This window comes from Mauremys reevesii, linkage group 2 (genome assembly GCF_016161935.1).
Source record: "Mauremys reevesii isolate NIE-2019 linkage group 2, ASM1616193v1, whole genome shotgun sequence".
NCBI classification, from domain to species: Eukaryota; Metazoa; Chordata; order Testudines; family Geoemydidae; genus Mauremys; species Mauremys reevesii.
Window position 1 is genome coordinate 268,016,834 of NC_052624.1, and position 144,179 is coordinate 268,161,012.

General features: G+C 44.6%; 2 long non-coding RNA genes across 4 annotated transcripts; both read left to right on the forward strand.

Annotated features, from left to right (window-relative positions):
* Window positions 1-24,020: 24,020 nt before the first annotated feature.
* LOC120398918 lies at window positions 24,021-87,893 on the forward strand. 3 transcript variants are annotated; one of them, XR_005594810.1, is made up of 4 exons: window positions 24,021-24,220; window positions 29,539-29,687; window positions 85,260-85,565; window positions 87,669-87,893. It is a non-coding gene; the product is annotated as an uncharacterized LOC120398918 (long non-coding RNA). The 3 variants fall into 3 exon arrangements; XR_005594811.1 differs by lacking the exon at window positions 24,021-24,220 and adding an exon at window positions 24,227-24,437 and having other exon boundaries at window positions 29,524-29,687; XR_005594809.1 differs by lacking the exon at window positions 24,021-24,220 and adding an exon at window positions 24,227-24,437.
* Window positions 87,894-118,245: 30,352 nt separating this feature from the next.
* On the forward strand, window positions 118,246-119,570 carry LOC120396664. Its single transcript, XR_005593287.1, has 2 exons — window positions 118,246-118,600; window positions 119,125-119,570. It is a non-coding gene; the product is annotated as an uncharacterized LOC120396664 (long non-coding RNA).
* Window positions 119,571-144,179: the final 24,609 nt, after the last annotated feature.

The window sequence follows — 144,179 nt, forward strand, 5'->3', positions numbered from 1 at the left end:
TGTGAGTCACCAGGATTGCAGGGCAAGAGGTGACACAACCCCTTACTTGTCTGGGTTGGAGCCAGAACACGACAGTCCCACCTAAGCCTCATTGGCAGATTAACACACAGGCCCACAGGAGCCCTGGAACCTGTGTAGAAGTGGGGGGGCCTAGTGCTGGAACTGTGGCCCAGCTCCTCCCCTTCCCCCTGGGGCCTGCCCCCGGCCATGCCAGAAGCTGGAGTAGGGTTGCCAACTTTCTAATCACACAAAACGGAACACCCTTACCCCACCCCCTGCCTTGCCCCTTCTCCGAGATCCCACTCCTGCCCTGACCCTTCTCTGAGGCCCCGCCATGGCTCACTCCATCCCCCCTCCCTCTGTCACTCACTCTCCCCCACCCTCACTTACTTTCATCCCGCGGGAGCAGGAGTTGGGGTGTGTGAGGGGATGAGGGCTCCGGCTGGGGGTGAGAGCTCTGGGGTGGGGCTGTGGATGAAGGGTTTGCGATGCAGGAGGGGGTGCAGCGCGTGGGCTCCGGGAGGGATTTTGGGGGGGGTCTCAAGGCTGGGACAGAAGGTTGGGGCATGGGAGGGGCTGTAGGGTGTAGGCTCCGGGTGGGAGTTTAGGTGCAGGAAGGGGTTCAGATCTGGAGCAGAGGGTTGGGGTGTGGGGTGGGGTTGAGGCTGGAGCAGGGGGTTGGGGTGTGGGCTCAGGGCTGGAGCAGAGGGTTGGGGCACAAGAGGGGGTGAGGGGTGCGGGCTCTGGGAGGGAGTTAGGGTGCAGGAGGGGGCAAGGGGTGTGGGCTCCATCCAGGCGGTGCTTATGCAGGCATTGCCAGAAGCAGCTGGCATGTCCAGCTCCTAGGCTCAGGGGTGGCCAGGTGGCTCTGCTGGCTCTGCTCACTGCCCCCGCCTGCAGACATCACCCTTGCAGCTCCCATTGGCCGGGTATCCTGGCCAATGGGAGCTGCGGAGCTGGCAGTCGGGGCAGAGGCAGCACGTGCTGAAGAGCCAGCCATGCCAGCCATTTCTGGGAGCCACATGGAGCCTTAGTCCCGCTGCGCCACTGACCGGACTTTTAACAGCCTGGTCAGTGGTGCTGACCGGTGCCACCGGGGTCTCTTTTCGACTGGTCGTTCTGGTCAAAAACCGGATGCCTGGCGACCCTAAGCTGGAGCTGGGCTCTGGTAAGAACTGCCCAAAGAGCCCGGGGTGCTGTGGGGAGTCTCAAATCTTCCAACTGCCTTGGGAGGGGTGCCTGGTACCCAAGAGCAGCCCCTGGCCTGTTTCCCCGCTCCCCAGGGCATGTCGCCCAGGACAGGGGGACGGTCCAGGGCTCCCCAAGGTGGCCCAGGCTCCTTGAGTGGCTCTTGTCACTGCCAGGCTCCGGCCAAAGGGTGGGGCCTCAGTGGGAATAGGAGGAGCAGGAGGCAGGGCCTGTGGCACAGGGGGTGGCTAAGGCCCATCTCAGCCCCACACCGGTGATCATCAGCTCCCCTGCCACAAAGTGCAGCCCCTGTCGCAGCCACTGCTCACCTGCCTCACACTATTATGCCCATGTTAAAAAGTGGGTGGGCATGGCCCCTCTACCCCTCCGAGGCGTGGGGGGGGGCAAATGTTCTTTGTGACCAGGGCCCCAATAAATTTTAATCCAACTCTGTGAAGCCTTAAAAAAAATGTAGCTGATGCACAGGCCCCAGTGTTGCCGGCACAGAGGCCCGAGGCGACAGCAACAGTGGTTCGTTGCCCGGTGTGCTTCGCTTCCAATAAACACACCAAGGTGGAGAAGCAAAACCAAGGTTTATTTGAGCCCAAATCAGGTGCAAGGGAGACATAGCAATCTCAAATCCTGCACACAGATACAAACAGCTCTCTCTCTTTATACATGATTTTAGCTAAGCATCTCTATTACCCCCCACTACCTACCCCTCCCTCTACTCACCCCCCGCCTCCCCCTCGCGTTCCCATACAGCAAGCACATTATAAAGACTTGGCAGCAAACATATTATCTCGTTAGTAACTTTTCTTGACCGGTCATTCTGTTTCACTCCCTTCAGCCAGGTGCAAGCAGGCTGTATAATTGCCTCCTGGTACTGATAACTAGTTGCCACACATTCCATTCTTTCCATCTGGCCTGTGGGGTTAATTAAAGTCTAAACATGGAAGTGGTTCGGGCAAGCAGAGGCCTGATACAGGGAGCCTTCATTGGCACTGTTGTTTTCCACCCCTCTGTCAACACTGGGCCATGCCTGGTGACACCAACACCGAGTTACCTAGATTTATGCCTAGTGACACCAACAACTCTCCCCTTTGAGAATACTCAACAAACTTTTGGCTGAGTTTTCTCAAACTTTAAAGACAAAAAGCAATGAAGCTTTGCAGAAATATGTACAACTGCTTTTTTGAGCTTAGTCACCCCCAACCCAAGAATGAACGCATGGACAAAAGAGTGGAATGTTCATTTAACAACTAAGGGATTGGGGCACTGACTATAAATCAGGTAGGTATACCAAGTGGTTTAATTTCCCAGATGTCTCAGTGAATAATTCAGTCCCATATGCATGCTCCCCATGGACCCAGCAGGATTCGGTATGTGGGAGCCCACACCCACCCTGACCGGTCCAAATGCTTGGAAGGAGCACTGTAAATGTACACACTTCCACCCAGAAAGTGTCCAAGTATGTCTTCATGACCACAGATCAGATGGTACTCCTGATATGTCTGTAAGGGCAGTGGGTCAAGTCTGGTGCTCAAGATCACTCTGAATGGCCATCAGCTGGTCATTCAGGAAATCCTGAATTTCTAAACATACTAGATCCCACTGCAATACCTTCCCAGCCTCAGTGATATTCAATACCATCTCTTTCAGTAACTTCTGGGTCATAGGACTAATGGTGGAAATGACATGTAACTCAACAACTCCAGCCTATACTTGGGTTAGCTGAACTTCAGAAATAAGGCTAGTGGCCCTTTCTGGTTGGCCCAATTTCTTATCATGTTCTTGGCCTTTAAGAATATTCCAAATGGCTGTTACACTGTTAGCCCCAGCCCACAGGGATCTGCCCAATTTCCTCTTTTTCCAGAGGAAATAACCCAGGCTCTTTGTTGTGCTAATCTAATGGCAGCCCCTTGTGAGCAATCTGGGTATGTAAAAGTGATCTGAAAACTGGATAAAGGCAATGTCATTTAAAATCCAATTAGGGAGGGCAATACATACTGAAGGATTTATCCAAAACACAGGGCGCAGCCTGTAGAATAAACCCCAAAATCCAATTAATACCACATTCCCAAACATGGGTCCCACAAGTTTCTTCCTGCCAGTATATAATTCCTTGGGTTTCTTCACCAGGGCCAGTTCTCAATGTCCTTTCTGGTCAGGAATTCCTGGACTTTGGCAATGTCAGTGGAGTGAGTGTTTCTTCTCCTTTCCCGAAACAGTTGTAGTTCAGCATTTTACAAGGGAGGGATTACGAGTACATCACCCTGTAATGGTTTTGCTTCTTATAGAAAAATTCAAAGGCACAGCAGATGTGTTCGTGGACAAGGGAGAGGTTTAACCAGCACATCACCTTGTCCTTTTTCCCCGCTGTCCAGAAGGCACAGTAAAACTAGAAAAAAGAATAGGAGGAGAATTCTTCTGAGGTGGAGGGGTCTTTTTGCAGTGAGAATCCTGGGTCCAGGCAGTCAGTCTTTGGCACATCACAGCGGTGTTGGTAGTCAGCAGGACTTAATAAGGGCCGTTCCAGCATGGAGCCAAAGCAGTCTTTCGCTGGTGGACTTTTACATTGATCCGGTCTTCTGGTTCCAAGGAGTAGCGGGGCTGCTAGGGTCTTCGGATAGTGCTTCTTTACCTGTGAGAAAAGAAACCTAACACATTGCATTAGTGTCTTTGCAGATTTTACATCTGCTTGGGTATATTCAAGCCCCCCCCTTTTCTTGGTTGTTTGCTCACAGCTAAAACTTGGCTGTGTCCTTGAACGGAGTCAGTGTCTTATCTTGAAACTGAGTATGTTAACTATTTACTTTCTCAGTTAACTCATTCTTTTTCCTTTTCCCCTTTTTGGCTTCTTTTAACCTACAAAGGAAACTTTTACTTTTTATTTATACACCTTTTGTTAACAATGAACACATACACTTATTATTTAATGTATGCCACATATACCCTTTTACTAAATTAACCTTATTACAGAGCTTTGGAACAACAAGTCAGGACAAGCACACCCACTTTGAGGAGTTCATTCAATACAAACTCTAGTCCAATAGCTTCCCACCATCCCCAGCCCGCTGGCTAGAAGTCTGAGGTAGCCAGAAGGATCCCATGCACAATATGGGGAGTGGGTTAACTCTTCATGTCCTTGCTTCCAAAGACTGTTAATATGCAAATTTTAATAACTTCAATTAAACAATCAATTTAAAAACTTTCAATTAAAAGATTTGGCCAATGAAGTTTCTCTTTCTCTTAAGGAAATGTACTAGACTTTAGTATATCACATTTTTTCCTGATGTATCCAAACACTTTGTATTCTAAGTTGAACAAAACAAGTATCTGCATTTCAATCCAACCCTTTCACTTGATTTTAAACCAGACCATCCCATGAAAATATTAAACACAACAATTCTGGCCACAAGACAGACACCACAAGACAGAACATAGAACACAAAACTTAATTCTTTACTCCATTAGTAAATGCATGTTATATTGAATGCTGTTCAGCTGGCATTAATTTTCTTTGATTATCTAAAAGACAAAAACAGAGCTCTGCCCCTTCTGGGCAGTCAATTATTACTTAAAATACACAAATACCTTTATTGATTTCAGACAACACAGGGGAATTACCCCATATTTTCTTGTATGTGTTTTTACAAAGTTCAACTGCTGTTCCCTCTAGCAACTACAGAGTTAACTTTGCACTTTGCCTTAAATCACTTACTTGTTCCAACCTGTTTTTCAATCTCTCTGTCTGTTGCCTGCCCGCCTGGGCCCGATCCTGCTTTTCTCGCTGAACCGTCGCTTCCATGGGTACCAACTTATTTTACTACCAGTTTAGCTAGGAGGCTTCTTTTTTTTTTTTTAACTAGCCCCCACCCTTTTGGTCTTTTCCCTAAAACTTTTCTACTCACAAGACTACCCGGGTCCTCCCTTTTCTCCAACCACTTTATTGCCCAGTCCGGCTACAACTGGGGGTAGATCCACCTGCCACCCTTCCCGGTCAACCAGGGTCGATAGAGGAATGCTAAACCCCTCTCCAGTTCTCAGACTTACTGCGGCTGAGAGTGAACACACCTTTAATCATACAATCCTCAACATATAACACCAACAATACCAAACAAAGCAAACATAAAATAACAAGGGTAAAACAGATAGATGGTGTAAATTCTGCAGGGCTCCCCCATTCTCTATTGCTCACCAAACTGTGACAAATTTCTGTTACCAATCAATTCCTCATGTCAGGTGATCAAACTGACACTGCAGAACAGTGCGGGGGGGTGGATAGAGAAAGCACACCATATAACCAAATTTTAAAGCTTCATTAAAAATAATAAAACAACAATGGAGAGTGTTGGGAACACTCCACATCACTCAGGAAAAATATGAATGTCCCAAGCCTTAAGCCACTTTAATACATATCCAGACTGGCCACGTCTGTGTATAATGTTCAGAGAAGGGGAATAGGTGGACGGAAGATTATCCTGTATACAGCTTTGCCCAGAATTTCCAACATGCTTCCGCTCTTGGGAGGGCTGTTCTTTTACACCCTGGACTTTCCTGCGGCATCTCTTTCAGAGATTCCAGTTCAGGTCAGCTGCCTGTCCGGCTTCAGGGTTGCAAAAACTGTTGGATCTCACTGAACCGTTAAGCTTTGCAAATGCAATCTCAGTTCTGTAACTTGTATTGTCTTTGGTTTGCCTCTGTCTCTATTTTCCACAACCAGCTGGGGCTGAAAGCAGTTTTTCTTTGTACTTAACATAGTCTGTACTGATTCTTGACCTTGTACGCAGAGCAGCTTTCTCTTTATCTCTGGAGTTAGCCGAGTTTCAAATTAACCCGTTCCTAGACAAATTGCTCACACTGTGTCAGAGGCTTTTCTTTGTGATTAAAAGCTCCTCTGAGATGTATGATCTTATTTAGATTGAAGGTACCTTCTAATGGGCATTGTTTAAATATAAAAATTCCAATTCTCTAAATACCTGCAGGTTTTAGGACCATAATGGACGTACATGTAACATACTGGGGTACCCTTAGGGGGTGAGGTAAAATGTTTAGACTGTCCCTCCCCCATTTTCCACTTACACACACAGAGAGGGTGCCCTGTCCCCGCTAGCAGCACATAAACTAAGGATCTCTCCCTACAGGGCACTTACACAGGAGAGACACTCACACTGGTATACACACACACACACACACACCAAGACCATTATTTCCTATTACCACGATGCATCTTATCTTGCTGCACAGTCAATAAGTTCAGATTGCGTGAGCCCAACAGAGACAGACGTCCCCAAGGACAGTTCTCCTCCCAGTGCAGCTCTGGGGCATATGATGAGGGATTTTTTATAAGAGCTCTACATACAAACAGCTTCAGAAGCTACCTGTTCGCTGACAAAACAGAAGTAATTGAAGGATCATGTTGTAATTAAGTGATCCTTCCGGTGGCCACCTTTCCTGGCTCTCTAGCTGATACTGAGGCCAGTCTACTGTACAAAACCTTTTCAGTTTGCTTTTAGTCAATGGATCTGATTCAAACACTCTCCAATTCATCAGAATGCATTCTAAGGGTGTACACCATACCCTGCCTGTACTCTGTTCCTGCCCCATACCTATGGGAAGACACGGGGCGTCCCCAGGTCTTAACAGGCAAACAAAAGGTTAACAGCACTGGACTGTTCCTACCTTATCCGCAGGACCGGTTCCTCACCGTCGCCCGCAGCTGCTTCTCCACTATCTGAGGGCGTTGCACCGTTGTGTCCTCCAAGGTCAGCCTGACGCGTCTCTGCCGAGGCCCCCGATAAAGGCACTGGTGCGCGCCGGGCGTCGGCTGTGACCATCGTCTGCCGCCAGTGGAGGAGTCCGGGCAAGGCACAATTTTGCCTCGAGCCCACCCAGGGACGCCAAAACTGTTGCCGGCACAGAGGCCCGAGGCGACAGCAACAGTGGTTCGTTGCCCGGTGTGCTTCGCTTCCACACCAATGTGGAGAAGCAAAACCAAGGTTTATTTGAGCCCAAATCAGGTGCAAGGGAGACATAGCAATCTCAAATCCTGAACACAGATACAAACAGCTCTCTCTCTTTATACATGATTTTAGCTAAGCATCTCTATTACCCCCCACTACCTACCCCTCCCTCTATTCACCCCCCTCCTCCCCCTCGCGTTCCCATACAGCAAGCACATTATAAAGACTTGGCAGCAAACATATTATCTCGTTAGTAACTTTTCTTGACCTGTCATTCTGTTTCACTCCCTAAACATGGAAGCGGTTTACCTATATTTATGCCTAGTGACACCAACACCAGGGGGTCTTTTGCCCATGGATGAATTTCACGTAAGTGAACATAATATTACAATAGCAGCAAAGAATCCTGTGGCACCTTATAGACTAACAGACGTTTTGCAGCATGAGCTTTCGTGGGTGAATACCGACTTCTTCAGATGCAAGTGGTGGAAATTTCCAGGGGCAGGTTTATATATGCAAGCAAGAAGCAAGCTAGAGATAACGAGGTTAGTTCAATCAGGGAGGATGAGGCCCTGTTCTAGCAGTTGAGTGAAAACCAAGAGAGGAGAAACTGGTTCTGTAGTTGGCAAGCCATTCACAGTCTTTGTTTAATCCTGAGCTGATGGTGTCAAATTTGCAGATGAACTGGAGCTCAGCAGTTTCTCTTTGAAGTCTGGTCCTGAAGTTTTTTTGCTGCAGGACGGCCACCTTAAGATCTGCTATTGTGTGGCCAGGGAGGTTGAAGTGTTCTCCTACAGGTTTTTGTATATTGCCATTCCTGATATCTGATTTGTGTCCATTTATCCTTTTCCTTAGAGACTGTCCAGTTTGGCCGATGTACATAGCAGAGGGGCATTGCTGGCATATGATGGCATATATTACATTGGTGGACGTGCAGGTGAATGAACCGGTGATGGTGTGGCTGATCTGGTTAGGTCCTGTGATGGTGTCGCTGGTGTAGATATGTGGGCAGAGTTGGCATCGAGGTTTGTTGCATGGATTGGTTCCTGAGCTAGAATTACTATGGTGCAGGGTGCAGTTACTGGAGAGAATATGCTTCAGGTTGGCAGGTTGTCTGTGGGCGAGGACTGGCCTGCCACCCAAGGCCTGTGAAAGTGTGGGATCATTCTCCAAGATGGGTTGTAGATCCCTGATGATGCGCTGGAGGGGTTTTAGCTGGGGACCGTATGTGATGGCCAGTGGAGTCCTGTTGGTTTCTTTCTTGGGTTTGTCTTGCAGTAGGAGGCTTCTGGGTACACTTCTGGCTCTGTTGATCTGTCTCCTTATTTACTCGTGCGGGTACTGTAGTTTTGAGAATGCTTGGTGGAGATTTTGTAGGTGTTGGTCTCTGTCTGTGGGGTTAGAGCAGATGCGGTTATACCTCAGTGCTTGGCTGTAGACAATGGATCTTGTGGTGTGCTCGGGATGGAAGCTGGAGGCATGAAGGTAGGCATAGTGGTCGGTAGGTTTTCGGTATAGGGTGGTGTTAATGTGACCATCAATTATTTGCACCGTAGTGTCTAGGAAGTGGACCTCCCGTGTAGATTGGTCCAGGCTGAGGTTGATGGTGGGGTGGAAGCTGTTGAAATCGTGGTGGAATTTTTCCAGAGTCTCTTTCCCATGGGTCCAGATGATGAAGATATCATCAATGTAGCGTAGGTAGAGAAGGGGCGTGAGTGGACGGGAGCTGAGGAAGCGTTGTTCCAGGTCAGCCATAAAAATATTGGCATATTGTGGGGCCATGTGGGTGCCCATAGCGGTGCCACTGATCTGGAGATATATATTGTCATCAAATTTGAAATAGTTGTGTCTGAGGATAAAGGCACAGAGCTCAGCAACCAGTTGTGCTGTGGCATCATCAGGGATACTGTTCCTGACAGCTTGTATTCCATCAGCGTGTGGGATGTTGGTGTAGAGAGCCTTTACATCCATGGTGGCCAGGATGGTGTTTTCTGGAAGGTCACCAATGCATTGTAGTTTCCTCAGGAAATCAGTGGTGTCACGGAGATAGCTGGGAGTGCTGGTGGCATAGGGTCTGAGTAGAGAGTCCACATATCCAGAAAGTCCTTCAGTGAGAGTTCCAATGCCCGAGATGATGGAGCGTCCAGGATTTCCAGGTTTGTGGATTTTGGGCAGTAGATAGAATAACCCTGGTCTGGGCTCTAAGGGTACGTTGATTTGTTCCGGTGTTAGTGTAGGGAGTGTCCTGAGTAGATGGTTCAGTTTCTTAGTGTATTCCTCAGTGGGATCTGAAGGGAAGTGGCCTGTAGAATTTAGTGTTGGAGAGTTGTCTGGCGGCCTCCTTTTGGTAATCAGACCTGTTCATGATGACAACAGCACCTCCTTTATCAGCCTCTTTGATTATAATGTCAGGATGGTTTCTGAGGCTGTGGATGGCATTGCGTTCTGCACGACTTAGGTTATGAGGCAAGCGATGTTGTTTTTCCACAATTTCTGCCTGTGCAAACATTCAATGTATAGGTCCAGACTGTCATTTCGACCCTCAGGAGGAGTCCATGTGGAGTTCTTCTTTTTGTGCTGTTGGTGGGAGGGTAACTGTGTATCAGTGCGCTGTTCAGTGTTGTCCTGAAAGTATTCTTTGAGTTGGAGATGGCGAAAGTAGGCTTCCAGATCGCCGCAGAACTGTATCATGTTGGTGGGGGTGGCAGGGCAGAAAGAGAGTCCCCGAGATAGGACAGATGTTTCTTCTGGGCTGAGTGTGTTGTTGGATAGATTGACGATATTGCTGGGTGGGTTGGGGTACCACGGTTGTGGCCCCATGTGGTAGGTAGGAGTTTAGACAGCTTACAGTCCTTTTTCCTTTGTAGAGAGGTGAAGTGAGTGATGTAGATCTCCTGTCTTATTTTAGTGAAGTCCGTTTGTATGGAAGTTTGGTTATTAATGAGCGTCTCCAGGTTGGAGAGCTCTTTTTTGATGTTTTCCTGTTTGCTGTATAGGAGGCTGATCAGGTGGTTCCTCAGTTTCTTTGACAGAGTATGGCAAAATCTCTCACTGTGGTCTGTGTAGTATGTAGATAGCAGTGGATTTTTTACCTTTAGTCCATTTGGTATGATGTCCATCCATTTTCATTTGGAAAGGAAGATGATGTCTGTCTGTATTTGTGCAAGTTTCTTCATGAGGTTGATGGATTTCCACTCCATACGGCTAAATGCAGTGCCTTGCATGGTGTCAAGTATCAGAGGGATAGCCGTGTTAGTCTGGATCTGTAAAAGCAGCAAAGAATCCTGTGGCACCTTATAGACTAACAGACGTTTTGCAGCATGAGCTTTCGTGGGTGAATACCCACTTCTTCAGATGCAAGTGGTGGAAATTTCCAGGGGCAGGTTAATATATGCAAGCAAGAAGCAAGCTAGAGATAACGAGGTTAGTTCAATCAGGGAGGATGAGGCCCTGTTCTAGCAGTTGAGTGAAAACCAAGAGCGGAGAAACTGGTTCTGTAGTTGGCAAGCCATTCACAGTCTGTGTTTAATCCTGAGCTGATGGTGTCAAATTTGCAGATGAACTGGAGCTCAGCAGTTTCTCTTTGAAGTCTGGTCCTGAAGTTTTTTTGCTGCAGGACGGCCACCTTAAGATCTGCTATTCTGTGGCCATCACTCACTTCACCTCTCTACAAAGGAAAAAGGACTGTAAGCTGTCTAAACTCCTACCTGCCACATGGGGCCACAACCGTGGTACCCCTAACCCACCCAGCAATATCGTCAATCTATCCAACCACACACTCAGCCCAGAAGAAACATCTGTCCTATCTCGGGGACTCTCTTTCTGCCCTGCCACCCTCACCAACATGATACAGTTCTGCGGCGATCTGGAAGCCTACTTTCGCCGTCTCCAACTCAAAGAATACTTTCAGGACAACACTGAACAGCGCACTGATACACAGTTACCCTCCCACCAACAGCACAAAAAGAAGAACTCCACATGGACTCCTCCTGAGGGTCGAAATGACAGTCTGGACCTATACATTGAACGCACAGGCAGAAATTGTGGAAAAACAACATCGCTTGCCTCATAACCTAAGTCGTGCAGAACGCAATGCCATCCACAGCCTCAGAAACCATCCTGACATTATAATCAAAGAGGCTGATAAAGGAGGTGCTGTTGTCATCATGAACAGGTCTGACTACCAAAAGGAGGCCGCCAGACAACTCTCCAACACCAAATTCTACAGGCCACTTCCCTCAGATCCCACTGAGGAATACACTAAGAAACTGAACCATCTACTCAGGACACTCCCTACACTAACACCGGAACAAATCAACGTACCCTTAGAGCCCCAACCAGGGCTATTCTATCTACTGCCCCAAATCCACAAACCTGGAAATCCTGGACGCCCCATCATCTCGGGCATTGGAACTCTCACTGAAGGACTGTCTGGATATGTGGACTCTCTACTCAGACCCTATGCTACCAGCACTCCCAGCTATCTCCGTGACACCACTGATTTCCTGAGGAAACTACAATGCATTGGTGACCTTCCAGAAAACACCATCCTGGCCACCATGGATGTAGAGGCTCTCTACACCAACATCCCACATGCTGATGGAATACAAGCTGTCAGGAACAGTATCCCTGATGATGCCACAGCACAACTGGTTGCTGAGCTCTGTGCCTTTATCCTCAGACACAACTATTTCAAATTTGATGACAATATATATCTCCAGATCAGTGGCACTGCTATGGGCACCCACATGGCCCCACAATATGCCAATATTTTTATGGCTGACCTGGAACAACGCTTCCTCAGCTCCCGTCCACTCACACCCCTTCTCTACCTACGCTACATTGTTGATATCTTCATCATCTGGACCCATGGGAAAGAGACTCAGGAAAAATTCCACCACGATTTCAACAGCTTCCACCCCACCATCAACCTCAGCCTGGACCAATCTACATGGGAGGTCCACTTTGCAAATAATTGATGGTCACATTAACACCACCCTATACCGAAAACCTACCGACCGCTATGCCTACCTTCATGCCTCCAGCTTCCATCCCAGGCACACCACAAGATCCATTGTCTACAGCCAAGCACTGAGGTACAACCGCATCTGCTCTAACCCCACAGACAGAGACCAAGACCTACAAAATCTCCACCAAGCATTCTCAAAACTACAGTACCCGCACGAGTAAATAAGGAGACAGATCAACAGAGCCAGACATGTACCCAGAAGCCTCCTACTGCAAGACAAACCCAAGAAAGAAACCAACAGGACTCCACTGGCCATCACATACAGTCCCCAGCTAAAACCCCTCCAGCGCATCATCAGGGATCTACAACCCATCTTGGAGAATGATCCCACACTTTCACAGGCCTTGGGTGGCAGGCCAGTCCTCGCCCACAGACAACCTGCCAACCTGAAGCATATTCTCACCAGTAACTGCACCCTGCACCATAGTAACTCTAGCTCAGGAACCAATCCATGCAACAAACCTCGATGCCAACTCTGCCCACATATCTACACCAGCGACACCATCACAGGACCTAACCAGATCAGCCACACCATCACCGGTTCATTCACCTGCACGTCCACCAATGTAATATATGCCATCATATGCCAGCAATGCCCCTCTGCTATGTACATCGGCCAAACTGGACAGTCTCTAAGGAAAAGGATAAATGGACACAAATCAGATATCAGGAATGGCAATATACAAAAACCTGTAGGAGAACACTTCAACCTCTCTGGCCACACAATAGCAGATCTTAAGGTGGCCGTCCTGCAGCAAAAAAACTTCAAGACCAGACTTCAAAGAGAAACTGCTGAGCTCCAGTTCATCTGCAAATTTGACACCATCAGCTCAGGATTAAACAAAGACTGTGAATGGCTTGCCAACTACAGAACCAGTTTCTCCTCTCTTGGTTTTCACTCAACTGCTAGAACAGGGCCTCATCCTCCCTGATTGAACTAACCTCGTTATCTCTAGCTTGCTTCTTGCTTGCATATATAAACCTGCCCCTGGAAATTTCCACCACTTGCATCTGAAGAAGTCGGTATTCACCCACGAAAGCTCATGCTGCAAAACGTCTGTTAGTCTATAAGGTGCCACAGGATTCTTTGCTGCTTTTACAGATCCAGACTAACACGGCTATCCCTCTGATACTTGAATATTACAATAGGAGCCCTAGACACAGAGCAAGACCCCGTGCTAGCACCTGAGTGATTCCACTGCATTTTGATCTAAAAGGTCTTCTTTAAATCGTATTTTAGAGCTCCTCTCAACTGTTTGTCCTGTCTACATGTATTTATTTCCTCTTTTGCAGGATTTACCTCTGGTGCTTCCAAACTAAAAACATCATAGTCCTGCCCCTGGCTGGTTGTCAAGCTGTAGTTAAAAACAAAAATAGAAATACAAGGTATATTTCTTCTCTACTGTAATTTCCCTGTTTTGATAACAGGGTATCAGATTGAAGACATAACCTTTATGTTCGGGTATTTTTGCAGCTGTGTTTAAACCAAATATTGTCCTTCTTTCCTCAACACAATGCCCATGTTTTTACAACAGGACAGTACGTTATGGGTGTTTCCTGACAGAGTGAGATGTTTAGTATCCAATGCTTGCTTAAATGAAAATATTGCCTTTGCTGGGTCTTTTTGAGCAAGATGGGACCTCTCCACCTGTCAGACAAATACTGTAACCGGGACCCTGTATATTCTGTGGCCCAGCTGACCTCAGTTCTGCTGCAAAGCCCCTTCAGATAAAAAACCCGTTGTTGTCTTGAGTCAGCTGATTCGGGCTCACAGGGCTTGGATTCAGGGGCTGAAAAACTGCTATGTAGACATTTGGGCTTGGGCTGGAGCCTGAGTTCTGAGACATAAGAACATAAGAATGTCCATACTGGGTCAGACCAAAGGTCCATCTAGCCCAGTATCCTGTCTTCTGACAGTGTCTAGTGCCAGGTGCCCCAGAGGGAATGAACAGAACAAGTAATCATCATGTGATCCATGACCTGTCGCCCATTCCCAGCTTCTGGCAAACAGAGGCTAGGGACACCATCCCTGCCCATCCTGGCTAATAGCCTCCATGAAATTATCTAGTTCTTTTTTTAACTCTATTATAGTTCCGTTATAGACCCTGCGAGGGTGGAGGATCACAAAGTTCGGGCTTCAGCCTGAGTCCAAACATCTACATGGTAATTTTTAGTCCCATAGCCTGAACCTCACAAGCCCGAGTCAGTTGATCCAGGCTAGCCACTGCTGTGTCATGGAGCTTTTACCCCTGTGTAGACGCGTACCCTCAATGTCTGCAACACAGAAACACTAAGGTAGGAGCTGTCATGGTGCTGGACAGAGCAGAGAAGCAGTTTTCTTTGTGCTCTTGAGTTAAAGGCAAAATCCCACAATCCCAGGTGCTTGGAAAAAGTAGGGCCCTACGAATGTGACTGAAGTGTTAATAGCAGACAAGCAGAGACTATGCATTAGTCAGTGTAGTCTATGCCAAACAAAGGCTGAATACAGTATCACTCAGCTAGTAGTCTGTTAGATCCCAGGAGATATTTATCTGGAGAACTAGGTGTCTGAGTCTGTTGTTTTCTTTCTAGCCGTGCTATTACAAATACATTCAATTGTACATGAAATCAGAGGTTTCAAATGAAGCTTTTTTGCTATTCTCCATCTAGCTGGCTGCAGTTGTATCTACATTAAATCAGCTCTGATCATCTAAGGACCGTAACCCAGGCAAGTAAAATACCGTATCACTAGAAATCAGTGAGGGCTGATGCTCAAGTTAAATGGGGGCTTATGGCACAGGGCAACCATACTCATTGCAAGGGTGATGAGGGTCTGCTGCATGAGGGTTTTAGTCAGGGAGCTTAGGGAAGTAGAGGGGAGACCCAGAGGGAAAAGAGTGCCCACTCTTCCCACCACCTATATGCTAGACCCCAGCTCCATCCAACAAGCCATCTCCTGTCTGCAACCAGACCAGATCTCCTTTCAGTGTCCTCCTGCCCCCCACCACCCGCCACACTGCCACCACATTGTGGCAACCCACTTCACCCCCACTCAGCAACAGAACCTTGTCTGATTCCCCTTACTTCCTTCAGAGTAGACTACCCTGACTGAGGCTCAGCACTCCCTTCCTCCCCAATACTGAAAACTGCCCCATAGCTCCAACTTGACCCCCTCATCTCAGGATTCCCCCTCCATCCATCTCATTCCTTGTCCTAAGCTCAGCAACCACCCTCCCTCTCACCTGAGCCTTCCCACTCCAGGCTTAGAAGCCCCCTGACCTGCTTTGTCAGATGTGGAGGAGCGGGAGAAGAGGTGGCAGGGACTCCAGATGGGGATGATGTTTCCCCAGGCTCACTGAGTCCCAGATGTGTCAGATGCAGGTATCGGGCATGGGGGACTCACCACTGGAGCACCTCCTCATGGCCAAGTGTGATGCAGTGGCTCTCTCCCTACCTGGAATCCCTTTCTGATAGCTGGTCTGGCCTCTGGGGTTCGAACTTCCTGTTTAAGTCCACACCTCTTTTGGGGTATGACAGTCCAAAGTCTACATAAAATAATATCCGAACTTCACTTTCCTCAGCCACACTTCCTTGGGAGTACTAGGACCCCTGGGTCCTTACCCAGGGTCTTCATCACACAGCACTCAAAGAAAACACAACTCAGATAGTTCTAGTGCCACTTCACTCCCCAACATTATATCAAAACCTCTGTCGGGATTGCCACAGCAAAATCCTTCATCTCCTGCTGTCTTGGTACTCTCCATCTCAGCTCTATAATGAACCCTCCATCAGGCCTGCTGCAGGGAGAGCCTTTGCCTATTGACAGTCCAGACCAAGGTTTTTCCCTGCCTCTATCTGCCTTCCCTGACACCCTCAGTTTCCCAGGCTTCCTTTCCAGGTCCCATGCCCTCCTTCTTCAGTCTTCTCGCTCAGACTGAACTGAATGCCTGCAAAACTTTCTTGCTCTTATTTCAGAGCTCAGATTTCCACCCGCCTCGGGCCCCTCTAGTTCTGATTCCAGGCTTCTTGAGACTTTCACCTAAGAGAAGAAACTCCCTTTGTCTTGGGTTTCCTTCCTGGCCTTTCTGCCCACTTTATGAAGCTCCAGCTCCTCTCCATCTGGGTGCAAACATCAGTTATGCCTGACACCCCTCCAGGTGCCACCCAGTGACCTACTGGGCACAGGATCCTGCTAACTCAGGTTTCAGTGGTAGCCGTGTTAGTCTGTATCAGCAAAAAAAATGAGGAGTCCTTGTGGCACCTTAGAGACTAACAAATTTATTTGGGCATAAGCTTTCGTGGGCTAGAACCCACTTCATCAGATGTATGAAGTAAAAGATACAGGAGCAGGTATAAATACATGAAAGGATGTGGGTTTCTTTACCAAGTGTTAAGTCGATCTAACGAGATAGATAAATCAATTAACAGCAGGATACCAAGGGAGGAGAAATAACTTTTGAAGTGGTAAGAGAGTGGTCCATTACAGCTACTGTGGGGTTTATGTGGGGACAAAACACAAGGACACAGTCTGCTCTGAGGGACTAACATGAATTAGCTGTGCACAGATCTAGGAATACCAGCTGGGCATCTGCTCTGAGCCTATATGCTTCAGGGACTCCTGGTGAGAGCAGGCAGCACTGCACTCTGCAAGAAAACAGCAACACTATCTTAGCATTGTGGGGTTTTTTCAAAAAGGGACTTTTTTGGTGAAACCTTTTGTAACTTTTTTTTCATTTTTCTTAGATTATCATCAGTATTTGAAATTTCAAAAAGTTTTGATGAGGCTCTATAGCTGCTTGAAGAAACAGGGGAAAAGCTTCAAAAATGTTTGAGAAATGTTATCTATTTATGCTTTTGAAATAAACTTTGAAACATTTCAACCAGCTTTATGATTCGTCAAAACACTCCAAGTATAATGGATTTTAAAGCCCGAATTCTCCCCCTGCTACAAATGAAAAAAACGGACGATAGCAATATCTCTGAACTGGGTGGTATCTTCTGCCTGTACCACTCCTGGGCTAACTAACTATTGCCAACATGTCAGATTCTTTGGAGGGATGACTAACATATTCCTGACTGTATAGCACATAGAGCCTGGATAATGCCTTTCTTGATATCAGAAACAGTTATGTATATTCCCATGATCTCTGTCACTCCACCTACAAGCAATCATTTCAGGAGGCCTCTGCTTCTTGCAAGCCTTATAGCATGGGGAAGGATGCTCTTCATGACTTTGAAACCTGGCTTGGGAGTGGAAACAACTCTGAGCTCAGCCTTCAAAATGCTCAGTTAAAACAGTGTTAAACCACAAGGTAGAACTTGGCTTGAAGCTACACCTGGTCTGAAACTATGGAGAGACGATAAACATGAAGCCCCAGACACCCAGGCGGGTTTATATTATAGATAGATTTCATACACCCCATCACCCACGTATGGAGGTCACCACCAAGTTAATGGATGTTTTGTGACAAGGGTATTAACATTTATAACCTTCACCCAAGCCCTAACTAAGACCAGGGAATAAAGTTGATTCTCTTACTAGTATTCCTGTGTATATCAATCCATGCCTATATGTTTGTATGAGAGAGAACGAAGTGAAATTGAAGCCAGTGGCAACTTTAGTATAGGAACTCTGGGAAAACTTCTGTCTGCAGTTCCGCCCATGCAGGTCCATTGCTTTTGGGTGCAAATAAGGACAAAATATGTTGTTTATCGTCTACTGTCCCTGTTCCTCAAACTTTAGAATCAATATAATATTTGAAAGGGAAGAAAGTAATTCTGGCAACAGTATAAAATTTATCCTTGAGTCAAAGACAGAAATCACTCCCATGCCAGCCTCATAAACACCTTTGGGAGTCTGGTTTCATGAATAATATACTGAAGACCATGTCATCATCCATTTGAGTGGCTGTCACATTATAATCTCTAGTACGGTGCAATCTAAAACAGTAGCTGCCTCATCCTAGGGTTGGCAATGTTTCTCAGCCCTGCTCTTGGGAAGTGTGGGTTTACGCTGGCTTTCTGCCCGATACACGCCTAATGCAACTAAATGTGGCTTGTGTATAACGGAGGGTTGTTCTGTTTGGGAAGTAATCCTGCACCGTTGGACTGGAGGTTAGACCCATCAGCATATGAAGAACAGGCCAAAGCTTGGCTAGAATTACATAGATTGCACTTGTTTAGTAATTATCCATGTCAGCCTGAGCCTTTGACCGGGTTGTGATGAACACTGAACATTGTAATAGGACTGTGGTACAGTGGCCTTACTCCAACTTTCTTCTGATAGGAGAATTTCTACCACTTTGAGAGAGGTTCCCTTGTACTTATCATTCAGGAATACCAATAGAACCAGCAAAGAGTCCTGTGGCACCTTATAGACTAACAGACATATTGGAGCATGAGTTTCTGTGGGTGAATACCCACTTCGTCGGATGCATGCATGCAGCTGATGAAGTGGGTATTCACCCATGAAAGCTCATGCTCCGATATGTCTGTTAGTCTATAAGGTGCCACAGGACTCTTTGCTGCTTTTACAGATTCAGACTAACACAGCTACCCCTCTGATACAATAGAACCAGTAATCTCTCATAAACTGTTAGAAACTCTGTGTGCACTCACCATACCATCCCTGAAATAAATACTGAATTGCAGTAATCAAATAGTGGTCTTAATGTTATTGTCACTTAGAAGGGAATATTATGCAACTGATAGCCACAGAAGGATGCTAATAGACATATACAGGTGCACATTGGTGAAAAAATCATTTTAAGGGGCATTAAACATTTTCTTTTTAAGGGGAGATTTTCAAAGACACAGTTTTTCATGCCCCCAGCTTGCACATGCATCAGGAGTTCTATGTGTAATTCTGGGGCACATAAACGTACACCTTTGACATTCTGGCCCATTACACTGTCTATCATGTGAAGGTTACAGACTAAAGTTAATGGGGCAACTTCTGCTCTCAGTTACACCAATGTGTGGCCAGAGGAACTTAACTGAAGTCAATAGAGTCACTCCAGACTTGCATTCAAAACACCAGTGTGATTGGCCCCTTTGCTTTAATGTAACTTTTTGCAGTCTTCATTTATTATATATGACCGCAATTTATGGACACTCCACATGCACATGCAAGTTAAGATAATTTGGGTCTTTGATTAAACGATGAGTCTGTTTTATTATCAAATAATTCATGCTCACTTGCACACCAAAATCTTTGTAGCGATTTCTGTCTGTGGGAGTGGAGAAGAGGCGTCTTGCTTGCTGACTGTAGCCAAGCTATTCATTTTAGCTTACACAGTCAATTTTAGTTATGACTCAGTCATTGCAATTAATTTGCTATGGTAAGCTATGCAAACACTAATTACTGAGGGCCACACTGTGATCTCATTTATACCACTGTAAATTCGCAATAACTCATAGACTCATAGGCTCATAGACTTTAAGGTCAGAAGCAACCATTATGATCATCTAGTCTGACCTCCTGCATAACACAGACCACAGAATCTCACCCACCCTCTCCTGTAATGAACTCCTAACTTATGTCTGAGCTATTGAAGTCCTCAAATCATGGTTTAAAGACCTGAAGGTGCAGAGAATCCCCCAGCAAGTGACCTGTGCCCCACGCTGCAGAGGAAGGTGAAAAACCCCCAAGGCCTCTGCCAATCTGCCCTGGAGGAAAATTCCTTTCCGACCCCAAGTATGGCAATCAGCTAAACCCTGAGCATGTGGGCAAGACTCACCAGCCAGACACCCAGGAAAGAATTTTCTGTAGTAACTCAGATTCCACCCCATCTAACATCCCATCACTGGCCATTGGGTATATTTACCGCTAATAGCCAAAGATCAGTTAATTGTCAAAATTAGGCTATCCCATCATACCGTCCTTTAATTTATGTCTGTAAAGCACTCTTAGCATGCACCACTGATTTCAGTGAAGTTACACTGGATTTACTCTGGTGTAACTCGGATCAGAATGTTGGTTTAAACAAGGGTGAGAACAAGCCACACAAACTTGGTGGTAACGATGCTGTGCAGCAAGTTTGGTCCTGTTCCAGCCTTTGACTAGTTGTTAACTTACACTTCATAGCACCCACAGCAGAAGTGCCCAGGAGAGGCTATCTGACTCAGTGCTGTTTGGCCACACCTGATGATGAGAATGTTCAGCGAGAGATGCAAAAAGAACGAGGAGTACTTGTGGCACCTTAGAGACTAACAAATTAGAGATGATCACCAGTGTCTGAGCACAGGCATGGGTGACAGGAAGTTCTTTAAGTAAGTGACCCCCTCTTACATTATGTTTGTACAGTGATTAACATAATGGGACCCCAATCTCAGCTGAGTCCTCCAGGCACTACTGTTCCTAGTACATGAAATGAACGTGTTGTAGAACGGACCAAACGTAAGTGTTTCTGGTGAGGTTCTGGGTGCCCTCAAGTCCCTTCTGCTTTCTGGGATTAGTCCCTGAATATAAGATATTATTAAATGGCATGACTATGTTGGCTTTAGAGGAATCCCGCCTTTGGCACTGTTTTTAGCCAAAGTAGAGCTTCCAAGAAGATTAAATGTCTTAAAATGTCTGACCATTAAGACTAATCCACCTCTCGCCCCCTTTGTGAAAAAGAGATGTCACACAAGATCCTCCTCAGTGATGACATCTGTACAAAACAAATGGATTACTCTTGTGATGCTGTGCATGAGAAAGATGACCATTTGTATCATGGTTGCTACCACTGTTATACAATTGCAACTTGTGACAATGGGCAAGTTATAATTTGCGACGTATGATTGTCCTGTGTATGTGTATCATCTTTGTATCTGAAATTATGAATATTGGCCATGGACTTGCATCTTAAAGATGTGTTGTGTTCCAGGGTTACACCCCTCACATAAAATTTACATTAGGGCTAGACAGCTAGGTTTTGATGACTCATGAAGGACACTACACTCTCACAGTGGACCATTGAAGAAACTCATCCTGTCCAGATAGCTCTTCCTGAGGATGCCTCTGACAGCGAGGAGCCAGTGGTCACCTCCTGTGATTCAGCAAAACATGTAAGAGCATGTGATATGCTCATGTGACCCAGGACTCCATCTGGGCCAGTAACCTTCCACAAACAGGGCTATGGGCTTTGATTGGGAGAGTAAATTTCCATGAACATAGCAAAGGATATAAAAGACCCCTGAGTCAATTCCATTTTGCCTCCTTCCTGCTCTACTTCTCTGGGCTGTGGATTTACACCTAAGAGGAGCGTCTTGAACTATGGACTTAGGACTTTCCAATCTTTTGGAAGTTACCAGAGAGACTTTACAAGCCAGCACTATATTTCATCATTGCTACAAGCCTGATCTAAGGACTTTGCAATCATTTGTATGTATATGATCTATTAACCATTTATTATGCTCTTCTTGTCTTTTATTAATAAATCTTTAGTTAGTTTACTAAGGATTGGCTGACAGAGTGATATTTGGGTAAGATCTGAGTCATATTGACCTGGGGATATGTGTCTGATCCTTTGCGATTAGACAGAACCTCACATATGGTGAAATGGGTTTTCAATAACCTCTCACTATATTAGCTTGGGTTGCCTGGATGAGAGCCAAGGGCTGAAATGCCTAAAGGAGACTGTGTTTGGCATCTGATTAACCAGTGTGATACTGGCAGAAGTTCCTTGTTTTCTATATCTAATTATGGAGTAAACCACCAGCTTTGGGGATTGTCTGCCCTATTTCTTGCTGTCTGCCCTGATTGTGGCATTCTCAGCATGGTCCATCCCAGGCACCTGGTCACAGCTCTGTTGACTCAAAAGACCTAAAGTAAATGTGAAAAAGAGAAATCAAACCAGCTGGAGTGTATTGTGTAATCAAGGCAAGTATTAATAAATCTTTGGGCCATTCTACTTTTCTTTTCTACTCAGGAAAAAAGCGTGACTAAGTCTTACCTTGCATGCTAATTGTATACATGCGGAAGTGCCCTGCTAGGCCAAAGAAACGTAGATATGAATCAGATGAAAAAATGTTGAAATTGTTCCACCAATTAATTGGGCTTCTCCTACACAAGAGAAAGGCAGGACAGGACTAGTCTGAGCTTCAATTTACTCAAGTCATTCAACACTGAAAGCAGGTTTGAGAGGAAAATAAGTTACTTTGAGGGCAATGTCAGGATATATTCAAATAATGGGCCAAATCCTTGGTCCTACTTAAATGGCCTGAAGCAGTGTAAAAACCCCTGAAGGCTGGGAGTGAGGCACTCATGCAAATTCCCTCCATGGGTCACTAATTTCCCTCTCTTGTCTATAGAAGCTATTGAATTTACTGCAATCCCATTTTCCCATGCTGATTGTTGATCATATGCCATGTGCTGATGTGGCGAACTATGGCTCATAAAAGGGGCCTTCAAGACATTGTCCCCATGTGCCTGAGTGTGGCAGAGGACTAGACTGTGCTATTAGAACAGACTTATGTGGCCACTGTGAGGTGGCTCTCTGAGTTTGGAAGTTGGCCAGGTCATTCAGTTTTGCTGGATTTTGCATTAATAAGACACTTGGGATGAAGATTTGGCCAAATTTGGAGGCCCTTAGGCAGGCACAATTCCATCCAATAGGATTTGTCTTTCTAAGGACCTCAAGGTGTGGCCCATTATAATTAATAAAACTCAGATCTGTGCTAAACTTACATGCACCTTTTCTGTTCCATTACAAACTCATCTCATCCCAGGTTTCTCAGAAGGGTAGCAAAGGATTCAAGTGAATCTGGCCAGTACTGAGTAAGTCTCAACCTGGGTTTTGTGCTGAAACCGTGCAACTGCTGTGTTATTTCATTCTTTGGACACATAGTGTGAAACACAGTGGTTATGGGCAAGTTTGTATTTTCCAGAGGTCATTCAAACCCTAAACTCAGCGGAAAGCCTCAAGGGGCCCAATTCTGAATTGATTTACATAGGCTTTTGTACTGGTATAATCCCATTGATTTAAATGCAGTTTTGCCTAATTTACACCAATGTGGGATTAAAATCAGATCCAAACAGCGTGAAGCCAGCTGAATCAAAATCAAAATAAAGGTTCATAAGACCCCATGTGATTAGTCTCACAATTAGCCTAACAATACATTGTATATATAATGCAGCAGGCTGATCTTTAGTACGTCCCACATCTCTTTGTATATAAATTCAAATGCTACCTATTTTTCTTGGTGCCCTGATATTGGTCTCTCTCTACAAGTCATTGAAGTAAGAATAATAAGCTAAGAAGCAATATTTAACACACTGTATCCATAAAATGGTGAGCTAATATTCTAGTACCCTGAAGATAATCTCTTTTCACTTTCGGAATGGATTAAAATCTCATATCTCTGTTACAACTCAGTCCTGCTCTTTCAGTTACATGGATATCTTATATCTGCACATACATACTTTATAAAAATAGCTGATTTTACAAGACACATGACAATGTACACCCATGTGTCTGTGCAGGAGTACTTAAGTGAGATGGCAGAAGAAAGAACAATATATCTGCTTGTGAAAGCATCGCACATGGCTAAAATCTTTATTTCTATTGATTTGCCATTGTATGATTACGGTTTTGCCTACATTGTACAAAAGTCATATTAAGTTACCGATCGCATTGTATTTTGACACTATACATTCACAAAAGCTGAGTGCAAGAGACAAACAGGCTAGGGTGTATTTGTGCATTGGACCTTGGATGTTATGCACGATTTTAAACCAATATAGACCTAGAATATTTCACTGTTAGTGTTTTAATCCATAATGAAGGTTTCTTTAAGTTCTGGAATGATTACCACCTATTGTTAGGTGTTATGAATGGAACAATTCATTGTCAACAAATTGAAGGTAGGGTAAATCTGCCAGGCTGCATCCTTAGACTTTCTGAATTAAGTTTCGTTGGAACCAGGGCCGGCTCCAGGCACCAGCGAAGGAAGCAGGTGCCTGGGGCGGCCGATAGAAAGGGGTGGGACGTCCAGGTCTTCGGCGGCAATTCGGCGGCAGGTCCTTTATTCCCTCTTGTCCTCTTCAGCGGCACTTTGGCAGCAGCTCAATCAGGTTTTTGCTTTTTGCTTTTTCTTCTTCGCTGCTTGGGGCGGCAAAAAAGGCTGGAGCCGGCCCTGGTTGGAACCTCTGTTTGGTGTCAACTAATGAAAAATATGTTAAAACACAGAGGGGTTTGGGGGGGTCAGCACTTACATGCTGCCTTTTAACAGTTTTAACACAGAGATAATTCTTTGAAAATTCTGCCCCGCGAGCCTCTGCAAGTTTAAAGGTAACTTTTACATGTCATTTTAATGCTTTACTTTAATTTTTCATTTTAATTTGAGTGAATTTAGGAATCATTATAGCGAAGGGCAAGTCTCCACTACAAAATTAAGTTGACCTAAGTCAGTGGTTCTCAACCAGGAGTCCCTGGAGGGCCACAATCAGGTTTCAGGGCTCCCCCAAAATAAACCAGAGAGCAGAGCGAGCCTTAGAGTCGCTGGGGCCCAGGGCAGAAAGCCCAAGCCAAGCCCTGCTACCCAGGAGCTGAACCCGAAGCCTGAAAAACTTGGCTTTGTGGGCCCCCCCTGTAGCATGGTGCCTCAGGCAATTGCCCTGCTTTCTACACCCTAATGGCGGCCCTGACTTTTAATCAACTGGATATGCAGAAAACCAGTTGTTGTGGCACAGGTGGGCCATGGAGTTTTTATAGCATGTTGGGCGGGGCCTCAGAAAGTAAAAGGTTGAGAACTCCTGACCTAACCTATGTTGACGTACAGCCACTGTGGTAATTAAATTGCTTTTGCATGTCCACACTATGTTCCTTGTGTCGGCGGTGCACGTCCTCACCAGGAGCGCTTGCACCAATTTAACTGTCAGTGTGGGGCTTCTGAAAGGCAGCAACAGTCAACGTAAGCAATGAAGCGTCTACAATGGCCCTGCGTCGACCTAACTACATCGACCTAAGTGCTATGCCTCTCGCCGAAGTGGAATTATTAAGTCCATGTAGTGGGCGAGTTACAGGGGTGGGAGCTACATTTTAGTGTAGATGTTTACAGAGTTAGGTCGATCTAAGATGCCTTATGTCAACCTACCTCTGTAGTGTAGACCAGGCCTAAGGCTGGGATTGGCTTGAGACAGTTGTACTACAGGCCAATGCTAGGTAATTTTTACCCAGCGCTCAGACAAAGCACCTCAGTCCTGACTTGCAGTCCCTCTGCTGTCTTAGTTCTGGGTGTCTCGTGAACATTGATACTGAACTGTGCTGAAACATGTGCATGAATTTTAAGCGTGGACAGATGCCCATTTGGAACTGATCAGATCACAAAACTCATTCTCACTTTTGACCGGAGATGAGCAAAGAGTTCAAATCCAAGTTTGGTTTCAGGCTAGCATTGCATTATGGATTCTTGTTTAAAGCCAAATTAGCACTAGAATGCTGGTTTGATTTCATGGTGCCGGTTCTGAGAATTTTTCTAGTGAGGTTTCCACTAGATTGGAACCCGTGAGTGAAATCTGTTTTAGTTTAAGGCCCAATCCAGATCTGATCAGCAGAGCTAAGAATTCAGATCTGACCCACCCCCATCTGAAGCGTGAAAAAGTTGAAATGCATTTTTCCAGTTTTAACCCATTTCTACTTGTGACCTGAGTTTCATTTGATCTTGGATCTTTAGAGGTGTTCAAAATTATTTTAAAAGGCAGAAATTATCCAGACAAGCCTGCTGTTGTCTTTCTGGCAATCTGCCAAAGACCTGATTTATTCATGCCTGTAAAAGGAGCGGTTCGCTGTTTTACTACGTGATACCTAGAAATGTTTTGTCCAGGGATACTTCCTTCAGTGAAATCTGATGGTGCTGTAGTATGTAGCCAGTGTATCTAAGCTGTAAAGGATGAAAAAGCCTGCTAGCTCAATAGTCCATGTCTCTTGGGTACAATACAAGATAGTTCCTACCGTACATTTATTACTACTTAGTCTAGTCTTCTTAAACATCTCAAACAATGAGGCTTCCTCCCTTGGAAGACAGTTCTGCTATCTAATAGATCGCCCTGTCAAGAAGCTCTCCCTGATATTCATCTTAAATGTTCTCTTTCTTAATTTCATCCTATTCTGACTAATAATATAGTCCCTTGTTCCCACTTAAAAAATTCCTGTCCAGTCTTGTCATTTAGACTGCTCGGTTAGGCATCTGTTCTGATTTCTGTGATTTGGAACTGACTTGGGTACTTGCGATCTAGATGACAAAATCCATATAGAAGACAGAGGGTTGGGGCTCGAATAAAGAAGATACTCACAGCTGGATTTACAGAAAACAGAAATCCAACAACGTTTTGGACAAAAGCAATCTTTTGAGATTGAGTTTCATGGTTGGGTAACCAGTCTTGTGACATCTAGTCTAACTATAGGCCTTCTAGACTGAGAGGTCCTCTGCAAAACCTTCTAAACCCAGATGCAGTGCCCAGAATATGACAAAACGTGATGGTTTCCTTTTGATTTTTGCCTTTGCCATATTGAAGGAACTTGAACTGGGAAGCAAAACTCAAGGAACGACAAACTATACAAACTGAACCGACGGCCTATTTTTTCTGAAATCCGTGCAATCCAAAGGCTGTGGGTAGGACTGCCCTCTGCTAACCCTGCTCCCATTAAATGCAAAAGGAGTTTTACCATTGACTTCAATGGGAGCATATTTAGCCCAGTGCTGAACACTTTTGAAAGTAGCACCTTGATATGTTACACAATTCTGTTACAAACACCAAAAGAAGACACATTAAACAGTTAAATCACAAGTGTTTAATGTAGTGCAGTATAGTTATAACTCCATATATGTATCATAAATAGTGGTTCTCAACTAGGGGGTCTGCGAGCTGTTTCAGTGGGGGGCACGGATCCCCATGGCTGAAACCCAGTGCCCCAAGCCCCAGCGCTGAAGCTGGGAGCAGTGCGGGGCTGTAGCAAGCGGCTCCATCTACCCCCTGAGCTACCCGCACTGCCCGCAAACAGCCCCTAGCTACCCCCTCCCTGCACCCTGAGCTACCCCACTGCCCGCACACAGCCCATAGCTACCCCCTCCCTGCACCCTGAGCTACTTCCCTCACTTCACACAGCCCCTAGCTACCCCCTCCCTGCACCCTGAGCTACCCCACTGCCCGCACACAGCCCCTAGCTACCCCCTCCCTGCATCCTGAGCTACCCCACTGCCCGCACACAGCCCCCAGCTACCCCCTCCCTATACCCTGAGCTACCCCACTGCCTGCACACAGCCCCCAGCTACCCCCTCGCTGCACCCTGAGCTACCCCCCAGCCCGCACCCAGCCCCCAGCTACCCCTCCTGCATCCTGAGCTACCCCACTGCCCGCACACAGCCCCCAGCTACCCTCCCTATACCCTGAGCTACCCCACTGCCTGCACACAGCCCCCAGCTACCCCTCCCTGCACCCTGACCTACCCCACTGCCCGCACACAGCCCCAGCTACCCCTCTCTGCATCCTGAGCTACCCCACTGCCCACACACAGCCCCCAGCTACCCTCCCTATACCCTGAGCTACCCCACTGCCTGCACACAGCCCCCAGCTACCCCTCCCTGCACCCTGAGCTACCCCACTGCCAGCCACACAGCCCCCAGCTACCCCCTCCCTGCACCCGGAGCTACCCCACTGCCAGCACACAGCCCCCAGCAACCTCCGCCCTGTACCCGGAGCTACCCCACTGCCCGCAAACAGCCCCCAGCTACCTCCTCCTGTACCCTGAGCTACCCCACTGCCCGCACACAGCCCCCAGCTACCCTCCCTGTACCCTGAGCTACCCCCTGCCTGCACACAGCCCCCAGCTACCCCCTCCCTGCACCCTGAGCTACCCCACTGCCCGCACACAGCCCCCAGCTACCCCCTCCCTGCACCCTGAGCTACCCCACTGCCCGCACACAGCCCCCAGCTACCCCCTCCCTGTACCCTGAGCTACCCCACTGCCCGCACACAGCCCCTAGCTACCCCCTCTCTGCACCCTGAGCTACCCCACTGCCCGCACACAGCCCCTAGTTACCCCTCCTGTACCCTGAGCTACCCCACTGCCCGCACACAGCCCCAGCTACCCCTCCCTGCACCCTGAACGACCAGCCTGCCTGCACACAGCCCCCAGCTACCCCCTCACTGCAACCTGAGCTACCCCACTGCCCCCACACAGCCCCCAGCTACCACCTCCCTGTACCCTGAGCTACCCCACTGCCCGCACACAGCCCATAGCTACCCCCTCCCTTCACCCTGAGCTACCCCACTGCCCGCACACAGCCCCCAGCTACCCCCTCCCTGCACCCTGAGCTACCCCACTGCCTGCACACAGCCCCAGCTACCCTCCCTGCACCCTGAGCTACCCCACTGCCCGCACACAGCCCCAGCTACCCCCTCCCTGTACCCTGAGCTACCCCACTGCCCGCACACAGCCCCTAGCTACCCCCTCTCTGCACCCTGAGCTACCCCACTGCCCGCACACAGCCCCCAGCAACCCCCTCCCAGCGCCCTGAGCTACCCCACTGCCTGCACACAGCCCCTAGCTCCCCCCTCCCTATACCCTGAGCTACCCCACTGCCCGCACACAGCCCCCAGCTACCCCCTCCCTGTACCCTGAGCTACCCCACTGCCCGCACACAGCCCCCAGCTACCCTCCTGCACCTTGAGCTACCCCGCTGCCCACACAGCCCCTAGTACCCCTCTCCCGACACCCTGTGCTACCCCTCTGCCCGCACACAGCCCCCTAGTACCCCTCTACCGACACCCGGTGCTACCCCGCTGGCCACACACAGCCCCCAGCTCCCCCCTCCCTGTACCGTGAGCTACCCCACTGCCCGCACACAGCCCCTAGCTACCCCCTCTCTGCACCCTGAGCTACCCCACTGCCCGCACACAGCCCCTAGCTACCCCCTCCCTGTACCCTGAGCTACCCCACTGCCCGCACACAGCCCCCAGCTACCCCCTCCCTGCACCCTGAGCTACCCCACTGCCTGCACACAGCCCCAAGCTAACCCCACCCACCACCCAGACCTACCCCACTGCCTGCACACAGCACCTAGCTACCCCCTCCCTGCACCCTGACCTACCCCACTGCCTGCACACAGCCCCTAGCTACCCCCTCCCTGCACCCTGAGCTACCCCACTGCCCGCACACAGCCCCTAGCTACCCCCTCCCTGCACCCTGAGCTACCCCACAGCCTGCACACAGCCCCCAGCTACCCCCTCCCTGCACCCTGGGCTACCCCACTGCCCGCACACAGCCCCCAGCTACCCCCTCCCTGCACCCTGTAATTGTCATGTAATTTTGGGGGGCAGGAAAAGGTTCATATTTTCTAAACTCTTGTGTATTTTCACATTCCACTTCTTGACAGGATTTCTCTTTGCAGGGTAGTTAACAACACTACCTATTAGCAAATGGAAAATTAAAGACAGCACCAACAAAGGAGCAGGAAGATATTCTCCAAGTGTTATCTCTCAGCCAATCCAAATACTTCCTCTTGCTCCATTTACTCAGAGGAATTAAGAGCAGGTGAAGGTAGGACTGTATGCTTGCTGATAATATCAGGAACACACTTGAAAAGGAAGTAGTGAGTGAGCAGTTGAGGCCTGACTGCCTTAAATTTGCTGGGTATTCACCTGCTCTAACTGAAATAAACCTGAAAAGAGCCATGCCAAACTTAGGAAGCAAAGTATTATTAAAACATCAAGTAACATATTACTGTTGTTATTGCAATGCAAATTGGAACGCTGAGGACCAAAACACATGGTAGATGTATCCAAGAGCAGTTTCAATTTGTCTTCCATTATTATATGTTAACAGGGCACATAATTATGTTTCTCTGGCTACTGTAAAGTACAGTATGGGAAAGGTACTTTGGCTTCTGATCACATTTCATTGTGATATGCATCAATCCCAGGCCATCGGGATAGCTCCAAACAGGATTTGGTAAACAATTTTACCAGGTAATTCTTATGTCTTAATAAAAATAATCAATATTTTTTCCAGTGTATAGATAGTGTTCTGGTAAGCTGAAAAAATTATAAATAGCCAGCATCTTTTATGAAGGTTTTATCAGCTTGTGCCATCAGTTTTCCAGCAGATTAACTATCCAAATAACTATACAAATTTGTCTTATAACATTTTTAAATGTAGTTTTGAAAACGAAGTTTGGTCCAACCAACGCTAAGCTTTGATTGCTACAGCAGTGCAAATGACCTATCACTTCTGCAACACTGATTTGCTATGCATAGACTAAAGGGTCAGTGGAATAATGGACTATTGAAAGTACTGTGTCTAAACAGACTATGGAAACTATTCTGACCATAAAAAAGATTGGTTTTAAAATATTCTCAAGATAACAGCATAGCCAACATTTCTCTCCATAATCATTTACATTGAGTGACATACTGGTAAATGTTATTGTGACGAAGGAGGAATTTTTTATAATATTTTTATGAATCCTATGCGTGCCTTAGGTTCCCATATGTCTCCCACCAACATAGCACTGTGCACACGAGCGCTTATGCCGGCAAAATTTATGTCACTCAGGGATTTTGGGGTTGTTGACAGTGGCCAATGCCAGGTGCCCCAGAGGGAATGAACAGAACAGGTAATCATCAAGTGATCCATCCCCTGTCATCCATTCCCAGCTCCTGGCAAACAGAGGCTAGGGACACCATCCCTGCCCATCCTGGCTAATAGCCATTGGCGGATCTATCCTCCATGAACGTATCCAGTTCTTTTTTGAACCCTGTTATAGTCTTGGCCTTCACAACGTCCTCTGGCAAAGAGTTCCACAGATTGACTGTGCATTGTGTGAAGAAATTCTTCCTTTTGTTTGTTTTAAACTGGCTGCCTATTAGTTTCAGGTTGACTAATAAACCCTGCTGTTTTGACAATGCTTGTTGAGGCGCATTAATCCCTGAAGTGCAGCTCTACCAGGAGTCTAGCTCAGTTGGACTCCCTGCACAGAGTTCCTAGTGGGAAGCAGGAGCCTCAGAGGTCCAGTCAAGGCGGTGAGGAGATAGTGTGGCCTGCCCTGTGCAGGAAAAGTGAGACTTCTTGGGGCCTGGCACACTGAAGGGATTTCTTCTAGGACCAGTTCCAAACCTGGGAGTGTGGCACCGATCCTGTAGATGGGTGACATTATAGATAACTGGTGGGTGAAAAAAATGCATTACATTACTGTTCAGAATGTTAAGTGGCACAATTTCCAGATGTCAGAAACTCACCTTGTTGTCATTCTTCAGTTCACATCTTCATACAAAGGAAGAGCGATTAGTGTTGACACCGCAGTCTAACTGCAAATCCTCTTTGACTTTGCCTAAGTCCATTGTTCTTTGTGATATCTATACTAGCACTTAGTTAAAATGCCTCTTAGAATATCTTCCTGTACTGAAATGTGCCCCTTGTAATTAACAAAATATTTTGACCGTGCAGTTTTTAAATTAAGAAATGACAGACACACACCGTCTGGTACAATGTAGATGTTCACCACATATAATAAACTTATCCTGTGTCACTATTCAAGTTTAAGGCAGTCAGTACCAGTTGGTACTCAAACCACTCAAACCTAACTTAGATATCTGACAGGCAAAACATGCCTTGTTTGATATATAAACAATTGGCGACTATGAGAACAACAAACATGAAATGTTAATGACTGTAGAAAAGTCAAATATTGATTGGGATATCTCTTGTGTGTACTTAAAACACAGTTCCCAAACTAGTGTTTTTTCTTGCAGGAAAAAAAAAAAGCAAGCAAACATTCTAAAGAGAAGAACAAACCTAGTTTTTATGGGTTGAGTGGCATAAGTAAAGAAGGACAAGTAGTAAAATATCCAGACTTTTAGGTACACAGTGATATTATTACCAGCATAAATATCCTTTGTGTATGAAACAATTCAATCAGTGTTAAGTATCTGCTGTCCGCATTTTGAAGGCACCTATGTGACAGGTAGATTTTTTTAAAAGAGTATCTTGCACAATCCTATTTAAATCTATCAAGCCCTCAAATCTCTGGTCATAGAGTTCATGGAACACATATAGGGATGCACAAAATCACCTACATCTTTTCCAGTGCTCAGTGTTTAGAGTCAAATGAACTAATGGTTCAGTTGTTCAGAATGAACACTCTCCTTAACAGATCCTATTCATTGAACCCTTAAGATATCGTCTGCTGAAACAATATCAATGTCATGGTGGCAGATCCTCTGCTAGTATGAATTATAATCACTCCCTCAACTTCCATGGAGCTGTGACAATCTACATCAGCTGAGGATCTTCCCCCACATTTAGTATATTCTGGGATATATCATACTTTCCTGTGGGAAAGGCATTGGAGGGACGGAGAGGATCCGACGGCATTCATGAGATTCCACTCATGGTGTTTCCTTAGCACATTTTAATCCAGGGCAGGGGCTTAAAGGCAGGGGCTCAGGTATTTAGTGATTCTGTAGCTGAAGAATTTGCTGAGGAATTCACTCTCTCACTACTTTCGTTTAAAAACATATGTTTCTAGCTGATATGGTTGCAGAGACAACCCTGAAAATATGAAACTTAGCATAAGCCAATGCAGTGTTGCCTGCTTGAGTCTGTAAAGAGCCTGAAACAATAGCTCAGCAAGGTATGAACTGCCCCAGTCATCTCAGTCACAGCCATGTGGACTAAACAATGCCACATGATTTGGCATTTTTCCAGGATACAATGGAATTGAGAATTTCTGCTACAGAATTCCCCATTTTACTGGAATCGGGTGCCTGGCATTTTGTTTTCTATCTGCCTACCCTGGTGGGACCTGCCTGCAGCTGCCTCTTGATCTCCAGCTTTCCCCATAGGGGGAAATTAATTACCCCTTTTCCTTTAGAAGTCATGCTGCCATTGGCTACCTCCTCCCCTACAGTCAGTAGCAGCCCTGGAGCAGATACATTAAGTCTTGCTTGGATACCCAGGGAGTCGGAAAGGGCTCAAACTGAGCACTGAAGCTGTGGCTTGACTCTGCTCCTTGGAAGCACGTACCCTGCTCCACGCCTGAATTTTCACAGGCCATAAGAGCTCAGGCCAAGGGGCTTCTGTAGGGTTCCATGGTAGAGGGAACATGCCACCGAGGTGGCACATTGCTTCTCCTCTCCCTGGCCCCCTTGTGGTGTCAGAACAACGAGCTGAGGTGAAGTGGGGATCATGCAAAATACAATAAAGCGGTGAAAGAGTTATATGTTAGTCATGCTGATTTTGCAAGCCATTTATCCCTTGCTACAATGGCCTCAAGCATTTCCACTGGCATGTCTCATAAAAACTGCACCTTTACGATGGACATGTTATTTGTCTTACTTGAAGGTTATTTTTTTCAAAAACTTGGACACATTTTGATTTTACCACCAGTTGGAGTCCGAGAGTGCATCTGTCAAAAAACCAGAACCCCCAGTAAAAGCTGTGTTATCCAGCACTTTATCAACCAGAAAGCTCTATTAACCAGCATTTCTGATATCTCCCAATACAAAACTTCAATCTAGTAACCGGGACTAGTATACTGCCCAGGCCAGGAGGCTATGCAATTGCACATTCTGCACTCTACTTTTATGCAAAAGAAGCAGAAGACAAGTAAGCAAGCTGATATCAGAGATTGTCATAGGGTCATTACAGATTCAGCCTAATCTCCTGCACCTTCTACAGCTACAATGATAACTGATGTTGATAATGATGACCCTGAAGCACTGCAAGATCCTGAAGTGCCGTCTGATTCAGAAAGGAAGATTAAATTATGTTCAGTATCATTTTAGTCTTGTGTATTTTTAGTGATCTGGGTGTGTGCAGTAATACTACTGGATTGGCGAGGACCTGTATCCTAATTTATACTTTAGTCCAGGCCTGCACAACATACGGCCGGCGGCCGCATGCGGCCCGCGGAGCCTCACTGTGCGGCCCGCGGGGGGATTCTAAATCCCCCGCACAAGGCGCTCTGCGGGCAGCCCAGAGCCCTTTGAATCCCGGCCGGCTGAGATTTAAAGGGCTCAGGGCTTCTTGCGGCTGCGGGCAGCCCAGAGCCCTTTGAATCCCAGCCGCAGCCGGGAATCCCACCACTGAAGTGCCCCGAAGACCCGCGGCGGGGGGCCCCCGCCACCGAATTGCCACCGAAGACCCGGCACTTCAGCGACAGGTCCCGGAGTGGAAGGACCCCCAGCCGCTGAATTGCCGCTGAAGACCTGGAGCAGAAGAAGCTCCAGGGGCCCAGGCCTCGTAAGAGTTCTCCGGGGCCACTGGAGTGAGTGAAGGACCCCGCTCCAGGGGCCCCGAAAAACTCTCATGGGGGCCCCTGCGGGGCCGAGGGCCTGGGGAAAATTGCCCCACTTTCCCCCCCCCCGGGCGGCCCTGGCCTGGCCCCCGCCGCCCAGGGCTCCAGCAGCAATTTAAAAGGGCCTTGGGCTCTGGCTGCTGCCATAGTAGCAGCGATGGCAGCTGGGAGCCCCTGACCCTTTAAATCGCTGGCCCTGGGGCTTCTGTTGGCAGCCCGGGGGGTGGGGCAAAAGGCTCTGGCAGCTCTTTAATGTCCCTGCCCCTTTTGCGTCCCCCGTCAGCAGCCCTGCCGGTAGGGTCTGTACCAGCAGGGCCGCCGACGGGGAAGGGGCAGGGGCAGGGACGTTAAAGTGTGGCCACAGCAGTGCTTTAAGGAGGGCCCTTTGCCGCGGCAGCACTTGAACGTGAGCTGCGTATGGGCTGGTACTGGCTTCTTACCGGTATGTAATACCAGCCTGTACTGGCTCACTTTAACCCCTGCTCTTAGTTACCACAGTTTTTAATTAACTGGCACCTCCCATTCCTCCAACACGCTGGGAAAAAAAGCTTTTACTGTTATTAAAAATTCAAGTTTTAAATGATCACAAATAATTTTATTGGTCCATTTCTATTTTGCAAGAAAGACTCTCCCTTACTCTCCAGAGCAGGGATTGGCCACCTTTGGCACGTGGCCTGTCAGGAAAATCTGCTGGCGGGCTGGGACGGTTTGTTTACCTGCCGCGTCCGCAGGTTCGGCCGATCGCGGCTCCCACTGGCCATGGTTCACCATTCCAGACCAATGGGGGCTGCGGGAAGTAGCGGCCAGCACATCCCTCGGCCTACGCTGCTTCCCACAGGCCCGATTGGCCTGGAACGGTGAATCGTGGCCAGTGGGAGCTGCGATCAGCTGAACCTGCGGATGCTGCAGGTAAACAAACTGTTCCGGCCCACCAGCAGATTTCCCTGATGGGCCGCGTGCCAAAGGTTGCCAATCCCTGCTCCAGAGTATAAATATTTATCACTGCCTCGTGATTTCCATATGAGTTAAGGAGTTACCATGCATCAGCATTTTCTCTGTTCTTCTGCAACAAGCATGACATGACGCTAATCCTGTATCACTTAAATCTTCCGAGCTTGATGCAAAGAAGAACTAGACTGATTTAGCAATTCCTTTCTGTGCCCCGCTTCAACCATACTGGCCTATCAATGCTGAGAACACTGGAGAGAATGTAAAAATTTAGTAGGAAGTTAATTTGCATATTTCACTGAGGGCTTAATAGTTCACCACTGAGGTCAGTGGGATCTATGACATAGACTTCAATGGAAGCAGGAACAAGCCTTGCTCAGGCAATGCTTGTGCTTTCAAACCAATTCTGTCTCATCAAAAAGTATTCACTCACCCTGGAAAGATTCACATGGACTCTCCTGGCAACAGAACTTAATCGGTTCTGCTGCATGTGCAGTGGGGGATAGGAATCTTAGTCTGCATTTCCTGTGCAAAACTGAGCTCTGTTTTGCTAGGGTCCCAGGGTCTGGGTGGGCTGAGGCCAGGAGATCTGACCCTGAGAGAAACCTCCAGACATGGAGGGCCATTCAACCTACTCCAGCTCTTGAGCTACAATAGTGGCTCAGCGACTGCTCCACAAGCTGTGAAGGAGAACTTCTCACCCTCCTACTCTGCCCATGCATTAGGCAGAGGATTTGTTTCATAATATAGAATTGTCAATATAAGGGAGTTGAAGGCAAAGCAACACAATCAAACTGGACCTCAGACTCCTGTATGATTCCACCATCTGTAACCAAAGAGAGTAAGATATAGTCTCTCACCACAACTCTAACAGCAAATCATGGTAAGAGACCAGTTGTACCCATCCCAAACAGCCCTGACCAGCTTACAGCAGTTGGAAGGTGTCCTATCATGCAGTCGAAATTCAAATAAGCTTTGAAACGTTTCCTTTTGTCTCAATATTGTTCATACACTCCTTGATCACTCAAAACAAACTGATTATCCTGCCAGGCAGACTGTTCTGGTTGCTTGAGAGCTTGAAAGATAGGACTCCTGGTAGAGCTCCACTTCGGGGATGAATGCACCTCGACAAGCATATGCAGATACACTCAAACAGCATTGTCAAAACAGTGGGGTTTATTAGTCAACCGGAAATGACTAAAGGCAGCAGGTTTAAAACAAACAAAAGGAAATATTTCTTCACACAACGCACAGTCAACCTGTGGAGCTCTTTGCCAGAGGATGTTGTGAAGGCCAAGACTATAACAGGGTTCAAAAAAGAACTAGATAAGTTCATGGAGGATAGGTCCATCAATGGCTGTTAGCTGGGATAGGCAGGAATGGTGTCCCTAGCCTCTATTTGCCAGAAGCTGGGAATGCGCCACAGGGAATGGATTCCTTGTTCTGTTCATTCCCTCTGGGGCACCAGGCATTGGCCGCTGTCGGAAGACAGGATACTGGGCTAGATGGACCTTTGGTCTGACCCAGTATGGCCGTTCTTATGGAACACAGCATAGGAAGTCCTTAGGTTAGCATAGAGAAAGGAAGATAAAAGCATAGCTCATGCCCACTCTGGTTAGCCCAGAGACCAGCCAAGCTCCAGTGAACCCCATTGTTCAAGCTCCACCTGTCTTTCAGTCTGACCTGCTTCGTCACTTCCCAGGTGAGAGCGCAGACTCCTTCCAGCAATCAGTTCTTGTCCTCCAACCCCACACATTCCCAGTCCTTTGTCCTCCAGCTGGGATCTTTGCTCAGCTTCCCTGCTGCTGGGAACTTCCTTTGTGGTTTACCAGAAAGTTTTGTGAGCTGACTGCTCTTTCTTTTTCCCGTCACTCTCTGTAGCAAGAGATGTGTGTGTTATTGATAAGTTCGCTCTGTGATGCTGACTTAATATCCATAGTCTCTTTTCTCTCTCGCAGTTTACTAAGAAATCTTACAAGGGCTTTTCAGCACACTCATTTAGTTGGATTGTGTAATCCCTTTCATTTTAGTTCAAACAGCAGCAATCCTGCCTCTTGAAAGCACTCGCTACCATTTGCAAGTATTAGGTTATATTAGCAAAACTGATCGTCCTGATGTAGCTTTGGCAGTAAATGCACAGTTCTTGATACAAAAAGAAACGGGATTAGCAATAAGGTTAGTCCTTATCAGTCACCTGGAGGAATTCCTCTTTCCTAACATAATACTGGCAGGGAGGTGGACTGGATGTCTTAATACCAGTGCTTCTCTTCCATTGCTAACATCTAGGAATCTATGGGTAAGTCAACACAGAAAAAAAGGGAAAGAACCCATGGCAGCAAGTTGCAGTGCCTGGGTCAGCTCACTTGGGCTTCTGGGGCTTGTGCTCTGGGGTTAAAAATAACACTATATACATGGGGACTCGGGCTGGAGCCCAGGGTCCAAGTCCTTCCCCCTTCAACGGGTTTCAGAGCCCGAGCTCCAGCCTGAGCCCGAACGTCTACACTATTCTTTTTAGCCTCTCAGCCCAAGCCCCTTGAAGCCATGTCAGTTCACCTTGGCGCTGAGACTCACTGCTGCACATCTTTTTTTTTTTTGCTATGTAGATGTACCCCTTAGGGTATGTCTAACACGGGGATAAAAAACCTGTGGCTGGCCCGGGTCAGCTGACAGGGGCTTGCGGGGCTCAGGCTGGAGCCCACACATCTCCACAGCAATTTTTAGCCCTGCAGCCTGAGCCCCAGTCAGCGGACCCAGGCCAGCTGCAGCTATGCCGCATGTTTTTTATCCCAGTGTAGCTGTACCCTTACAGGCTTGCACATAGAGCCAATCCCAAAGTGCTACCCGCGCTACAGCAGGGATTATCAAAGGGACTTAGGTGCTGACTCTTACTGAAAGTGAAGGGAGATGAGTACCTCAATCACATAGGATAGGAACCATTGAAAATGTAAAGCTATATACACACATGAACCTTTCACAATTGAAATGCATCCACCCTTGTTGTGAGAGCTGGGACAACTCCTAGCTCTGTAGGTATTTTCCTGCAGCACCTCCACTGCACGGAAAGGATGCAGCCAGAAGAGGAAGTGGTGTCAACTGCAGAAAAGGCAGCCATTGGTTACCTGCTACTTCCCCAACCCGCCCTCTTGCTCAGGACTAGCTTTACTGTAGAGGGAAAACAAGCAGTCACCTAGGATCACAACGTAGCAGAGACGGTAAAACAGTCTTAAATGTATTCACAGGTATGAGCTGGGGCAGTTGGAACAGGCTGAACAGTTCCTAGTTCGCAAGGATGGCAGGACAAATGACAGGGAGGGAGGGAGGACGGAAGGGACGAGGATTTAACACGGCTCCTACAGGTGCAGGCAGCCCACAGGGAACTAGCTGCAAGATCTGGGCCTATGTTTGTCAAATAAATTACGGGTCCTGGTTTTTAAACATTTCAATCCTTTGATGATTTTTTGATGTCGAAACATGAATTTTGTTTAGAACGTTCCTCTTAAAAACTTTTCCAATGAAAATTTGAATCATATTTTTTCAGTTTTTCAACGAGATGGTTGAAATGTTTAAGTTTTCAAAAAATGTCATTGAAATAAAAAAAAAACAGTAAAGAGGTTTGGAAACATTTTTGCAACGCTTTGTCCAAGTAGCTCTCTTTGCTATCACCCATCTGTGGAGCTGCACTGAGCACTTGCAAAAAGAACGAGGAGTCCTCATGGCACCTTAGAGACAAACACATTTATTTGGGCATACGCTTTCATGCGCTAGAACCCACTTCATCAGATGCATGCAGCGGAAAATACAGTAGCGGGTATAAATACACAGCACAAGAAAAGATGGGAGAAAAGATCCTACTGCTAATTGAATTGTCTTGTTAGACTGACCTCCCACTTGGTAAGGCAACTCCCATCTTTCTAGCCCACGAAAGCTTATGCCCAAATAAATGTGTTAGTCTCTAAGGTGCCACGAGGACTCCTCATTCTTTTTGCTGATACAGACTAACACGGCTACCACTCTGAAACCTGAGAATTTACACAGTTTCAACTCCAAAGCGATCTACCTTTAACAGAGTATGAGCATAAGGGCTCAGCAGCTCTGGTGCCACTGTACTGCATGGTTCAAGCAGGTTTTGCAGGTTTTGCACTGGTGTAAATTGCCTATGAATTAAAAGTGTCATGAGGGCCCATCTTTTAGCAGACATTAGGAACCAAATATTTTGACATAATCTGAACACTTCAGTAGCTGTGCTTGACTACGGTTTGTCCTCAGGAAAACCTACTGTTATGAAATAGGTGCACAAACAGGTCACTTAGGAACTCTGCATTTCACGTTCAAAGACTCTTGTAGCTTTTTATTATACTCAGTACGTGGTGGATATTAGGCTGATTTTTTTTCTAGCACGTCTGAAGGGCTGAGAAATCATGTCTTGGATGGGTCTGGCAAAACATCCTTGAGGGATTTCAAACATAATATAGGGGAGATACTACTTTTATCTGAATTAGCTGGGCCTAGTCTATATTTGTTAGAAATGTACTAGTGTCTTGGAGTACCCTGGGTTTGAGAATCTTAATCTTTAGACTAAGAAGACTCAGCTAATTTTGCATCAATTATAGAAGCTTCTGTATCCCTGGAAGGGGGGAAAATGGTCTGGTTGGAGCAGCTAAATTATCGACCACTCTAAAGTGAGGTTACATTATGTCTGTGGGTGGAGATAAGAAAATATGTTCCAGATATTATGGTTATTGTGTATTGTACACATGCTCAGCTCATACAATGTTATCAGAAAAAGCTATCAATCCTCGTTCAAGTCTGGCTATGGACACTGATTGGCCAATGCTACATTCTGATAGTCTGGTTGAACCTTTTTTGAATGATGTTGCAGACATACACTAACACCCTATAGCCAGGACCTCACAACAGAAGCACACATGTAATCCTTGTGCCTACTATGTTAAATGAGTGTTTACCTTTTACACTGAAAGCTCTCTGGAGCAAGGATATTTGTGTCTTTTACAGTGCCTGACAACTAATAATTAATAATAATCAGTATTCACCTAACAAATTGCTTTTTGAGTTAGTCTCTTCCATTGTAATCCTGTATGTCAAGAGTATTTTCTCCTCACATGTATTACTGGAGCTTTCATTTTTCCAAGGTGAATTGTGGGTGGTGGTTGGTTTGTTTTTTTCAGTCTGTTTCCAATCTCATTATAATCCTGTGGATTATCTATCTGTTCCTACACATGTTCCTATCTCCCAGTTTAATATCAATCCCAAACAGCAACTTTTAAACACCCAAAATCATAGAAATGTGGCTCGAGATATTATCTGGTCCATCTCCCTGCACTGAGGCAGGACCAAGTAAACCTAGACCATTCCTGACAGGTGTTTGTCTCACCTATTCTTAAAAATCTCTAATTGTGGAGATTCCACAACCTCCACTGGTGACTTATTCCAGTACTTAACTACCCTGACGGAAAGTTTTTCCTAGTATCTAACCAAAATCTCCCTTGCTGCAGATTAAGCCCATTGCTTCTTGTTCTTCCTTCAGTGGACATGGAGAACAATTGAGCACAGTTCTCTTTATAATGGCCTGTGATGGGGAGTATAGTCCTCACACAGACAAGGAAGGGGCCAGAGAGGCCCTGGTGGCTAGCCCCTCCCACATGTGATAGGAGGAGGCCTTTAAAGGGGAGGAAGCTGCAGTCAGTGGGGAGGGAAGGAGTAGGATTGACCTAAGCAGCAGAATGCCGGAGCGACTCCTGAAACTGTGGAGGAAACATCTAGGCAGGAAGCCTGCACCCCAACTCTGAGAAAAGAATGGCAGGCTCCCAGGGTCAGAGAGACAGGCTGAGCCCATCTCAGAGATACAGCCAGAGCGATGTCTCCAAATCCACTGCACTGCGGCTGGATCACTGGCAGCATTATAGAGTTGGCACTGTGATGTTGCACTCTATATGATTTTATGAAAATATGCTAATGTAACTGGAATAAGCTTCATGCAAAAAGGTCTCTTGTAAGGTATCATTACAAAGCTTGTAATCTACTGAGTGTGGTCATCCTATTTGTATAAATGTACCACTCTTGTATCTGAAACTAGAAATATGAAATATAACTCTGAGGGCCTATTGTAATTATGCAAAGTGTGGGCCATTAACAGTGGTTTGGAATCTTGATGACTCCTATTAACCAGGACAATTGACTGTAGATGGGTGTGTTTTACCTGTAAGTCTTCCTGTATATGTGTGTGCCGGCAAGTGGGTAATGAAGCCTTACAATGACATGTAATCATGTCGCCTGAACTGGAATCCATCTTTAACCTGGTGCTTTTCCATTGGGTGGAGGGGGGGAACCAGAGGGACAAAGGTTTCCTGCCTTATGCAAAAGATATATTAGTGTGTGGAACAGAGAAAGAGGGAGCCATCGTGAGGAATCCCCTAGCTACCACCTGAGCTGGAACAAGGGATGTACCGGGGGAAAGGATTGTGCCCAGACTAGGAAGGCATCCAGTCTGTGAAAGAGACTTATTGAAACATCTTTCAGGGTGAGATTTTATCTGTACTCAGTTGTATTACTGTAATAGGCTTAGATGTGCGTGTTTTATTTTATTTTGCTTGGTAACTCACTTTGTTCTGTCTGTTACTACTTGGAAACACTTAAATCCTACTTTCCGTGTTTAATAAAATCACTTTTTACTTATTGATTAACCCAGACTATGCCTTAATACCTGGGAGGGGCAAACAGCTGTGCATCTCTCTCTATCAGTGGTATAGGGGCGAACAATTTATGAGTTTACCCTGTATAAAGCTTATTTAGGGTAAAATGGATTTATTTGGGGTTTAGACCTCATTGGGAGTTGGGCATCTGAGTGTGAAAGACAGGAACACTTCTGTAAGTTGCTTTCAGTTAAGCCTACAGCTGTTATGGGACGTGGTTCAGACCTGGGTCTGGGTTTGCAGCAGGCTAGCAGGTCTTGCTCAAACCAGGCAGGGCACTGAAGTCCTAAGCTGCCAGGGCAGGAAATCAAGGGCAGAAGTAGTCTTGGCACATCAGGTGGCAGATCCCAGGGGGTTTCTGGATCCAACTCATCACAGGCACCTCCCACCTTGTTGCTGGACTGCAGGAAGGGAGTATCCCTGCATGCATGGGGAGGTTCGTGACATTCATATTCATCCCCCAACCGGAGAGACTTCAGGAGGCCCACAAAGGGACAATGTTCCTTGCCAATGTTAGGGAAGTGGGTCCCAGGTTGTGACCACCCAGTGTAGCTTACTAGGCATGGTCAGATTCCCCCGTCCCTGAGGGAGGAACCACCAAGGACTCTGTTACGTAGCTTTAACATACTTAAAGACTGTTATCAGGTTTCCCCTCAGTCTTCTTCTCACAAGACTAAACATGCTCCTTTTTTTAAAGTTGCTTCATAGGGCAAGTTTTCTAACCCTTTTATTATTTATCTTGCTCTCCTCTGGACTGTCTCCAATTTGTCTACATCTTTTCTTAAAGTCTGGCACCCAACACTGGACACAATATTACATCTGAGACCTCACTAGTATCGAGCAGAGCAGAACAATTACCTTCTGTGTCTTACATACAACACTTCTGTTAATACACCCCAGAATTATAATAGGGCTTTTTGGGGTTTTTTTGCAACTACATCACATTGTTGACTCATATTCAATTTGTGCTCCACAATAACACCCAGATCCTTTTCTGCAGTACAGCTGCTTAGATGTGAGGATCTGCAGGTCCTTCTTCTTCATATGGCTGATGTAGATGTAGAGCAACAACTATAATTTTACATGTAGGTGGTTAAGCCTGATAATTATGCCAGGAGTAGCAGGGTGTATCACTGTGATGGTTCCTTCGTATTTGTGAATCGGGCATTGAGTCGTTATCTGTTCCATGGTCTTTTCTGCATAACCACAGTTTCACAGTGGAGAGTTTTCAATTTTCCATTTGCGCATCAAGTATCCGCATGTGCCATTGTTTATGCTGATTAAATTTAATGTTGTCCATAAGTTTAATGGAAAATCAAAGCCAGGAATCTTCCTTGTCAGGCCTTTCACGGGGTGTTTCTTTGTGACTTCTTGTGAACTGCGTTCGGCTTTCCAAACTTCATCAGGATTCAAGTCGCATTGTCAAAGATTAAGTGTGGTGGTCCAAAAAGGCTTATGCGACTTCAAGCATTGGTGAGGGACGTCATTAAGGTCCTGATGGATGGGGAGACATTCGTTTTCCTCAATTTGTTGGACTTCCTGAAGGGTTGCGGCATCACGGCAAATGGGTGAAGGAGTGCTGTGCAATAGACTGTCAAAAGCCTCACTAAATATCAAGATATATCATGTCTAGTGCTTCCCCCATCCATTAGGTCAGTAACCCTCTCAAAGAAGGAAATTAGGTTGGTTGACGTGAAGCAGGGGAGCAGCTCCACTGCCGTCAATAGAAGTACTCACATGCTTCAGGTTAAATATGTGCATACATGTTTTCAGAACCAGGGTGTGACAAAGTCAGACCAGACAGAGAGTGATGTAAGGCAGATATATCAGCCCTAGAATGGTAAAGGTTCTTTTCCCCATGAGTTGAAAACAGGTTACCTCTGGTCAACTAGGGCCACCTGGGTCCAATGAAGGGCTGCCTGTGACCTTTAAATCCCCCCTTTTCTGGTGAGCAAGTGGAAGGAGAGATGGGAGACAAGATGCAGTGGGGGAGAAAAGGATTCTCCAGCATGAAAGATTGCTCTCCTCTCCATCAGGGAAGCAACCCTGCTAACAGAGTATGTGGCGAAGACCTGGCACCCAGAGGCTGGCATAACAAGGCAACATCCCAGCAAGGGGGCAGGGAGAGATATTCCCTTTTTGGTATTATAAGAACATAAGAATGGCCGTACTGGGTCAGACCAAAGGTCCATATAGCCCAGTATCCTGTCTACCGACAGTGGCCAATGCCAGGTGCCCCAGAGCTTGTTATGAGCTTGTTTCTTTGTGTTTGGCTGAAAAGTGCTCCTCGGGCCTACTCTGAGACCCACTGTGTAAATACTGAAGAATTAAAAACCCGAGAGAGGGAAAAAAAGCTCTCTGAAGTGGGACTGATTTACTCCAGACCCTCCACCCCTAGAGGGGGGAACACTGGGCCCAGCAAGGCAAAGGAGGTACCTTGCCAAACAGGGCCATAACCATAATTTCCTATGGGAAAAAAATGTTTAGAATTGTGTTTGTTGTATAATTAAGAATATTAGGGCATCTAGAGCCTTGGAAAGGCAACTATTATATTAAATCTAAATAAAAGATTATCCCTTTTACAATAACTAGGCTGTAACCTATGAGACAATGGGAAATTTGGCATTGTGTCATTTACATTTGATATCTAAATTCACTGCCAGAAAAGGAGGATGGGTTCTTGGTATAATCAGGTTCCATGTCTAAGGTCTGCTTAATATCTATTTAACATGTCTCCCTGTGTGTCTGATTAGCTTTTCTAGGCAGAGCAAATGTTTAACATCTCATTGTTAATTTATAATAAAAATGGTAATTTTTTCTTCATTTTCTTTTCTCAGACTTCACATTGTGCCCTTCATAATTTAGCACTCCATAACCCCACCGCTGAGCCTTTCAGGAATGCCACAATTTAATCACAATGTACTATCGAACAAACTATAATGAAGCCTTCTAATACAATGGAGAGAATCAGTAATATGACAAACTGGCCACACACATAAAACATATTATAGCTGTTGCCATTCTGCTTGTTGTAATGAGCATATTTTCCTCCAAGCTTATTTGATTCTTAAACACACAGAGACTATTTATCTCTAAAGCACAGTCCATAATTTTGCATAGTAAATGTCTTAATTTCTTTGACAGAAAGAGTAAGCTTTCATCACAGCATATCATACAGAAAACAAACTTGTGCCAATTACCTTGTTCCTTCTGCATTGGACACAAGTTGTTCCTCTCAGATTTACATACAGATACCCACTATCATTGTGCACTCGAACTATACAGGCAACAAAAATGGTGTATTAGAAAAATCCACGTACTCGTGCACTGTAGGATCTTGATCCTAAAGGAAGCCACCGGTACTTTAGTTTTGTACTGGAGCCAAAATTGTGTTTGTAAGAATGTCCTGAATCTACATTTGCTTCAGTACAAACACCACATATGTTCCCATCCTAGATATGGTGAGTCTTGGTACTATAATGCAATTATGCACTTTCACCTATTCACAAATGGCTTCATTACTCTGGTCCAGATGCAAGATTTACTTTCCAGAGTTGTAAAATATTGCATCAGGCTGTTGGCTCAGGTCACAGGGTACCGAGCCTTTGAAGGGGAGATGGGTCCAGCCCCACCTGTGACACACTTCACTTGCCTCCCGAAGTGGAAAACATGAGTAGTTTCATGTGGCCAAATCAGGCTTGGGATATCCCAGGGGGATCGGAGGGAAACTTGTAGAAAGCCCTAGGAGTTGCTGCTCAACAGAGAAGAGAAGAGGAGGGCTGCATGCAGTGGTCTTCACAGACACTCTCCCTGTCTCCCAGGCAGGAGGTGTAGGGAGTGCAAGCCTGCAAGGAACAGGAGCCAGCTAGCTGGAGCGTGAAGAGCAAGTCTCCTGGAGAAAAGCTTTACCAGGAGCATTACTAAGAACCCTGAACCAAGGGTTGTGAATCAATTAAGAAGACCGGGTGGCAGTTCTTGTGTTTCCTTTTGAAATTTGTTAATAAACGCAGCCCCCAAGAAGTGGTGTGACTTGACACATGAAAACCTATGTCAAAGTTATTTGGGAGCACAAGAGGGAGAAACAGACAGCGGCTAGCTCAAGCCAGACTGGGGAGGCAGCACTGCTACAAGTCTCTTTTAAAAATAATCGCAGCTTCTATGTTCTTAGTTTGTCAACTCTTTGAGGCAGGGACTATCGTCATTTGTGTGGACAGCACCTAGCATACTACAGTCATGCAAATCAGAAGTATCTCCTAATAATTTGAATGTGCCCTAAATTTCTCTTAGCCTGTTATATACCATTTGCAATAGAAAATTGAAAACTTTCAGCAAAATCAAAATTTTCCAAAGGAAAATTTCAATTTTTCAGAAACAGCATTTTTGGGGGGTCAGAAAATCATTCTAATAGAACATTCTCAATCAACTATAAACAACACCAAGGAATCTAAAAGTAGACCCTTGTTTCATTCACTATACCATATTTCCCCTCCTTTAGACCAAACCACACCTTTTGGGATATTTTGCACCCAGCAATGCAAATGTTGCGCACAGCAGTACATCCCTGCTTGGTAGATGGAAGCATCCAGAGGAAGATGATTTCCTTGAAATCCAGATATGTGGCAAGAGAATTTTGCCCCTAGCGAACAGATTGATATTTAATGAGTCTATTTCTTGCCCTAGTCAAGGCACACTTCCTTCTGTTCCCAGTTTCATCACATTTGGTACATCGTGGTTTTGTGATATTGGATGTGTGGAGGAGACTTTGGTTTAAGGGAATAAAGACATCAAGAACTGGCATCTGATAGCCAACACAATTGTTCCTTAGTACCAACCTTGCTGATTCACTTTGCCTCTCTTGCCAAATGCTGTGAGTCAGCAGAGAGCAAGCTGAAGCAATAGCCTCATCCTAGAACATTCTCTGTGCCCTTGCCATTACACAGCAACGTTGTGCGAAAACAAAGATTTGCAAAGCCAGCACAACTTACGTCAGTCCAGGCATTAAAAGCCTTAAACCTGTGTGAGTGATCAGACACTCACAGCCCCACAGCTATTCTACTCATGTAAATTTTGAAATGCTTGTTCCTTGTGGATGCCAACTTCATGGTTTCACACCTTGTACTCGTGGTATAACGTCAAGTTATGAGAACAAAGTGTATCTAAAAAATTCCTACCCTTCCCAAAACAAGCAGAAAAGCAGTGCAGGAAACATAAGCACTATGCTACTGAGCCTACCTGAAGAATCCATACTCCCCAGGGCAGTTAATGTGCAATTTGCCATGCAAACTTCATAAAGTTTGGTGTATTCGGGAGGAGCAAGATCGAATGAAAATAGTGCAGATCCACTCTAACAACTGACTTTCAAAAATATGGCCAGTTTATTGTCCCCTCGCTGATTTCCGAGGGTGCTTATCCTGCAAAACACTTGACTCATGCGAGTAGTTCCACTGAAGCACTGTGCGGGATTGAAGCTTTACATTTGCCAGACAAAAAGATGTACATTTTGAAAGTCAATCTGGGTTCTTTCCCTCTCCTGCATCATCACCAACAACAAAGAGTCCACAGGCCAAATTTATGCGTACTAGCTTCAGGTGATGACATCCATTATGCCTGTGCTATGTGGCTGCATAGATGTAACTGTCTGCAACATAGCAAACCATTCGGTGGATGGTGCGCAAGAAGGAATAGTGCGTGATGTGAGCTATGTAAGTACTTAAAAAAACAAACACAACAGAGTCCAGTTGTCTCCCTCTTAGCTATGTTGGCTTTGCAGTACTAAGGGGACTAAAATACAGCACAAAGTCATAGCTCTCATTAGAGTCAGCAGTTGTGGCATTGCACACACAGAGGGAGAAGACCCATTGAGTAAGGAGGTGCCACTTTTACACAGTCAGTTTAGGATTAAACAAAGACTGTGAATGGCTTGCCAACTACAGAACCAGTTTCTCCTCCCTTGGTTTTCACACCTCAACTGCTAGAACAGGGCCTCATCCTCCCTGATTGATCTAACCTCGTTATCTCTAGCTTGCTTCTTGCTTGCTTATATTTACCTGCCCCTGGAAATTTCCACTCTTGCATCCGACGAAGTGGGCATTCACCCACGAAAGCTCATGCTGCAAAACGTCTGTTAGTCTATAAGGTGCCACAGGATTCTTTGCTGCTTTTTTGGGTACAAGAGGAATTCTAGAGCAAAGAAGAGGCAGGACAGGGCAGGTCAGCATCCAGGGTATTTATTTTTTTTTGCCTCTGCCATGACCCATGAGATCATTGCAATAAGGACACAAGTCAAGACAGATGTCAGGGATGTGTTGGGTTGGCCAAACCAGCCCCTGGAGTTCCCAGAATAGGAGAGGCAGCTCAGGTGCCTCTTCTGTCATTGTACAGGTAGGGATCTGATCCCTTGATCTCACATTTAGCTTCATCTTCAGAAAGAACAGAACATCCTTAAGTGAATCCTGTAGGCATCGGGTTTTGTATCTTTTGTCCACTGACCTGCCTGATGCTAAGAGGCGGAACTTTTTAATTGTGAAGTAAAATTTATCTTACGTCCATCTCAACAGTAAGGGTAAAGACATCACTGTTTATTTTAGGGAAACTGCCCCCGTTGCCCGCAGCTGAACAATCTGGAAGTTCAAAAGGTAACAAAACCACCCGACAGCATGAGTACATTGTGAAATGCATCTTTGAAAGGTTTTATTTAAACCTGGCATTTCCTTCCCTCATGCTGGGCGTCTTGCTGAAATGAGGAGGATACTCGGGGAGCCTCATTTGTAGTTCATATTCAAACTGCACCCCAAGGATGTACCAGCAGGGAGGCTTTTGAGGTTGAGAATAAACACCCTCCTCTAGTATTTGGGTTCTATGAGCCTTCTGCAAACAGTTCCAAGTCTACCGGACTTCATTAATTCTCAAATGTGTCAGCAAGGAGCAGGATCAGCATTCTCACAGAAACTGTAGGTGGTTCACATTTATGGGCTACCACTCCCTTGGAACCAAGACGCTAACATGCTCTGCTTTAGGCACTAAAAAGCTTAGCGTTCCCTTTTTTTTTTTTTAAAGGGAAGTGTTTCCTGTCCAAGTAATGTTGCCAAGTACAGGTGGATCTAATCCAGGAGGGTTGCCTACACTGATTGACTTTCTTGTTCAAAACCAAGGCAAGATATAAAAATGGCTTCTGATTTGCTGAGACCTAAGGAGAACTCTCCCCTTCCCCCCACTAGATACTAGATAGCATTCCCTCTCCTGATTAATCCTCCACTACCCTCAATCAGTTGACACCCAATGATATGTTTATGGATCCTAGAATGATTTTGCCAAGTACACAAAAGGTCGCCCCAGTTTCCTCATTCTGGAACAGGTACTGGGACATGACTCACAGTTCTGTAAAGTGCACTGGGAATAGGAATGTGGTAGGCAAAGACTGTCCATTCAAAGACATGGGGGTGCACCACAATAAAAGTATTGGGTGCCATCTTTGCAATTGATCCAGATGTACGTCTTCAGATTTCACAAGTAAATTCCCCCCCTCTGAACACCACAAAATGATCTTCAGGGTGTGTATGGGGGGGTAAGGAATCTAATATATGGTAAAAATAATAAGATCTCTCTCTTGGGCCAGGTAATTTGGAAGGTATTTGGATCAATTTTACACTTGTATTAAATAGCCAGAGAAGTGAAACAAAAGAAATCAGCGCCCACAGAATCTGCACTCTCATAAGGATTTTGCATCTGCACATATAGGGTTTTAATCTGTAGGTATAAGGCTTCTGTAGTAAACGAGAAGGGCCTCATCCTCTGATATTTCAGGAATGTCCTGCAAAGTATCATAGGCAAAGAGCAAGAGCTGGGACTCCTAAGAAGGAATGGAAAAGAAGCAGAGCATGTAAATTCTCCTCTGTTCATACAAACCAGCCCACAAACCAGTAACTCCTCACTGCCCTGTGAATTTTCACAAGTCATTCTTCTTCTTAACATAAAGTTTACAAACTCTATGAGCCTGATCCCCAGCAAAGCACTGGTGCCGGTGGCCTCAGCAGAGATGGTTTGATTTACAATAGCTGAGGCTCTGGCCCTTATTTCAAAGGGAGAGAAAGTAAGGACCAGGAAGAAGAGGGATTGTGAGTAGTGGCATCACAGGAGAGGTCCTTCCCCAGAGATGTTGAACAATCACTCACCTGCCAGCAGTCAGGCAAATGAGACATTTCAGACCTGGCTAGTGAGCTACAGCAGCCAATCACAGACATAAAGATTCCCAAGTCGTTGTCTGTGGCAGCGTAAAGAGCATGACAATCTGACTGCACAAGATGCATGCACTGAGCACCGATCACACAATTCTTACTGGCCTTGTTTAAACAAAATGCAAGTTTTGTGGCAAAGGATTTTCTGTGTGTAAAACGGACAGTGTTATTATCTTGTATAATAAAACAGAGTGTAGAAATCATGCCGAAGGGGTTATACAAAACTTATTAAAACATCAAAACATTAGGATGTCTAGCAGATCCTACTTTTCAAATATGCCTGCACAATTACCACCAATGCACACAAACTGAGTATTTGCTAGTAGAAATGGCCTGCTATGAATCAAATACCCAGTTTGCACAGACATTGATCCCAATTTGCATGCATCAATATCCTACTTACCCTTGTGTGCACAAATGCCCGCAGAAGCCCAATGACTTTAATGCATACACAGAATAACCTCACACCAACCAGCAGGTACACTTTTTAAAAGCAGTCCTACAATGCCTTCTCCTTCATAAAAATTCCCTAATCCAAGATACCAGGAGCATATATGCACTATAAAAACAGTATTCACCCAGAACAGAAAAGAGCCATGGGATAGGGCTGCCAATTTTCTAATCACACAAAACCAAACACCCTATCCTGTCCCTTCGTCAAGGCCACTCCCCTGCCCCGCCCCTTTCCCATGACCCTGCCCCCCGATCACTACATTCCCCCTTCCTCGGTGGCTCGCTCTCCCCCACCCTCACTCATTCACTGGGCTGGGGCAGGAGGTTTGGGGGCAGGAGGGCTCTAACTGGGGGTGCAGGCTCTGAGGTTGGGCCAGAAATGTGGGCTTCAGCATGAGGTAGGAGGCTCCAGGCTGGGTCAGGGGATTGGGGTGCAGAGGGTGAGGGCTCCATCTGGGGGTGCAGGGTCTGGGGTGGGGCCGGGGACGAGAGGTTTGGGGTTCAGGAGGAGGCTCTGGGTTTTGAGAGGGGGTTAAGGACTGGGGCAGGGGGTTGGGGTTCAGGGTTGGGGTATAGACTTACCTCCGGCAGCTCCTGATCAACGGTGTAGCGGGGAGGCTAAGGCAGGCTTCCTGCCTGTCCTGGCTCCATGTTGTGCCCTGGCCAGCAGCTCCGTCTCCTAGGCAGAGGCATGGCAGGCAGCTCTGTGTGCTGCTCTTGCCCGCAGGCACTACCCCCGCAGGTCCCATTGGCTGTGGTTCCCAGCCAATGGGAGTATGGAGCCGATGCTCAAGGCAGGGGCAGCGTGTGGAGCCTGTGGCCCCCCCGCCTAGGAGCCGGACCTGCTGGCCACTTCCAGGGTGCAGCACAGAGCCAGGACAGGTAGGGACTAGCCTGCCTTATCCCTGCAGCACCGCTGACTGGACTTTTAATGACCCTATCAGCGGTGCTGACCAGAGTTGCCAGGGTCCCTTATCCAGCCAACTAAAATATCTTCAGTGCATATGTTAGGATTATGGAAGCCATAGGTTCTTTGTTTGATGGAAGAATACTATAGCAAAGGATGGGAAATCCTGCACTGGCTCATCAGTGGTATTCCACATGGAAAGATCCATGCTACCAGATGCTGCAAAACTACATTTGTCTTTCCACTCAAGACAGTGATCCATATTCAAAGGACATGCACTCAAAGCTATGTCTAGGAATTATGGCTCCACTTCAGCACATGTCTAATAAGGACAGGAAGGTCCCATTGACTACTCACATGCTTTAAGTTAGTGGTTAAGTACCTTGCTGAATCAGGGTCTATATTATCAAATTATGCACAATTTGGTTATGAATCTGATAGACTAGACTGAACAAAGCAATAGACAGCATATTGTAGGGAAGGTGGACTAGATGACTTAACAGCAGAGACAAGCCTGCGCTCAAGTTTGAATCTGGATTTGAGCTACCCCTATGGTTGGGGTGAGCTCAGAATTGAGGGTTTGTTTCTGCCAGTTATTAAAAGATCACTGGTTTAGGATTAAAATCATATCAATTATACCCCATGTCTGAAACTGAAATTGTTAGTGTCTTTTCTCACCATTGAAGGGTTAAATACTTAATAACCACATATAGTAATAAACCTTCTATCTTTATTATATCAAAAACACAAAGAAAATGGCAAGTTAGAAAACCAGTTTTAACCCATATGTTACCAATAGAAAGAATGAACTGAGTTATACCAAACGAACAAAAATGAAAAGACCAGCTGACTTACAAAGCTGCTACTTTGGTCAAATCAGGTTTCCCAGTACTAAACACTAACAAATTCAGACAGACAAGAAGACAGGAAAAGGGGAGAGAGAGAGACTCCTCTTTACTGTCAGGCAGAAGGCAGATGGTGAGGGTTGTCAGCTAGGATGCGTGGTAGGCTGTCATCCTTTAGCCTTGGCACATAAGGGACAACAGAAAAACAAAGAAAAGGATAGATACAGAACAAACCAAACCAATGAAAAGCCTTTCTTTCAAAGTATCTTGGCAATTTATAACTTGCAGTGTAAAGGTGTCCATAGCATCTTTTCCTGTAGACTCCTCAAAGCAATAGCTTCAACGTAGTCTCAAAACAGTTCAGCTACTCTAGTTCTCAATACAAAAAGGCCACCAAGCATTGCATTCCTTCTTGATGTGACTCTGGCTAAGGGCAGCAAGATTCCTCCCAGGATTCCAGAGTATAGTTCATTCCAGAAGGTCTTAGCCACTTTACAGTCCTGAAGGGTTCAGGGGACCAATTTACCTCTTATAGGGTATATCTACACTAGACACTTAAATCAACCTATGTTAGGCCGGCTTACAACCACTGCAGTAATTACTAAGGTGGTGATGTGCACGTTACCCTCCTCCTGTCGGGAGTGACTGTCCTCACCTGGAGCGCTTGAACCAACTTCAGAGGGGAAGTGGGCGGAGCTGAGATCCCAGGCTCTCAGCTCCGCATGCAGTCCCTGCCAGGAGCCCAGCTGCCCCCACCTCTCCCCCCCCCAACTCTCAGTGGGGAACTCTGCACTGGACACTAGCAGGGAGCCAGGAGCCTTGGAGCCTCTGTGCAGCTGGGAGCCTCTGGGCAGCACCCAGGCTCCCTGTGGGAAGCCAGGAGCCCAGGCAGCAGCCCATCTGGGAGCAAGGAGTTGGGTGGGTGCATCTCAGCTTGGAGCAGGGAGCCCAGGCAACAGCTGGGCTGGGAGCAGGGAAACGGGACCCGGTGTGCAGCCAGGCTCCTAGCAGGGAGTAGGGCAGGTGCAGCCCATCTGGGAGTGGGGAGCTGGCGGTCAGCCAGGCTCTAGCTGGAGCTCCCACCTGCCCCAGTGACAGCCTGTCTTTCTTGTCCATTTCACGACTCCAGCATGGAGCAGTGAAATTGACAAGAATGACAGCCAACAGACGATATTAGTAATACAGTTGACCTTACATCGACCTAACTCTGTAGTGTAGACCAGGTCCTGGGGCTTGTCTACACTACCCGCCAGATCGATGGGCAGTGATGGATCCAGCGGGGGTTGATTTATCACATCTATACTACACATGATAAATCGACCACTGAGTGCTCTCCCGTCGACTCTGGTACTCCACCAGAACGAGAAGTGCAAGTGGAGTTAACGGGAGAGGGTCAGGTGTCGACTTACCGCAGTGAAGACTCTGCAGTAAGTAGATCTAAGTATGTTGACTTCAGCTGTGCTATTCACGTAGCTGAAGTTGTGTATCTTGGCTTGACCCCGCGCAGTAGTGTAGACAAGCCCTCGGGCTCCACAAGGGGGAATGAAGCAACTCAGGTACACCATGGAGTAGTTAACTCACTGAGTATGTGGGAGGCAGTTAATTAGGCAGGGAAGCACCCGGGTGCAACAAAAAGCTAAGAACCTCAGTTAGACAGCGACTCCTGAGAATGAAGGAAGCTTCGGAACAGGGGAGCTCCCAGGGAGCCTGAACCAGGCACAAGCTGAACTCCTAGGATAGAGAGACTGAATTAGGCAGAAGCAATGCTTCCAATGCAAGAAGATTGAGCTGGGAAGAATCTGTGCTTCCAGGGCAGGGAGTGTGGGTTAAGCAAAAGGCAAACTCCTAGGGCAGAAAGCCTAAAGGGGGACTCTGGAAACTGAGAGCTCCCTGGGGAGCCTACCAGGCTGGGGAACTGGAAGAAATGCTTCAGGAAAGGGGAGGATTCTTCTGTGAGAGTCATCCTATTGGGATCCAGGAAGCGAACCTGACGGGGAACACCGAGCAGAGAACCCCGGACAGCGCTCACTGCTCTTCCAAGGCGTCAAGAGAGCCAGCGGACACCACCCAGAGGAACTCTGCCCGGATGCGTGAGTGGACAGAGGATCAGAAATAGGTCCCACAGTCACAGGAGACCCCGTCAGCCAACCTCCTCTCCCTGGTTTTATAGATGGCCATTTTGGCCAGGGCTAGTCCCATGGAGGTCCCATAACTTTCTGGGGCCACGGATGGGAAGTGCGTAGATAAGAAGGTGAGGGCAAAAGTGCAGCCAAAAATGTAACAGGATATCTAAGAGGACCCAGAATAGGGGCTGCAACCTGGCACGCTCCAAGTAAACATGCGCCAGGGTCTCCCACACACCTCAGAAGGGGCAGGTGTCCAGGACGGGGGTGAACTGCACCAAGTACATGCCCATGCTCACAGCCCCGTGAGGGAGCCGCCAACTGATATCCCCGGCGGGCCTTGGGACCAAGGTAGAGTATAGGCTGGCCCACCAGGGCTCCTCACCCACCTGTGAGAGTCATGGTGGGCAGACAGCCCAGAGAGCCCAGTCTGGTATTTTGGGGTGCCCCTTGGGAGACCTCCATAGCCTCTAAAATTAGAGGAAGACTCCACCCCAGCAGCATCAGCAGACCTGGGGCGAGAGCAACCAGAGGAAGATCCTGGCTGGAGACAAATACTCAAGAGAGGTGACAGACTGGGAATGACTGAACCCCTCAGCCAGGAAGCTGAGATAGAAGAGTGTCATGTATGCCTGTGTTCATCTTTCTGTTAAATAAAGGAGTCCCTCCACAGAGGACATTCTTTAATACCCAGAACTGGTCTGGACATGTTTATACTCTGGGTGGAGGGAAATTGAGGCAGGACTCTCCTGCAGCTCTGTGCCTGACCACAGAGGGGCAAGCTGGGGTGATCTCCTATGCTTTCACAAGTGCCATGTCCAATAGTTACATGAGATCTATCATTTCCACTCTTAGGAGAGGGCCAGCCATGACATTTGGATCTAATCCCTATCCACCAAAATTAGTGGTGTTTGGCTCAGAGTGAGGCTTAATGCTGGTGCTCAGATACCACTGTGATACCAAAGGAACATTAGGAATACCATGGGTGCGGGGAGAGAGAGTATTTTAAATTGGAATCTCTATATCTCTAACTGGTTACTGGATTTTTCACAAATTACTGGCTATACGAGTGGCTGCTAATAGAAGCAGTTAGATAGGATAATGGACAAGTCTTTCATCTGCCATAAGTTACTGAGCTACTAACTGGCGTTATTATCATGCTGTTATTTGAGAAGGTCACCGCATCAACCAAAATTCATTTAAATTATTGTTCACTAGGAAATACTCTTGCACCTTTCTCGCCCTCATCATCCCTTAAAGAACACAGGAGTGCCGGCCTGGATCAGACTCAGGTCATCTAGCTCAATATCCTGTTGCCAACATGTGGCCACATCAGATGCTTCAAAGAAAGGTGCAAGAAATCTCCTAATCCCTAGTCATTAGAGATGGGCTTAACTTGAAACATGAGGTTTAATCTCTCTTCCAAAATGTAGGATAGCATTAACTGTTATAATGCTGGATATTCTTGTTATCCATACAGATGTCTAATCCCTGTGTGTATCCTGAAGCAACATTATTGACCTTTTCTCAGTAATTTAAGAAGTGGGAGTAGGGGAAAGATCAAATATTGACAAAACTGCCAGCCCTTTTATATGAATAAATTGCAGTTTATTCCAAAAATAGTATTATTTTAATAGCAGAGACTAAGATAGAAATATTTTCCAATATTGTATTGCTGATCTCTCCTGTGGTAATAACCCATTATATTAATCGTGTTACCTTTATTTTTAAGAACACAAGCTATTACGTAACATTCTTTCGATCACCCCTTCATCATATCACATGGAATATCAACAGTAGGTTCAACTCATCTCAACAAGCAATTTAAAAGAATTCTTATAACATGGTCAATTGTTCTATTTTCTTGAACAAGGTCATCACTAAGACAAATGCCTAAAAAGAATCTGCTGTCTTTCATGATTAGTTTTTCAGGATAATGGATTTCTACAGAGGGGAGGTTTTACACATGCTACATTTTGGGGCGAGGGGAGCAGGATTCTGCTGTGAATTTTTCGTTTGCCCTCTGACTCGTCCCTTTCTATGTTCCTGCTTCAGTGGGGAGCCAGAACATCAGCACGGAGTTATCTCCAATTTCCTTTATGAAGGAAGGCCCCATGTAAGACAGAATTTGCTTTTTCAAGACTCTTTTCTTCCTCCTTTCAGCTGACATGACTTGATGAAAAGTTAATGCCAAACTGAGCATAAAGGAAGATTAAGCCAGCTCCTGAAGCAACCTCCGGGCAAAGCCACTGTTCCTTTATTATGAAAAGATGCTGTAGGGTTTGATTCAGAGCTGATGTAAATCAGCATGGCTCCATTGAAGTCAACTGAGCAATGCTGATTTACTCCACCCAAAGACGCAGCCACTGTCTATATAGAAATGTTGAACTCTTATTTTTAAGATTGTGAACTTTTAATTATTGTATTAAAATTGTCAACTGTCAAATGCTTTGAAATAATTTAATATCCCCACTCTTCTTACAACCTGTTTATTGATATTCATGAAGTGAATCCCCACATGATGTCTAGACTGAATGTCAATATGGTTTATAGATGGAGAGTATTAATAATTGAATTCAGAAATTATTTAATTTTACTTTAGTAAAAGACTAGACAGAACAAGACCAATATGCCCTTTAAATAAATTGACGCATATGTAAGCACAGCCTAGTGAAATCATTTAAGCAATCAATGAGCAAAAACACTGACATGGCAGATATATTTTAATAAATACAATCACCTTGTTAAAATAAGTTTGCCAGACAAAATTCTTTGCCCCTTTGTCTGACAAGAATACAACATGTAGACAGTTCTTCATTATACACTGGAAATGCTATTGGGAGACCTACAATTTATTAGCTTGCATTGACTGAATAACTGACAGATAATGATTGAGGAGAAAAAATTGACCAAAGAGAGATGATCACAGTAGCAGTTTATGGGCTTGATGCAGGAATTGCAAAGTGAAATTCTTTGTCCTGTGTTATTCTTGAGCTTAGACTGGATGATCACACTGGTCCCTTCTGGCCTGAAAATCTATGAGCCTATGTTCATCTGACAATCGCAGATGACCTGAACTGTCTCCATCTGAGAAAACAATCCTATTTTTTCAAAAATGAGGAACATCTTCTCCATGCAGGAATTAGTATAAAGTGAGTCCTAGTCTAGAGAAGAGGAGGAGGGACTGACCATCCTGGTAGTGAGCTGCTTAATGAAAATGTGCTCAAATCCCAAAACTATTAACAACGTGCCAGGGAGAGAATTCAGATAGCATTTGCCTTGTACCTAATGTAATCTGTTAATCTGCCCCTCACCCATCTCTGAAGGACCTGGGAGCCTCTATTCTGATAAATATAAGGCCTGATCCAATGTCCATTGAAGACAGAGCTTTTCCATTGACTTCAGTGAGAATCGGGTTAGGCTCATGGACAGAGAGCTATTACCTTCTGTATTGCTGGGTAACATAACACGAAAGGCCAGGGCTCCTGTGATACAAGATTTTCCTGATTTTTCTTTTAGTTGGGAATCAGTGATTAAATTAATCCTCATTGATGATGGTAACATTTACCATATACTTTGGTCTGGATCTCAGTTTTGTATAATCGTCTCTCTCTCTCGCTCTCTTTTTTTACAGTAGGCACAGCATCTGCTTCACAATGGTATCTGAACATCGTGGTCCAGGGCGTGGGGAGAAAGCATTTTTATTGGGTTTATTGGCCTTCACAAGAGCTGAGTTAGCTAATAGTTAATGTTTTCTTTGAGTTTTCTTTCATGTTAACTCCTTACAGATGTTTCCACAGCAGTTCTGTTCAATTGGAATTTAGTACAGAAATCACCTTCAGTATGACATTAACACTTTCCAAGTGTTCAGACAAAACTAATAAGCCTTGTTAACCACTGGTTGGATAGAATAAAATACAAAGAATCTAGTCAAGAGATATACTTTGTGCATAGAGTGTACTGTGGATGGTCTCAAGGTTCAAGATGTGCTAGAGCAGTGATTCTCAAACTGTGGGTTGGGACCCCAAAGTGGGTCGTGACCCCATTTTAATGGGGTTCCCAGGGCTGGCTTAGACTTTCTGGGGCTTGGGGCCAAAGTTGAAGCCTGAGCCCCACCACCCGCGGCCGAAGCCTGAGGGCTTCAGCCCTGGATGGCAGGGCTCAGGTTACAGGCCCCCTGTCTGGGGCTGAAGCATTTGGGTTTTGGCTCTGGCCCCCCACCCGGGGTGGTGGGGCTCGGGCGGGCTCAGGTTTTGGTCCCTCCTCCTGGGGTCATGGAGTAATTTTTGTTGTCAGAAGGGGTCACAGTGCAATGAAGTTTGAGAACCCTGTAAAAAGATCTAAATCTGACCAGAGGAGAATGTCAATTGCTTTTAGCCAAAAACATGGTGGGGCCAGCAATAGGTGCCAGATACCTTTGGACCCATCTCAATAGAACAAAGATTAGTAATAATAACAGATCTTCTAGCTGCCTTTTAAATAGTACATAGAATTTATTTGAACTCCAGGTTACTTATATAGGTTCATATGGTGTCCATGTTTACCTGTCAGGTACTGGAGGCTGCAGTCAGAAAGACGTACATTTATGTCAGTTGGGGAGTGTCCTAGAGTCTAAAGAATCGGAGAACCACAGAAATTAGAGCTAAAAAATTGTTAGGCAGAGTTGTTCAGATCATTCGCAATGCAAGTCAAAGCCATTTAGCTCTACAGTTCTTTGAGAGAGGGATTGCCCCTTATTCTATGTCTGAGCAATACTTAGCACAATGGGGCTCTGATTTTGGATGGGATATATAGGCACTAGTGTAGTACAAATAATAAGAATCGGTGCCTCTCCTAGGTCATTCCACCACACTCTAAATATTGTCCAAGCTCTCCTCTTTATTTGACAGTCAAGAACTCACACCTTAGTCAGAAAATGATGAGATAATTTTCAGCATTTCTCGACTCAGATATGAGTCCTTATAAGTTGAGCACTGCACCGTTCCCTAGGGGGTTTGAATTCTGGGAGCTCAATGAGTCTGCCTGAACCCTTCCTGCTATGTTCAAAGGGATGTCTTAGGAGGACAAGGGGAAAGAGTAGAAAAATGGGCTAAAGAACAAACAGCTGTGCTCAGATATCCACAAGTAGCTGAGGGCTTTGATGCCATTAATTCTTTAATTTGACCACTGACTGTAATCCTTGGGCATCTGCAGATAGACGCAGAGGACCTTCTGAGCATTCTTTGGCTGACAATCCAGAAAATGCCATTGTTGTAAAGGCTAATGAATCTTGAGACTTGCTGCACTGGAGGCTTTCCCCAGGCTGCTCTGTTCTCAGTCCCACCATCCTTTTCTCCCACCTATGTTGCATTTTGATCTCATTTTACTACACTGGCACTACTCATCTTAATGAGGCAACATGAAAGAGGCAGAGAGAGCCTGACCTTGACAGTTCATGGTGGCCCACATTCACTCAAATTATAAAATAGGACTTTTATTCTGGGGGAGGAGGGTTATGTCCTTTCCCAAACTGTGCAGACAAAGATGTAATAGCACAGTAGCCCTAAATCAAATTACAGATGCTATAGAGTTGGTAATTACTCCAGATATGGACTAAAGAAGTAAGATATATGATGCTTGTATACCTTTATGTGCTATCATATATTAGCATCCAGAGTCACCCTGGCAAGGAAGGTTTGTGTTCTGAATAAACTAGCTCTCCTGGAAGTGTGGGGACTACATTTTAAACATTCTTTTAGTGTCAACTTTGTTTCCAGCTTTTTGAAAACCGCAACAACAATAATATCTATGTATAGGCCTTGTTCTGAATCCCATTAAATTAGTGGGAGTCTTTCTATTAATTCCAATGGGCTTTGGATGATGCTCATAATGAGTTCACTACACTGATAATCATACTTTGTCTATTTTATGTATACATAATACTACCTTCAACCAAAAACCATCTGGAAATGACAGCTACACAGAATATCATGAGAGCTGAAAGTAAATGAAGATTATTCATTTTATTGGTCTTCTTTAATTGACACAACATATTGGCCTGAACCTAAGAAGCGCTGAGGACTTTCATCTCCATGGAAATAAATGGGAGTTGCAAGTGCTCAGCACTATTCAAAATCATGGTCTGTGTGACTCTAGTTGATTTCAAACACAAATCATTAACTAGGTGTGGCCAAACTTATGGGGTTAAAAAAAAGAACAGACCCAAGTGAATCAAAATGAGACTCTTTGAGCAGATTTGAAAATGTTCAAGTTGCTTTTTATTATTATTATTATTATTATTCATTCCTCATAATCTGGTTTTCACCTGACCAGGAAGTGAATGTGTCAAAACACCATGAGAAAAACTGTTCTTGGGGAATCTGCAGACCAATCAGAAACAGGAAGTGTTGGAAATCATCACTAGATTTCCAGTCCAATTTTGCAGATGAAACATTCAGATAAAGCTTGTGTGATACCTGGCTGTCAAGCATCTCAGCATGTTCCCAATTACCTCCACAGTGGCAGGAAACATGGAGATGAGATGGAGCTTTATTGCAAATTGTTCATCACGTGTGGGATCAGGAAGGAATTTTCCCCTGGGTCAGACTGGCATTGACCTTTGGGGCTTTTTGCCTTCCTCTGCAGTGCGTGAATGTTGGTTACATGCTCAGATTATCTGGGTATATCTCCTTTAATCAGTTCCCTGCTATTGCAGGGGCCTTAGGCACTGATGCGCCTTGGTCCTTCCTATTCTCTGCCTATGGCATATAATATTCTAATCTCCTGTGGGCTGAAATACTGGGTTTCACTTCCATTGATGGGTTTAATGTGCAGGTGCTGGGTGGTGTTCGTGGCCTGTGCTATACAGGAGACCAGACTAGATGACCTGGTGGTCCCTTCCAGCTTTAAACTCTCTGGCTCTAAACAACAGAGATATCCTCAGCTGATATAAAAGTGGCATCTTTCATCTTTGTTTAAAAAAATAAATGATCAATAATTTCCTGTGCTCTAAAACTTGGTTCAACTTCTGCTGACACTGATAAGGTAGGAAACCTTTGCATCATTGACTCCAATAGTTCTTCACCAATTCCCAGAAGCTGATGATCTGGCACAAAATGTTGATTTAACCCAGATAATTAGAAAAACAGGATTTAACCTATTGAAAAGCTCTGAGAAAAGAGGAACAGCTGAAAATGGCCAGGTTGTTCCTTAATTTTGTTTCCTTAGGGAGAAATTCCAGGCTAACTATAGAGAAAACTTTGTCACCAGCATCCATTAGTTTCACCAGACTAGTTCCCTGAGACAGACAGGCTGACTGAAAGGCTCAGGAAACCTATTCCAAACCCTTGGAAAAGGGGGACCATTATTTCTGCAGAATTGATAGTTTAATTGAAGCAAGTTTTTATAAGGAATATCCACATTATTTATTCAGCTGCCCTAGTAATTGTAAGGGATAATGTTATAAGAATGCCATGTTGGCAAGATGCACTACCATGTAACTAAAACATTCCTTTTAGAAGCCACATGTTCTTACTCTATCACTCACCACTCGCTCCTGAGCATTTGAATGCAAGCAGAAACATAAATTGCCAGAGGTAATAGAGCTTGTCACCTAATTTGCTTCCTCATAACCTTTATTCAGGACCTAGCCATCCGGTCTCTGGACGACTCTACATTAGAGCACTGTGAAATGGTTGTAATGAAACCCAGAACAATGTAGCTGTTTTCAGGCTTCATTGCAAGTGCATCAAAAGTTTCAAACCTAGGCCCAGTTTTGAATGAACAGGAACATGGGCCAATTTATTATTCTGGATCAAAGGAACAAAGCAAACCCCCAGATTCCACAGTGTTAGATTAGCCAAAATCTGAACTTTGTATCCAACTCTCTTTGAATTTTAGGGCAGATGGGGAAAGAAATCAAATTCCTAGATCCAAATGCTCCTATATGATTTTGGTTCCAAACAGAATAGAAAACTAGAAGTGAAGTGTTTTGTTGTTCTCAAATAGATATTGCTGGAACTCATGAGAACAGCTGTTTACATGAGATCTAAAGCTAGATAGTGGAGATCTCACAAGAACAGCTGATCATGCCAGATTTCCAACATTTCAGATGGCAAGAATCTCATTAAAACAGTTGGTATCAAGAAGCAGCTGCCATTTTAGGTTGAAATCTCCTAATGATAATGAAGGTGATGATGATGATGATACCTATCTCTTACACAGTGCATTTCATTAGTATATCTTAAAGCATCTTACAAAGGAGGACAGCATCAATACCCCCATTTTACAGATGGGAGACTGAGGCATAGAGAAACGAAAAGTGACTTGACCAAGGTCACCCAGCAGGCCAGTGTCAGAGCCTGGCATCCTGAGTCCCAGACTAATGTTCTATCCACTAGGTCGCACTGCCTCCCTCATATAACAGTTTGCAAGATTTTGGCATCCTGTAATCTGATCCTGAACCCTAATCTTAATTTGACCTCACATCCAAACTCTTAACCCTATTTTAAATCATATCCAAATCCAGATCTGGACAAAACCTCCAGTTGAAATTAGAGATGGAAATATGAAACCACATGAAAGTTGCCTGGTTTGGCGTTTCATCAGAAATTTGAAACTGAGCCCTGGATTGTTAAATGTTTGCTGAAATTCACAAAATGTCAAGCCACCCTGTGCTCAGTTTGCATCCCCCCAAAAACAGTACAAAAATAACCCTGTATGGGTTTTCATTTCATGGTTTCAATTAAAAATGGCCCCAGATAATAAATCACAGTTTGTTTTAATATAATTTCCTAGGTTTGATTTAAAAAGAAGAAAAACCTGTTAAATCTGTCATATGCAACTGTAACAAATCATCTACCATGTTCCAAAATGCAAGAGGCCATTTTCTGTGGCTTATAAACTTGGCCAAATCTGGCTGGATTTTCACAGAGACAACCATGTGGTCCTCTCTAACTTTAGGATTATCTTTGTACCAAATTTCAAGCTCTTGCTGCAAACCATGGAGTTGCTAGAGCTGAACCATAGAGAGGAGGGAAATCGGGAGTTGCGTGGCTGCATGGGAAGGAGCTCAACCAGTCTCTCATTTCTTTACTTGCTCCAATTGAGTCAGAAATACAATGGATATTTCTGACTTGAAGCAATGGAACAGCTGAAAAAAAGGAGCCAAAAATAGGAATGCTGCACAGAAGACAGAGATTTGTATTAGTCTGTGAATTTCGTCCGACTTTGGTTTCTCTACAAAGGAGCCAAGCAGTCCGAGCCATAATGTGGTTCTTGTGACCAGGACCCAAAGCCTTCAGTGGGATTTAGATCAATCCCCTAGTGAACCTCCACTTATAGCAAAATCATTATGCAGAAAAACAAAACTGAGGCACCATGGAAGCATTTCACAATACTTGTTCTTCAGTCTGTCTCCTTTTTGTTTAGCTATATCAATGCCTCATGGATAAATCTGACATACATTCAATTAAATGGCTCCAGTGCCACCTTACACCTAGGCACCCTATGTCGATATCAGCATTGCCACGTTTAAACTAGTCCTGCTGCAGACAGTTACTACAGCCTAGATTAGGGAAACTGTTATAGGTCTTAGAATGTGCAGTCTAGAACTTTTCAGCTTGGTTTCATTTGATACAGAAATGTTAGAAAAGCCGGTATTTTAATATTGGGTATTGTCATCAGATAAAAACATGTGAATTATTGAGCTGAAGAAAATATTGTTTCTAAAGAGATAACATCCTATGGTTACTGATAGGATTTTTTCCTCTGATGATGTATGAATTGAAGCTAACAGGAGGAGACAATAACTTGCAAGTCCTTTGATTAATCATTTCATTTGGTCCGCTCTTAAAAATGATAGATTGGTCCAGGAAGGCAGTTTGCCATAAATATTTGCAAGAGTAGTGTGAGCTCAAAACAAAATAGAATATCAAGAGGTGTTCAATGTATTGTAGGCATCTGGTCTCTTTTCTCGGGTATATTAGCATGGAATTATCATCTCATTATTATCACCATATGTGAACATCTTAAAAATCAGTCTATCTGATTGAAGGGGGGGTTAAAAGGAAAAGTTCTGCCCTACAGCACAATATTAGTGAATAAGGTATTTAAACACAGCATTCTAACCTTGATGGTCTTTATTTATTCACATACACAAAAGAAAAGAAGTAAGGAAAAAGTACCATTTTCAAGTTGCAACGTGCTCAAGATAATTCTTTCTCAGCATCTTTGCTTCAATACTCTACTCAATTTAGATTGAATGAGTTGCCTCATTCTGTAGGACTTAAAACCGGTGAAAGAAATGTCTGAATTAGCTTGATGACAACTCTACCATCCTGTCCTGAATGGTTTCATACCTTTCGTGACAGATAAGGGTTATAACACTCCTATGTGCGAAAAAACCCCAAACAAACAAACAAAAACCCTGATCTAGTCTGGGGCTATAAAATATGTTGTTTAATATTTACACAATAAGAACTGAAAAAAGCCTTCAGAAAATATTGCTAAGAGCCACAGCAATATTTATGGGTATTATTTCATTTGGATTAGCCCAACTTCTAATTTAATAATGTTTGATATGTACTCCTTTCATTCTTTTCTAAGTCTCCCGTACTCTCTGATATTACACCCTGATTCAGCATGGTATTTAAATACCTTGCAGAATGGGGGCATTGGGGAAGTGGTACCTTGAAAGAAACCCACATTTTCAAAATGGAGTAGCCTAAATTTGAAGAGATAAATAAATGGCCTGAATTTCTGAGGCTCTGAGTACCGGTGGCCAGGGCCGGCTCCAGACCCCAGCGCGCGCTTGGGGCGGCGTCCCAGCGGGAGGGCGGCAGGCGGCTCCGGTAGACCTCCCGCAGACGTGCCTCCGGAGGGGCCGCTGGTCCCGCGGCTCCGGTGGAGCATCCGCAGGCACGCCTATGGGAGGTCCACCGGAGCCGCAGGGCCAGCGGACCCTCCACAGGCACGTCTGCGGGAGGTCCACCGGAGCTGCGGGACCGGCGGTGGAAATTCTAGAGCCGCCCCTGTCGGTGGCACACATTGAAGTCCATAGGAAGTCAGTGGGAGCTGTACATTTAATAGTTGAGTAATTTCTGACTACTCCTTGTGGGATGGATGGAGAATGCACTGTAGAATGGCAACATAGTCATCGGTGAAAATTTATGGAAGCCAGAGGACCTGAGATAGGGTTAGTGGAGGTCAGGTTGTCTAGAGTGGCTCATGAACATGCATGCCAACCTCAGAGCATACTGTTAAGGACCAGGGCACAAACCTCAAACTGGTTGTGAGTTCTATCCTTAGATTTCACCAACCAAGTATCAAGTGTGAACCCCTCAGGCACTACTCAAGCCTTAACATGGAGTCACAGATAGTGCCCTGGGGCACTCCAGCCTATCTTGCCGCTCAGGCAGGCTTGCCTTTGTGATAGCTAGTCCTTTACACCAAAAATCACATCAATATTCAGTTTACTCCCAGTCCCAAAGGACTGGTTATTTACTCCAGGTCAGCTGCACCTCTGATCTCAAACCAAAGACAATGCTTGTAGCCAATCCTATAACAAATTAAATAAAGATTCATTAATTAAGGAAAAGAAATGAGAGATATTTACAAGGTAAAAACAGGTTAACACACACACAAATGAGTTGCAGTCTTTGGTTTCAAAAAGTAATAGAAGCTGATGTAATGTGCAAGTTCTATGGGCTTGTCTATATGGTGCGCTAAATCAGTGCTGCTGTGATCGATGCAGTGGCGTGGATTTAGTGGGTCTGGTGAAGACGCAATGAGTTGACGGGAGAGCGTCTCCCACCAACATAGACACTGCATTAGGTCAATGTAGGCACCACGTTAGGTCAATGTAAGCTACATCGCTCAGAGGCGTGACACACTAATTTCTTACAAGGGCACTTGTGGCTTCTGGGCTGCTCTGGGGGCTAAATGTACAGCAGCCCGGGGGTGGTGGGGGTGGTGATAGGGTTTAGAAATCCCTTACTGATCTCAGGCAGAAGGAAGATGAGTGTCTTCCCCCACTTACAGGCAACCAGGCTGACCACACTCCAGCACAGCTGCTAGAACTGCCAGTCAAGGAAACATGCACCCACAGCTTGGACCTGTAAGGAAAACAAGCCCAGCTATAAAGGAAGGAGAACAGAGAGAGAGATGAATGTGACACAGAGGCCCATTTGTGGTTCACAACTCCGTGTCAGCAATTCTTGTCAGGCCTGACATGCTCATTACACCCAACACATTGTTATCATACTCTGTATCTAAAACAATGTCATATAAGATACCATTGGAAAACAAACAATTCACAGATCATTAATATTCTTGTGTGATATAGGTAGAGGGTTTGTACAAAGAGTTATGAATATATGCTAAAATTACGTTTTTTATAATGTGTTTGGCAAGCAATGCATAAGCAAAGTTTGCCTGGGACAGAGGAATGTGTATTTGTTTGTCTGACCAACCTGATCATCGAGTAGAAACAATGAAGGTACATTTATATAAAAGGTAAACAAAGCCATCAACCTAGTGAATGGGGGCTTGCAGGGTCTGAATTGATAAGCAATTGAATCAACTTGTACACAATATTACCGTATTATAAATGCATCAAGTGTTGTCTCTTATGAAAGCTAAGGATGTTCTGGTGATTAATATCATTGTAAAATGTACATATTAACACTATATGAGGAATTATGAATACTTAATTATGTTAGACTTTATAGTCTGTGACCAAACAAAGGGAGAAACCTGTTTTCTCTCAGACAGGAGGGAAGGCAGTTATCTATCTGTCTCCAATGAAATTAAGCAAGGTGTGACCAAAACCAATGAAAGCCTCATTTACATATGAATCAGCAGCGGGATGGGAAGTCCACAGGAAGGGAAGAACAGCATGAGGTCATCCTGAGTCTGAGGACAAAATAATGAGTTTGGGAAGATATAAAGAGAGAGAGAAGGAGCTATCTTGGCATCCATCACTGGACAGACAAAAGGGGCCAGTGCTCTTGCAGGCTGAGAAAGATGGGTCCTTTAACCAAAGGGGTTGAAGTCTCGGGGGACTGAATATAAGTGAAAAACTGTCTTAGTCAAAGATCTGTTACCAAGGAGGACAAGGGATACCAGCACCTAGTACTTCTGTGGAAGAAGGTCCTGAGTCAGAGATAGTCCGCCAATTGGTGAGAAATCTACCTTAAACCAAGATTGTAGGTTGTTAACTTAGACCATAGAAAGTGTATTTTACTTTATTTGTTTGTAACCATTTTGTCTTTATCTCTTGTACTTGAACTTATCTAAAATCTCTCTCTTTTTGGTTAACAAACTTGTTTTATTTTTAATCTAAACGTACCCAGTGGTCTGTTGGAACTGAAGAGATTGTTACTTCCAGTTAAAGTAATAACCTGTGCTTTTCTCTCTTTAAAGGAACCAGAATTAATTATCTGAGTGTTCCAGGAAAGGGCTGGACACATCGGTGCAGATGGTTCTGGGAAAATTTGGGTTTGGGGATGTATTGGAGTCACCCTGCAAGTAGTAACGAAGGCTGGTGGAGACCAGGGTGTGGGTGTTGTGTAGTAGGCAGGCTGCTGGGGTCAGAGTGCTGAACCAGGACTGCACAGCGTCCAGACACTCAGGAAATTTCATGCTTGTCTGCCGGCTGGTGGTGTCCAGGCTGTGTCCCACAGAAATAGAGCATTTTAAGGCACCCAAGGTTACAGGGCAGGTGGTGACACAACCTCTCACTGGTCTGAATTGCACTGCAAAATGTGCCAGTGAGGAGATAGGAAGGCCTGGGATAGCAGATGGGCAATGGCCCCATGCCCGGCTGCCTTTAAGAAACAGACAGGGAGGCAAAGGAAGACTGCATGTCTGGAGTTTAAGGGCTGATTGAGTCATTTTAAGTTAAATTGATGGACTGGGCTAATTTAAGATGAATAGAGGGAGACCAGTTAGGAGAAAGTCGGGACCTCTGTAGAGACTGTTGAGAAGGTGCTTTGATTTATGGCAGCATCCTAAAGGCTACCTATGGGTTGCTGTGTGTCTGGAGCTGCTCAGATTTCTCCTGCCGGCCGGTGTGCACCCTGGAGATGTTCACTCCCACACCCCACATGCCTCTGCTGCCCCAGCATGCCCCTTCCTGCACCAGGGCTTGCAGAAGAGGCCGTCAGTGGCTGCTTATGGCAACCCTATTCTGTTCCACAACAAAAGAATTTTCCCCTGGCTCCTCTATGGCCCCGACACACCCATGTGGTGTACTTGGACTAGGATGGGAACAGAATCTCTCTCTCTCTCGCTCTTTTGTTTTCTTTTGGTGGGTTTAATAAAAATCTTTCTTCACTGTTAGCAAACTTTGTAAATAAACAGGAAACTATCTATATGTGTGTCACTTATGAAACATCTACCACATTCTTTAAAAACCAGAGCATAACAGTACTGGATATGAGCAATCCAAGTAATGCTTATGAACACTACTGATTGTAACAGTAATTATCTCTAGGGTATATCATAACCCCACTATAACTTCATGTCATCTAGGGATATTCACATTTACACAGAACCTTTCTACTGAGAAGCCTATTTTATAGGCTCACTTTGTGTCAAGACATGTCTACATCCCGCTGATTTCATTGGAGCTACTCCCATGAGTAAGGCAAGTGGGATTTGACCTACAGAGACTAACTGGCTGCAACTGAGATTTTGCTGCTAGCAGCACATCTCTCAGCTGGTTCTATGAGCACTTCCTCCCTGTTTATTTTCTTTTCTTATCTCTAGGCCTAAAAGGGTGTGACGGAGAAGCTCACCAGCTTGAGATGCAGTAATGTAAGGAGATGCAGAGTGACCTGGGGCCTGATGTAAAGGCCAGGGTAGTCAATGAGAATATTGATACATCAGCCTCATAGTCATTCCTTAAAGCCCCAATTCAGCAAAGCAATAAGCACATGCCTAACTCTGTGCACATATTTAACTTCATTTGAATAAAACATTCAAAGGCACCTAACTCTCATGGAAAGTCAATGGGACTTAGGCTCTCGGGTGCTTTTGAAAATTTTGCTCTTCATCCCTGTTGACTCCAATGAGACTTAAGCATGTGCGTATGAGCTTTGCCGAATTGTTGCCCAACAGAAGAGGACAACATTGGTGATGATGAGGTTGTTCTATGTTTCCAAATGGATCCTGTCTTTGTATATGAAGTGTAAAATAAAAATACACAGGGAAGAGAGAAAACAGATGATAGTGGTATAATTCTGCCCTAAGGTAAGATATGTGCTGCAATGTACATTGCATTATCCACTGAATAAATTTGCATGAATAATACACAGGGAGATGTGTATGTGCCTTGCTTTTAAATACAGATATTTTCCAGGATGCTATTTGCATATTCACTGATTATATGTTCTTTTTATATTATGGGTTTAATTTTATTTTTTATCATAGCAGCCATAATGGAGAGATGGGTTTTTATATTGAGTTAAAAGAATAACCCTAATGAGTATTCCTTTCAGAATGGGTATGTTTCCATTTACTCCACTGGGGATTGATCACATCCTAATCCACTGACTAAGGCAGAGTATGATTTATTGACTGATTAAATCAAGAACAATCTGTACTGATAGAATAACATATTTAAGCAAATCTGATTAAAGAAGTAATTAATTGTTTTAAAATCATTTCGTCTATTCAATGATAACCCAAAATGTACTTGGTCTGCAAACTGTCCCGTTCAGTATTTTTATTACAAGATATTGGAAGTGTGTTAATGTTCCTCTCCCTCGTCCACCAAGAAATCTCTTGTGACAGCTTCATGTAATACTTAACTGGCAATAACAGCCAAGCTGAAGAATCAATAACTAAACCTTTGGTTCATGTTGCAATCACAAGCAATTATTTGCATGTCATGTTGAGCCATTTGGAGGCTGAAGTATTGTTCAGATCCATCATCTAAACAGACTACTGTGCATATGTATTTTCAATTGGCTCCCTGGTGCCTTGGGATTTAGTTGAATTATTCTAATGTGAATATTCATGAAGTTTGACAGTAGCGTTTACCACTTCATTATAGCAAGATTTAAGAGCTCTACTGCAGTGCTTGGAAAGGAAGTAGCCATGACATTTTGAAGACAAATAACTAACACTACCCCACCTGCATAGCACATATGTGGAGACGCTGCAGCTGCACGAGTGAAGAATCAGGCATCTGTGAACAATGGGATGGTGGATGCCGTCAGTAGCATGGAAGAGTAAGTGATTTCATGCTGCTGCCTAAATGGGAGCCTGATGCACCACTGACTTACTCTGTGACCTTGGGCGGGCACGTCACATAGGGCAACGTGGCTAGTGAATTTAGGTGCCCAACCTGAGTTGCATTGAAGGGGCCTGACTTTCAGAGGCTGCTCAGCACTTTCTGAAAATTTGGTGTCTCAAGTTGGGGCACTCAGAAACAGAAGTGCTCGATATCACTAGCTACTCTTGAAAATCTGGGACTAGATTCTTATACCTGCACGCTTTTCTTGTATCAGTCACCTCCAACTATCAGCCTAACAAAGCTTTTCTAAATTATATCCTTTGAGCATTTGCTTTTCAGATTCTGGCGAAAATGGAGAAGAACAGCAGGTATAGGAAAATAATTTTTAAAAGAGAGTGAGAGAACACAGTTTTTTTCCTCCTGTTTCATGGGCCAGAAGATACAAACTAGCTCTCCTAGCAGTCAGTATGCACATGCCTACAAAGGAAGGTCAGGAAACCCAGAGAGGAGGCCCACAGGTCCTCATCCATCAAAAGTCTATTAATAATAAAACAGATTATTCATAGTTAGCTCAAATATAATTACAGTTCTCCAGCAACCCTAGAGCTGAAAGAGCATTTACTTAATATGCAAAATAATCTATACACAATGTGTGATATACTGCTTAGTGACATTTTCATTAAGGATTTCAGGTGAAAAAGTAATCCATGTGACTAAAGTAACAATGATGCTCATGTGTATGGATTTTGAATGTCAGCGGAGCACCAAATATAATATTAGTGCCTTACAGTTTGTAAAGTTTGAATATATTTCGGGTTTTATTATGCCAGTACCACAGATATCTTATCTTACTATTCATCTGTGTTCAGCGAGCATGTAGCCACACTAGCTGACGGCTCTGCACATAAACTGGGAAATAACCTCTAGAGCAGGTTGAAAATATTTCATCCAAAATTTGTTTAATTGAAAAATGACTTTGATGGAAATGAATATTTGTTTCTTTCCAAATTTTCCAATTTGTTTAGGGAAAAAAAAACCAATGTTGGTTTTCAAAACTGATTTTTTTTTCCAGGTTTCAGTGTTATTTTTCCTTTAAAAAACAAATTTTATTAAGGAGATAATTTTTGAGGGGAAAAAAGAAAAAAATCATAAATTTTCCATTAAAAAAATCTGCATTTTTCAACCAGCTCCATTAGGGTTTAGCAAGCCAAGGCTCAAACCACTGAGCTATCCCTCCCCCCACTCACTCTCAGGTAGTAGATCAGTTCCCTTAGGAGTTTTTTTTAAATATTGATAACAAGCATTAAAGCTCAAATAAAACCTGAACTTTTTAGAAAATAAGCCTGTTACAAAGGTATAAAGATCACATTTTTGTGTGATGTAGATTCACAAGATGGAATTTTTTCACTGTATTTTTGTAGTCTCTTACATACATCATTTAAAACATAATTTTTATTCTATTCATATTATTTATTCCATTTCCTATGGTGCATCGCAAAATACAGGTATTTATAAAATACAGCCTTCAGGGATGAGAGGGTGAGTAAGATAGCTAGCTAGATAAAAGGAAAGGATGTTAGGGATTTAAAAGAGAAGAGATTCATTTTATGAGCTCTGAAAAGGCTAGGATCACGGCTGAGACTGAGTATCAGATTAAGGGAATACCAGAAGGCAGGAATAGAGTAGCTAAAGATTCTGCCATCAACAGCAGAGTTCACGGTAGCCCATAGCAAGCTGAATGGAAGGGCTGGGTAAGGAAGCTGGAAATTATAAGGTCATGTTTTTGAACAAGAATTTGAAAAGCCAAATTGATAGATTTTTTTGGATTATATTCAGAGTAAACAGAGTAAATGGAAAGTACTTGAGGATATTCTCTTTGCCCAGGAGGACTTCAACCTTGGAGACATTGAGTTGGTGAAAGCAGGAAGTGAATCAAGCACTGGAGAGAGTGGGAGAGGGGGATCTTTCCTCAGAAAGAAAGAGTATAAGCCTCAACTGTCACCCGCTGGCATAGTCCTGTTGACTTCTGTGGCATGACATCAGTTTACGCCAGCTAAGAATCTGGCCCAAAGTTGGGTAGACTTTGGAATAAAGTGACAACTAGCAGTAAACTGCGAATTGAGATGACCAAGGAGGAAAACGTACGAGGAGGTCAGCTGGAGGGAAAGGAAGGAAGCTCAAGAAGAGGGTCATGAGGATTATGTAAAAGAGGGGCTAGAGGACGACATCAGACGACACAATGGTCAGGGAGCTAGGAGCACTGCCAGGATTTCCAACAGTGCTGGCAACAATGTTTGTGCAAATGTAGTTTTGATGCAGTTCTCTTTGCACGTGGTGTAGAGCACATGGATGCCTGAGGCTCCCAGTTACCATTTGGGTTCTTTTAGAGACAGATTGTCACGTTTCACCACTGGCCTGTATTTGGGGGCAGAGCAGAGGTACACAGCCCTAGAGGGAGCTCCGGGAGAGAATGTATGTCAGGAGATGAGATCTCCTCAGCAGAGGTGGAGACAGCAGAGGCTACACCATCCCTTCAGTTGGCACAGTCTGCTGCACTGTCTACAGCCAGCTAGCTTTGTGGGGTGTTGTGGATAGGGGTGTGTGGATTGGAACCATGCACTCACCTCCTGCCTGCCATCCCCTTGCCCGGCGAGGTGATTTTCACCCCAAGCACACACTGGGGAGCAGTCCCAAGTTGAAAATCACCACAGATGCACACTACAATTCTACTTGGGCCTAGCAGGATCATCCAAGGATGGGGAGTGGAGTGGGAGGTATAGGTGCTCATTGCATGATCCCCATGGCACACCAGCACCAGGGTTGGGAGCAGTCTGGACCTTATAGTTCACAAGTCATCCATTTAAACACACATAACATTTGAAGACACAAAAAACCTGAAAGAAAGTAGCAAGGGTGTTTGTTTAATTACCAGACTGAGGATTTGGCAATGGACGGTGGCAGGGGGATGGATTACTGCCAAGAGAGTCAAGTCAGAGGTCAAGCATCAGAAAGGATATTGAAATTAATCTTGAAGCCACCCACACATAGTGGTTTGGAGGAAGGAGTCAAGCAATAGAGGGGAATCTTTCAATCTTATTAGGCTGAACATAAAGAGGATGGTTGTGGATAATAAGGAGCCAACATTTTACAAAATGCACACAAACATAATTAAAAGCCTGTAAGAGTTACCTCTTCTACATAATGTGAGTGGTTGCCAATACATTTTTTTGAGAGATTTGGTTCATTACCAGCACAATATAAATATTCAGGAGGGAAAATGTGTTCTTAATGAATTAGCCTGATTGCTTTAATTACATTTACAATCTGTTACTTTTAATATGCTCTTTCGAGAAAAGTAATTGGTTACTTGATAGACTATTGCATCCTGCAACCCTGATTGTAGAAGGGGGGATCTTACAGAAAAGTTTGAAAAGTAATACTGTAAGGTAGGGGTGAGCAAACTACGGCCCATGGGTTGCATCCGGCCCATCAAACGTTTTAATCTGGCCCTTGAGCTCCCACCAGGGAATGTGGTTGGGGGCTTGCCCCGTCCATGTGTGCCATGGCTCTGTGTGGCTCCCGGAAGCTGTGTATATTTGCACAAATTAGATTGGACAAAGTTCTAGGAAATATACTGAAGGGAACATTCCTGCTCTGCCTAAGGTATAGACTAGAAGTTCTAGTATCAGAGGGGTAGCCGTGTTAGTCTGGTTCTGTAGAAGCAGCAAAGAATCCTGTGGCACCTTATAGACTAACAGACGTTTTGCAGCATGAGCTTTCGTGGGTGAATACCCACTTCTTGCATCCGAAGAAGTGGGTATTCACGCACGAAAGCTCATGCTGCAAAACGTCTGTTAGTCTATAAGGTGCCACAGGATTCTTTGCTGCTTCTAGAAGTTCTAATCATTCTTTTCCACCTTCATTTCTATGTTGCCTGATAATCTAGGCTCAACTGCTTGAACCCCTATGTCCTTCTACAGCTTCTGAGTTCAGTTGTGTTGTTCTTACTGTCTGTTCCAGGGTTAGAATCCATTTGAACTGGTTCAAGTGAGGTCTTTTTTTGGCTCAGGGCCTCCATTTACTGAGGAGATTCCCTGAGGATGTCCACCACAATACCTGTGTGGTATGCAGTATATTGAAAACTATATTAAAATTATAAACTATCAAATTAAGTGTAAGGAGTTTCCTGGTCCTGCTTGCAGGTTCGGGGCTCTGCAGAGAAGCCTGAAATCAGGCTCTGGAGCAGTAAGTCTGCCCAGGGCAGGCTTGCTGAGCTGTGCCTCTCTGCCTTAAGAAGCAGCCTGCTTTGTTTGTCTCTATTTTTGGTTCTTTGTGTTAGGATTCTGAATTCTAAGAAATAAAGTAGTGTTACATTGTGACCTTCCAGGAAGAGTATTTCAGTGTTTTTGTCTAACTTCTTTGTGTATATGCCGTGAATATAACATGGTGCTCAGTGTATCTTTGCATGTGACAATACATCCCAGACAAGTTTTGGTGTCCAATTTTTGCCAGCTCCTCATTTTTTAAATCTTTTCCTCTGTGTGTGTGTGTGTGTGTGTGTGTGTTCATTCAGTTCTGGTTCACAGTGCTTTTTGCCAGGAAATGGGGGGCTGGAAGGAGGGAGCGAGGAATTCAGCGCAGTGCTATTCCATTTTGGGTTCATTGTGTACTATTTCCTTACACTATTGTTGGGTATTTGCAATCTGGGCCAAACCCTGGAGGTTCTTATACACATTTTGCCCATGGTTATTTAGGAACAGCTCCTCTTACTATCCTATTTACCTGTGCAGGTGGTACCTGGAGATCATAAATTAATAATGGTTGAATTCCCTGAGTAAGGATGGAGTAAAAACTGACATCATAGAATCATAGAATATCAGGGTTGGAAGAGACCTCAGGAGGTCATCTAGTCCAACCCCCTGCTCAAAGCAGGACCAACACCAACTAAATCATCCCAGCCAGGGCTTTGTCAAGCCCGGACTTAAAAATCTCTAAGGAGGAGATTCCATCTCCGCCCTAGGTAACACATTCCAGTGCTCCACCACCCTCCTAGTGAAATAGTGTTTCCTAATATCCCACCTAGACCTCCCGCACTGCAACTTGAGACCATTGCTCCTTGTTTTGTCATCTGCCACCACTGAGAACAGCCAAGCTCCTTCCTCTTTGGAACCCCCCTTCAGGTAGTTGAAGGCTGCTCTAAAATCCCCCCTCACTGTTCTCTTCTTCAAACAAAATAACTCCAGTTCCCTCAGCCTCTCCTTGTAAGTCATGTGTCCCAGCCCACTAATCATTTTCATGGCCCTCCGCTGGACTGTCTCCAATTTATCCACATCCCTTCTGTAGTGGGGGAACCAAAACTGGACACAATACTCCAGATGTGGCCTCACCAGTGTCGAATAGAGGGGAATAATCACTTCCCTCGATCTGCTGGCAATGCTCCTACTAATACAGCCCAATATGCCATTGGCCTTCTTGGCAACAAGGGCACACTGCTGACTCATATCTAGCTTCTCGTCCACTGTAATCCCCAGATCCTTTTCTGCAGAACTTCTGCTTAGCCAGTAGGTCCCCAGCCTGTAGCGGTGCATGGGATTCTTCTTTCCTTCCTAAGTGCAGAACTCTTGAATATCATAAATGAATATATCCATTAAACTATACTTCATAAACTAGCCAAACCCTCTTAAACAAATACCAGTTAGTGGAGCTGAACTCCTTGTGGAAATAGCTAACATGTTTAACAGGTTTGCACTGTACGCAAGTCTCTTAACATATCTTATTACTCTTTCCCCCCCCCGGTTTCCAAGAGATTTTCTTTCTCCCTCTAATTATTTGCTTTTGTTCAGTTTTATCCCCTCTCACAGCATGATTTGTGCAGTAGGAGGGGCGAATTCCACATCAGACAGCTGCTTGAGCAAGTAAAGACAAATAAGCATCTTCTCTGGAAGCACATGAAAGCTTTCAGGACAGGCTCTGCTCCTTACTTCGGGTTCTCTTTACTTCCTAGCACTCAAACACACACACGCCTGCTCGGGAAATCAGACAGATAGCGTCTGCTTTTAATTTATCAGGTGAGCTAATGTAGAAAACAAGAATGTTTAGTCTCCATGTTGTCGACGAATGCTCTGAATTCCCCACTGCCCCAGTGACTTTAAAACCATTTGGCACATCTTCAATAAGAAATTATATCAGTGATGCTCTGGAAACTCAATCTAGGCACAGAAATGACAAGAACATAAGCAAATCTTCAGTGAAAGCCATGGCAAAAAACTTCTACACTTGATTTCAAGTGTAACAACGAGCCTTGGCTTTAATTTTTATTTTAGTGACAAATAGATTACTAGTAAGGCTCCTTATCATCTCCCCCCCCCCCCCCACACACACTCCATTTTGGAGACACATAAAGTCCTCTTTTGAGGAGTGGTATAATTTTAAACTACAAAATATAGACCATCTGGTTTTTATATATAATTGACCCACCCATACATACATATTTTAAATGTAAAGACATGTCTCAAATATAACTTTAGGAAGGCTGACAGAAGTTATAAATTGCAGAGAACTGATTCTGCTGCAGTTAATTACTTTCCTAGGGCTGGATTTTGACTGGTAATTGTGTGGGTGCATGGGGAGTGGCTGGGCACAAGGGCCTCTTCCCCCATGCAGGGCACAGGAACCAATCACAAGAGAAATTCATGCACATGGGCAAGTGCAGGGATGGCTTCCTCTGGCCCCAGTGTTTAAGCACCGAGTAAACATTTTCTTTCACTGCGTACCCTCTCAAGGCTGGCAATCACCCCAAAGGCGACAGGGAGGAGATGGTGCTTTGGTTCCTTCCTGTCCCACCAGCCCATAGACGGCTCAGCATACTAATGGGGAGCAGGCTGAATCATTCTAAAGGTGGATGCAGCTTGTGCGTTCCTCTTCCCATGCACCTGGAAAGGAAGGTGCAAACTAATCTGCTTCAGTTTCCTCATCTGCGCAGTGGAGATGGGGATATTCCTTGCTGAGCTACTGTTAGTAGCAATGGCCAAAGCTGTGAGACTTGGATCCTGTCCCCAAGCTGATTCCAAAGACCACATACTGCAAATGGCCAACGCCCAAATAAAGAAAATACTACAAAACAGCTAACAACATGTTGTATGTTAGTTGTTAATGAAATACAGTTGACTGCCACTAGGGAAATGCAGATCTGAAGCTTTCAACACAATATCATATTTGTCCTAAATGACTTTATAGCAACAACAGAAACACAATACCGTATGAAATCATATTCACTGCATTCTTTTTAAATTTGTGAAACAGACAATGAACACAATTATTCTTAGTTTGGTTACCCGGCTAGCGGGCTGTAAGCACAACATAAAAAAGACAAAGCATAGTGAAGAAAAGGGAATTGTCATAAAGCTGTGGCTTCTGTCACGTTAAAACAACTCTGAATAAAATTCAGCGTGATAAGCCCCAGTGAAACACACATAATTGACATCTCCACACCTGAAATGCTCTTTGCTTGTTTGTGCCCCAGTCAAGGCCCACTCATGCAATGTTCAGACACGTGTGTCAGTGGATACTATTCGTGCAAATACCAGTTTGCAGGATTTGTACCCTTAGGATGCAAATTCTTTAGGACAGGAATTTATCTTACACTGTGCTCTGAAAGAGCCGGCTCCAATGCCCTTTCAAGCCAACGGAAAGGCTCTCGTTGACTTGAGCGTGCATTAGATCATAGACTGAGTAGATAAACTAATAGCTAGATCCAGGTTTTTAAATGTCATAGTTAAGGGTTGTTGTAGCCTTGCTAGTACCAGGATATCAGAGGGACAAGGTGGGTGAGGTAAGTTGGACCAATAAAATATCTTACCTCACCCACCTTGTCTCTCTACTAGAGATGAACATCAGAAAGGACCACGAGATTACCTGATCCCCTGCATAGTATAGGCTATTCAATTATATAAGGAGCCTAGGGTGACCAAATGTCCCAATTTTATAGGGACAGTCCCGATTGGGGGCTTTTTCTTATATAGGCTCCTATTACCCCCCACCCACTTCCTGATTTTTACACTTGCTGTCTGGTCACCCTAAAGGAGCCCAGTAACTTGAATTAGACTAAAGCACTTCAGTCCTCAGGCGACTGCACTTTTATGTGCCACAAGTAGAGAGGAGGAGAGACTGAGGTGCCCCCAATGCCTGAGGCCCTTATGACGGTAGAGAAATGATTAGGTTATGATCCCGGTCAACAATTGAAAAAAATAATTAATTACATAAATAAATTACTTTCAATCCTGCAAACATTTGCTAGCATTTTAAAAGCAAGTGATTTTAGCCATCTTCCCATTCCAAGCATTTTCACTTCCCAACAGCATTCATGCAGTTGGGCTCAGCAGCAGGAAGCTGAAGGAATTTTCACAGTTGCAGAGCTGAGAAGTTTGATTCTAGAATGTTGGGCTTCCTGCCTACGGCAGGCTTCTTGCGTCTGATACCGGGCCACTCTCAATCAGAGGATAATGGCTGGATGGACAAAGAGCCAATCCACTATAGCAATTCCTACGTTCTTAGGAGCCTTAGAACTAGAGTAATTAGAAGGTGTATGAAACTCCTGTGCCAAGAGCCACAATAGGAAGTTGCAGCTGTCACTTTAACTTGAGAACATGTGCTGCATGCCATGCATCAGATAGCAGTGGCACTGCTCCAGCACAGTGCAAAGAGAGGCCAGATGCACCTCTGTTGGCCATCTTTAAAAGAAATTGAGATGCTGAGCTGTAAGCACCAGACTTCAGAGTCCATTCAGATCACATACCCTGTACAGCAAATACACTCCATGTAAGATACAGATTGAATGTGTTATATAACTGCCTGCGCAGTATACGAGCTGCTAAATAAAACTAGCAACACATAAGATACCTGGCTCTTATAAAAGCCTTTCTATTTACTACTTCTACTCTCTTGCACAAAATCCCTCCCACCCTAACGTGTTATCAGTCACACTGCCTGTTCTCTAAAATCCCTCAATTCATATATTTTTTTCCCCTCCGAAAATAATCATTAAGAGGCTCAGAAGGTAAATTCTATAAAAAGGAGGACGGGGTGGGGGTGGTGGAAGCTTGGGCTTAGACACCAAGTGATAAGTTCCTTAGAAATACTTTGGCTAGATAGGTCAGCCGAGTCAGAGGATAGATTTATTAGCATTAATGAGAGCTGTGGAGACATATGTACCCACAAATGCTGCTACATGGCCAGCGATCACGTAGGTGTCAAAAGCTTTGGCGGCATGCCAAGATAGCCAGTGATGGTTGTAAACTGAACCACCTTAAGCACTTTGCCAGAGATCAGTCCCAAGGAGGCCGCATCCCCTTGGCATTTGCCATGATGATAATAACGATAATGTTGCAGACATAGAAAGGAAACCATTTTCCCCATTATGGGAAACCAAAAAAAGAATCATAGAAATTGTGAAGATGTTCTCAGGGGAGCTCCTGCCTTTGGTATGAGCTGCACATTCCAGAGGGCAGAATAGAGCTCCTAAAGCTGCAAAGATTCCATCAAAACGTCTTGCTTTCTTGCAAAATCAGAACTCAGAGGTGCACTTCATCATCTAAATGTAGGAAACTGTCCAGTAGGCCACCCGTGTCAGTTACCTGAACGTCAAGTCCAGACATCTGAAAAGTACATATTTTCATGCATGCCTGTCATGTCTGTGGGGGGTGTTATTTTAAAGATGAAAATTCCTACCACTAAGCGAGTGCATTTCAAATCCCCTGCGAACCCCAAAAGGCTCTTTTGAAACAGGGAGTGCTACATCAATATGATATCAAAATCAGTGGATTAGTTTTATGAAACTGTGTGTTGTAAGAGCAACATTACAGAATGAAAAATAGCTGATTTAGCTAATAAATAAGGTCCAGGCTTTATTAAGTGAATTTACAGTTAATCAAAAGATACATCGGTACGTGCTGATTTCTATACTAATATGATTTTCATTAGGAAACAGTAGTTTTCTATCCTGTAGCTCTCTTATGCAGGAAATAATACAAACTCTCCCCTGTGACTTCTGGGTCTTATTGCTCACACATCAACTACTTTTGCCTTTACTGTAGTCTCAGTGGATTTTAAAATGACAAAAACTCTCTTTAAACCATTCTTCCACTAGGATATCAATATGTAATTGCTGAGGCCCATATCCTATAACTCACCATGGGTGTGTAGGACCCCAAAAGCTACCAAAGGATTCCATTGCTCTCTGATCACTGTGGGAAAGCCCTGGAAAGCCTGTTTACGTGGCCTTTAAGCAGAGACAGAAATTTGACCCTCTGGGCTTGTCTACACTTAAAACACTACAGCAGTGCCACTTTAGGGCTTCAGTGTAGACGCTACCTATGCCAACAGGAGGGGTTCTCCCATTGGCATAGGTAATCCACCTCCTCAAGAGGTGAGAGCTAATTCAACAAAATAATTCTTCTGTCAACCTAGTTCTGTGTGCACTGCGAGGTAGGTCAGCTTAACAATGAAGCTCAGGAGTGTGGATTTTTCACACCCCTAACCAATGTAGTTAAACTGACCTTATTTTCTAGTGTAGACTAGGCCTTGGTACGCAGGAGCGGCGCCAAGGTTTCTGGCACCCCAGGCAGAATTCGGGGGGCAGCATTTTGTGCGCTCCCCACGGGGCGCGCGGGTGCTTCCGGTTCCACTCCCATCGCGCCGCCAAAGAAGGACCCTCCACCAAAATGCCGCAGGCATCAGCAGCTGTCATTGAGCTGCTCAACTGCCTGCTGCTGTTTTCCGCGGCACGTCCGCAGAAGGTCCTTCTTCGGCGATGCGATGGGAGCGGAATTGGAAGCTCCCGTGCACCCCGTGGGGAGCGCACAAAATCCTGGCACCCTAAGCGACCGCCTAGGGTCGCCTAATGGAAGCGCCGGCCCTGTCGGTATGCCAGGGTTTATGCACCACTTAAGTCTCTCAATGGGACTATACAGGAAGGGAAGGGGCAGGAAGGGGGAGATAAGCATGGGCAAACTGGCTGCAAAATGTAGGGCCCTCTGCACTGCAGAAGAAAGTGCCTATAGGAACCCTAAACAGGCTGGGTCAGAGTGAGCCATGATTATATGGATCCAGTGGCTCTAAGCCTCTGCACAGGGGATGCAGAGCAGAAGTTGTCACTGTTCCACTCTATGGTCTGACCTGTGAATTGAGGTGACTAAAACCATCCCACGAAGCCCAGTTCGTAGGGGTGAAATTCACCCCTGTGCAGGGGGCCAGCACAGGACTTCTGCATCATGTTTCAAAACAAAGCGTAAGCCTTTCGCAGGTCCTCTGCATGGGCTGAATTGCATCCTTAATTAATTGTTTTGGAGCTATCCTTTCCATTTCTATTTATAATGCCTGCTTTGTATAGAATTTACATTTATAGACTCAATTTAACACAAGTTGCATGTAATTAGGCTTTGGGTAGGGTGGGCAAAAATACTGAACAGCGTAATAAAAGCACAGTAATTATAACGCATCAAATAATCAGAGAGAAGAGTCAGGAAAGAGGAGCAGGAGCGTGACTATATGAATCCATTAAAAGGCAGTCTGCTTGGAATTTCACGGGAGCTATGACACATGCAGGTGTTCTTTCAACCCTCCTACAATTTGCTTTGTGTACAAACCTCTGGATCTACACCCAAGTGCCTCCCCTGCTTGAGCAGAAAGACCAGGTCCATGAGCTCTGAGGCAGCAGCAGACTCAAACATTTACGTAGTCTGGCCACTTAGAGGGGACAGATACCCACACTGCGTAAAGTGGTTTATGATTACAGCTGGTCAGGAAACACCAAGTCTGTTTCATGAACAATGTTGAGGTTCAACATTAGGCTTTGTTCCAGTGCTGAACAAAAATGAGAGGGTTTGAAATTTTTCACAGAATTCAAAAGACAGACACGCCCCAGAATAAACTGGTGAGCAGGTGTGTCAGTACAGAAATGTTTCCAAGACACATTTCGGTTTTGACTACTTGGCATTTTTTGACAGAACAATTAATATAATGAAACAAAAGGACATTTTTGCACTTCCTTGCAGAGTCCCTTGGAACCTTCCCATAATCAATCAAGTGAAAATGGAGGAATCATCTGAGACAATTATAGGTGAAAGCAGCAAACAAACCTCTCCTTCAGCTACTCCCTTACCAGATTGAAAGGGGAGCGACTGGAGAAAGGGACTGGGAGTCAGGATGCTCAGGGCAGATCTACACTTAAAATGTTGCAGTTGCCACAGTAGTGCTTCAGCAAGGACATTACTTCACTGACGGGAGAGTTGGTAGCTATGTTGATGGGTGAAGCCCTCCCTTTGACATAGCGCTGTCTACACTGGGGGTTATGTTGGTATAGCTGCGTCGCTCAGGGGTGTGGATTTCTCACACCCCCTGCGCGATGTCGATATACTGATGTAAGTTTATAGTGTAGACCTGGCCTCAGACTCCCTTCTGAGCTTAATTGTTGACCTGTTGTGTGCTCCTTTGGCAAATCTCCTACCTTTGCTCGGTGTGATGTCATCCTTCTCCAACTTCCCCACCTCGCACGGGTGCAACAAGGCTTAATTCATGAGTATTTGCAAAGCAGGAACCTTGGAGAAAAGGCACTATAGAAATGCAAAGTATTATATTGTGACTTTGTTCTCAGCGGAAAGAGTTTGGCAGAATCCACTTCAAGGACAGCAGTGATGTCTGTATTAAGTTACAATTCTTTAGCTTTAACTTGTCCTGCCAGTTTTCTGGCAGACCACAGTAAATCTAAAACATTCCAGGCTATCCTATCCCAACCCTGGGCTAGAGCTTCCTACGTAAAGGGACATGATTTGGAACAGGAGTTGTGCCATTTGAGTGGCAATCTGAGCTTTGTCATTTAATGCAGAAAATGTATTAGGAACGTTTGCCTTGTACATTTGTCTTTACATTCGGTCAGAACAAGGTTAATAGTTATTTTTTGGCTAGATCTGTAAAGATATTAAGTCAGCTGAATGGAGCTATATTGATTTACACCAGCTGAGGATCGGACCCACGGGCTTATGTGCAATTACACTTCTTCCCAAGAAAACAAAAAGCATTCATCTGCTGCACTACAGGCTTGCCTCTGACTATAGTTTGGCACCTTTGAATGGACAGGATTACCATAAATAAAACAGGAACTAGACCCACTGAAGGGTCTTTCCTCAAAGGTTTAGCTTTCCGGAGGAAGGAAATTATAAGGAGGAAGTAAGGATGAATTTTCATTCATGCACAGATACAAATCAGAGTACTGTTTCCATAGGGTTCCTATGGATTTTAAGCTCTAAGACTGTACCAAGCAGATCAGTTCTTATTTCTTTTTTAATACAAGAGAAGTGTAATTCCTGGGTCAGTGAATTACAGTATCTCCGTATGTTGAAGGCTGACCATTTCAGTCTATTTATTGACTGATTACTCATCCCTTGTGTTACATCACATGTGAAACCAGAAAAACTGCAAAGCTACATTGATGAAGAGGGACCTTTTTTAAAGAGGTGGCATATTTTTAATTTTAAAATGTTAAGGACCGGATTATAACTCTCCCTATTCAAACTGGTGAGTAGTTACAAGGGGTGATTCTATTCCACTAAAAAACAAAATCAGTGGGACTGCTTCTTGTGAGTAATTGCTCGTCAGTGTGCGTAAAGGGTTAAAGAATGCTCATTCAATTTAGGGGAAGAAAGAAATCTCTTGAGGGTGGGATGCATGGAACTAGGGTGCCAGGAAGCCATCTGAGGCCAGGGCACTGGGCTCTTCAGTGAGGCTGGTCAGTGCAAGGTATCATGGATCCAACAGCTGGAAGCTCCGTGTCTCAGGTGTGCTGTCTGTTTTTCTGCTGCAGCTAACCTCTGCCCTGGATGAGGGTGGAGGTATGTGAGATTTTGGTGGTGGAAGGGAGGTAGCAGAGATTAAAAGGGGGCACTAAGGCATGGAGCATAGCTGGGGCACTGCATGAGTCTCCTTGCTCTTTATGGTCTGCCTTGGTGGAATACGCAGTCTAGTAAATTGAACTAAAAGCTAATGAGCAGACCTCAATAGTTTGGAATTCCATTCAGATACGCACCCAAAATGGTCCTGCTTGAAGGAAAACCACAAGAATAACCTGTCTCATCGTATGTTGGCTCTTCTAGTTGTAGCCAGAACAAAAAGCAACACCCCAAAAAAAATTAAATTTCAAACCTTCAAAAAGGTTCAGAGAGGGTTCTGGCAGATGATTAAGTCAGTTCTTATTTAATTACAGTTTCACCCATCACCATTGCAGGCAATGAATATTTGTGAGCTCTCCCCCGTTAACTAGCATTAGCAATGAAGGCAGGCTAAATGAGCTATCTGAAATCACTTCTTTCTCTTTTCTCCACCCTAGATATCACCTGTGCAGGGCAGGGACATGCCAGCAGATGGAACTGAGGTCCAGAGGCATCAGGGCCATTCATTCTGGGTGGAGGGACTGCAGTTCCAGAGCAGACTTTGACCAGAAATCAGGCTGAGCTCAAGCCTTGCCACCTCTAGGGCAGGTTGGAAGATTCACTGTTTACGTAGGCATTGCCCAGAGAATGCTGCTGAGAGGCACCCTGACAATGCTCTCTTGGAAGTCCACCACCAGGATTTGACCACTATGAGGCCGTTGACTTAAACAGATGGAAGGGAGGAGACTTCTTCCTTGCAGAGGGTAACTGACTTATCACACCCTACTATGATGGATGGATTAAAAAATGCCTATAACAATAATAAATCATAGTAGTTCTACCTCCATTGTTTATTCTTCTGACTGTTGCTATCCATACAGCAAAGCTTTTCCGTGAGTTATATATGAAGCAAAGGTCTTTTTTACCCCTGAGTGCTTATAGTTAATTTAGGAACCCAGCACTGTGCATGAGTACCGGTAATTCAAATTATTTCTCCCAATGTGTATTAACATGCATTTGTCCATACACAGAATCACATCTGCTTTCATGTTGCCCATTTATCTAGCTTTGGTCCCTTGAAGATCCTCATAGTCATCTGAAGTCTTGATTAACCTTAATAAATGTGCAATCTGCAAATGTTGCTACCTGTCTCTTCACTCACTTTTCCAGACATTAAATACCATCAGTACTAATGCAGATGCTTGGGACATCTAGCTGTTAACCTTTTGCCATACTGAAAATTGACCATTTGTTCTTTGTTTTCTGTCTCTTAGCCAGTTCCTAATTCACAAGAGAACATGACCTCTCACACCAGGACTACTTAATTTCCTTAAAAGTCTCTTGTGAGGACTTTTCTCAAAGGCTTTTTTAAAGTCCAGTAAATCACAGCTACTGATCCCTCCATTATCTGCTGTTTTCCAGACATGCTCAAAGAAATCTAGTAGATTATAGGTACAGTTTTCCTTGGTGGAAGCAATTTGGGTTGATCTCTAGCATTTCAGGTTCATTTAGGTGCTTTACAATTCTATTTTAAATTTTCATTTCAACTGACTCTCTTTGTTCTTATGTTTTTTAAATGAAATTTTAAAATATTTTAAAGGAGACCTGCAAAGGATTAAAAAAGTTTTTCTCTCTTTTTCTGCTTTTTAAAAACAAATATTACATATGAAGACAAGTTGAAGGTTTTGGGTTTTAACTTGTAAAACAAAGATTTTTTTAAATTATTAATCCAGATCTTGTCTACACTGCTTTTCCTAAACATTTGGGCAGATGGAGAACAAATAGGTTTACAACATCACAGGTAGCAAAGGTTTGATCCAGTGTCCACTACAGTCCATAAAAAAACTACAATAGCATTTAGATAAGGCCCTAGAGGAGTAAAAAAATCTGAACAGCTGATGGAGGAAGACACTGTTCTGCAATGTTATATTTAACTCAAATTTTTTTTTTTTTTTTTTTTATTGGAGATATACCAATCTCCTAGAACTGGAAGGGACCTTGAAAGGTCATCTAGTCCAGCCCCCTGCCTTCACTAGCAGGACCAATTTTTGCCCCAGATCCCTAAGTGGCCTCCTCAAGGATTGAACTCACAACCCTGGGTTTAGCAAGCCAATGCTCAAACCACTGAGCTATCCCTCCCCCCAGGGGAGCTGGGAGAAAAGAACTCTTTGTGAAAGATTCAATATCATCAGCCCATTAACTAAGGGCTGAGAAAGCTCACACTTTGTTATTTAGCGAATACTTGACATTCCTGATAGGTCCAAAGTTAAAAAGCAAGCAAGAAAAAAAAAGAGTTGTTGTTTTTTTAAAAGCAGTGCAAGGGGAGGAAAGTTTCAGGCCATCTTCTTATCTTGTAAAGTGGCACAGAAAAGACACAATTCTGTTTGTTCCCCCTTTACAGGTTGAAATTTCTCCATTGTGTGTATTTTTAAAGCCATCTTAAACAGCTTTTGGTAAGGCAATTTTGCATTGTAACAGATATGTCAAACATCTCAGGAGGCTGCAGGCCTTGGGAAGTTCACCCAGTGCAGCTCATGTGGTAAATCATTGGGTTTTGTGTGTCAGTGAGTTTGTCTAACAGCCGGTGCGTCTCCCCTCTAGGATGCTGGCTCATAAGAACATATGTTTTTTAAAAAAAAAGCCCTTCTCTACTATTTGGCACCTAAAGCCCTATTTTAATTTCTGGATGTAGCTTTTTTTTCCGAATATGTTGTGAAATATCAGTGCATTACCCATCTGTTCCAACTCAGTGTCTTAAGGGTGAAGTAATGTAGAGGAAAGGTTACAATTAACTTGCCTTAGAAAAACTGATTTGCTTTACTAAAATGCTTAACACGGAAACTCATCATATTCCATTCACATTGCAGGTTATTCTTCCTCATTTTAACAGACCAGGCTCTGGAAAGAATTCTTCATGGCAGCATGGCTGCTCTGAGCAATCCGGAGCCAAAGTCAGCAGCTGCACATAGAGGGCTCCATGCAAACCTTTGCTGTGCTTGGGCTGAGTTTGTGAAGAAGTCAGACACCAAATGAGTTTGTGCGGCACAGGGTTCTGCTCCAGACAATTCGCACACCTCTAAATAAAACTCTTCTGGGCCAATGTCATCTCTGTTGTAACTTCTCAGTAGAATGACATCACGTATGAATTGGACCAAGAGATGCTCTCATGTTTTAGATCATTACTCTTTGAAAATCACCTGGGATGCTATTTTTCAGTTTTCCACGGGTACGTCTTCATAACCCAGCTAGCTTTGAGTAGGTGTGCATTTACCCTTCTAGTTTTGGCACTCTGGGTGGGTCAGCACAGCTAAGAGTAGCCTGCAATTTTAACCTCGATGCTTCCTGAATTTTGAGTGCTTCACTTGGTAGCCTGACTGTTCTCCATCCACCGATTTTTGTAAAGCATCACATTAATGTGATTACAGTTGCTGCAGGGCAGGCATGTAATCAGGGATGAGAAGTTGAGAGGAGATGTCCATGGGAGAATCTCTCAAGTGGCTCATGATTTGCAAAAGACTATGAGCCACTGTTTATTAGTAAAAGTGGCTTCAAGTGTACAGCTCAGATAGGCGGCTTGACTTGCTAAAGGGTTTAAATCACTGATCTGTATAGTCCTACAGAACTGTATTCTGGGAACAGGAGGACATTGTTTTTAAAGTGGATTGCACCAAGTAGAAGCAAAGTCAAATACAGTTTACAGAATATTTATAGTGACATTGAATGAAAGCTCTGAGTAGAGCTGAGCACATGGTGGAGGAGGGGAGAGAAATTCCACGAATCATTAGGATAAAAAAGAGCTCGGCAACATTTTCAGCAAAGAAAAAAAAATGCAGATTTGGTGAAACGTTTTTCAAATTTGTCAAGTATCAGGGGGTAGCTGTGTTAGTCTGTATCCACAAAAACAACAAGGCACCTTAAAAACTAACAGATTTATTTGGGCATAAGCTTGTTGGTTTTTTTCAAATTTGTGTTGGTTTCACCAAATTGTTTAAGTCTTCCCTCCCTCCCTCCAAATAAAATAAAATAACATTTTAAAAAACCCTTAAAAGATTCTGAAAGAAAAGGTTTCAACCATTTCAAAACAAAAGATTTTGATTTTTGATATTGAAACGACTGTTAAAGGTTTCCTTGAATTTTATTCACAATAATGGTTAAAAGAGGTCAAAATCATTTTTTCCACTGTTTTGGAATTGTCAGCAAAAACAAAACGAAACAAAAAAACCCTGTTATTCACAAAGCTCTAATAATAGAACACTTTTTGCTAACTTGTCCTAGGAATGTTCGCACTTTGTTTGCAGTCCTTGAACACGCTTGTGTGCGTGAGGTCTTGGCAAGGAAGCTCCTGTTTGCACAAAGATGATTGCTTGTGAGAGAATGAATATTTAGACCTGAAGCACTAACACCCACCTACACACCTAACATCCACCTACACACAAACACACACTTTAGAGTCTCATTGTGGCCTTGAGAGAGAGAATAGTAGGACAATGAGATGAAAAAACAAGTTTCTAAACAACAGCATTGTTTGGTCAGCACTAAGGAAGGGAGAGGGTAGGGTGGGTGCTTCAGGAGACCAGAATATTGGAAGCCATTAAATTCCAATGAATGTGTTATTTGTATTACAGTAGCACCTGCAGGCCCAACCAATGACAAGATAGCATTGTGTAGGCACCATATAGACCTGGAATAAAAAACAGCCCCTAACCTGAACAGCTTGCACTCTAAATGGACAAGATGGACAGACAAAAGACAGAGGAGAAAGAGGCTCAGACAGGTGAAGTGAATTGACTGAAGCTACACAGCACGTCAGTGACACAGAAAAACTCAGGTTCCTGACTCCCAGTCCAGGGCTCCTCCACTGGATCATGCTGCTTCTCCAATGCACTTTGTATACACAGGAAAAATTACGAGGAGTACTTGTGGCACCTTAGAGACTAACAAATTTATCTGGGCATAAGCTTTCTTGGGCTAAAACCCACCCCCACTTCATCAGATGCAGGCAGTGGAAAAAACAGTAGATAGATAGATAGATAGATAGATAGATATACACAGAGAACATGAAAAAATGGGGGTTGCCATACCAACTCTAACAAGTGGGCTATTACCAGAAGAAGAAAAAAAACGTTTGTAGTGATAATCACAATGGCCCATTTCAAACAGTTGACAAGAAGGTGTGAGTAACAGTAGGGGAAAAATGAGCATGGGGAAATAGTTTTTAGTTTGTGTAGTGACCCATCCACTCCCAGTCTTTATTCAAGCCTAATTTAATGGTGTCCCGTTTGCAAATTAATTCCAGTTCTGCAGTTTCTCGTTGGAGTCTGTTTTTTAAGTTTTTTTGTTGAAGAATTGCCACATTTAGGTCTCTAATTGAGTGACCAGGAAATTTGAAGTGTTCTCAGACTGGTTTTTGAATGTTATATTTCTTGATTTGTGTCCATTTATTCTTTTGCATAGAGACTGTCCAGTTTGGCCAATGTACATGGCAGAGGGGCATTGCTGGCACATGATGGCATATATCACATTGGTAGATGTGCAGGTGAACAAACCCCTGATGGTATGGCTGATGTGAGTAGGTCCTGTGATGGTGTCCCTTAAATAAATTTGTGTATACAGTTGGCAACGGGCTTTGTTGCAAGGATAATTTCCTGGGTTAGTGTTTTTGTTGTGTGGGCTGTGGTTGCTGGTGAATATTTGCTTCAGGTTGGGGGGCTGTCTGTAAGCGAGGACTGGCCTGTCTCCCAAGATCTGTGAGAGTGAGGGTTCATCCTTCAGGACAGGTTGTAGATCCTTGATGATGCGCTGGAGAGGTTTGAGTTGGGGGCTGAAGACGATGGCTTGTGGCGTTCTGTTATTTTCTTTGTTGGGTCTGTCCTGTAGTAGGTGACTTATGGGTATTCTTCTGGCTCTGTCAATCTGTTTCTTTACTTCAGCTGGTGGGTACTGTAGTTTTAAGAACGCTTAATAGAGATCCTGTAGGTGTTTGTCTCTGTCTGAGGGATTGAAGCAAATGTGGTTGTATCTTAGAGCTTGGCTGTAGACAATGGATCATGTGATGTGGTCTGGATGAAAGCTAGAGGCATGCAGGTAGGTATAGCGGTCAGTAGGTTTCCGATATAGGATGGTGTTTATGTGACCATCGCTTATTAGCACTGTAGTGTCCAGGAAGTGGATCTCTTGTGTGGACTGGTCCAGGCTGAGGTTGTTCGTGGAGTGGAAATAGTTGAAATCATGGTGGAATTCCTCAAGAGCTTCTTTTCTATGGGTCCAGATGATGAAGATGTCATCAATGTAGCGCAAGTAGAGTAGGGGCGTTAGGGGATGAGAGCTGAGGAAGCGTTGTTCTAAGTCAGCCATAAAAATGTTGGCATACTGTGGGGCCATGCGGGTATCCATAGCAGTGCCGCTGACTTTAAGGTATATGTTGTCCCCAAATGTGAAATAGTTGTGGGTGAGGACAAAGTTACAAAGTTCAGCCACCATGTTTGCCGTGACATTATCAGGGATACTGTTCCTGATGGCTTGTAGTCCAGCTTTGTGTGGAATGTTGGTGTAGAGGGCTTCTACATCCATAGTGGCTAGGATGGTGTTTTTAGGAAGATCACCAATGGATTGTAGTTTCCTCAGGAAGTCAGTGGTGTCTCGAAGATAGCTAGGAGCGCTGGTAGCGTAGGGCCTGAGGAGAGAGTCTACATAGCCAGACAATCCTGCTGTCAGGGTACCAATGCCTGAGATGATGGGGCATGCAAGATTACCAGGTTTATGGTAGCAGATAGAATACCCCTGCTCGGGGTTCTAGGGGGTGTGTCTGTGCAGATTTGTTCCTGTGCTTTTTCAAGGAGTTTCTTGAGCAGATGGTGTAGTTTCTTTTGGTAACCCTCAGTGGGATCAGAGGGTAATGGCCTGTAGAATGTGGTGTTAGAGAACCGCTTAGCAGCCTCTCATTCATATTCCGACCTATTCACAATGACAACAGCACCTCCTTTGTCAGCCTTTTTTATTATGATGTCAGAGTTGTTCCAGAGGCTGTGCATGGCATTGTGTTCTGCATGGCTGAGGTTATGGGTCAAGTGATGCTTCTTTTCCACAGTTTCAGCCCATGCAGGTCAGCGGAAGCACTCTATGTAGAAGTCCAGTCTGTTGTTTCAACCTTCAGGAGGAGTCCATGCAGAATCCTTCTTTTTGTAGTGTTGGTAGGAAGGTTTCTGTGGGTTAGTGTGCTGTTCAGAGGTGTGTTGGAAATATCCCTTGAGTCGGAGACATCGAAAGTAGGATTCTAGGTCACCACAGAACTGTATCATGTTTGGTGGAGGGTCAGAAAGAGAGACCCTGAGATAGGACAGACTCTTCTACCAGGCTAAGAGTATAGCTGGATAGATTACCAATATTGTTGGGTGGGTTAAAGGAACCACTGCTGTGGCCCCTTGTGGCATGTAGGAGTTTAGATAGTTGAGTGTCCTTTTTCCTTTGTAGAGAAGAAAAGTGTGTGTTGTAAATGGCTTGTCTCATTTTTGTAAAGTCCAGCCACGAGGAAGTTTGTTATATATGTGGGCTGTACTACGTGCTAACTAGTCATACAGCTGAGAATTTTCCATTGGAACATTTTTCTCATCCAAAAATGCTCAGTCAACAAACTGAATGTCTTGCAGAACATGATTTTCTTCACATTTGATTAGAAATTATTGAAATGTTTTATATACCAGTCAAGATGATAACATTGATACAAATTATTTTCAGACTATTTCATTTTGCTAAGAATTTCAGGATTTCATCTTTTTGTCCTGATTCAGGATGAAACCAAGTTTCAAAAATCTCAGCTTCCCACAGGATGGAAATTCTGCTTTTCAGTTGGCTCTGATATGGGAAGCTCCTGGCCAGAGGCAGCTGAAGCAACTGACTAAATTCAGTGCACAAGGCTATCTAACCATACCTTTTGCAAACAAAACTGTGCATATACATGCCAGCACAGTTACCTTGTGTGGATGTGACAAGAGAACATAGAAAGTAAAGTCTTCTGTAAATAGCCAATAAATCTTGCTTCCTGTGGTTTATGTCTTTCTATCTCAATCAGGAAGGAATTCAGCATTCATAAATCAGGAGTCCATGCAAGTAGCTAGAATATGGTGTGTGGGTGAAAGGGATGAATGGGAAAGGTTTCAATTGTTCTAAAATTCTCTACATAGTCTTATCCTTCCCTAGCCCTCCCTAAAGAGCTCTACCATACCTTTGAGATAATCAACCTCCCAATGACTCATTCAGCCTCTTTCTGCTCGGTATAGTAATCCAGTCATGGCATAGAGACAGTACTACTGTAGGTTTCAGAGTAGCAGCCGTGTTAGTCTGTATCCGCAAAAAGAACAGGAGTACTTGTGGCACCTTAGAGACTAACTACTGTAGGTGATTTGAGCAGTGGGACTGGTTGTCTGAATGTTTAACTACTCACAATGAACAGTCAATGAAATGGTGTTTTCTGAAAACTCTGGGTTTTATTTGTTTTTTGTTTTTAAACAGAGATGTGGCGAGCAGAAAATAAAGGGTTAAAAATAGGTTAGAAACTCTTTGGGGCAAAGACTGCCCCTTACCATGTTCCAAGACAGCCCCTAGCAAAGTGGAGAAGCTAGTCCTGATTTGGGGCCACTCTACCCACCACAATACACACAATCAATCCAGGGGCTGTGTTGTTCGCTCAGAACAGTTTGCTCATCTCTAGTTCTAATGCCATGTTTCAATGCGTAGCAAAGTCAAAAATCAGAATATTGGTTTATAGGGAACTTCTGATACTGAAGTTTTTCTTCAGAGGCTTTGCTACAAGAATGACTCCACTGTACATCCTGAAAGGCTGGATTGACTGTAACGTCTAATTGATTTCAGAAGCTTAAACAGTTGGTGTTTCATCTTTCTGCCACCACATTCATCTTCTCCAAAAACATTATCAGTCTCTGTTAGACTGTGTGCACAGCTGTTGTGTTTGATGACAGTGGTTGATTTATCCTGTATTAAACATTTGTAATTGTTTTTCATTGGACTGTGACCTGAATTTAGTAACTTCTTTAAGATTGCCCTTGCCAACAGGATATCCCAGTGAATGAGATGAAGATCCTGTATCAGTGCATTCGCTGGGGTTAGTTCAGCCAGATTCTTACTTCATTTGATCAGGATTTCACCAGGATCGCTTTTGAGCTCTGCAATAGGAAGGAACAACAGAGCTTCCTGAAAGGTTAGGAAAGACACACAAGCTAAGCTGAGCCATCTGAAAGGGAGGTGAACCCTGCCTGTTCTGGGGCACCCATTAGGCTAACATGGCTTCCACTTGGTCCAGTCAAAGCAGTAAAAGCAGCTCAGGCTCCGATCCTGCGAGGCACTGAGCACGACACAGGAAGATGGAACTTTCACAGGTCTTACTAACAACCGTGGGTCTTCTACGGTTCCTTACTCCCTTCCCCACCTCTTCAAATTAGAACTCACATGCCTACTTACCTATCTCCAGAGGAGGGATTCCTTTCTCAGCCACCACCCTGGGGAGGGGGTCTCATCCTGTTCGGCACAGAGCACCCCCTGACTCCCACTGACTATGTGATTACACACCACCAGAATGCCCCTTCCTGTGCACCTTGGGCACTCCACAGGAAGGCTGGCCCCTGCTGGGCACTTTAAGAGGCCCACAGGGGACAGTCCCCTCCTGCATACTTAGGGAGTGCTCAGCAGCTCAAAGGTTCACGCTTTCACGTTGGTACTCTACAAAGGGATCCGTCACTTAAGAGGAGGAATTTTTTTGGTGATAGGTAGTGCTGTCAATTCACCTTAGAACACCTTTCCAGACTGTCCTCCCTAACCCCACTATGATCTGGGCCCTTTCAAGCATTAATGACTTGATCAGACATGCATCTTTTGTAGACAGAGCTAAAAACTTGCTCATAATTTCTGCAGAGTTTTTGCAAATCAGTCAGGGCAGAGATAATATATTTTAATGGAGATCTGCAAACCCTCCTTGCAGCATTTTGTGGGAAGAGGCTGGTTTTTAGCTGTCTTCTTGTACATTTATATTTCCTGTATTTTTGTATCTTGTATTCTCTCATACTCCTATCAAAGGATCAGATGCCAACACCATGTTATCCTCCAGTCTTCAGCCATTAACTCCACTAACAATGCTCTCGATGATCCAGCAGGTGTCACTGTTGAGCAGTGAAAGCTCTTCTTGAGAGAGGAGAGCATCTACTGAGATGGTCTGCTTGTAGAGGGAGAGACAGATGAGAAACTGTACGCTGGCCCCCTCTTGGTAGAGCATGGCACGTAGCCCACCAAGCTGGTCTGCTTCTTTTTAAAATCTAATTGATATAGACAGATTAGACACTTGTCAGAAGGTACCAGGCTTGCAGAAAATTGCAGAGCATCTGCTAATAAATCAGGATCTAATTTGATCATAGAACAGTTAATCAAGAATGCTTCTCTGGAGGAGGCGGGGGGTAACCGATTCCTTTCTCTATGGAAGAACATAACGACTGAAGCAAAGGGTTCACTGAAACAGTCCGATAATTCAGTGTTTATTTGTATTACCGTAGCCCTAGGAGTCCCAGTGAGGATCAGGACCCCATAGGCCCTATACAAACACGGAACAAAGACGGCCCCTGCCCCAGAGAGCATCATGTATTTTACATACTTAGGTGTCTTTCCTTCTGACGGAAATCAACTTGGCACGGCATGCTCAGCTTCACTGAAACAGCCACCCGTGGGGCGGAAGGACAGTTACTGTACAGCAGTAGGAATTCTGGCCAAGTAAACCAGGTCAAACCTCTATTATGAAATCTGCCTTGGGGATTATAATATCCATGTAGACAAGACATCAGGATTAGTCTTATCCAAGCGGCACCAGTAAAGGACACACTGAGGATGATTACCATCTGGAACAAGGTACCGAGGGAAAGGGTGGATTCCCCATCTCTTGAGGTCTTCAGAGCAAGACTGGATGCCTTTCTGCTGTGTTCAAACATAAATGATTGGGCTCGATACAGGGGTAACAGTGTAAAATGTTGTGGTCTGTGTTATACAGGCGGACACTTCTGTCCTTAAAGTCTCTGAACGAATAAGGGTTGAAAGGTATCAAAACTCCTCTACTCCCTACATCAAGGCTATTGTTAAATCCCGCTGATTCATCCTTTATATCAAAAATCCATCCATTCTTCTCTGCCCAGTGTTGGAGCCTTAGCCCATACCCTGGTCACCACTCACCTAGACTACTGCAGCCTCCTCCTCCCTGGGCTCCTAGATTATCACCATGTTCCCTTCTTTTCAAAATGGTTTAGCTAGAGTCCTCTCCCACATCCACTGCTTTGACCATGTCACTTCCACTTTCCCAAGTCCCTGAACTGGCCTCCAGTTGTCTTCTGCATCACAGTCAGCCTCCTTATTCTCATCTTCCACACTCCACTGCATCTGCACCCTAATTACATCTCACCTGCAGCTGTCCCCTCACACCTTTTGCTCCCAGCCTTCCTCTGTGTCTCTCCAATAAACCTCCCCATCTTCCCTTCTTCTCCATAAACGTGTCTGACAAGGAAAGGGGGCGCTGTCCTTTACTGACGTCAGGGCTGTCACTCACGCTGCTCAGACATAACAGCAACCAAGTGGGAAGAACTATTGATTTTAGTGACTCTTAGGAGTTATTCAGCCAGCAAGGCACTTTAATCATTTTACAAGAGTGTCAGAGCCACAAAAGGAGAGAGGGGAGGAAAACTGGTTTCTATGTAATTGTGGAAGGAACATGGGAATGCAGAGTGTGAAGAGCAAAATTACAGCCCAAGGCTGTCATGAGCATTGTTATGCAAATTGACATAAAGGCAGCTAGGATTTCTCTTCTGAGATCCTAACAATACCCAAAGGCACCAATTTTTAATTAGAGATTATCTGAAATACTCAACCCATCAGTATGCATCAAAATACCTGTGTAAGTGACCTAACCCACATCCTGGGTGATGACATACAGACCAGTACTCATACCCACCAAAAGTGCTAGTGCAACAAGGGAGAGGAGGATTGTGAAGTGTGAAGGCATATTTCAAAAGGCACCATGACTCAGGAGTCAGCCCGCTAAGGCCAGATTCACTCAGAGTGCAGCATGCTCTCCCTGCCCCCGCTGTGTCTGAGAAAGGAAACAGGACATGGGAAATCTGTGGCTGGGCTGCTGGGCATTGAAACTAAGCCCCCCAGAGTCCAAGTCTGTCTGACCCACTAGCCCATCCTTCCACCCTGCGCAGATTCAGGGCTTCCATTGTGCCCATCTCTACCGCTTTAGAAATGTTTGACAATGAAGCTGCACAGGGCCCCTGCAAGGGAGGCAGAAGATATGTAAGGCTCCTTTGTCCCAACACGAGAATGTGAATACCTGCATGGTGGAAAGCAGCAAGTGTTTAACAGGATACGGCAATGCCACAGAGCATATACAGAGGAGGTAGCTGCCTGGTAGAAGGTGTTCCAGTCTGAGATGTTTAGCTACAATAGTACTAAGTCAGTTACATGAAGAGAAAATTGTCTGGAAGTATCGCAAGTGCTTTGCTTGGTGCCACCTCGTTTTCAGAATGAACACTTCTTCTTGCATCCGAAGAAGTGGGTATTCACCCACGAAAGCTCATGCTGCAAAATGTCTGTTAGTCTATAAGGTGCCACAGGATTCTTTGTTGCTTTTACAAATCCAGACTAACACGGCTACCCCTCTGATACTTGACTTCTTCTTGGAGCTCACTCTAGCCTTATTAAAATCATAGGGATACAATGGCCACTTTCAAGATTCTGCAATTGCTAATTCATTTATGTCATCAAACCATTATGTTTCTACTTCATTTGCCTGCAAATTGCAAAGTTCACATCGGCACTTTTGCTAGCAGTGTTGCCCTCCTTAGCCAAAATAATAGCTCTTCTTAAATATGCAAAGAAGTGTAGCTGGAACTCAGGTGCTGCAAATCAGAGCCATTTCCACTTTCCTCTTGGTCTCACGTGACATTAAAATACTACAGCATGGAAATTACCATTCATGATTGATGACTAATATATAGCAAATGAAGGGAGGGGGAGAAAAAGGTGTTCACACATGCTATGACAATAGGTCATCATTTACTCCACTGACTAGTGGATCACCAGCAAGGTTGGGTTTGCAATCTGGCATGTGGGACACCTCTCAGTTCCTCCATCTTATGGACAGGAATCCAAACGAGGCCCCACCTTGGAAGCTGTGGAAGGGACTAGTGGTGATGGTGAACTTTTAGAGAGTGGAAAGAGAGAATAAACTGTTGGCAAGTGTAACCACAAATGATGAGTATAAAAAGAGTCTGCCTGGTTAGAGCACATGACTAGGAATCAGGACTCCTGACTTTGGTACTGACTCATTGGTTGACCATGGGTAAATTATCCACCTACTCTGTGTGTTCATTTCCCCCATGTAAACAAAGGGTAATGACACTTGCCTGGCTAAAAGGGATGTAGTGAGGGCTAATTACTTAATGTGAAATGTTTAAATGTTTTGAGTTCTTTGGCTGGAAGAAACTATGGAAGTACCAATTCCTACAGTTCATCAAGATTGGTTAATATTTTAAATTTGCAAAAGCAATGATCAGCAGTAGCTCTTCCCTGTTGTGTACAGGTGGGCAGGAATCCTCCACTGAATTTTTTTTAAAAACTGATACTGCAATTTCTACAAATTCAAGATTTTTCCATGGGAAAATGTTGATTTTTGCTGGAATTTCTAGATTTTTCCATTGGAAGAATCAAAGTAAAATATTTCAGTTTGAGTCATTTCAACATTCATCTTACCTCCAGAGTTGCTGCAGTGCCTCCTGGGAGAAATCAGAATTTCCAATAGTCAACCAGTTCTATAGTTCTATACTCAAAGTTTAGATGGGAGCTTGATCCATCTTAGCAACCTAATGCTTACTCGCTGTATCTAATGGCCACATGAAAATAGCAATTTTGAGTGGAATCATGGCCTTGCATTTAAGTCACAACAGAAGAAGCAGGTTCAATTCCTGGCTCTGCCACCAACTTTTTGTTTGGCCTTGGGCTAGTCACTTATACCCTGATTGGGCAAAGTGATTAATTTTCAGCAGAGATTTTAAAGCCTGAAGGCATCATTAGGATCCTCTAGTTTGACCTCCTGCATAACGTAGGTCACAGAGTTTCACCCACTACTTTCCCCTTCAAAACTACTTCTCCCTGAGCTAGAAACATCTCTTACATATGAACAACCACCCTATTTATGTGCTTAAAGTTAAGCTCATGCTTAGTCAAACCAAAATTTCCTCTTTCTGCGCCTCAATTCCCTTTCTGCCACCCTTTGTGTTAGATTGTAAACTTTTCGGGGGCAGGGATTATCTCTCACTATCTGTTTGCATAGCACCTACCACAACGAGGTCCTAATATCAGTGGGGGAATAGAGGAGCTACCATGATACAGATAGCCAGGGAGAGGACCTACCATTCCACGTTAAAGTTCTGCTCACTTTGTTCTTGACTATTGTATTTTGTGACATATTTAATTTTTCTACAGTATTGCTGTTGTCACATGAACATGCAAGGTTTAATCCTCTGAAAATCTTTATACAAAAGAAGTTTCTAATTTAAACTCTCTTTGCCCTAATAGAGGACCCAAAAATGAAAAATCAGGACATTCCACAGATTTTCCTTGGATCAGTCAACCTTAAATTTTGAAGACTTCAAAATCTTGTGGCAAAGTTCCCATACACATCTGAGGACACGGAGGGGATTTAAGGGGAAGAGACTCCAGGCCAGGATAAGGGAAGAGTTAGGAATTGTCATGGTTATGTTCACAGCTGGTTGAAAGTTCTGTCAAAATGCTTTTGACAGGAAGTAGCCTGGAATATAAATAAATTCCATTAGTCGAAAATTCAGATTTGTATAAAAAACTGAAATAATGTTGCTTTCGGGGGTTTTCAGTTTTTTTCTGTTAAAACAATACAAAACCTACCAAACAAAAGTTGATGAAAATAAAATGAAGTTTAGTCTTACTTGAATTTTTTTTTTTTTTTTTGCAGATTTCCACCTCCCCCAGCCGGTTCTAGTTATACTGGACCACCCTGGATTGCTGATTGCCTGACCGGTCTAGCTAATATGCAGTGTAGTTGTAGCTGCTTCAGTCCCAGGAGATTGGAAAGACAAAGTCAGAAGAGCTCTGTGTGGCTCAAAAGCTTGTCTCTCTCATCCAACAGAAGCTGGTCCAATAAAAGATATTACCTCATCTACCTGGTCCATCTTAAACCGCTTGCAATGCATTCCAGTATGCCGTGCTCTCCAAATTGTCTTTGCCCTTTATATGAGTGCAACCATATGTCAAAGGTGCAAGGAGGCTTCTACCCCACCCTTTTGTTACCCATACAATGGCCAAGGACATCCTGGAATAGCACAGGGACTAGCAATTCCTCAGAGCACCCTGGAGCTGCAAGCCATCACAAAAGGAAGGTGAAGAGAGGCGGAGCCACAGCACTGCTTCACCACCTTCACCAGCCCATGGAGTTGGCCAGAAGCAGAAGGAAGTGCAGTCTGCACCAGTCCTAGTGAAAGGGGCTGAGGCACAAGTCCTCCTGATAGGGTGGTGCATATCCCTGCACTGTCCCCAGTGCACAGCCATGTGCAATTTTCATATTCTGGGCCTTTACGCCTCCCCAAATTCTTATGGAGCCAATAGAAAATCATATCCTGCTCATAACTTCATGATTCCCAAACAGAATTTCTTCCAATATGGCAGCAGATCTCTTCGAGGACTAGGGAACACTAAAGCTAGTTACATCACCTTCAGTGAAATGATGAAACAACATAGCTGGATGCGGTTTCAAGTCAAAACATGTGCAGAGATGTATTGGTTCAACTAAGTTTTAATCAAGAGTGGAGTTATGGTCCAGAGCTCTCTGGTCATCGGAGCTTTCTGATCTGCAAATGGACATGGACACAACTGTTCTGTGAAAATGTTCAAAAGTTTGTTCAACATTGGAATGAAAAAACAATTTTGAAACCTCAAAAGCTGCTGCAAAATGGAATCCTCGTCCTCTAGACCAGGCCTGCACAACATGCGGCCCCCATGGGCTCACTGTGCAGCCCGTGGACAAGCGATGGGGTGGGGCTGCTGGGTTCACCCCCTGCCCGGGGTGGGGGCACCCTGCCTCACAGCCCCACACACACGCACCGCGCTCCAACCACCCTAACAGCCAGAACCGCACGTGTCTCCATCTCCTGCTCCCCCCGCCTGGCGTACAGCAGGTGCGTCACTTCCAGGGCCCGCCGAGGCAGGAAGCGCTGGGCACGAGGCAGAGCCGGTAAGTGTCGAGCGAGAGGAGGGGCACCCGGCCTGGGCTCAAGCCACAGCTTGGGGGGGACTTGTCCGAGACCCCCTCCAAATCCCCCCCTTCGGTCGGGGGCGGGGCGGCTACTGTACTGGTTGGTCCCAAGGCGGCCTCCATAGTGATCGGGGGTGGGGAGGGTTGAACTGTCCGTGGGCAGCCAGGAAATCCCCAGGGGAGACATGTGTGTGTGTGTTGCACCTGCCCTGCCCCGACTGCTGCCCCCTTCCCTGGTCCAGGGACCTTCCCCCACCCTGGCCCCTCTCACACTGCCCCCACCCCCTGGGGCTCCCTGTGCTTGTGTGTTGGACAGTTACATCCAATCCTTTCACACTGCCCCTCTTTCCCCTCCCCTTAGTTCAGAGCCCCAGAAAATCCCTTCAAACTGCCCCCCTTTTCCCCTCCCCTTATTTCATGGGGGAATGACGAGCCAAGTGGGCGGGCAGTGGTGGCGAGACTTTATACTTGGGGGGGTTGTTTCCGTGGGGCCGGGCAGCACTGGGGTGGAGGATGTGTTTCAGGGGGCTGGGCGGTGCTGGGGGCGGGTGTTTTGGCGGGGTCAGGGGGTTTCGGCCCTCAGCTGTTTTCTTTGGAGTAATATGGCCCTCACCGCTTTACGAGTTGTGCAGGCCTGCTCTACACAATTCTAGTAAACATCCATGCAAGTTCTGAAGATACAAATTGAGATCAGGGTTTAGTTACCGTGGCACAAAAAATGCACCAGAAAAAAAATCTTAATTGCTCTGAAATCTCTTTTCTCCCCTTGTTTCGTAGCTTAAAACCAGAGATATGAAACTTAGCTGTTTCAGTTCACAGAACACCATGGAAATATTTTTAGGTTTTTATTTGCATAGGTCTGACTCACGGGGCTTCGCTTTGAGTTTCGGGTTCAAAGAAACGTAGAAAAGTCAACAATCAAAATCTGAGGTGAAAACTTACTTCACTGAAGTCATTGGGAGTTTTGCCATTGACTTCAGTGGGGGCCAGGATTTCACCTGTGTCATTGACACTAACCCTTAACTTGGCCGGAATTTGCTGAAAACTGGGCCCAAGTTTGCTTGAAAGATTTGGACACTCAGTGAGTCTCTGCAAATCCTTTCATGTGAATGATGACAAGCCAGATGAATTGCCTTAAAGAAAAGTCTTATAGTAATTATCAGGAATGAAGCCTATATAGAAATAAAATAGGATCCTATAGAAATTACACTGAAAACCAACAGAATTCAATAGTGAATGATATCCTTTCTACAGGTTTTATGAACCATCTCATTAATTTCTGTATCAGGGATGAAATTCTCTATTACATTCTATAGCACAATTAAAATACCTCACCTCCTCCCCCCATATTCTTCTATTACTCTAGTGCTTAGAGGCGCTAACCAAGATCAGGGCCCCATCATACTAGGTGCTGTGCAAACACATAAAAGACTGGCCCAGATACACAAGAGGACTTAATTACCTACAGTGGCTACACTGACATTTTAGATACCTAAATTCAACATTTAGGCATCACTAAGATAAACCCTGCTCAGTGTTATGTAACCACAGTCACCTTATAGACTAACAGACGTATTGGTGCATGAGCTTTCGTGGGTGAATACCCACTTCGTCGGATGTGTTCACCCATGAAAGCTCATGCTCCAATACGTCTGTTAGTCTATAAGGTGCCACAGGACTCTTTGCTGCTTTTATAGATCCAGACTAACACGGCTACCCCTCTGATACTTCACAGTCACCTTGATTTCCACCATTAAAGTCCCCACGTTCTTAGGCTCCTGCCACTGGGGATGCGCACAGCCACCTCAGTCCTGACAGCCAGCACCTATCTGAGGCCTAATGCCCCACAGGCTCTTCAAAGGAGGCATTCCCCCTCCCCCCAACACAAATACGTATCTCATCTGCAAGGCCCAAGCTGGTAGGCAGACTCAGAGCATGCCTAAGCCCACACAGAATGGCTCAGGACAGTAGGGACCCCTAGGACATGGGAGACCTCAGTTCAATTTCCCCTACTGCCTCATGTGGAGAATAAATTTGAGCTTCCAGGTGAGTGCCCTACCCCCAGGGCTAAAGGTTATAAGGGAGGCTGCTTCCACCCTCCCTCAGCCTCTGTGTGCGGAGTTAGGTATGTGCTGCCATGTTTCTTGCAAGAAACAGCTTATGTGCCTAACTGCAGGAGAAGGCTCACAGGTGTGAATCCCAAGTGCAGAGAGATGCCTCCATCTGGGCTGGAGAGAGGCGCCTTACTTCTCGAGAGGGAACTTAAGCCCACCGCTCTCCTCAGCATTTCTAGTTTAGGCAGCTCCTCTCTCAGCTTGACGGCTTTTGTGGTTCCTTTGTTAGGTGCCTATTTCTCCCTGTGAATTGTGTAGGCAGCCTGGCCATCTAACTCAAGGCCGTGGATCCCACTGGGTGGAATTAGCCTACAATCCCTGCACCAATTTGTTTTTAAAATAAAAATCCTCTAAAGAATTGGGACCAAATTTGTGGACATTTTACATTTTTCAACCCGTTATGGAGCTGCTCTGATTTTTTTTTAATTATTATAGAAAATTTTCAAAATTAAAAAAAGCGTGGTACACATTTAAATTTTTTAATTTAATACTTTTTTTTCTTAAATTAGCTCTATCGTCTAGCAACTCTTCATCCCATTGTACTTAACTACCCAAGAGATTTTCTCAAAGCCTTTCGTAGCAACAAAATTCACCTTGGAGCTGAGAATGAGCCTAAAAACATCAGCCCAAAGAGTGTGTATTATGGCAAGTTAAAAACAGCTGGAAACAGTGACTTACAACAGGCCCCGCTTCAACTAGAGCTACCGGGTTACCACTTTTCTATTGTAGGTGTGTTTTCTTTGCTCACAAATAGTCCTCTCTCTTTTCCTAAATGGAGGAGAGCTTTTTGATAACCTGTAGGTGCTATGTAAAACCCTAAGTCAGGAAAAAAGCTAACAGTTTGTTTCCAGTGAATGGACAGAATTTCCAAAAGTCCCCCAGTAGTGATGACAAAATGATACATCTTTGCAAGGATTGACGTCTTCGGCATTGGAAAGTCAGCCAGTGTGACAAAAAGATCCCCATGGTATGAATTATGAGAAACAAAAGCCTGGGGGAGGTTGATCCCCCTCTCTCCACACCCCCACTCCTGTAGTGAAAACAGTGGTAAGAAAACAGAACTCTTATTTTTTTTTTAAACTGAAAGACTTTGAACCCACTTCAACCCTCCTTCCTGTGCTGATTTTCTGATGCGCCTTCTAAGCTTTGTACTTTCTGAACCACAAAATGTGCCTACACACTCTTGGTTTCCTGTCACTGTGTTTCAAATACAGGTTTTTTTACATAATTTGAATGATCAGGGCCTGATTCTCTTCTCACTTTTCCCAGGTCTACCCTGGTAGAAGTGTCAATTTCAATGGAACAGTTACTTCTGTTTTACACCAGCATCACATGAGATGAGAATCAAGTTCAGAGTCCTCAGATGAACTGGCCTACATCAGCTATGCTGTTTATAAGTGTTCCTACTTCCGACACGTATCTAAACGTGTATGTTATGTGGTTTGAGTGAGGAGATAACTGCACCGTGTGACGTTCCTATCGGAGCAGTATTATTTTGAGCTTACTATTATGTGTGATCCCCCGCCCCATCTGTGGACTTACCCAAAGGCGCTCCAAGGCAGAAACCTGTGGGTTGGGTGGGTTATTTTTTGAGAAAAGGAATTGTTTTATACATAAGAAGTTAAATTGTAAACTGGTTTAATTAATAGGGGAAATACAGTTTCTCTGCTCGCCCACATTTCAAGTTAAATGTAATTTACTTTGACATTTGGGCTCATCTGAGGTTAATGCCGTGCAAAAAATTTTTAAAACTCAGTAACAACAACCAGTCATAACCCATGAAACATTCATGCTCCTGTATTAGTACAGAGGCCACAGCCTCTATAGGCTGCACCTTCCAAAGAGTGATATGTTCTTACACTCTGTAGATATACACCTTTTGGGGGGAGATAGCTCAGTGGTTTGAGTATTGGCCTGCTAAACCTAGGGTTGTGAGTTCAATCCTTGAGGGGACCACTTAGGGATCTGGGGCAAAAATCAGTACTCAGTCCTGCTAGTGAAGGCAGGGGACTGGACTCGACTCAATGACTTGAAAGGTCCCTTCCAGTTCTAGGAGATAGGTATATCCCCAATTATTGTTTGTTTGCTAGATCCTCAGCTGGTGTAAATCAACACTGCTCCACTGAGGTCACTGATACTTTACACCAGCTAAAGAACTGACTGTCCGTGCTAGTTTTAGGGTTCAGGATGACTTCAGGAGGCTGCACACACTAGGGAGCTTAAACAAGTCTGACTTACTGTCCAGTAGAAGATGGTAGCAAGGCACTTCTGGAATTCACCCCATGCCAGCAAGAGACCCAGATCCCAGCTAAGTCCAATTTATATAAAAATATGGACTAAATGGGGCTTAGGACTTGAGCTGGCCCTTTGCACCGGAATGAATTCCACCCATTGTGAGGACAGAGAATGAGAGCTAAGAAGTTATATTGCTCCATTTTACAGACAGTAAGTTGGAGTTTTTATAATCTATGCCCAAAAACCTCTGAGTTCCTAACACAATATAAGCGAAGAACAGAAATGGCCAAAAAACTAAAGCAAGATAGCTCGGTTAATCAGGAACTGAACCACAGAACCCCCGCATCTACCTTTCCCCATGTACAGTGCAATAAACAAGACCATTGTGCAGAAAGCCCGCACTCAAATGGGAATCAAATTTAGCTGGAGTTTGAAGCCTTGGGGATGCTAGAGATGTGCTATGAGCCAGATTCAGCTCTCAGGTGAATGTGTAACTAACTGAAGAAAGTGGAGTTACACCAGTGTACGTTCAGAACTAGGCCCAGGCTACAGATGGAAATTCCAGGATTTTATTCCAAACTTGCCATTCTCAGTTGTGCCTTCAAAATTCTGGTCTCAGTGAAGGCTTGAAATACTAAAAAAATCTTGCAGCACACTCAATGAATACTAGGCAAAAATTAAGCACTGATTATCTTCTAAATTCTATTTGCCCATTCACTTGCAGCAAGTAATTTTTAAGTGGCAACGAGAATATCACTAGGGATATATATATTGTATATTTACTCATTATGGTGAAGGGCAGCTGAATAGATGTGCCTGGGCTAGTAAAGTTTAATGTCTGTTTTGTAAGGGTGTTCTGAAAAGGAGGAGGATTGGAGATGGAGATGAATGTGGAGTATTAGGTAAAGGGGATAATTAAATAGTGAGAAGTGTAAGGTAGTGAGGTTAGGATGACTAACAAGAAGGATTAGTAAGTTAAACTGGGATGTTGGGAGTTGGGGGGGAGGAGAAGAGGAGGGAGGGTCCTGGGGAGTAGGAGGATCGTGGGATGACTATATATGATGGCAATGTGATGTTGGGAAAAATTAAATGCTAATGCAGTGGGATGCATTATAGGAGGTATTTCTAATAGGGATAAGAGGGTATTATTATTAGTATATTTATACCTCATGATTTCTCATTTTGAGTGTGCAGTTTTGGTCTCCCATGTTTAAGAAGGATGTTTCAAACTGGAACAGGTACACAAAGAGGCCACTAGAATGATCCGAGGAATGGAAAGCCTGTCATATGAAAAGGAGACTTGAGGAGAGGTTTTCCTTTTTCCTTAACCAAGAAAAAGGGAGAGAGAAGAGATTGCACTCTTATATATATATCAGAGGGAAGGAAGAATTAGGAGGAGGATATATTTCAGCTCAGCTAATGTGTGGACACATGGACACAGGGGGATATAATCAGTCAGGAAATTTAGGCTTGAGAAATTTGAAATTATCGAGTTCTATCATCAGAGGGAGTGCAATTCTTTGGAACAAAACCAAAAGGGAAGGAAGGGTGAAGGACCTCCATTTAATTAAGATAAGTTTATAAGGAGATAGTATGATAGGATATTGATAGAGGCTGTGGCTTAGTCAAATTAAATATGCCACATGGTAATTAGTACAATGGGTCAATGATAGGATATTGTTAGCCTTTTCCTTTTTTATGGCTGGAGAGTCTTGCTGAGTCTTGGGTTCAGCTGACCGCCCATGGCTGGGTCGGGGGGGGGGGAATTTTCCTCCAGGGTAGATGGCAGTGGCTGGAGGTTTTTTTTTCTTCTCCGCATGGGGGGGGGGGGGGGCAGCGCTAAGTGGGTGGTGGATCGTTATGTGGGCCTGCATCTTGCAGGAGGTCAGACTAGATGATCATAATGGTCCCTTCTGATCTTGAATTTTATGATTCTATGATTCTATTATTCTGCTGTCTTCTATTAAAGATTGTCTATCATGTATTACAAAGTTCTATACTGCACTTTCAGAGAGCTGTAACATAGCACCAGATCTAGGCTGTATAACAAGCATCTGTTCTAGTTTAACATGGTATTTTTAATTTCAGTAGAATGCCAGGATGTAGGATGGGGAGGTGTAGAGGTCAGCTGGATGTCTGTTATATATCCATGGGCCCCTGATGTGATTAAATAAAGAGGATTCACTCTAAAAAAGACAACTTCAGTGGAATACTTCTATAATGGACTTATTTTTATTTTTCTGCACAAACATTTTATTTTAAGCAGAGTTGCACTATAACCAGAGTTGAAATGCATTGGGACCTTGATTCTGCTACACTAAAAATGGCAAACAGAGTCCACAGTGGTGTCCACGGACGTTAGCTCCGTGGCCATTTTGTGCATGAAACTCTCACTCAAGTCCATATACAGAGTAGGATCAGCCTTCATGCAAGGACCTGATCCAAACCCACTGAATGCAGTAAGGGTCTTCCTATTGACTTCCTCGGACTTTGGATAAGGCCCAGCATATCATGCATATTATTATTGCTTGAAGGGAGTCAGGGATGAGTGTGGTGAGGGAACAGATGAAAAAATGGTCCCTAAAACGAGGGAAAAGGGAATTCTATTGATTGTTCAGACCACACATAAATCAAACAGAACTAGGATGGTGGGGGTGAGAAGACAACCACCATAATAAATGTAAAGAATGGACAGTACTTTAAAATCTCTTGGTAATTTGGAGGTGACATTCTCGAAATGTAGAAGCTTTGAGTCAGTAAGTTTACAATTCCTGGGAAGGTGATGAAGTCAAGATGACTACTAGGAATGGTTTTTTCTTCCTTAAGAGTGTCCCCTCCTTCTCTCTCATAGTGAAAGTATGCCTGATTAAGAGAAAAGAGTTTTATATATAACAAGAAAGAGAGGGATCATTTTTAAAAAGCCAACTTTTCTAATAAATTGCAAGCCGCATCTTGCCCAGAGCATTACAGACTTCATTCATCAAATTCAATAGCACGGTAAGTATTCACTGTTTACTCTTACAGCAAAGTGATTTCCTGTATGTTCACAGTAGGCCTGTACAGGGATCTGCACAGTGTACTGAAGTTAATGGAAGCTTTACCATTGACTACGATGGGTACAGGATCAGGTCCATTGAGCCATCTTTGGTTTGTGGTAGCATCTAGAGGCCACCCAGGTTGGAGCCCCACTGTGCTAAGTGCTGGATAAGCTACAGACAAGGGTAGGTGGTTCAATGATGCAGCAAATCCCCAGTTACTAATGGGTGAGACAGTGTAGATTTGGAAGCTTGGTCCAGAAGAACACCCAAAATTGGGGATGTTCCTCCAAAATGTGTATATTCCTTTGGGCTCATCAAAATTAGGCTGAAAACCTCATGACAATCACTTGTCTTGGAGTATTTCAGCTCTTCCACATCTGGTCCTGACTGGAACCAAGACGGACAGATGAGGAAAGACACAGAAATTAATGAAGAGTTAAGGGATTTCCCCCCACCCCCAAGCTTTAAAAAGAGTTTCCATTCAGGTTCAGAGCCCTGGAGTCCTGAGGTAGGTGCTGAAAGCCAAGAAAAAATAAACCATCGTACCAAGAAAAAGCAGGCTCCACAGCACTACAGAGGTGACCATGGAAATGGCCTCAAAAATGTAGGATCGACAGACTGAAAGGTAGTGTTAAGAAATTAGAAAGATCCATGATGGATGTGTGACGGGTTGGACCCCCCCCCCCCATCCGGGATGCCACCTGATATGCTGGGGTCTCATTGAGCCCACCCGTTCTACCAGCCTGGGGTTCCTTACCCTCTTTATGCTGTGCCAGGCCCTCAAGCCTTCTCTAGCACGCGCTCACACACACACACACACACACACACACACAGGTAGGACCACACCCAGCTGCAGACACAGACTGAAGTCAGCTCTGTGTGAGAGGATTCAGCTTGGAGATTCACCCAGCACTCACGTGCATACCCCCTTTGGGGAGTAAACCCAAAATAATATTATCTTGCTCTATATAAAAAAAATCCGCACAGCGCAAGCTCATAAAGATCGCCCTCTCCCGCAACGTGGAGAGAGCTATGAACCGCTTCTTGCCCCCGCTACAGATATGAATTGCACAAACTGAGTTATATTATAAACAAGAAATAAGTTTATTAACTACAAAAGGTACATTTTAAGTGATTATAAGGGATAGCAAACAGTACAAAACAGATTACTGAGCAAATAAAACAAAACACGCAAACTAAGCTTAATACATTCAAGAAACAGGTTACAAAATGTAATTTCTCACCCTAAACATTGTTTTAGACAAGTTGCAGAGTTTCTGTAGCTTAGAGTTCCAGTTATTTCTCTTTACGGACTGGACCCCTGTGTCAGCCTGGACTCAACCTTGCCTTTCCCTCCCGGTGTTTTTAGCAGTCTTCCTTCCTTGGCAGGCAAAGGAGGAGAGTCCTGGAAGCTTCCCGTCCAGCCTTAAATAGAATTTACATAAGACAGGAAGCCTTTGTTTCCAGCGGAAAAGTACCAGCAGTGTCCAAGTTGGTATTTTGTACCAGGTGACCTTATCACCTGATCTTGCAGTATCAAAGCAACCATGAAACAAGGTTTAATTGCAATGTCCACAGGAAGGAATGCCAGGGAAGACGGGAGATCCACATCTTCGAAGACTCATTGTCTTTTCCTAATGGCCCATTAAGGCTGATTGCTTACTGTCTGGTGGGCATTTCCCAAGTACACACACAGTTGTAATTGTTACATAGACAATATTCCTAACTTCGGCTATAGAAATGATACATGCATACAAATTGGATAAACACATTCAGTAAATCATAACCTATCCAATGATACCTCACACGACCCATCTTGCATAAAGCATATCTTAGTTATGCCATATTCATATAATAACAATATTTCTATGAAGAATATGGGAGTGTAACATAACAGGATGGAGCATTGCTAGTATCCAGAAGAGCTGATGATGAGAGAGTTTCCTGCAGGGAACTCACTGAACACAGTCAAGGAGAAATCCACTGGGACATTCAAAGGGAAACATGGCACACAACAGCAAATAAGGAGCCTGGTTTGCACTCTGTGTTACTACCGCTGCCCTCAATGATCCAAAGACTTGAGAAAGGAGATCCACTGCGGAGCTAAGGGTTGGGAGGCAGAATCCAGCACAGACAGTATCTTTAATAGAAAAACATTATCCCCAGTTTCCTGATAGGGAAACAGAATAAGTGGGGTTCAAGTGCCTGAGTCCACATCAGAAGCCTGTCATAGACCAGGGAAGTGAATTCAGATTTCCTGGCTAACCTATGCCTTATCCACAGCCTTCCTCCCTCCCTATTAGATACAGTTTACTTCTGTACTCGGACCTGGATGTAATACGTTGTCAGTGCTCTACGTTTCCTTTTTACTGAGAATCTCAGAAAAGCAACATCACATGAGACAGCATTAATTAGCAACATTAGGGCCCTGATCCTGATCCCATGGAAGTCAATGGCAAAACTCCCATTTACTTCAGTGGTGCTCGATGAAGTACTTCATATAATAAATGCTTTCTTTTGCATCTGCCTTGGGCATGGCATTGATCCTCCAGCCTCAGTTTCCCTATCTTTATAATAGGGATAAGTGATTCTTTATAGAGAAAGTTCCTGTAGATTCTAGGAAGAAAAGTGTATACAAATACTAAGTATTTCATTCAATGATCATTATTACTCCTTTAGGTTTTATTACAACACCATCTCTCCCAAAGACACACATACACTTTAAGCTGATCACTGAATGCCAAGCACTTTGTTCATGGAAACATTCCAGCTAAAGCCCTTGAAAACGAAAGTCTGCCCTTTCCAACACACCTCCTCTCTGAAGGAGGCAGGGAACAGAACACCTCGATCTGACATTATGTGCTTGCGCTGCTGCCAGGCTTCCTTTGATATGTGTTAGCCATTGGGTTACATTTGTTCTTCCTTTGTTTTACGGAGGTTTTATGAGAAGTGTAAATAATCCGAAAGCCAAAGGTGTGCCAACAGGAAGTCAAATTCCCCGTTTTGCCATTGAGCACTAACACCCACTACTGACCACTTATTGGCAGTAACTGGATACACAGTGCCAAATATTTGGGGTTACTTGTACCTGACTCAGACAGCAAATCATTTGGGGCAGGGATCATTGCAGAAGCAAGGCCAGATAGGCATAGACCAGTGCTTTGCAATCTGCCCTGATGAGCATAGTTGCACTGCCCAAGAACAGAGTGGGGACCAAATTGTGTCTTGGTTTGTTCCCTGATTCCCCCTTGATCCTTTCCTGGCTTGCTTACCTCCTCCTCTGCGCTGGCAGGTGCCTAGAGGAGGGAAGGGAAACAGACATGATTCCACTTACTCCCCTCCACCCACCTCCTGCCACTTGTGCAGGAAGAGGAGTAGCTTGTCAGGAGTTGCTTGCCTGGGAAGACTGTTCTCCCTGGGATGTGAGTAGCCCAGGCCTTACAGCCCCTTACCTCTCCATGCTGGCAGATAGACCAGCTCATGATGGAACCCACAGCAAAGGACAGTCCCTGCCCCAAAGCACTTACACTCTGATTAAGGAACCGGGATAGCAATCAAGGCTAAACAAACAAATAAGGGGTAGCAGTGGGGAAGATGGGCTTTCCTAGATGGAATGTGTGAACAATGTGCAGGTGAAATAAGAAGACCAGTAGCAGCAGGCTCGACTCACCACCTGTCTACTTAGCCCATAGGCTTTACAAGTATACAATTGGTATAAAAATGTGCTAAATATATGGAGCAATTTAACAAGACATTGACAAATAAAGCAACGGCAAGGGCACCCTACAGTGTAAAAAAACCCAACCCTCCCCCGAGAAGCCTTTAGTCATTGTTCTGACATGATTTATGCGTGGAATTCCAGCACAGGTAATACAAAGGTGAGTGCTTGCAGCTATTAAACAGGCTGCCCATGAGTACTGTTCAGCACAAAGCTATTTAAACAGAGGTGTTTCTGCAAACGAGGTGCACAAGGAAAATTCAAATTGCAGCATTCAATGGCCCCCAGAGTCTCGCCCCCATTAGGCAGAGGGTGGCCTAATGGGATTGAGCTGGGCTGGAATATAAGGCAAAGATCTTTTTTTTTCTTACTCTGGTTTTTATGACTGGGATTTTCAAGAGAGACTGTGGGAGTTAGGTGCCAACTCCCACTGAACGTCAGTGGGTTTTAACTCTCTTAGGAGACGTTGAAATTCACAGTCTATATGTTGCAAAGCTGGAGTGTCACGTTCCATGGATAAGAGGTTGAGTTCCATTTTCATTATGGCCAGAGTATGGTCGACGTGCCTGGACTATGTACTTCCCTCAATTCACAGCATACCTCCCACAGAGTTGCAGAAGTGTTGGGTCAATTCGGGTGTCAAACTTGAGACATCTTAACAGGACCTGATTTGCAGAGGGTGGGCACTCAGCACTGGAATTCAGGCCCTGAGTGTCTCAAGTCAGGCACGCAAAATCAGTTTTGAAAATCGTGGCCATTTTTTTTTAGTTTTTATGAAAGTTTTTTTAGTTAAATGAAGGCCACAAAGATAAATCAGGTAGACTGACTGTTCGACACCTCTTAGCTGGAGCATTTGCTCCTATACTGTATATTAGAGATGAAGGAAATAAAAAATATTGATACACCAGTGTAATTAAGAACAGAAATTTACCCTATGGGACAGATTCTAATGAGTTTATACAGGTGTAAATTTTTATCAAAGTCTATGGAATTACTTCAGATTTGTATCAGGTTTTCTGGTACAACATCATCAGAATCTGGTGCAATGAATTGTGTATGAAGAGGATCTGACCAAACCAGAACCTCTCATAGAATGGAAGAGTGTCGTACAAGGGGTGTATACCTCATTATCCTACAGAGGTTCTTCTAAATACTATAGATTTCAGTGACTTTACTACTGAATCCAATTCTAAAGTTTTTACTCAGCAGAACCTGCACTGAACTCATTAGTTTTGTCTGGGTAGGGACCTGTAAACGTGCGGGGCTCACCCCTGCGGCACCTCCTGCTGGTTGTCTCAGGGAATTAGCTCTCCAGCCCTCGGAGCACCCTCTGCAGGCCAGTGTCCCACTGCCACTGGCCCCCATGTTCCTCCCGGACCCAGTGCCCCTTTACCCAGGGGCTGCCCCCTGACAATACCCCCCACCAGTCTCTATTGGTCTCCTCACTCTGGGAAACACCCAAACCTCTAATCCCCACCTTGCCTCAGTCTGGGCTACTGCCAGTCATCACCAAGCCCCCGCTCCCTGGGGCAGACTGCAGTGTAAAAGCCACTCATCACAGGCAAGGGGGTTTGGACCTGCTGCCTTCCTCTGCCTACCTATGGGCTGCCCCTCTGCAACCCCAGTACCTAATTGGCCTTTCACTAGGCCACAGCATGGGGAGTTTCCATGCTGGAGCTCCCCAGCTCCCTTGGCCTTCCCCCAGCCCTGCTCCACTCCAGGTACCTTCTCTCAGCTCCCTGCAGCCAGGTCCCTCCCTCTCAAAGCTAGAGAGAGTCTGTCTCTGACTTCTGGCCCCAGCCTTCTAATAAGGGCCAGGTGGGCCCTCATTAAGCCAGCCTTGGCCTGATTGGGGAGTGGCCCCCCGCTGAGGCTGCTTTCCCCAATCAGCCCCGCTTTTTGTTCCCTGCCACAGCCCCCTCCCCGGGCTGTTTTAAGTCTTTTAAGGCAAGAGAGGGTGACCACCCCACTACAGGACCTAACAACTAGACTCCCTCAGTCCAATTCATCTCTGCTGTAACTCTACTGAAGTGGGTTTAATTTTGCCCTCAGTTATAGTCTGTAAGGATGAGAGGAAGGATGATCCAATGGTTATGGCACTAGCTTGAGACTTAGGGTTCCCAGAAAAGATATGGACAAATTGGAGAGAGTTCAGAGGAAGGGACCAAAAATGATTAAAGGTTTAGAAAACCTGACCTCAAAGGTCAGGTTAAAAAGAAACAGGCCTGGTTAGTCTTCAAAAAAGAAGACTGAGGGGGACCAGTTAAGGGCTGTTGTAAAGAGAACTGTGACCAGTCATTCTCCATGTCCACTGAAGTTGAAAAGAAGTGATGGGCATAACCACAGCAAGGGGAATTTAGGTTAGATGTTAGGAAAACCTTTCTAAGGACATGGCTACCCTTGCAGATGTAGAATGCTTTGAGTTCAACCAGCCTTCGTAGAGCGCAGTAGGGAAAGCGCTGCAATCTGTCCACACTGACAGCTGCAAGCGCACTGGCGTGGCCACATTTGCGGCACTTGCAGCGGCCACAGAGAGCATTGCATTGTGGTAGCTATCCCAGCATGCAAGTCACTACAATGTGCTTTTCAAATGGGGTGAGGTGGAGTGTGACAGGGAGTGTGTTGTGCGTATCTGGGGGGAGAGGGAGTGGGTTGGCGGGGGGGCTGAGAGCATGTCAGCATGATGTCTTGTAAATTCAGAGAGCAGCAGATCCCCTCTCCCCCGCCTCTCTCACACACACAGCATTCCACAGTAATGGTTTGCTTTGATATCCGCATTCCTCCAGCGATTCCAAAACAATGACAAGAGTGGCCACTTGATTTAAGGGGATTATGGGACATCCAGAGGCCAATCAGAGCACAGTAAGGCAACACCTTGTTCACACTGACACCCGGGCGTTTCACCCAAGGCGCACCAAGTGTTATGCTTCTTGCCAAAGTGGATTACCAGGAGTGCTCTAGCCACGGAGTCAGAGTGCTCTAAGTGCCTTGCCAGTGTAGACGGGTCATGAGTTAGGGTGCCAGGTAAGCTCTGGAATAGGCTTCCGAGGGAGGTTGTGGAATCCCCATCACAGGAGGTTTTTAAGAACAGGTTGGACAAACATGTCAGGGATGGTCTAGGTTTACTTAGCCCTACCTCAGCTGATCTTGTGAGGTCCCTTTCAGCCCTGCATTTCTATGATTCCCTGCTATACCGTGGACTCTCTCTCTCTGTGACCTTGGCCAGGTATTGAAGGGCCTGAGGATGCAGATAGGTGCTTAGTGGGATTTTGGAAAGGGGAATCAGGCACCTAGGTGATTTTGAAAATCCCACAAAGTGCTAATCAGCATCTTTAGACCCCCTACATACCTTTAAAATATGGCCTTTATACTCTGTGCCTCAGTTGCCCATTTGAAATTTTTTAGGGGTCCGCAAATGAAAAAGGTTGAAAGCCACTGTGGTAGGTGCATTGTCTCTTTAGGTTGTTTAGTTTTGCAAAAATATTTAACATTGAGCAGGTCTATCCACTCCTACAGTGTCTTCTAGAAATGTCAGCTTGTCACCAATAACATACATTTGTAAGTGCATTAGTCTGCTTTGTTTTTCAATGAGCTGTCATTCTGCAAGCAGCGCTAGCATTGAAGGAATTGATTGAAAAGTGAACAATTAAGCAAGATCATTCTCTCCCTGCTCTGAAAACTCATAAAAAGAGGGAGCTGAACAGAAAAAACCCCACCCAAAGAAAATTGAGAAGGAAGTTAAACTTTAGTAGACGACTTCAGCTTAGATTTTTTTTTTCTGGGTACCTTTCCTGTCACAGGATGTAAAGACTAATCTGTTCTGTTAGAAACATTTTATAGAGTGTATGTGCAAAGGTTTATTTTGCTTTTTAAAAACCCGCCACACTTTCTAAGAATCAGTGCTTCTCCAGTAAAAAGCTTTGAAAAATTCTAAATGATTTAATAAATTGTAAATAATTTATTAATGGTTTAGAAGGGAGGGGCTCAAAGCAAAAACCAAAATATCTATCGAACCTACATATATGCTCCTGCCCCCTCACCAATAGAATATATAAGCTCCTCATCATTTTTAATGTATTTATCCACACAACACTCCTGTTGGGTAGGGAAGTAAAACTATTCCCATTTTATAAACTGAGACATATGTGACTTGCCTCCCACCCCCCATGCAGAACAAGGAATAGAACCCAGATCTAAAGTCCCAGGCCAGTGTCCTAACCACTGGACCATCCTGCCTGTCATGTCAGTTCTGAATAAGGATTAAACCAGGGACCTGTAGGGCTTTAAGCACAATAAGCCTTCAAAGTTGGACTCAAAGGACTCAGCCCTGTACCTGGAAACTTTAACTGACTCATACTCTCTGCATCAGGTGCAGAGGAGGAAGCATAACATACACGGAATGGTATGTTACACAAACAAGCCCAAGTTATAGAATCATCGAATCATAAAATCATAGATTATTAGGGTTGGAAGGGACCTCAGGAGATCATCTAGTCCAACCTCCTGCTCAAAGGGTGAACAGAAGAGAATGGACAGGAATTCCAGTCAAACTGTTAAAAGCATTTAACAGGTATTTCACATCAATGACTAATTAACAGTCTGGAGAAAAGAGGTCTTGGTTAAAGACTCAACAACTTCACTTAAGGTGTTGGACCTGCCTAATGCCCATTCCCTGAGACAGCCAGTAGATCCTCCAGTAAAATCAGAGAAAGACAGCCTTAACATTCCCGCTATATCTAATTTAAATATAAGGAGGGGGGGAAATAAGTAGAGAAATTTTTTCAGGTCTTCCTCAGACATCATAAAGCAGCAAAAGAGGGTGCAAATCTAAGCTCGAGGGGGGGGTAAATTCATATTAGGGAATAGTAAGTGCAGCTGAAAGAAGTAGCCAAATAATAAATACAACTACTCGAACTTCTCCCGTCAGGCAAAGGACGGTCTCACCGGCTCCCCACTCTCCCACCACCACCGCCGTTTGTGTGGTGGATCGTCGAAGCGGGCGCGCGCTTCGAGTTATCGCGTCAGATCAGATCAGACGGCGGTTTGAACGAGAAAAGTCGAACTCACTGCGTCGACCCGGACGGTAAGTGTGGATTAGCCCTATCTGTATCCTTTCAGATCACCTGAAAGAGAAGTAACTGGGTACGGCATACAAGCTTCCTGCCCACAGTTGTTTGGTGTGCCTAATAGTCCGGAGCTTTGCACGGGTGCGTGTTTGTTTCCAGGTTTATATTTTAAAAGGGGTGCAGCCTTGGTTTCTAGCCCTTGACATTCAATGATGCAACACACGCCATGGTATTACACTAATTAGCCCTTTTCAGTACAACAGTGGCTTCATAACACAACCTGCTTTCTTTCTGCACAGCACTCTAGTCTATTTCCTTCACTTTAACTTGCATGTCGTTTCTGCAGTAAGACAGCTGGATTTTACAGCTTTAGGCATTACTGGGAGCCTAGAAGGCCAGACTTCCCTTTCCTGTTTTGTAACCTGGTGCTGAGCACATTTCCCCAAACTGGTATCTGGGTTATAAGACTGAACTAAACCGTCCTTAATTGTGGCTGAGCTGCATTCAGGGTAGCTGTGGCGGAAGAAAGGTGGTCATAAGCCACCTTCATTCCTCTGCTTCCCCAGTCCTGAGGTCCTTTGTGCAATTTAGAGCAGACTCGGAGATGCTCTAATTTGCACTGTCTGCAGTGGCCCCCTGAAAAGATTTATGCCAATCCAGGGATTGCTGGAGTGCAGGTTGTTCTGTCCACACCCGTTATGCTGGGAGAAAGGAGAGGGTGGACAGCTCTGTGTGTTATATCCTTGAGGGCAACAGTTTTAGGAAGAAATCACTGGGGACACAGAAAGCTGTAAACCTTGGAGCAGCCATTTATAACCACACACAGAACTAACCAACAGCCAGCCAAAACTATCCCCTAATAATCTAACTCAGTTGCCATAGCAACTCAAGATTCTATTACCACGACAACTAAATACACAACACTATGCAAATCAGGGATTCCACCACACTAGGGGGATCATTGACCGGTTAGCTAAGCCAGCTTTTTGTCTTCTGTGCTGCCAGAGCAGCTCTCAAAGGGGGTTGTAGTGGGGGGAGGGGATGGAAGCATCTGTCCCAAAGTGTCTGTGGGTCCAGTGCTGTAACTGAAGTTGTATTAAAATCCACTTTGCTACAGTGACAAAGCTACTGGCATGAGTAAGGGTCGGAAGATTGTGCCCTTTTATCTTGTTGATTGAGAGAAACAGGCCTAGAAGTCAAATTCCATTTAGCACAATTGCGTTTCATCTTGACCCGCATCGTTGGGATGGATGCCAATTTCAATCCGATCAGTGTAAATCAGGAGTAACAGCAGTGAGGTCAGTGGTGAACATTACACTAGCTGCGGATCGCTGGAGTGCAGTGAATTCTGGCCATGCCCCCTTCTGCCGCAACATGCCCCCATGCAGGAGGGCTGAGAGAGAATAACTATGCCAACAGGGGATTGCCCCTATACAAGGGAAAAGCCTCAGCTGCAGTTAAGGGCATTGTTACAGCTCCTTTGCAGCACTGGAGCAGTGCAAAGGCGCTGTATTGGGGCCAAGATCTGGCCCTTAGCTTCTTCAGGATAACTTCTGTTCAGTTACACAGGCAGTCCCATTGAAGTCAATGGGCAATGAAACCGCATAACCGAGCAGAATTTGACCATCTGTTTCTTAGATGATGTAGAATTCTAACGCGAGTGGGGAGCTAATATTCCTAAAGGGCTTTGAGAATCCCAGAGAAAAGGTGCTTTGTATGAAAGATTATAGGTATTAAACTCCTGGTTTTGTCAGTATTTGAACACGTATCACGAACACATAGGGAGCAGTAAACCAAGTAAGAAGGTGCTGTTTTTACACAGGGTCGTCGTCCTCCCCCCGCCCCCGCAACCGCTCTCCCCCTGGCTAACTATAGCTGCACTATAAAGTCTAAAGCACTTGCAGCAGCGTTCAAGATGAAACCCATACTCTCAAGATGAAAGACTTCAGCTGCTAATACAAAGGTTCCTGCTTGAAAACCTGCATCCCCTGAAGAACTAAATAAAACCCAGAGGAAGTGGAGCATGATAGCACTGAGCTTTAGGGCAGACTGCCTCAGCATTACTGGGCTAGTGGTGTTATCCTTCTCACCAGTGACGAAAATCAAATGGGGAAGAGAAACAGAACAAAGGGTAAAATTAGAGCTGAGGTGTAACCAATGAGATCCTAAGACAGGAAAGCAAAGAGCATGTGTCATACGTATTTGACCTGATTGGCAAGTGTTGATATGGTCCACACCATCCATTAAATTATCCGTTGTACCAATGTACCATGTCTGGTGTATTATCTTTAGGTCCAATAACAATATGATTTATATTGTGGCAGTGCATACAAGCTCCCGTTAGGGGCCCAGATTCATTGCTCTAGGCGCTGCACAAATAGAGCAAAAGATGTTCCCTGCCCACAAGATCTAAGTATAGGACAAGAGACAACAGATGGATTCAGACAGATATCTTGTCAATCATCCCATGATAGCCTAGGCCTAACCATTGCCAAGGGGTTTTTGTAGGCATCACAGTAGAGGAGAATTTTTATGCCGAGCATTAATATGAATTGGCATTTCAAAGAGGGGGACCCAGCTCACCAAAAAGTTCTTCAGCAAGGGGACTGGATTCCCAAGGGAACAGTATGGAGCCTTTCACCTCTTGGTCACAAAGTTGAATCTCACAACTCTGCAGTGGCCTATTATATACAAATGAATGGTTTCATGAAGGCAGCCATGATTGCTGACAAGGGGCTAGTTATCTAAACAGAAAGACTAAGGGTTTGAAAAGGTGTAAAGGCTGAACTAGAGGTGCAAGGACAAGATCAGCTGGTAAAAACACATTTGCAGAGTAGTGTGGGGAAGCTTGCATTGCTGCTGTCCATGCTTCTCTGTTCCGTGGATAAAGAGTGGATGTCATTTTCAATGGCTATTGATGTAGTGTTCTCAGGAGTGCTACAGTCACTGAAATTACAAGCTAAAATTCTTTGGTAACTTCAGGAAACTTCTTTGGTAACTTCAGGAAATCCCTTGTAGGGATGGGCCTGGAACTCGCCCCCAGATTTGAACATACCCAACTCTGAATCTGGATCTGGGCCCATCAATGATTTTTTTTAGTGACAAAAAGTAGAATGAGCTGAGCTCATTTATAAAAATTAATTCATATAACGTCCTTCTCTCCTGCATGAGAACAGCCCATAGGTATGTATAAGGGACTGGAGACAAATCTTTAGCTGGCATAAATAAATGCAGTTCCAATGATTTCAGTGACATTACACCGATTTACACCAGCTGAGTATGTGACCTGGAAAGCCCAATGAGAGGGGAAGCTACCTAACAAAGTGAGTACATTTCTGAAATTCCTAATGCAATGCCAACAGAAGCTGATGGCAAGACTCCCATTGAATGAATGTGTGCTGGCTCAAACCCATATTCCATGACACAGAATAAAGAAGCGTCTAGCCAGGCAACATCTGAAACACTTGCCAACTCCACCTGCCTTTGCTAGATTCATGGGCCAAGTTCAGCCCTCGGTTATGCTGTATCCTCAGCAACTCTCTCCTTGTTTCCAACATATGGAACTTAGCACATGCTTCTCCATCACCCCTCAGAAATGGGAAACCCCAAAGCCCTGGCAGACATCTACTTAATCCCAATACATTCAAATGGCCAGACAACTGCACAGCTTATCTGCCACGTGCTAGCCGAGTGATGATGCAGATCATGGCCTCATCTATGTATTATATGTTAAAGGGATTCAGGGCATGAGGACCTCCTGTCCCCTTTCTTATCCTGGTTAGGGCAGAGGAGGTGCCTCTTAGCCTTTCTGTCCCATGTTAATAGGTTTGTGAGGGTTCTCTTTTAACACCATAGAAACAGAGCTATTCAAACTAGATTGTGTACATCACACACACCCAGCTGAGGTGGGTGTATGAAGCCATATTGCCCCCGATACAGGCACACTGTGCCGTGGCGGGTGCGTGGAACCATGCTGGCCCTGGGAGAGCACTGAAGTGGAGCGTGCTCACTGGGGCCCCATCTCTCCCAGAACTGCTCTGAGCACACACTGCATCACCCATTACTATGGCTCCACAGGCCATAACCCTGCCCCCTTTTGGGGAATTTGATCACTGGTAGGGGGATGGAAGGAAGAGACCAGCCCTGCTCGCAGAGTGCTCTTTTGTGGCCAGTACAATGGCCATTCACATGGGAGGGAAGCTCCTTTCACACCTCTCCCACCCTCACTCAAGGGCCACTCACAATCTGGACCTTGGGAAAGACATAGTGGCCCTGATTGTCCTCTCATATTGGGTTTTACACCAGCCTAAAACCATTAACTTCAATGGCATTGTTCCTGTTTCACACAAGCATCCCTGAGAGCAGAAACGTCCACACTTTACAGAGCTCCCCTGCACTCCCTGCTATCATTTTCATCTTGTACTTAATACACAAAACTGTGCAGGAAGAGGCCCTCTAAAGACGCCCAGCTAATAAGCCAATTCACTGGCATGGCCCAGCTGTTTTGTGCCACTTTGTGATTACTATAATCCTGGCAACAAAGCACCTATAATCCTGATTACACTGGGTTTATGGCTGCTTTACATCCCCAGACCTGCACAAAGCAGCTGGAGTACAACACTGAATCTGGATCAACGTACATGACTGTATTTTGTTAGCTGTGCTCTGCCTTCCACCCTGGCCAATCTATTCCACTAACTGTGAGAGGGTCATTTTACTAATTGCATGAGTCTACTGCCACTCTGGACGTACTCAACAAACCTACTTAGTCATACAATTAATAGTAGCTATAGATCTGGAGAATAGTTATAAGTCACTATAATAGATTATTAGCTATGTGACTTTCCTCATTTAACTTGCAGTTCAATCTAGAGAATACTAGCTCACCCTACACTGTCTAGTCTGCATTGTGTTATCCAGCATGTGCACAGCTAGCGGCAGTTTTCCTTTTTTCTTTCACACCACTGCACACAGACCTGTGTGTAGCTTGCTCCCAAATTCACCTTGTTCTGACAGCTGCACCAGAATAGAGAATGAATGACTCAGAAAGGATAAAGGTTACCTTAAAAAAAATAGGAGCAAATTCATTCAGAGAAGTGTGGTTGATATAATGGGTGAGAGGAAGTACTGTACAGTTTCTCTTAAAGCCACACTGGCCAGCTCAAAGGAAACCCTCTTATCATGGAATTTCACAATGCTTCCTAAAGTCTGAAAGCGTGCCAAGCCATGACCATGCAGTTAAGGAACTGCAAAGGAAAAAAAAAACCCTCAGTCAAGAGCATGTTTCCGTTTTCCTTTCCAGCTAATCCTCCTCATTTCTTTCTCCCCCTCCCCTTCATAAATAGCTTTGTAGAGAAATTGGCTTTTATCTCAATTTGAAATGTGATTCTTTTATCGTCTATTGTATTTCTTTGGGTTTTTACACAGCAGGACAAAAAGTGTCTTAAGATAGCTTGTGAACCACTCAAGCTTTGTGCTGGCTCTCCACAGAGTGGCATTTCGCTCAATGTGTATGTAACATGCAATTGCACTAGATTACAGACTACGGTCACTATGGCGTTTAAATACATTTAGCGAGTGACTGATCTTCCAAAGGCAAACAAGAGGGATTTCCTAGGACTTATGTGTGGGTTGTACTCATGAAAACAACCTTTCTGACCTGGCTCCCCCAATCACTACTCTCTCCTCATTCAACCCCTGCTGAATATCCTCTTCTGTCACAAAGCTGTCAGGAAATAAGTCAGCATCAATCTCTAGTCACATCTGGTGTTCTGAGAAATAGCTGGCCATTTTTGTCAAAATGTTAAAAAACAAATCAGAACACTTGAAGGAGACACCTGACAGAGAACATTTCAGCCCAGGCAGATGAACTGAAAACAAGATCTTACAGCAGAAAGTGCTAAGTGACCTCACCTACCTGAACCATCTATAATAGAACTCCCTTTCTCCCACCTCTTGTCTATTTAACTCTCCAGGGGAGGGATTGTTCCTTACTATGTGTGTGTACATTGCCTGGCACAATGGGGCTCTGGTCTTGATTTGGCCCTCCAGGCTCTGCTGAGGTACAAAGATTAAAATAACGGTGAACGTTGGATGTGTTCTGTGAAAGTTTATTTTGATTTCGGTTTGGTTTTCTCTCCCTTGTAGTACCTAATAATATTTTAATTCCTCTCTTCAGAACACACCGATGGAGCTTCCAGGATAAGAGGTAGCCCAGCTTGTACCCCCTGCAAAAAGGGAGTGATATGTACTTACCTACCTCACAGCAGGCTGTGATGTTTTGTGAAGTAGATGCGAAGGGTTATAGAGATATTGGTATTATTACTAGAGTGAAGCAAAGTAGAGTGGGCTGATCACAGGACTCACAATCCCAGAGCTCCTGCATTTCAGTTACAGTCTGATAAACTCCCCCTGGGATCGTGGGTAAGTCACTTGTGGCTTATTCTATTCATTCTGAAGTCAATATCATATTCTAATCTCTCTGCCTTAATTCCTCCACCTAGAAAATGAAGCTAATCAGATTTCTCTGAGGCGTTAATGTTTCTAAAGTGCTTGGAAGATGCACAGTCCTAGCTGTATGTTTACTGTTATCCCTGTTAGACCATTTCTCCAGCTTAGGAGCGCACTCTATGCAAGTGAAGCAGACATCTCTACTGCTGTACGGATCCTGCTTTCAGCCTTTTCCATGAGTCATTTTAAAGCTAACTTATTGGACAGTCCTCTCCTGAGTTATTTTTAGTTTTTAGCAACTCTTCTAGTTCCTCGCTGCAAACTTAGCAAATTTCCACAGACTCCTCAGAACAGAGGCAGCAAACATAAAGTGAAAAAAAGGAACAAAATCAGAGCTCACAGCGCAGATTCTACTCAGCAACACAGAACCGAATGAGGGGTTCCCTACATGAAGGGTAGCAAACAGGTGTCAGGGATCGCAAACATCTTTCCCTTAGCATATTGCTACATGAGAAAAGGATTGTGGGCAGGGAGGGAGACGTCAACAGAATGGGAGATAAGACATCCTGCTACCTGGTGCACTGAGCTCCCATGGAAATTAATGGGAGTTTTGGCTATAGATCAGGGATCAGCAATCTTTGGCACATGGCCCATCAGGGAAATCTGCTGGCGGGCTGGGTTTGTTTACCTGCAGCGTCCTCAGGTTCGGCCAGTCGCAGCTCCCACTGGCCGTGGTTCACCGTTCCAGCCAATGGGGCTGTGGGAAGCGGCAGCCAGCACATCCCTCAGCCCACACCGCTTCCCGCTTCCCCCATTGGCCTGGAACGGCAAACGCGGCCAGTGGGAGCCGTGATCGGCTGAACCTGTGGACGCTGCAGGTAAACAAACTGTCCCGGCCCGCTAGCGGATTTCCCTGACGGGCCGCGTGCCAAAGGTTGCCGATTCCTGGTAGATCAATAGCAGGATATAGCCCAGAAAAAGATTCGTCAAGGGATAGTCAGATATCTGACTTGCAATGCACATTTCAAAATGTGGGCCTCAGCCAGCTCAATTGTTATTTTGAAAAGGTTGCACTATCATCAGCAGCATATAGAGAGACAGTAAGTCTGGTCTAGCCACAAACTTCATTGCAGGTGCTTCTGCCCCCTGCTTTTTCTAGCCATTAATACACTCTTGATACTCATCACAGAGTCTCCTGCAATTAAAACACACTTTCCTTCCCGGTTTCATTGTCCAAAGACAAACTCCAGTTATGAACATGAAATCACACATGTGAGCTACTGAGGGCTCGTTGCTAAACCTGGCACCTTCATGAGAGGATGGATGGGCTTGTGATTGATTCAGACTCAGCTGCTACCAAGTTTGGTTCCAGACTCTGACACAGCCTCCCTGTGTGTCCTTGGCCAAGTCATTTGGCTGCTATGTGATTCAGTTTCCCCATTTGTAAAATCTGTTGCCTACCTTGTCTATTTCAGTTGTAAGCTCTTTGGGGTGAGGTCTGCCTCATTATTTATTTGTGCAGTTACTGGCACAACAGGGGCCCCATTCCAGCTGACAGCCTTTTAGTGTAACTGTAACAAATAAATAATAAGCAGGCAGAGATTGGGGTTGCCAGCCCTCCAGGATTGTCCTGGAGTCTCCAGGAATTAAAGATGAATCTTTAATTAAAGCTTATGTCATGGGATGAAACCTCCAGGAATATGACCAACTCTAGCAGAGATGCAATTGTGTACAAAGCTGAGAAAGAGCAGGCATGAGCACACATGAATTCTGTCGCCATACTGAGAGAGGGGAATACCAGCAAGATATTGAAAGACGACAAGGACATCACACATCCTCTACAGTGGTTGCACCTGTGCTGCAAGCTCTGCTCCGTGTATCCCATGTGAACCCGGTTCCTTCAGCTCAAGTAGTGCACTTATGAGAGTGTACGCAAGGAATCACATTGAGAAGTGTTTACTATAGAAACTGTCAAACACGTCATATATATGTAACCCCTTTTTCTATTTCTTCTTTCATGGGGCTCAGCCAAAAACCTTATCGTTGTAAGTACAGCTGCTGTTTCTCCTTTTCCCAGACCAGGTGGCAGTACAGACGGCGTGAGTGACTGCAAACAGGTCATTGCTATTGCAGCACTCTAGAGGGAGTGCAGGAAGTTGTTAACCATGCTTAGTAGCTGGTGTGGAAGAGTTCATTAAGGGCCAACATTCCTTAATTCCCACACAGACACCCCGCCCCTTAGTTAGAAACTGGCCAATCAGTAGTGAGTTCTGTCAGGGGCACAAAGCTGGTCGCCACTTGGAGTGCCAGTCAGATCCAACCCAGTCCTGTAGGGAGAATATAGCACTGCCCGAGGCAACCCAGATTGAATCTGGCGGTTGGATCATTGTGCAGTTGCCTATAGTTCTACACAAGTCAGTGGAATTGAGACAGGGACAATATTGTCAAGAAGGAATTGCAGAGTGGAGGCCAAATGTCTTCATGACGTGCATTTGCACCATTGAACCAAAGACACAGTGTGAGCCTAACAGCTACAGTAACTGTCAGAATTTTTTTCCTATTTGAAGTTGTGTATGTGCTCAATAGTGTGGATGCTGAAAGAATTGGTTATGTAATACAGCTCAATATTTTATTTAACTGTCAATATAATATGCAGGGTAAGCCTACGTGAAAGCAGATCCCCCATTGTCAGAAGTCCCTGCCCCGTCTTTATTTTGTAAGCTATATATAAGGGTTTAGACCCCATGTTATATTCTTCATTTTTAAGGCAATGCACAAATCTCTCATTAGTGATGTCGGTCTAGCTAAGGTGCATTTTAACTACTGTAAATTGGAAACTATTAAGTGTGTGTGTGAGAGAGAAAAACTGTCTTCTAGTAAAGACTGGTACTGGATTCTTAAGAGAAAGAAAATGAATCCTATTATAACTTCCACATTTAGTATTTCCATTGGAAGCCCAGCTGCAATCTCTTGCCAGGATATGAATTCATGGTCTGTGCAAATACTTTAAGTCAGATAGAGAAGTTTTATAGCACAGAACTGGTAAGTAAATTGACTTACCTCCCCACTACATAGTTTACACATAAGATTACAAATAACATAAAATAAAATCCAAGTCCAAACCGCACACCCAGCTTTTCACACAGCACCTGAGGCTATAGCCTATAGCGGGGTGACTCTATGTATTTTGCTGCCCAAAGCACGGCAGTCAGGTGGCTTTCGGCGGCATGCCTGTGGGAGGTCCACCGGTTCCATGCCTTCGGCATGCCAGCCGCCGAATTGCCACCAAAACCACGGGACTGGCGGACCTCCCACAGGCATGCCGCCAAAGGCAGCCTGACTGCTGCCATCACGGTGACTGGTAGGCCGCCCCCCGCGGCTTGCCGCCCCAGGCACGTACTTGGTGCGCTGGTGCCTGGAGCCGCCCTGGCCTATAGTTTGTGATATATGTGTGTAAGCCAGGGAGTCCACTCACCAGCCTGTGCATCAAAGAACTCCCAGCAACCACAGAAGTTCAGTCCCTTTTCTTCAGGATCTAAGTTTTATTTGTCCTAAACAAAACAGCTCAGTATAAGTGCCCTGTCTAAACCTCAGCCTTTCCCCTGAACCAAGGAACTCTCTGCTCCCTTCTTGTCCCTAGTCTGCTCCCTGACCTCAGGCTGCCCTTTATATGTCACCGGTTTCTCCCATGTGACCTCAGGACTTATTCCCTTCACCTGGGATGCTCGGATTAGCCTGGCAAAGGAAGCAGCTGAATCTCAATCCCCTTAAAAAGCCAGCTCACCCTGACAAATTGTTAGGTGCCTCGATTTTGGGATGCCCAACTGCAGACGTTATGGAAGTGCTCCGCACTCTCTAAAAATCAGGTCCCTTTAAGCTGTTTCAAGTTGAGCAGCCAAAAACCACCAAAAAAAAAGAACAGGAGTACTTGTGGCACATTAGAGACTAACAAATTTATTTCAGCATGAGCTTTCGTGTTAAGCGTTAGATTATCCTCAGATATGAGATACCAACAGCTGAGATAAAATTGTCATGTATCAGCTAGATGAGGGTTTATTTATATGATCCAAGACATGGTCCCTCAATTAGATTGTACTTTGGAAGTTCATTATCTGTCTTATAAATTAATCAGTCATAGAAACACCTGCAGCAATCTTGTTTCCACCAAATGTACTGTGAGTTTCCTGTTGACTTCAGCTGGAGAGAGTACCTGGACCCAAAATGTCTGTTGGAACAATAAACCATTTTTTGCCTGTTTGAGGGCATTGCTATTCAATGAGAACACAGCAGGCACCTGGGACCAGAGCCACAAAGTGAAGAAGGTGCCCAAGTCCCAGACATAGTCACCTAAGTCTAGGGTTTAGGTGTCTAGGTCCGTCCCAGTTTTAGGCTCCACTGCGATCCACAAAATTCCCACCGAATCCCGTAGGCACCTAAACGCACTTGGTGCCTAAGTTTTCAAGATAAAAGTTCCCTTGGTGCCTACGTTTCTGCTTCTTAGCATGTACGTTGCTGCCTCCCTCTGGCATCTGGATGCCTATCTCCTGGCTTAAGCCCCAGAGTGAGTCACAAACTGGCTGAAGATAGGCATTTGTCCACCTAATTCATGTGCAGGGCCTGATCCCGTAGGCATGCTCAGAGGCCACCTACCAGATCAGGCCTCATTTGAAAGAAGAAGGAGGGGCTGCTGCCTGTTGTGTATCTTTTAATCCAGTAGTTAAGAGCACTTGCCTGGGATGCTGGAGACCCAGATTCAGTTCCCTTCCCAGGCACTGGAAGAGTCTTCCACCCCTCAGGCAAGTGCTCTAGCCCCTCGGCTATGGGATAGTCTTAGGTGGGACTCCTTCAGTCTCTCTAGCTGAAGCTGCTCCACTGCGTACAAAAATTAAAGAGCGATTGGAGCAGGGTGACTGGACCGTGGCTGCCTTAGTCACCAGATTAGAGTCATTCTCACACACTCTCTGGCCCAGTGATGTTTTAATTATTTAATACACAATGGAACAGCTTCAACGGGAGAGACCGAGTGAGCCCCTACATCACAATATCCCCTAGCTCGAGGTTAGAGCACGCACCTAAGAGGAGGTGGAGAGCACTGTTCAGACCCTTTCTTCCCCTCTGCCAGCGGGGAGAATTGAATCCAGGTAAGTGCTCTAACCACTGGGCTAAAAGTTATCAGGTGGGCACCATCTGCTCCAGCCAGGTCATGCAGAGTAAGGCAGGGGCCCAACTCCTTCTCACAAGAAGCTTCTTAGGCATCTAAGCTGCTTAGCTCCGGGATGGGTTCCTGATTGTACATTGCAGGCAGAGCCAGGCATCCCCTTGCAGACCAGACTCAGGCTCCTACACAGACAGAGCTTAAGACCCATCCCTCACCTCAGCATCTCCCACTGGCTAGTTTAGGTGGTTCTCATACTAGCAAACTGGCTTTTGTGGATCCCATTCTAAGGCATCTGTCTCTCCTCGTACCTAGGCACCTAACTCAAGCTTCGTGGATCTCAGGATTGTTCCAGGGATTTTCTAGGCACCTAAAAGGCAGGCATTTTAATGCTGAATGCTGCAATGCCTAAATCCTTTTATGGATCCGAGATCCAGTGTCTTAATTAGTGTTCAATAGAGTCAAAGATAATTAATGTTTTAGTTACCGGATTAACATGTTATGCAAACCACATGCAGTACCTAGCAATATAATTAATATTGTGCATTTTGGACTTGATCCTGAGATGTGCTGGGCACCGGCAAGTCTTTACTACTATAAAATAGTGAGACTCTCCTCTTGGTGAATTCATTTTATTGTTTAATGCAGAGTTCAATCTGAGAAACACTGGTTCTTTCATGATCCTTTTTTTAAGGCTAAGAATCCAGAAACCAATCTTCTCCTCTGTCATTAACAGCTGATGCATAAACCTATGATCCAGAAATATATAGTTAGACTTTCTAGATTGTAATGAGGAATGAATGAGAACCTAACCCAGCCAAGCTCTTGTGTAGGCACATAATCCCATTAAAATCACTAGGACTATTCATGTGTTTAATACTATGCATATGCTTAGGTTTGTTAAGGGAATGGGTATGTATGTACTGTGTTTAAGTTATGAACAGTCCCACTAAAGTCAGGGACACTGTCTGTAGTTTACTCTAGGTATGTGCTTAAATACTTTGTTTAATGAGCTAGTATAGCTAATATATTGAGGGAAATATTTTAATGTGCTCCTCCTTTCCATTGAACTCATTCTCACCTTCAGTTCACCTTGTGTAGCACCTGTGCAAAGTGAGCATCAGATGCTACCATTCTGATTTTGGTAGAGGTTTCTACTCACTTTTCCAAGCCCCATATGTAGTTCGAGTTATATGTTTGTATATTACCAACAACTGGGTACTATTACTATGACTGCACATGATCTTTAGCCATAAAACAATAAAATACTATAATCATTAGCGGATGTAGGTACACTAGCTGCACTCTGAGGATTGATGCTCGACCAATTAAAGTGAAAAGCAGATGTTTTTCTCTGTCCAAATGTGTGATCATTCAAAAGGTGAACAGAGGTAAAACTGCTCCTACCAGCTGGCATGCCACCGCCATGAGATGTGGGAGAATTCCAAACAGCTAGGCACATAGAGTATGTGAAAAAATGTGAAAGCCAGGATGCGTGCATGATGAAAGAAGATCAGAATTGCCTTTAGCCTCAATACAGAAAAGTAATAAGTGATTCAAACTACCCCCACCCCCAGCCCCACCCCAACACACACACAGGAAAGCTATTACAAAGTGGCTATTCTGAAATAGATGCAGTGATGGGACAAGAGTGTAGCTATGTGGAACTCCACACAATTAGTTTTCGTTTGTTTTGATCTTTTAAATTTAGAAAGGCCTTAATGGAAATGACACGTGCTGAAATTTTCTCACTGCCTCTGTCAGCTGGTATGATTGCACACAAATAAGGAGCGGAAAAGGATGAAGCATGAACAATTTTTTAGATCAACCACAGCTCGTTGTAGGTGTCATAACCTCAAAAGACCCGACTTTCTCATTAATTGTTTTTCCCCCTCTCAAAGTAAAAGCAAGTACTGAAACCAGAACTATGCTATTTTCAGGAGCAACATGAAGTCATTTGCATTGTTTTCACGTAGCATGCTGCTAATTATTTTCAGTACATTTTCATAGAAAACAGACCCATATAATGAAGAGAAAAATATTCCTTTCCTGTCAGAGACTAATTTGCCAACCCTTTGCTTAAATGGTACCATAACGCTGCAATCACTTAAGGCCAAATGCTGATCTGGTGTAAATTGTGTTCAATTCAGATAACTAATTGGCAGCTGTAGTAAATTCTTGTATGTAATCATATGCAGGTACTATATATAAACTTCCATGCAGGTACATAACTGTAAACTGCAATATTTTATGCCATTTTTAGGGAGAATATTTTTTAAAGTTTGCAAAAGTAATAGAAAATCAAAGAAGGGTCCAAGTCTGCAAGGTGTTGAGAACCCAAGAACGAAAGGGAGTAGCGAATGCACAATACCTCACAGGATTGGGCTCATACTGAGTCACGTCTGTAACAGCCCAAGTATATTCAGGCAGTGACTTACTTTGTTATGTCACAGGCTCAGTAGAATTCTTGCCACCCAGTCTAACGCTTCATGGGATATTGTAAGTCCAACCCTGCTCCAGCTCTTCAGATGGGGTGGGGACACAGAGGCAGAAGCCAAGCAAAGGATCCAGGAACCACTGTAGGGAAATCTGCTACCCAGCACTTCTTACAAATGCTCCCAAAAGGGCACCAGACCCCCACAACAGCACCTGCTGCGTGTATGTAATGGGAGTTAGGCTCTGGATAAATCGAACCCCAAGCCAGCTGAAGATGCCCTTTTGACACTCTTGAATGGACAGTTCTAGATCTGAGGCATTATAACCCTCTGCAGAGGAACTTGCTCTTGTTCATGAGGGGAACTCTTTAAAGGGCCTCTTATGACTAGGATAGCGCAGATAGCAACTGTGAAAAAGCAGGACAGGGGATTGGGGGGTAATAGGCGCCTATATAAGAAAAAGTCCCAAAAAAGGGGGACATCTGGTCACCCTACTTATGGCTGCTAGCTAGACAGTTCATTGGTGTTTGGGCGCTCGCCCTGAATTCCTGTTGTTGCTGCTGCCGCCAACGCCACTTTGGAGCCCCCTACTGGCCAGTGTATTGGAGTGTGACATGCATATTTCTTCTGGAAGATGGAAGCACTAGGCTGTTAAATTAACATCTGTGAATGGCACATAGGACAGAAGGCAGAACCACCACTATGTTTAACGTGCAAATGATTATAATTTAAATGCATTTGCTTTGCAGGGACCCTGTTGCTTCTGACTTTGTTTTCCTGACAATGATTTATGCAAAACCAAAAGCCCCCACGCTATCCATTGTAGTAGAGGCATGTAAACAGGAGCTATTCCCATGCAGCCCTGGCCAGCTTTACATACCTATTTTGCTCAAAGCTACTTGATATCTAATTACTCATTAACAACAAAGCCAGGCTGTTTATTTTTTATTGTACATTAGCAATATCAATATTTATTCACAGTTAACAGAAAGCAAGCATCCGGTCAGTCCTTGTAAGTACTGCGCACTGGATAGCTGGCTTTCAAGAGTTTTAGTCATAAAACAAACAGAGATACAGTTTATGAGATGAAAGGAAAAAATTCAGATGAGGCAGAGGAAGAGATAAGAGCAGGGATTGTCATAATAACTAATGGATTGCGTACAAGGTTTATTAAGAGCCTGCTCCTTTGCCAGTGGAGTCAGTGGTGAAATTCCTACTGAGCCAGGTTGAGCTTTCGTAACAGCTTGTGTTTTTGAAGTCAGAGGAAGGCCACCACTGGAAACTGAAGTCCATTGGTTTATAGACACAGCTAGATACAGGAGCGCCGTCGGGGTGTGATCTTCCCCCTGTTTCCTGACTAATGGTCTCAGCACTGTCCTGAAGGGGTTAAAGGGAGCAGAGGTAATCCAGTCTCTTTATCAGCTTATGAAGGGAACTCTACTCCCTAGAGACAGCCAAGTCGCACAAAATACATATGGCAATTCTGCCATGTACTCGCCCCATCCCCAAAGGAATGAGCTGAGCAAGCTCATTTGCTATGTATGTATGACATGTCTAGCATGGTGGGGATCCGGCTTGGTTGAGACACCAGATCACCAATAAATAACAACACTAACGAGCATAAGTCCCAGGTGCGTTGGAGATTGATCCTAGCTGAGGCTGGAGCAGCTGTGTAATGCAGAGCTGCTAAATTCAAGACAAGGGCTTGAGGAAGCCTCCTTAGCTCCATCCATCTCTGATATGTCTACAGCCCTGTCACTGTTGGGTTTGAGCACCTGGCAATCTTAAATGCATTTACCCCCACAGTGCTCCTGGGAGGCAGGGAAGTGCAATTATCCTCATTTTACAAGCTGGGAAACTGAAGCTTGAAAAGGCTAAGCAACTTGCCCAAGGCCACAAAAAAAGTCTGTGGCAGGGCAGGGAATTGACCTCAAGTCTTCCTAGCCCCAAGATAGTGACCGAACTATCCTTCCCTATCCCCAGTCCTTTTTTTTAAATGTGCCCTTATGCATCCCTCCCTTGTCAGAGACGCACAAATACATACAGCGTTTCCCACTTACCGGAAGGGTGAGGGGAACATCTAAATGGTGGTAAAGACCGTCAGGGAGTAGCTGGAAAAGCATCTTATGCTAGGCAATATACCCATGTTGGATAAGGGCTAGTTTTGCGTTTGAGACTGGAGTTGAACAGTAGTGAGTTTTGTATTGCCCGTATGTATTGCCCGTGACCAATATTATTATTCATAATAATCAATTGGAAGAAATCATGATAATTCACCCCTCTGGGCTTCCCAGAATGTTCTCTCTACTCTGTCTTCTGCAATCCATAAGCTCTAATGAAAGTGTGTCCTCTCCAGTTATTTCCTAGGTGAATATTGCTTTTCTAACTATCAAAAATGTTGATGGAGGATATATTGATGGTAGCTCTGGTACTATGGTGATAGATCATATTTTATCATTTATTTTCAGCTCTGAATTCCTTTGATTATAGGCAAGGATTTCTCCTATGACAGATGAGCTGTATTGCCACTCATATTAATATACTACAATTTAATGATTTTTTTAAATTCATTTTAATACAATTAACATTTACTTAGCAGGACAGTTGTAATACAGGGATATTTATCACAAAGGAAACAGCTAATGAAGTCTACTTCATATGTGAGTAGAGGTTTATGCTTTAAGCCACACTGAAATGTTTATGTAAGATTTAAAGGAGAATGCTAGGGGTTTTAGTAATAATAAGAAGGGTGTTAACGGGCAATGGGGGGAGGGTAATTTCATTAGGGTTCAGATCAATGTTTGAATCAGTTCAACTATTGCTACAAAGACCTGAACAAACAGGGGACTAAAAGACAATATAGGATTGAGTATTAGAATGGGAACCAGAAATTCCTGAGTTCTAAAAGGTTGACTCTGCTAACGCCCTATCTTCCAAACCCATACTCCTGCATGTAGTCCTTACTCACACAAGCAATCCTGTTGCCTTCAATGCATCTGCTTGTAAATGAGTGAGGTTTGCAAGGTTGCAATTAATGGCACCAGAAATGCAATGCCTCAAACTCAGCAAATGTATTTAACCTTGCAAAGTATGTTCTTGTTTGACTGTATAGTGGCTGTTTTGGAAACATTTCACTTGATTGCAGTGGGTGCTTTCCCTAAGTGGCTCAAACTGGACCCAAAGGGCCACACCCTCAGCTAAAGTGCATTGGCAGAGCTCCGTTGCAGTCAATGGAGCTATGCAGATTTACATTGGCCCAAATTTTTTATAATCATTTTTTTCAGGTGACAAATACATTTGCACTTTGAAAGGGGGAGGGCATTTGAAATTGAATACTTTCCCCATTCCTATGCAGGTTGGGGTCTGAATTCATCGTTCCGTGTTTCCCTTCCCCTCCAGGTAGACATTTCTGCTGCAGGGAACGTAACAGGCTTGGGTCTTGACAAGCAGACAGAGGAGGAACTAGCTACAGGGCCAGCCTTACCATGAGGTGAACTGAGGTGACCACCTCAGGTGCCAGACTGAGGTGGGGGGATGCCACTAGAGTGTAGAAAATTGTGTCTGCTGCTGGTGCATATCTATTCTTTCTGCTGTAGATGCCCAGAGATGGTGGAGTGCTGTGCTGGAGGAAGGAGAGCACAAGAGACATAACAGGCAGGCAGGAGAAAAGGTGAGAGGGAACAACAGAAAGCAGCAGGAGCTGCAGGGAGAGAGAGGAGGAGGAGCCTCTGATGTACCTCTCTAGCACCTCCAGGAGCCTGGACTGATTAACACCAGCTTCTCAGGGAGCTTCCTGTTTCCTGCTGCTTCCCTAAACCCACTTGAGGAGAACAGGCAGTCAACTGAAGTAGTAGGAGCCAGTTAGGCTAGATGACCTAGGACTGTCGACCCACTTGAGCAGTAGGCTGGAGGGACTTCTTTGTACTGCATGGGCCACAGCAAGTTAAAAACTCCATGTTCCCCAAAGACAATGAAAATAGAAGAAGTTTCCATCCAACACATTACTGGTGTGAAATCCTCAATGGTGACAAAGTGGAGAGGCCATGGCTTATGTACTCAAAAACCCAGAATGCTGCATACTGTTTTTGTTGCAAACTTTTCCAGTCTAATGTTCCAGCCACATTGGGTTCTATAGGAACAAAGGACTGGAAAAATCTGGCTAGAAATCTGGCAGCAAATGACCAGAGAGCATTCCATAGGTGGAAAGAGCTTGAGATGAGACTAAGGTTAAAGGCCACCATAGATGATCAGGATCAAGAGAAGATTGCATCAGAGTCTCTTTACTGGCAAAATGTTCTGAAAAGGCTCATTGCCATTGTGAGAATGCTTGCTACCCAAAACCTAGCACTGTGTGGCACTTCAGATCAGCTGTATGTGCCAAACAATGGAAACGTCCTTAAAATTGTGGAGCTGATGGCTGAGTTTGATGCTGTACTCCAGGAGCATCTAAAAAGAGTCACCACCCAAGAAATGTACACACACCACTACCTTGGAAAAACAATTCAAAATGAGATCATACAAAAGTTACTAGCAACAAAAATCAAACAGAAGATTGTGGCAGATCTGAAGTCAGCAAGATATTACTCTGTTATTCTGGACTGCACACCTGACATCAGCCGTATGGAACAAATGACTTTAATGGTGCCTTTTGTAACAACAACAGAACCTAGTGAAAATGTCCCTGCAATGGTGACTGTCAGAGACCATTTTCTAGAATTTATTGACGATGATACTACAGGAGCTAGTATGACAAATGTGCTTCTTTAAAAGCTGGAAGATACGGGAATTGCGATAGCTGACATGAGAGGTCAAGGCTATGATAATGGTGCCAACATGACAGGAAAGAACAGAGAAATTAAGACACGGATCCGAGAGTTAAACCCTCAAGCTTTTTTTGTCCCATGCAGTTCTCATTCATTGAACTTGGTGGTCAGTGATGCAGCATCAGCTTCTAGTGAGGCTGCTGAATTTTTTAATGCAATTCAAAGCATCTATGTATTTTTCTCTGCATCAACTCATCGATGGCAAATTTTAAAGCAACATCTGGGAACATCCTCTCTGACACTGAAACCACTGAGTGCCACACGATGGGAAAGTCAAGTGGAGGCGATAAAGCCTATCAAACACCAAATTGGGAAGATAGATGATGCCATAATTGCTATTATGGAGGATAATGCTATGACAGGAACTGTTCATGGAAGAACAGTGGCAGAGGGAAATGGAATCCCCAGAAACATACATAACTTCAAATTTCTGTGTGGCTTAGTGTTATGGCATGACATACTATTTGAAATAAATGTTGTAAGCAAGAGACTCCAAGGTGTTGACCTTGATATATCTGGAGCAATGGAACAACTGGACAAAGCAAAGTCAGACCTACAGTCTTACTGGTCAGATGAGGGATTTCAAAACATTCTGAAGAGTGCACAGAAGTTGGCAGAGGAACTTCACACTGAAGCTATTTTCCCACCCATTCAAGAATACAAGAGTCACCAACGAAGAAGACATTTTGATTACGAGGCACGGGATAATACCATAAGAGACCCCAAACAACAATTCAAAGTTGAATTCTTTAACCAGGTGCTAGATTGTGCAATAGTCAGTTGAAGAACATTTCATGCAGCTCAAGGAACACAGCAGTGTATTTGGAATGTTGTATGATATTCCAAAACTCCTCACTATACTTGAAGAAGAGCTACACCAGCAATGCAGGGCACTAGAGACAGTGTTGACACATGATGACATGTGCGATATTGATGCGAGTGATTTAGGTGATGAACTGAAACCCTTTCAAGATACACTTCAGCAGGATCAACTCCAAAGGCTGTTCTGGAATATATGTGCACAAATAAGATGACCGCCCTCTTTCCAAATGTTTTTGTTGCTCTGTGCATACTTCTAACACTTCCTATAACAGTTACCAGTGGAGAACGCAGCTTCTCCAAGCTGAAGTTAATAAAAACACATCTACGCTCCACAATGACACAGGAGAGGCTGGTCGGCCTTGCAACCATCTCAACAGAGTATGAGCTGGCCCAGACTGTGGACCTTCAGGAAGCAGTTCAAATCTTTGCAACCAAGGCGGCACAGAAAGCACCACTTTGATTATTCAAACAGATAAAAATGCCAGTGTTTACTATGCAGACAAGAAAAGTTACATTTGCTGTTCAGGTGTTTGAAAGTTAAGTGTTACTTAAAATTTTTGAACAAGGCCTTTTAAGTTGTTCGTTCTCCTTTACTGCGGTAGGTAGCAGAGCAGTACCATGAGAGGAGAAGAACAGGAAGAAGGCAGAATTGAGACCTTTCAAAGTTTTGGCCCAAGCGAGGGGACATGGAGGCGTCATTTGAGCTCCATGCCTCAGGTGCCAAAATGTTGTGGGCTGGCCCTGAACTAGCAAGTGCAGAATAGTGAGCTGGGAATACTCTTTTGGGTTCCCAGAAGACCTAGGCCTACCCCTTACCCATTCTGCACCTCCACCAAGCTAATGGACTGAGCAATGGGAGAGAATGCAAGAGAGATTCATCTGACCCATTGATTTTCATGGGACCTCACTTACTCGAGTGCTGAACATAGCCCAAAATGTAAACGACCAATTATCTAGGCTTTTAAAAAAATATTATTGAGCAAATTAAAACCACAGGAAAGTTTACTCATCCTAAATGCATGCACATTTCATAGGAAAGGAAGGCTTATTACCACGGTGAAATAGTTTTCTTTGTTAGTTATTGCTAAAGAATGCACTGCAAATTCCAAAGGCAATTAAATCCCTTCCTCCTTCCCCCGAAGTTCCTGATAGGAAAGAATATCAGCTTGCAAGGGCCTGATCCTCCATGCATTAGACAAATACAACTACCACTAAAGTCACTTTGGTGCACAAGGAATGCAGGATCGGGCACTAAATGATTACTTTTTCTTCTTTTATTTTTTATCAGTTATTGCATGAATACTGACAGCATCAATATTTATTCCTCTGCTAACTATCAGGAATGTTCAGGCGTATGAGTCACTAGTTCTTTTCCAGTTTGTGCTTGTTGTACCACTACCACCCTAGAATGGAACTAGAGATTTATATGCAATCTCAGTTCATGAAATCAATCATGAGGAACAGGCTGCAGAAAAACAACAAAGCAGGAGATAACATACATCTGTCAAAGCCAGTGCTCTGACTGCTGTCACTTCCCTGCTTTTAAATTTTCTCACCAGACTTGCAGAATAAACCAGAAGAAGAATGAATAAGTAACACTGAATTTGCTCGTGATTTGTTATATGTAGAAGCAGCAAAGAATCCTGTGGCACCTTATAGACTAACAGACGTTTTGCAGCATGGGCTTTCGTGGGTGAATACCCACTTCTTCGGATGCAAGTCTTGCATCCGAAGAAGTGGGTATTCACCCACGAAAGCTCATGCTGCAAAACGTCTGTTAGTCTATAAGGTGCCACAGGATTCTTTGCTGCTTCTACAGAACCAGACTAACACGGCTACCCCTCTGATACTGTTATATGTAGCACTCGCTTTTGTTACTGTGGGTTACAGGGAGCATTTCTCCATCATGCCAGCTGGGATAGATGATTGCTGTCCATGCCATTTTATTCACAAGCAGCAACATGTTGTATTATGTTTAACAGGAGGTGTACTAGCTGACCAGCCAACATGTTCTCCTCTAGGCTGTTAGTTTGAATCCCGGTCAGGTTGGTACTAGTCACAAGGTAGCTGCCATCTGATGGCTAGATGAGGGGATAACTTGGTGGGTATAGTCCAGTGGTCAAGAATCTACATAATAAAAACCCTCATTGCAATGGCACCCTTATTGGTAGTCTCAGCAGCTTAAAGAGGCCATGGGAAAAGTGCTGGGCCTCATTCACAAATGTTGATTATGTTAGGGATTGCCCATTAAGGGACCCTTCTGCTTCTGGGATGTTCCCTTTCAGACGTCATTTCTAAGGAAGACCCAGTTCACCAAAATGTTCTTTAGCCAAGGGCCTGGGTTTGCTGAGAGAAAGGACATGGAGCCTTTCACCTCTAGGTCACAAGGGGGAATATGACAAGTGGACAGCAGCCTATTATATAAAAGAAGTGGGTGACTTAATAACAACGGACAAACTAAGTAGAAAGTCCACCAACCAAAAAGGCATATACAGGCTGACCTAGAGGTCTGTGATGGGCTGGATACAGCCCCACGCTAGGGGGATATGGGTTCAAGAACAACTCTGGGTCCAGGAAGCCCCACCCCAGCTGGCCTGCTAGGCATGCTCCAGATGGAGGGGAGCTTAAAAGGGGGCTCTTCAGCACAGCATGGTCGGAAGGAGGCAGACCTGTATTCCCTGCTATGGAGGATGCATCTCCAAGAGGAGAATTGCTGCTGCACAAAGCCGGGACTTCCTAGCCTGCAGAGGCCTGTGGCTGGGGTGCACTTCACAAGCTGTGATGCACGTCAAGGAGGGACAGAGCAGGAGGAAGACACTCCGGGAAGGGTGTTAGCTGGATCGCAGGTAGCAAAGGCTATCCTTGCAGTGCTCAAGAGAGTCCCTGGGTAGGAAGCTGGTGGAGTGGGAAGGCCTGGGTTCCCCTACTCCCACCCATTGGGCAGGGCTCATGCCACAGACTCTTATGAATAGGTGGGGGTGCAGCTGAGGACCATTATAACCATGGGGGGTAGCGGGGATTACCTGTCCACAATATCCTAGAACTATCCTGAGTCTCTTGCTTCTAGGGGTTGTCCCTGCAGGTTGGAAGAGGGGCGCATTGGTGGGTAAATTTCCATGGCTATATCTGTTCTGTAGGCAAAGAGACATCACCTTCCAAATTTGTCCAGGTGAATCCCTTGCTAGAGGGAAATTTTCTGCTTCTGTATTATCACTTTATCTTCTGCATCCTGTCCTACAAATCCTCTCCCCTCGGTCTAGTCTCGACTCCTCCAAGTATCACTCTAGCTGTACCTTTTATCAAATATTTCAGGCTCCTAACTGATGCATCTTCCTGCCACTCAGTATTGGCCTAAGGGGAGCACTTTCTCTAATGCTGCCTTCTGACAAGACAGGAACATACCTGACACACATCCAGCAGCAGCACAGCAGGGGTCATTCTACCTGGGCCCATAGGTACCTGGAAAGTTTGGCTGCAGTCAGCTGGTTAATATTTATTGTTTGATATTGATTTTGTTTTTCTTAAATAGTCAAATAAGGAGCCCCATTGTGGGCTGCTGTGACTCTGTGACCTTCCAGGAAATGGTAAGGTTAGCCCAGAAGGTCATCCAGTCATCTCACCTTTCAGCACTGGACACCTAATCAGAGAACAGGTAGGGGAAAGCAATAACTGACATTTATTCCTGCAGGTTTCGCTGGTCTTGGAAATGAAATAGAATAGTCATCAATTTGTACCTGGCTTCATTAAATTAACTGTGTCTCTCCAAAAGCAAAGGTTAAGCAAGGAATGAAAACATTTTTAGAGCTACTTAGTGTGCCAAGAGTAGCTGCAAACAAAAGAAGGGGATGGTTCTGCCGGTGGGGCACGGCTCCACTCAGGACACATTCACAACTGCTCGTGTATCAGCACTGCACTTCCATCTCCCGAATGATGGAGCCCCCTTGGGACATCTGCATCAGGCACCCAAACTGGGTCATTCATGCACATTGTAATGAAGGGCATCACAGCATTTGTGTTGCTCAGGAAGAACCTCACCGAGCAGCTCAGCAGCCACAGTGGAGCAGTGAGGGGAACTTTCTAGAGTGCCCTTAAATACAGGCCAAATTATGCTATCCAGGGGGAAATACTGTGGGAGGACTGGGAGTTTCAATTCTCAGGGTTCCCGTCATTATCTGTCCCAGGAAGAAAGGCTGGGACAAGCTGATCCATAGCTGGGGCAGGTAACAAGTTGTATAAATTCTACAGAGGAGGCTGTAGTACAGATTATAGCAGCATAACCAGAGGCACAGTGTAGCTCTAGGGATGCACTAATAGATGATCCAGAGAGGGGCAGATGAGCAGAGCGCTGGAGGGAAACGTCACCCTGTCCCCTCCCCAAAGGCAGTGATACCACAGGGGCACATGAAGCTCCTGAAGTAGCCTACAGCTCATTCTCAAAGAGAGCTGCTTAACTTAATGCTGACAAGCTTATCCACTATTTACCAGTGTAGCTTAGCGTACTTTGCTGGGGAATGGCAACCCACATGTCCCCATAGAGGCACACATAAGTGCCCAGCAGTGACCCCACTACGGAGAGGACACATCCTGTAGGGGCGTCACAGATTCAGGGAGGAAAGCAGAAATGAGACCACTTAGTGACAACTTAAGAAAATTCTCCTCAGGGTTTTCAAAGCAAAGTTATGGAGTGTTCTTTGGGTGCCCTGCCTGAGAGTATATAAAACACAACCAAACATGTCAAGGGATGCTGCTGTTTGTAAAAGCAGTTAGCAGGAACCAGGGAGCATTTTAAAATGAAGTTTTGAGGTAACACTAGACACTATGAGCCTAGTTATGCAATCCTTCCACGCATGCATCAACAGGACTCCTCACTTGGATAGGGACTCGGGCGAGGAATGGTGGCAATGGCCCTCAATAGCATACGTTCACATATCTCTGGGGAATTATTAGGAATTCTACACACTATATGTAATACTAATGGAGATAGGAGCACCATTGTGCTAGGTGCTGTACAAACACATCCTAAGAGCTTGCATCATGCCAGGAGTTACTCTAAATAGACAAGATTGACCAAAAGAAGGATTATCATCCCCATTTTACAGCTAGGGCAGTGGTTCCCAAACTTGGGATACTGCTTGTGCAGGAAAAGCCCTAGGAGGGCCTGGCCGGTGTGTTTACCTGCCGCGTCCACAGGTTCGGCCAATTGCTGCTCCCAGTGGCCGCAGTTCACTGCTCCAGGCCAATGGGAGCCGCTGGAACTCAGGCATAGAGAGGTTAACAGACTTGCCCATAGTCACAGAACAAATCAGTGGCAGATTTTTCAATAGAACTGACTCCCAGTCCCTGGCTCTAAGCGTTTGGTTACATTCAGCAGCACTTGGTGGTCTTTTCTCTCCATTTGTGTATGTAAATCCTATTGATGAGTCTTACATGCACCTCTAGATAGACTAGACCCCTTCTGTGTGCCAGATTAGATGCACACTTCACATCACCAAACAATGTTATTTACGCTACAAAGTACAAGAATTAGCCCAAAGGGCTAAAATCTGCCCCGATTTACTCCTGTGTGACTTTGCTGGAACTGCAGGGGAGTACATGGAGGCAGCATTTCTCACTGTGTGTTAACGTTTAAATAAACGAGGCCATGCAAACAGTTTAGAAGAAATTAGTTTAAAATTAACTTAAAGTACATTTCTTTTATTTTCACTTTTGTTTTGAATGAGTGACAAAGCTGGCAGGAGAGGGGAGGTAATTCAGTTTTATCTGACTGTTCAATTAACAGCAGTGACATATAAGTGTATTATCTTGCAATTTACAAGAAAACAGGTGCAAGTAAGGTCATGATAATGGCTAGTTCCCAGAATACTGTGCCTCCTTGTTTAAGCAGTAAGTTTAACTGAATTGAACTGAACTGGTGAAGCCAACTGAGTTCAAATCCATAAAACTGGCCCTTTAGGTCTAAACACGAGAGAGGTTTCACTAAGATGCATTTATAAATTAAAGGTTAAAGATTTACATAGCTGACTTTATTTTGAATTTGAATGAAACTCTTACTCTTGGATGTTTCCTGCTCTTTTGGAATAGGGGAACTTTAGACATGCCATGTAAATGTGAAGCAGTGATCAGTCTATGAACCATTTTTTTAATTTTTTTCCACCGAGAAAGCTGACTGAATTCATTTTTTGGCACCTGTGAAAATATCTTAGTTCTTGTGAATCTTGAATAGCACCGATTCACTTTTTTCCCATTCCAAACCCGACAATTCTGCCATTTTTTGAAAACGTTCTCAAACAATTTAACTTCTCTCAATATTCCAGGTTTTGAATTTTCTAAATGACATTTTTCTTCCTTTTGTTTGTTTTTGGGAGAAGGGGGGAGGGAATTGTGGTGGGCTTGGTTTTTTTTTCCCTCTAACACAGATTTTTTTTCCCAGCCACTTTTGAAAATGTTCAATTTCAGTTTGAAAAATTTAAAAGGCCAATTTCCAAAGATCAGGGGAAAAAACACTTTAAAAAATATCAGGGAAAGTTTAGGGGGGAGGAAGTGGTTACTTTTCTCTTTTCCTTCACACAGGCAGAGCTAGAGAAAGAGGCAACAAAGCTGATGGGAGGTCTGACTAACCCTCTTGTGGAAATCTTTCAACTGGTTGTGAAAGAAAGAACATGCCAAGACCTGAACTACTAAATGACCTGGGAAAGTAGTAGTAGTTAAGGGGGAAATGCTCCAAGACAGCCTGCAACAGCAGCTAGGCAAGAAGGATGAACAATGGTAACTGTAGGAAGATTTATCCAGCCTGGCTTTTGGCTGGCTGCTGCCTCAGTTTCTCTTCTTCACCAGCTAATCACATGCATGCTGCAGGTGTTTTCTCAGTAACCCAGCCCTGTTGGGCATCTGAGTTATCAACTTAAAGTTCATCACACCACAAAATTCTTCCACACAGCTTTCCTTGCCGGCTCAGACTTTGGTTCCAGAAGCTCAAGTCCTCTGTCTAGTGAAGCTTCCTTCCTTTCCCCTCCAGTTTTCCTACCTGGCTCCAGCTCTGGCTCCCTGCAAACTCCTCTCCCAGACCTTTTAACTAGGAGCCATGGAAAGATACTCAGCCTCGGCCTCCTCATGGGCCCTTTCCTGGCTGCTCTGCCCACTCTGATGGAGTACTATTCACAAGTCTGCTCACCTGCCCTCATGTCCCTCTTAT